This window comes from Lagopus muta, chromosome 18 (genome assembly GCF_023343835.1).
Source record: "Lagopus muta isolate bLagMut1 chromosome 18, bLagMut1 primary, whole genome shotgun sequence".
NCBI lineage: Eukaryota > Metazoa > Chordata > Aves > Galliformes > Phasianidae > Lagopus > Lagopus muta.
In genome coordinates this window covers 6,218,226-6,361,279 of record NC_064450.1, presented here as the reverse complement: position 1 = coordinate 6,361,279, position 143,054 = coordinate 6,218,226, and the positions used below count along the sequence as shown (strand labels likewise).

General features: G+C 47.9%; 1 protein-coding gene and 2 long non-coding RNA genes across 10 annotated transcripts; 2 read left to right on the top strand and 1 right to left on the bottom strand.

The window, feature by feature from the left end:
- Nucleotides 1–27,280: 27,280 nt before the first annotated feature.
- On the top strand, nt 27,281–74,304 carry LOC125702107 (uncharacterized). 2 transcript variants are annotated; one of them, XR_007380441.1, is made up of 6 exons: nt 27,281–27,347; nt 55,041–55,119; nt 62,518–62,587; nt 66,761–67,871; nt 71,118–71,221; nt 72,473–74,304. It is a non-coding gene; the product is annotated as an uncharacterized LOC125702107 (long non-coding RNA). The 2 variants fall into 2 exon arrangements; XR_007380440.1 differs by lacking the exons at nt 71,118–71,221; nt 72,473–74,304 and having other exon boundaries at nt 66,761–67,627; nt 67,722–67,825.
- Nucleotides 67,488–113,664, bottom strand: LOC125702106 (uncharacterized). Of its 7 annotated transcripts, none has more exons than XR_007380439.1 (11): nt 96,235–96,594; nt 94,413–94,459; nt 90,017–90,136; nt 89,307–89,455; nt 81,691–83,153; nt 74,312–74,427; nt 71,383–71,519; nt 70,811–70,874; nt 70,019–70,084; nt 69,666–69,740; nt 67,488–67,595 (listed from the first exon to the last, which is right to left on the bottom strand). It is a non-coding gene; the product is annotated as an uncharacterized LOC125702106 (long non-coding RNA). The 7 variants fall into 7 exon arrangements; XR_007380435.1 differs by lacking the exon at nt 70,811–70,874 and having other exon boundaries at nt 81,691–81,875; nt 82,507–83,153; nt 96,235–96,592; XR_007380436.1 differs by lacking the exons at nt 70,811–70,874; nt 96,235–96,594 and adding an exon at nt 113,556–113,664.
- A 1,403-nt stretch (nt 113,665–115,067) lies between these two features.
- On the top strand, nt 115,068–118,617 carry SOX9 (SRY-box transcription factor 9). Its single transcript, XM_048965005.1, has 3 exons — nt 115,068–115,829; nt 116,705–116,958; nt 117,387–118,617. The coding sequence occupies exons 1-3, from the start codon at nt 115,399–115,401 to the stop codon at nt 118,187–118,189; spliced, it is 1,488 nt and encodes a 495-aa protein (XP_048820962.1). The 5' UTR covers nt 115,068–115,398; the 3' UTR covers nt 118,190–118,617.
- The last annotated feature ends 24,437 nt before the right edge of the window (nt 118,618–143,054 follow it).

The window sequence follows — 143,054 nt, the reverse complement described above, 5'->3', positions numbered from 1 at the left end:
ATTGCAGCCTCCGCACCCAGATTCCTGCCTGTTGGCATCTCTGTACCTTGGATGCCATGTGTCTTTGCAGTTGGATTCCTGAGGCTTAACACCTTAATTCCTGAAATGAGCCCCAGTCCTAATTCCCGATTTTAGGAAAACAACATTCCTCCCATTGAATGAAAACATTTGTACACAGTTCATAAACCATCTTCCTGAGGGGTGGGAGGAAAGGGGGCTGGAAAAGGAAAGCCTGCGAACGCATGGCAGCGCAGCATAGAAGTGCATTGTCTGTGTGACTCTGACACTGCTGGCTATAGGAGCCAGCTGCTGTTTGGGTAAGTGCTCTGTTCAAATATCCAAATCCCCCTCCGGACAGGGCAAAGACCAAAACACTACACAAATACCAATAAACACGTTGCGTAGAAGGTCTTTCATTTCTCTCTGCCATTAACAGGTCCAGATTCAGATCCAGCACCGCATTCCCCTCTGCATCACCATCAATTATTTATTTCAGGTATTTAGCTTGCTTTAATATACTCTGGAATTATTCACAGCATGGAGATCACAGCACACCTCTCTTGTCTGCTCATACCCAATGCACAGCATGTATTGTTCTCAACAGGGGGATGGATAGGGCTTGCTGCCCTGTGGTTTGGACCATGGCCTTTTTGTGGAGCTTCTGGGTGCAACAGCTCTGAAAACTGATGCAATCTATGTGCTGACTTGTGAAATGGAAGATGAAATGCAATTGGAGGGGAAAAGAAAAAGGAGAAAACAAGCCAAATGAAATACATGGGCAGCTGATTTTGTACCAATTCTCATCCCAAATGTCAGGGGAAGCTTACATCTTAGAAGTCCTGCTACCTGAAATGGCAGAATATGATATGTGGTGGCTCAGCCTTGCATGCAGTGCTCTGAGGGCTGCCATCATCACCGTTCTGTCTCTTTTTGTGTTCAGTTTACTCACTGGAGAAGAGGAGAAGATCCTCTTCAGAATTCTGATGGGAAAGTACATCATGCCTAAGTGCAAGCCAAAGAAATCAGGAATTCTCATTTCTCCCTGGCCTGGGTGACCAGTGGTTGGGCAGAACACAGCTGGAATCTGGCTGCAGAAGGGACACAAAGCCCTTTTCTGGTGGCTCAGAAAAACACAGGAATGGATTCATCCACCTGAGCTGGAAGCCTGGTTGCCATCAGCTCTGAGATCAGCTGTGAGCAGTGTGTCGTGACGTGTTCATTTTGAAGAAAGACAAGAAGAAATGTTGGCACTAATTAACTGGAAAGGCGGCAGCAACTCCAACACACGCTGTCTGTACCGCAGGGTTCGGTCTGTTTTTAAAGGATCTGCTCAAACAGAAATTCTTGGGTGAAGTCCCCCAGCCTGCATAATGCAGGGGGTTTGCTTAGGAGGGCTTGGGCCGTTCCTGCTGCCTCAAAATCTCTATTCTGGGAAAAATAGGTGAGATAATGCTGCGACTTGCCTAGAGTTCAGGGCTTGTGCCTGGCAGCTCGTAGCACACTCAGCATCCTGCTGAGAGCATCACCGTCCTGTCCCATCCAACATGGGCTGTGTGTGAGCAGAGGACACAAAGTGGGCTCCAGTGGGCTCTAAGAGATATATATATATATTGTTACTTTTCCAGTGTATATTGCTTTTCAAATTGCAGGATCCAGTCAACACAGTGAAATTACAGTCCTGGGGGGAAGGGGGGAAGGAAAAAAGAGAGAAAAATTTGATTCTGAATTGGAGGGATTAATGGTCAAAAGAATGTTCTTCTGGGAGTAATCTAAGTGTTATATTTACATTTGGCTTGGAATTATTTGCAGTGAGGAATTTCAAATGCAAATATTTTAAAAGCGTAACATGTAGAGAGACACTGTGGGCACTTCTGTTTTCTCTAAAAAAAAAAAAAAAAGAAGAAGAAAAAAATGGTTTTCTTGACTGTTTTTTATTGGAATCTTAATGAGACCATAATTACAGCAGAAAAAAAAAAAGGAAAAAAAAAAAAGGAAAAAAATGCAGCTCTTAAAGGTTTGCTGTTACTGTACATACGGGCCTTGGATTTAAGAAAAAAAAAAATTTAAAACTATTTATTTTCCAAAGTGGTGCAAGGGAGGGAAAAAAAATGACTTAGCTAAGTAAGTCTTGTCCATTTATGTGCTTAGTCTGTATTTTCTTTTTCTGAAAAAATATATATGAATAAATGTTGAAAGTAGGCAAGTTCTGCTTGCCTTGGCTGTCCCCTTTATCTCGTTTCATTGTGTCATGGTTACAAGGGCACACTGCCCTGCTTCCTGCTTGTTGCTGCTACTTGGTGCCCTGTGGACCAAATGCTCCGCATCATGAAGGTCCTCGAAGACCACCTCCCCTCTGTGTTCTCCTCCATTCCTTGACCTCATCCACAGCTCCTTTCCTCCATGGGTTGGTCGCAATTCAAAGTTGCTTCTCATCAGCAGGATTTGGTGTCTGTAGTTCATCCATGGAATAATTCAAGTTTTCCAACCCTTTCTTCTCTTTTATTCGCATTTGTTTGTTTTTGTTCATCTTCTTTGCCTCTCATTTTGCTCCAGTTTTCCATGCCTTTCTTTCACTTCTTTCCACCTCTGTGTCTCGTGCTGCCTTCTGACAGATGCCACTTGAAGTGAGGGGCAAGCATGTTAAAATAAAGTCCCTTTTTTTTTTCCCAAGGAAGAAAGTGTCCATTTCATATCCCGTACGTCCATCAAAGCCGACGGCGACGCGGAGCACGACAGGCGCGTTCTGTGCTCCAGACCTCTGGGTATTGGCAGGAGAATGAATCTTGTGTCTGACATAAGAGGACATCAGGAAGCGGGGAAACGAACCTGAAGCTCTTGGACGGGATCCACGCAGCTGTCAGTCAGAGGGAGATAAACTCCGCGTGAAATGGGAGCGTCTCAAAGCCATGAGTTCCCCACCTTCTGCCAGAAGCGCTGACGCGGAGCTCTGGGGGAGAGCAGCGAGAGGCGGCCAAGGGGAACAGAAAACAGACATGAATGGCAGTGTGTCTGCAAGGAAAGGGCCTCGTGCAGAGCAGGGAGCGCTCCCTGCGCTGGGAGAAATAGGGCTGAAAACTCACGTACAAGTGGCATCGGTGTGTGGGAAATCTGCATTGCCTGGAGGTCCTGGGGACAAGGAGGTGGTGTCATCCCTGGGAAGATGGATGTAATGTGAGCAAGAGGAAGCACAGCTTCACCGGCTGCAGGAAGATGTGCTGCTTGAGGGGAAAAAGGAAAAGAGCAGAGGGGAGCACTGCAGGGAGAGGACAGGCGTGATGATACTGTGTCAGATGGATGTTTGGTTCTCCTGCTGAGCACCTGCAGATCGTGGGGCAGTAATGCTGATTTACACCACATTCTGGCTGTGGATGGTTTCCGCTGTTACAAATAACATGCAGTAGCTGAAGGTGATGCAAAGGGCTCCCTGATGCTCCCAGCATCCTTCCCATCTTGGATCCGTGTGATAACCACTGCAGGCAGAGGCTTTCTAAGCAGCCCATAAACTTCCACCCGGTGGAGCTGTGCCAGTGCCAAGCAATGACCCAGCAGGCAGCCAGCGTGTGTGCCTGTGCTGACTCAGTGATCCGAGCCTGCTTTTAATTTCCTTTCTCCAGTTTTCCTTCATCCTGCAAGAAATAACTGTGAAGTAAATCAAGTGCCCTATCTCCGCAGGCCGCCCCTTGGCTTGGCACTGTGCACGGGGGGGAAGAGCTGCCAGCACTGCGGCCGCCTGACAAAGTGGGCTCTGTGAGCACCGCTCTGCTCTGCTCTGCAGCACCGCATGCTCACTGCAGCAGCAGCCCAGAGCTGCACGTCCCTCCAAGGCAGCAGCATCACAGCTGGGCATTCCGCATCTTGGGAATCCCTGAGAGCTGTGGGAATTGCTGAAGAGTTTGGGGTAGTGGGGGAGCGCTGTGCTTTGAGATTTTGATTTTATCTTCAGCTTCAGGCTAGAAATGCGGAGCAGCACTCGGAGTCATAGGAGTGTTTGAGTTGGAAGGGACCCTAAAAGGCCATCTGCTCCAGCCCCCTGCAGTGAGCAGGGACACCCACAGCTCCATCAGTGCTCAGAGTCCTGTCCAGCCCGAGCTGAGTGTCTCCAGGGATGGGGCACCAGCACCTCTGCCAGTGCCTGTGCTTCGCTACCCTTAGCATAAAAAACATTTTCCTAATAGCCAATGTAAATCTCCTCTCCTTCAGTTTGAAACCATTTCCCCTTGCACTGTCACAGCAGACCTGTTGAAGCCGTGGGGAGGATGAGAGCTTGTTACAGGTTGGACTCAGCTGCTCAGCATTGCCAACCACTGCCTTTTCCCTGTCCCTCACAGTATTTGCAAGTGACAACCTCAGGGTTTGCATCAGCAGACACAGAGGACATCTGCAGGCACACCTGCGCCCTGTGAACTTTTATCTCCGCTGCTACATTTCAACAGATGTGTTATGCTTGGTTTTCAGCAGCTCTTGCTGTGCATTTGTTGTTGCCCTGAGTAAACTGGGTTTTAGCAGCTGCCTGACAGGACAGGCATTTTTAATGGCAATATAAAATGGAAAGAGGCAGATCAAAATGGAAAGCGTTGTATGTATCAAGCTTTAGAATAGCAGAGACTGAGTTCATGCTAATAGCGCTCCAGTGTGTCCGCTGTCTATTCATATATGGAAATAGCATATAGAGAATGCTATGGAAGAAAGCTCAGCATCATTCCTCGGCTTGTTGGCACTGTGTGGTGTGGGCGCACTCCCTGTGAGTCCAACTGTTCACCCAACAGTGAACAACAGCAGCAGAAAACAATATGGCTGAGACATAAGTGCTGACCATTTCAAATAGCCCCGATGATGCACCATATTTTAGCACAAGGTGAGCTTTCCAGGAGCACTCTGGGTCCAGTGTCGCTCCCAAACTCAAGTTCTCCTTTAATAAAAAAGCAAAATATGAAGATGCATGATCCTCTTCATCGGTGTCTTTCCATGTGGTTTCACTTGCTGCTTCTGTTCCCTGTCTGTCTTTTTCTGCACAAATGCTCTCAAGTAAAAAGATGATGGTGATGAATTGTTTGAATGATCCCCAAGGTTGTGAGGATGGTGGATGGGGAAGGGGCTGCTCAGCCTCTGCTCTGATTGGGTTTGCTCTGTTTACAGTGAGCTCTCATGGTGTAATATCTCCCCAAGCTATAATATCATTCTAGTAATGTAATTTATAGCACTGTTTGTTTTCATTTATGGTTTAACAGACCAGCTGGCAATTAGGCTCTAATTATGCTGTTATGCAAAGTATCTCCATTTATTTTTATAACATCAACTGCAGCATAAGCTGTATTTGTTTTTAATTGTGAAATCAGCCATGGCAACACACTGCAGTGATCCATGTGTCACAGCTGGGAATGCTGCTCAGCTTGGCCGGGTAAGGTGCAGAAGAGCAGGATGGGTCACAGCCCTCGGGCTCCCCATTCACACTGTGATATCATTGCTTCTTCTCCTACCTCTGTACTGTTTCTCACCAGAAGAAACCAAACTGTGACATTCCACAGTAGTGCAGGGCTTTACCAATTTGCTGGGTGTGCAGAGCTGTGCCGTTAGCAGCTCTGCAGGGGGAAATATTTGGGCATGTGCATAAGGAAGCCCTCAGAAGGGCTGGGGATGAGCAGGAACATCCCGCAGCTTCCCCTGTCTTTCAGTAGAAGGCTGCATGAGGTAGCTCACATCTCTCTTCCTCCTTCATCCTCCATCAGTCATGTCTCCTGCTGAGCTTCTACTTTTCCAATTATCTTCAGTCCAAATTTCTTTCCAGCCTTTGCTTTCATTGTGCAGTATTTCTTTCCACGTCCCCATAACGCAGAGATTTTTTGCCCTTTTTTTCCAGAAACCAAGTTGGAGAATTCCCTCATCTCTCCAGCTGTAGGTGGCTGTTAACTTCCCAGCCTTCCTCTCGCCAAGAGCACACGCACGCATTCACAAGCACTTAGGACAGCTTAGGCTTTGTGATCACAGAAGTTTCAGAGATAGGGTGTGACTTGGATGTGGCTCCAAATGTTTAAATCTGCATTGGCCAGAAGATGTTGGGTCTGCGAAACAAGATCCGTAATAAATCACGAGTATAAGGGGGTTGCAAATTACAGGGGAACTACAGAGCTGTCCTCACCCATTGGACTTTTTCACAGAACGACGTGTCTTATCTTACTAGACAGGGACCAGGCGGACATGAGTTCAGCTCTTGGCATGACCACGGACCTCCTGAATGAGCTCAGATGAGTTCCGGTGTGGGCTGTTCCCAAAATCTGCTTTTGCAAAGTAGGGACGGCCTCCCTCGTTCTGCTCTCCCATCACATCTCTTTGATTGTCCTGTCCTTGGGAGCAGGTGTCTGCATCCCTGGTGCCTCTGTGTGCCTGCTGGTTTCGAGGTGAGGTTGGCAGTTACTGGGGTTTGAGGCTATGAGGTCTGAATCCCTGCTCCAGGGATGGAAGTAAGTCAGGTCAGCCAGTGTGCAGGCTCAGGATGCAGAAATACAGCAACTGCCAGGGCACCCGCTGTCTCTTCCCTAGGCCCATATTCCAGATAACAATACCAGGATGAATTACTCCAAAATTGTTATTTTTATCTAATGCAGTGGGAAACTGATACACCAAGGTCTCCTTGTTCCCTCCAACTGAGCGCATCTCCTCTGCAGCTCAGGGTGGGAATTTGCTGCCTGGCTGCATCCTGCCTCTATCTGAGAGCAAAAAGAAGGGAGGAAATAAAGGAGCTTCCAGCCTAAGGGTGCAGAGGCAAATAAAAATAACCATTTTATGGAAAAGCGAGACAGTATTTTTTGTAGAATTTGTTTTTAAAACCAAAAAAGACTTGAAATCCTTTTTGAGTTGAGCTTTATGATTGTTTGCGTGCTCAGAACGAGCCTGTCAATATCTCAATAACTGGAGAAGCGTGTGAATTAACACACACACACAAAAATGCAGACAGCAAGAAGAAGTCATTCCACAGTCTAGCCTTGTTAAAGAGCACAGTTTCCAGCAGCAAGCCTTCCCCCCAGTCTCTCTAGCCAGAGGAATTTCTTTCACCTCCTCAGAAGCTGCTTATTAAAGCTGGGCTGGTGCTGGTTCCCAGGTAATAGAACAGCAGCAAAGCTTAACTAATCTAGGTTTTTACTGCAGTAATTAAACTGTGCACTTGCTAATAAAAAGGTAACACTTTAAATTAAGGCCCCGTTTCTAAATGCTGTATTAATATTTATGAAATGATTACTGCATACAGCCACATTCTTTAAGGACTTATTAGAACGCGTGTTATAAAACTCAATTGTAATAAACCCTTAATGGTTATGCTCTGGTGAGCTGCAATTCCTTCAGCCCTACAAGTGGCGTCTTCTTAAAGTGGGAAGAAAATGCCCTCCCCACTTTGGGCCCCCCAAAAGTTGTGTCTCTCTGCAGCTATGTCTTGTCCCAGATGCTCAACCAGCTACAAGCAGAGGTGGGATTTCATTGCTGCAGGCTTCCTCATGCTCTCTAGCCACTTTGCTAAGGTCTGGAGTCTCCTATGAAATCATAGGGATCATATGACCCCCTAAATCATATCTGCCACCCACACAAACATCTGGGTTGCCATAGGGCTCTTGAAAAGCAACAGACATTGCTGTTCAGGCACCTGAATCCTGCCCTCGGCGTCCAGCATTGGATGGCTGGGCTCCTTCCACAGCAATGCAAGGAGATAGGACTGCGGGTGATGATTTATTCCCCCTCTCCAAGGCGTTGTGACATCTGTTTGGAAACTCCTCGTGAGCTGGAACTTCAGAGTTTGCAGCTTCAGGGAGCGCTTGCATAGGAGACAGAGTGAGATCACGCAAAACCTTCAGACTCCCATCACCACCACTGTCACTTCATGGGCCAGCAGACTGAGGAGATGGAGCGGTGCTCTGGGAGCAGTGGGGAAGGAAAGTACAGAAACAGATTATTTTCTTCATGAAGGAATATATCCGAGTGCCAAGGTGCTCTTAGAAGTCATTTCTGAGTTTCTTTTCAATAAGCAAGAGATGCAGCTCTTCACCTCTTTCACCCCCATTTTCCATTTGCAGCTTTTGCACTTGAGTAACACTCCCTGAATGCTTCGTCCAAGTGCAGTTCACAAGGGGCTGTGCTTAAGGTGGTAATTTAACAGCAAGGGCTTTTTATTTTGATGCTCTTTTTATTTGTTTTCTATGGCTGTAACAGTCTGTGATGCCGTTTGCCCAATCGTGGTGTTTCTTCCTCTTCCTTTCCTTTTTCTTCCACTTCCTACACAGCCAAACTCCAGGTCTCAGATTGGCAAAGAATGAATGTTTATGAAAAATGTCTTATCATGAATGGCTCAGTCTAAGCCAGTGGGATTTCTTAATGGATAAAAGTGCCTAAAAATATTCCCATGCAGACATGCTTGGTAGTGTGGAGCATAAGTCATTAACTTGTTTTAATTAAAGTTAGCAAAGAAAAACCACAACAATTCCAGCACGGCTCACAGACAGCATGAAAACCTGGAAGAACCCAGAGAGAAGAATTATTGCTGTGGACCTGTCCCTCAACAAAAGGCCCAAACATACAGCATCTTAAGGGCCAAAGACTTTGTGCACAAACTGACCTAAGCTAAAGCATAGCCTTTATGGTCTGGTAACGTAGCAACATTTGTTATGTATAATAACAGCATCCAAAATGACACAATAAAAAAAGAATTATCTGTGATTAGAACTCAACTATTGAAATGTCTCCAGCTGGAGCCAAAATTTGGAAAGGGACAGGAGAGGGGGAAAGAGGAGTTTATTATTTCAGTAGCTGCAGTGCAAATCCCCTCTGGGTGCTCTGCAAACCACCCTCTGCTCTTTGAAACCATCCCCCTCACTGACATGGTAATGGTCTTTGTTGAATTCAAAGACGATTACATCAGAAATGTGTGGCCTCTTGTGGGTTTTCCAAGGCTTATAAAACACACAAATTATATGAAAATATTGGGTTGAAAAATTAGTAAGCCGTAGGAGTTTGTGTTGTTTTAGCCACGCTTTACTGCAGGGAAGGAAAACTGTGGCTCCTCCAGACCTTTGCCCAGTCTTTCAAAGCTACTTTCTTTATTATTTTTCTTTTCTGGTGGGCTCACTTTGGATATACAGCCTGTATTTTTAAAAGACTTTCATACTGCAGCAAGCTTTTCAACGTGCAATGTCTAGGGACCAAAGACTGGTCCTCCTCTCGGTTTCTCCAGCACAGCCTCATGCCTTCTGCTGTATAACCAAGTCATGTCCCTTTCATATTATTCTCCAAAAAGATTGCTCTCTGTATGGATCCTTGCATTCCAACTCTGTAAATGGAATGGGAAGTCATGGTTGGGGATTATTTTTATCAATGTGAAGAAATACGAGGTTTGTAGATACAGTAACTCTCCAGTGAGACAGATGACAACGTCCTCCAGCTGGCATAGCACAGGTTTGATCCAACGCCTTCAAACCCAAATGGAATCACAACTCACCCCATGTCGATGTGGCTGGTCTCTTTCTTCTCCCCTATAAGATCCCTTCCCAAGGGCTCTGTGTGACTGAGCACTCACTGCTAATTCAATAATTCCCACAAATCCCAGAGTCAGCTTCCAGGAGGGGTTGGGTGTAACAGCATTGCTAACTGGCATCATTTATCAGAAGGGAATGAATGAGCTGCAGCATGAGCTCTGATCTCGAAGAGGTTACCATGTAATCAGGCAAACAGCTAATCAAACCAGGATTGTGGAATGGAATGAAGAAAAGGCGTTTGATCTTGTCTGCCTGCAGTTTGGATTCATTTGGGCGCTGGTTCCAAGGTCCCTTTTTGTGCAGTTGATGGCTCTAGGAAGGAGTGGAGATTGCAGATGATGTGTGGAAGGGGGAGAAGGTGGGAAAGAAAACACCTTCCTCTTGTAGGAGCATAAGCATCACAGACAAGGTGCACGGAAATAATGATGGCATTTGAGGGGTGGGAAGAGACCAGGATGCTCTGCAAGATGAAAAGAGGATGGCCTGGAGATCATAACATTGGGATTTGGAAGACCCCAAGTGGCTCAGTTGTTCTTTCTGCTGCAGCTTTTCTGCAGCTGGGGGCAGGAGCAGGGCAGGAGCTTCCCTGCAGCAGCCGCAGGTTTAGGTCAGCTGAAGCCCAACCATGAAATCTGTGACTAAACAGATGGACTCATAGCAAGGACTTTTCCCCAAAAGACTCAAGTGATATTCCCAAAGAATTCGAGGCAACTTAAGAGCTCAAGTTTTATCATCTTCCAGAGAAAGTGGAATTGGCAAACACCAAACTGGCTCAGAGCTTTGCACTTGAGGGAGCAGACGAGCTCCAGAAGCACTGCTGACATGGGCTGTTCCCAGGCAGCTGCAGCTGGAGGAGCGCACACTGTTTGCCTTCTCCTGAATTCCCACTCCTCTATGTTCAGGGAAAGACTGATTTTCTCTTACAAATTTTGCTACAGAACAATAATCCAGGCAAACAAAAAAACCAACATTGCTTCGACTCTGTTTTAGTGAGGGAGGCTGCACAGCAAAGGGTCCCATGGGCACAGCAGTTTGCCATGCCCCCACTTGGGGCAGGATGGGAGGAGGGGGCAGGTAAATGTAGAAGTGTGATGGTGTGGTCTGGCCCCAGTTAGGTGGGGCTGAAGGCAGGAGGAGGTGTGGGGAGATGGTGTTTCCCTCCATGGCCATTTGGCACTGCTATGTTCGCTCCACGCATGTGATTGATTGCCCCATCCTTCAAGCAGCCCTTTCTATTCCAGCCACTCCAAATATTATTATTATGAGCTACTGTTTTTCTGCAGCCAATTATTGGAGGATTAAAACATGGCATCTGCCCTTGTATGTGTGTGGATGCATAAATAAGTAACTGGTAACCAGAAGGAAAAAAAAAAAACAACTGAAGAAATGCATTTAATTTTTTCTTTCCCTTTATTTTTCTCTCTTTCCCACATGTCATATCCATATATAGAAGCTCTTGAAGGAGAAGGGATTTGAATAAGCAGAAAAGTTTGCGAGGGGAAAAATCAGTGGGACCCCATAGAACAAACATGTGTAAAGGCTTTGTTTCCAAGTGGACGAACGCAGGAGCCTGTTGGGGATAATTTTTAGGCTTTGCCTATTTTTAAAGGGTTGAGGAGCAGGAGTAAAGTGAGAAAACAATTCTCTGTAGGAAGCTGCAGCAGACTAAATGGAGCTTGTTGTTGTTGGCAGAGACGGCATTGCTGAGGGCAGCAGCATCGTTACCAGAGCTGGAGGCAGCGGAGGTTTAAATAAATAAGGAGAGATCCATGAACCAGGATAAAATGTGATCTGGCTGTGCAGGGTCCTCCCGTTTGCTAAAGGAAGGAGCTTTGGTGGAGGTGTGAATGAAGGGAGATGAGTGAGGGCTATCGGATAGGAGATTCAGGAGCAAGCAGAGTTACTTCTGCTGGCTGGGACACTGGGAAATAATCACACTCTTGGTGAGGATATGGATTTTATCTGTGTGAACAGAGGCACACAACCACATTGCCCCTGCAGCAGAATTAGAGGATGACAAAATCAGGAAGCTGTTGGGCTCTCGATTGCTCAGTGCCCCAGTCTGAAGCTCCCCACTGTGGGCAGTGTTTCCTTTTGGGTTCCATTTGAGATCCCAGAGCTTCTCACCTGCTTTTTCTCTGGTCTTGCTCAGCAGTGTGCTTGCATAAAACTGATGGGAATTATTGCTGGCTGAGGCCAGCTTTAACACAGGATTTGGCCCAATGTCTGACATGCGGCTAAGCAATACTAGTAATAATAAAATACCCCGTGAAATGCCTACAAAACCAGTAGCCTGCAGGATTGTGCACTGAGTCAGGCTATCTCTGACAACAGGACCAGAAGGGTTTGAAAGAACATCGTCCTAATCCTCAATACAGCAGAGGTTGGGGATGTTGAGGCCAGGTGGCTCTGTTCATTAAGCAGGGCAGAATGGTTCTGATGCATCAGCTGTAGATTTGCTTTTCATGAGGTGTTTGCACAGTGCCCATGTCAGTGCCCAGCCCTCCCCAGAGCCTGCTGCACGCAGGGATTGCCTTCCTTGCAGCACATCTGCAAGGAGCAGCCATGCCCAAATGCCTTTTGGTGCTGCGTTACAACTGCAGGGCTTCTAAGCAGCCAGTGGTCCACTGAATGCAGTAATTCAGCACTGTATGTCGGGGTTATACCCATGCCTAAATTAAATAAACCAGTTACAGGTGAGATGCATCCCAAGAAAACTGCTTTTCCTCCCGAATCAGCCAAGAATCAGGCGCAGCTCTGCGAGTGAAGGCCAATGGGAACAGGTCCACTTTTGGGTGCCAAAAGAAGTGAACCATGTTCAATGTCCTGAGAGCCCTGGAGGAGGAGCAGGGCAGGGGCTCTTCTCCCTCCCAGGGCTCACTGCCCAAATAGGTTCTGAAACGAATGCTCTGCGCCCCGTAATTAGGGCCAACCTCACCACCACACACCTGATTCCTGCAGCCAGAATCAGCAGAAGCCCGGGGCTGTTGGAATACACGGGATCAAAGAATCGAGAGCCTGTTTGTAATTTCTCTGTGTAAATAAGTGCAGCATTTGTGCGCTCGGAGACTGTATAAAGAAGCCTTGGTTTAGCAGTAAAGGAGAACTATTTTTACAGAAGGCAGTGAGAGAGGCTGGAGCCACTGATTTAAGCCGGATTACAATGAACAAAAAAAGTCAAGCCTGGAACTGCTTACTTTAATGTAGGGCTTTGTGGGGCACGGTGCGTTGGTGGGATGGGCAGATACAGTGTTTATGGATTTAATCAGATGAACAGGACTTGTGGGCATTGCTAACTGAACGGAGAGGACTGAGGAAGGTGTCTGGTATGACTTGGAGCTCTCTGTTTCATTTTTCTTTGTGGTTGGGAGTCAGAAGAAAAGCGGTTGTGTCACCTCACATGGGCCAGCGAGTGCTGAGAGATGTGTATGCAGACAAAAAGCGAAAAGATGCTTCATTTTGGAGGAGTCCTGCAGTCTGTCCTGCATCCAGCTCTCATCTGAACCATCACTGCATACCCATCCCCACAGCAAACAAAGGCTGGCAGTGGCTTGGTGGTCCTTCAGACATCCAGGTGGATGCTCAGCATAGCTCAGTGCCTGCAGCAATCTGAAAAGTGTGTCTAGAGAGAATTGTTTAGCAGTTCCCATGCTTGGCCTTTCCCTTTCGCAGTCCTTCTCAATGCCAGGTAGCAAATCCTTTATCAAACCTCATAGCAAAGGATACCTCGCTTTCCCCACTGCATTGGTAGACAGCCAAGGTTTATATATGGTCTGCGACATGAAAATGCATCAGCAAAGTCATCAACATCCCATACCCAAGCAGCACGGTTATACAGATATAAACCTGACTTCAGTGCTGCTGTTGCAGATACCTGTGCACATTTTTCCCTTTGTGACTTTCATCCTTGACACCCACAGCCCAGTACCAAGAGCAGGACAAAGCAAACCTGCCCCTGGGGGAGCGGAGGCTTTGCAGAGCGTTGCTTTCCTTGGTGTTGCGTTTTGTTTGTGGGGATTCCAAACCAGGTGATGGAGAAGGGCCCTAAAGCTGCCACGTCTCGTGTCTGCTCGATGATGTCACTGAGAAAAAGCTGTGAGGGTGTAAATATCCCACTCTGCACACCCAGCAATCCTACCAGGGCAAATGTGTCGGGCTCACGTAGGAGGCAGCGCTGAACAGCGCGTTACTTATGGTCCAAAAACATGATCTACAAATATTTTCTATATTATAATTACACAAAATGAGTGGAAATTTCTCCCCCCCTTCCCCCAGGTCCCAAAAACATAGTCCATTATGAACACAGAACCGTGCTGCCAACTCAACAGGAACATAAATATCATTTAAGTCTTTTTGTACTGTGTAGTAGCTGGAAAGTGGAAAAATGATTGAGGGACAAGTGGTTTTTAAAATCCCCCTGAGGCCTGTAACTTACCTGTTTATTTCAAGAAGAGCTGCAACTGCCAAAAGGAAAGGAGTTTCTTGAGTCGATATCATGTTGTGTTTCCAGAGATTATTTCAAAATAAACACGGACTGAATCTTTGCTGTTCTCTTTCACTCGGCTTCTGAATCCCTCGGTTCCTGAGGGATGGGGTCCCAACTGAATTGACAAAGCGTTCCCTTTGGCCTCTGGTGATGCTCAGAAGAGGGATTATTTGCTGGTGAGGATGAGGCTGGGTTCACAAATCACGCAGTAAGGACTGCAGCAGGAGCAAGCCAAAGAAGACAGGATTGTGCCAATAGCCCTACGCATCTATATGGCTTCAGATCCTGGGCATAAATTAAATGATCCTCCTTTTGCTACATAAAGAACCTCCACTGGATGTGCTATTCTCAAGTCATTTATAATCGACTTTCAAAAATAGGAGAGAAAACTTGCAAAGTCGTTAATAACCTGTCTGACTCAAGTACAAGAAAAATGGGACTGGAACTGCTATTGTAATTCTTTCCTATTCTTTGGGCATGAATGAGAACCAGCTTCGTGTTCATGCTTCACGTTAATCTTCACGGGAGTGTGAATTCTGTGATGAATGGTGAGGAATTCACATCGGGTTAGAAGAGGACAGGGCAAGCAGTTATTTAACAACCAGTTCCCTTCCCTGCATTGGTGTGAGTGATCCTGATGGAGCCGTGGAGCAACACTCAGTGACATCTATCAGAAATAATGGTTAACGACAAAGAAGGTTAAAGACTGGAGACTGCAGGAAGCACATATGGGACCTGATACTGCGTCTGGCCTCCAGCCAGCTGCTAGCTTCAAAGGGCAGATAGGAATTTATCACTGCTCTGACCTACCTGTTCCAGCTCTAAGACACTCAGAGGACTCCCCACTCTGCATCTTCTTTCTGTGTGCATTTAGATACCACTCACTGCTCTGTGATGGAGCTGTTTCTCTGTGCTGTTGCCCAGCACGTGATGGGCAGACACAGGTTAGAGGGATGACCTTTCAGAGGACAGGGCAGTCGTCTGACAGCCATGGACTGTCTGAGCCCCCAGTAACAAATGTGAGCCAGGATTGTGCATGGAACTTGGTAGAGAGAGGTAAACATAAAAGAAGGAGGAAAAAAAAATACAGTCTCATTGTACATTGCGTAGTGAATGACTGCAGTGATGTCTGAACTCAAAGCACAGATGGCCAACAAGATGCTGGACCCCATACCATATGTCTGCTGTGGGGAGAGCTCAGCAGCACGAGACGTGGCCAGTGCAGATTTCATCCTCTGCTCAGCTGCAGCCTTTCTATGTGATTTGAGTAGAGTGACCAAATCTCTCTGGTTTTCAGTTCGTCCTCCTGACGATGCAGGCAAGACAGTTCTCTTCTTCACAGAGTTAATGTGGGGAAATGCTTTAAAAGCTGCACGGCCCTTTTTCAACATCTTTCATTGAACAAATATGTTTTAGACCAGACTTGTTTGTAGCCCCTGTACCATGGGTATCTGCCGCAGAGCACATTTCTGTGAGTTAGTGAGCAAATATAAAATGACATTCTTCAAATACAGTCCAGGTGCCAGGCACAAATTACGAAATCTAGGTAATATGGATAATGATGACTGACACCGTAATTGAAGAAGATCCCTGGTTGTGAAAGAGAAATATTTGAGTTTTAACAAAGAAAAAATGATAGCAAGAAAACAAGTCAGAAAGACATAAAATCTATCTGCCTGCTTCCTGAGATTACAGAATGAGGCACTGCAGATAAGCTGCCGTGATATTAAGAAAGCAAAGAGCTAACTGGACGTTTGAAGTGTAATCACGTTTTCTTCTAGCTCCTCTTACTCTATTGCCATTATAAACCATCACCTGCAGCTCTCCAGTGCGTCCAAGTAGCTTTCATCTCACATCAACGGAAGCTGTAAAACAAGTTCATGCGTAATTTGCACAGTCCAGGTGTCTGCAATTTCCATTTACTGATCCACTCCAAACCCCCAGCCAGTTCCCGCTACCTTGCTTCATACCTGCAGAGATGGCGGTACCGATATTCCTGTTAATCACCCCGACAGCTTTGTGCCAATTGAGCTAAAGGCTCACCAGATTCCCATCTAGTGAACAAAACTAAGGCCTGATAAAAGATCATTAAGAAAACAGAGGCACCAGGGAGGGGAATCCAGAGCCAGCTGAAGGCTTCTGAGCAGCTCAAGGAAATCCACGTTTTTCTGCTCTAAAAACAAACCCGAATTGTCACAGCCTTTGAAAGGAAAAGGATAAGTGGGGAAAATGACTCAAGGCAACGAACTGGGGGAGAGCTCCAGACTCCAGCTCCTCACTGCCAAATAAATGAGGGAGATGGGGACAGTGATAGGCTCTTCCTCACTGCAATTTCCTTTGACCCATCTGTTCCCAGCAGCTGTCTGGGCTTTTCAGGGCTATCAGAAGGGTAAGATGAGAAGCCGAGCCACAGGTCATTTTCTTTCCAAGCTGCCTGCTGCCTTGGGTGCTTGCCTGCCTTGTCTGTGCCTCCTGTGCAGGAGCATGATGGACTTCTCCATTTGCAGAGTATGGTTTGCATTGTGACTCTGAAAACTGCTGACAGAATCAGGTAGTCTTGGGTAAATGTCAAACGAGCAGAAGTGGAAATTGCTTGCATTCTCAACCAGGACAGAGCTGTAAAATCTGCTGGGATTTGTGCTTTTGGGGGCTATTGAACCTGTTGCCATGTGTAGGAAGCTGAGATGAGTAAGTTGCACAGCTTTTGCTGCCAGTTGTTTCCTTCCCGCTCTTTTAATTATCTGCAGTCTTGTCAGCAGAGTTTATAACAGAGAGTACAGATCTTTTGTGGCAGTTAGCAGCTTTCTCAGCCCCTGGCTGCCAGGGTTGGCCACATATATGAGTCTGAGCATTTGCTGAAAAGGAAACAGGAGGGGTTCCAAAGTGTTTTTGAAGTTAACCTTGCAAGGCTGAAGAGAAAGTATTATCCCTACACAGGTAAACCAGGCATTTATAAAAGGAATGGCAAGTTTCTTGTTGTTTTGCCCAGAGATGCTGATGATTCTTGTATCTGGCTTGCAACTCTTCAGTGTCTGAGATCATCAATATTGCTGAAAACTCCTCTAAATATTACTCCGTTGGGTTCTATTTTCTTCTGGAATTCAGGGAATCATCCTTTTTGTTTTTCAGCAGTCAGACTGTAGTTGGTCTCAGCAAGAACCCCAGCTCCTGTTAAAGCCTGTTGTTGTTCTTGCCATGGGGAACGCATGCACTCACAGAGCTGCAGTTCTGCTCGCTACAACAGGGCAGCAGATCCACCTCTGTCTTTGCCATGCATAGCCCAAGAGCAGTTGTTCACTGAAGCCACACTGTACAGAGGTTAGAGAGGTGCCGTACCTCCATCCATCTTGCCCACATCCAAAAGGCACTGGAAGACGGAAGCCTCTATTTTATGGATAGAAGTACAGATTTGGCCTCCAGGCATTTCTACAAGTATATCACTCTCTTGGATTCTTCTATATGTGCCACTGACTTGGAGCTTACATTCCTGCTCTGTGTTTTTCAAAGGCAGTGGAAATTTTGTTTTGGAAACACCGTCGAGAGCGCAAACAGGAAACAGGAAAGACTTCTTCAGAAATGCAGGAACCTGAAGGGAGTGCAGTTTCCATTTTTTTGGATCCAGCCCATGAGTTAGTTTTGCAACAACAGCAAGATATGAGTGGTGAGGTCAAGAGAAAAGCAAACATGTAGCAGCCACAGAGAGTGACTTTGAAAATTGCCTGTTGGAACTCTGAGTCACTTAATGTGCAACACACAGCCAGGATGCCTAGAAAAATAAAGAGAGATGCTGAACAGTCCCTGCAGTGCAGCTGTGTTATTGACAGATGGGATTAAGTGGTAGGAATACTCAAAGTGGGATATTTTTTTAATAAGTGTGTTGCCTTTGTTTATTGTAATTTTGATTTTTAGTTATTTCTGTTAAGGCATTTGGGGACCTCAGCGTGGAGCATACAAATGAGTGTTTGTTATTGTTTCTGTTAGTGCTGTTATTTGATTTGGGCATGTTTCTGTGATTCAGCGGTACCCTTATGTGATTGCACTGTGACATTCTGCAGCCCAGCTTGTTCCATCAGCAGATCACAGGGATAAGAAGCAGCAATGACTTCTGTCCCTTTGCAGGACAACCAGGCTTGCAGAATGTGGTAACGCCAAGGCCTTTGGCCAGCTGGCTATGATGATTAGGAGTGGACTCAAGGGGTCCATTGCCTGCAGGATTATCTTCACCTGATTTTTGAAGCCATTTTTCAGGCATGTAGCAGTAGTGACAGTGCATTGGGAGGGCTCAAAGAAGTTCTGCCTTATCACCATAAATTCCTCCCCAGCACAGCTTTCCGTCAGCCCCTTGCCCACACTGCTCTGCATGTTACCTGAGAGCTTTTCTCTTGCTCCAGAAGCTGCAGGTGGAGCTTTGGGAGACAAGCCAGAGTGGGTGCACAGACATCTAAAGAAATGACGATGCTGCTCTGTGTTGAAATCGCTGGTGCATTGGTGCTTCTGCCTGGACTTTGCTTTCTCAGAGTTCTCCATTTAAAGCAAAATGACAATATTGCATTTGTCCATGCACGCACTCTTTTATCCAGGCTCTCAGATTTGTTATTCATAAATGCAGCTGGGAGACCTTAATGTACAAACAAAATGTCTTTGCTCAGACTGAACTTGTGGGAAAATGTGATTAGATGCTAAATGGGAAACTTTCCTCTATTTTCCTACCTTGTCTTCTCACTCAACAGCTGTGCCAAACATTCCCTTGACCAGGTTCTTATAGCCAATAGATGGGAAGTTTATCCCGCACAATGCAGTGAGATCGTTAACTTCTGAGGTGCAGCCAAGCCTGCACCCTGCTGCTTGGTTCAGGGCGCCTCGCCATCACATTTGCCTTCTGGGGTTGCCAAAGAATAGCAGGAGATTAATGGGGCGTTTCTTGGGTTTTCTGTCATAGCCAAATCCTTTCCCTTTCTGCCAGCCCTTTGTGATCAGCAAATTACAGCGTGCTCTTATCAAACATTGATAAACAATAGAAGGCTTCCGCACTTGGGGAAAATAAAACAATATAACAAGAGTAGACAGGCTGTTGCATTCCAGGGCCGTGTTTGTTCTTCACAGCCGAGATAAGTCTACATACCTTAAGGAATATCTCCTTCCTTTTCTCCAGGAGCACTGAGGGAATGAACTCAAGTGTGGTCTGCATGCTCTTACCCATCTCTATTAGAAGAGTGTTAAGGGAGCAGGTCCAGAAAGGAGTGCACCTAATGGGAAGCTTCCATGTACTGCATCAGCAGCAGTGTGGCAGAGAGGATGGCTGATCCTTCTCATCCCATTGTTTGCAAGTAGGTTCCTGGCCCCCCAGGGACCTGTGTGCTTCTCTCGGCTGTAGTTCAGGACTGTGATGGGAGGGTCAAGATGAACATTGATCTTTTCTCAGTTCCTCTTCCTGCTATGTGCATGGGAACCAACTCTGTGGGCAAATGGCATCATTAAATGCCAATCAGAGTGTGAAGGGCACTTATCTACCTGCTTGATGTCCCATGACAAGCAGCAAGATAAAAATTTATTGTTATCCAAACTTGATGGTGGTAAATTCTACTCTCCGGTGTATCTGTGTACCTGTGACCTAACCTCAGACCCACAGCCCTTTCCCTATGGTCTTCTTCCCATCCCACCTCTTTTGCTCTCACAGCCCCAGGCTCTGCTTGCAGCCCACGGCCCACGGTGCTGCTGCTGCTGGAGGTTCTTGAGCCTTTCTCAGTGTATTTCCATCTGTGAAGACAGTTCTTGGCTTCTGCCCCCTCTCCTAGGCCCAAACAAAATGTTTCTCCATGGTAAGCTGTCATTAGAGTTCAGAGAAGCAGAGAAAGCAGATCTGATTTCATATCTAATTTGCTGTAAAATGAGAGGCAAGGAAGAGAGGAGTCCTTTTTAATTAGAAAAAGGATTGCTGAGATACTTTAGCCAACACAGCCTTTCTCTCCAGTGCAAGAGCTTTCATGCGTGTAACCCAGCCCTTGCTGTTCCAAAGAATGAAACATTATAAATACTGCTCTCCTGTCTGCCTTTATTCCTATTTCTCTTCCGAGTGCTTTGGATCGCTGCCGTCCTCCTGATCGCCTGATCAGCAAGCAAACACTGGAGGAGAAAGGAAGAGAGGGCCAAAGTCTCTTCCTCTGCCAGGTGCCTGTTACTGGGGGGGGCATAAAGAGAGGGCAGGGGGGTCTTCAGCTCCCATGGGCATCATCCTCTGCAGCACATGGTCCCAATTTGTGCAGCATATATCAGCATATATTGCCTGTTTTCCCCCAGATTGGCTTGAGGTTGCCTCTTGGAAAACGTTGAGGAAGCAGCCCATCAATATTTTTAATCGTGGAACTGCAAAAATTAAAAAAAAAAAAAAGAATGTAAAAAGGGTCCAACATAGCATAGAACATTCCTTAGAGCTCAATGGTCAATGGAGGCTTGCGTGACATCGGGAGAGGGAACACTGAGTTGAGGTATCTGAGGCAGCTCCCATCCATCTATCATTGCAGAGTATTCATGGGCAGAAAGAAGCAGACAGGCTGCCAGGAGCAGAGGTCTCTGCAGGTCATTGTCTTGTGCAAACACTGAGATGTCATGAAATGTCAGTGTCTCAATTGTGGAACAACGATTCCTCCTCAGCCTTTGCCAGAGCCAGGCCAGCAAAGTGCGGGCACCTGGCCTTGCATTGGGACATCAGTGCATCCTCAAGCAAGCTTGCAATTAAAGGTCTATCCATAGAAAAACAAACTAATAAAAGGTCAATTTGCAAGAAATTAATGCTATGAAACCAGGCTACTTTCTCTTCCCGCAAAACTGGGTCTCAATTAATAGAAATATTTATTTGGGTGACTTGCAGATTATGTCTCTGGCCAGATAGCTCCATCTCAATGTTCTATTTCTTGCCTTTGAATCAATAAACAGTTCAAGATTTCCTGGAGTCAGAAAATGAACGTCAGTGCCAAGAGCTGTGGGTGTATTAAAACCATACCTACAACAATAGCCTCAACGAGGGAGCTCTGCTAATCACTCCCTTGTTTGGCCGGGTGTCTGACAGGGGAGCGAGAAAGCTGAGAGTCTCTGACACCCCCAATAGAGGAAACCACAGCTTACAAAACCTATGAAAAACATTTACTAACCTCCAGGTACCCTTTGTTCTCTATCCCTCCTGACAAGCACTTTTCTTCAGCACTGCATACCTTGGATGCCTTTGCAATAAGATTTGATTGGGAGCTTATAAGGTGGATCAAGATGAGTGAGTCATTATCTGCCATTTATCTTTCATTTAATGAAAGGCGAAAAAAAAATCACAAGAAAACAGGACACGGCGTTCCTTTCTATAATTTTGCCAAATTGTTCCAGGTTGCTTTCAAACCTGAACAAATCAGACCAAAACTCGTGCACAGATCAGTGGGATCCAAAAGTAGGTTGGGGTTGGAGGCTGCGTTCTGCTTTCATCTTGACACTTCAAAAAGCCATACAGATTTTTTGAGTTTGCTTATGGAGAAGCAGTGATGGGGCAGCTGAGGTTGGTGTCGGTGGCATCCCAGGTTGGGGCTGGTTCCTGCGTGGGTCAGGGCTCCTGGAGCTCTGGGATCCCAGGCACATGGTCAGTGGGCATGATGGGGATGGGCTGGTGATCACAGTGGTCTTTTCCAACCTTCATAACTCTATGGTTCTGTGACCTCACGGCATTGAGCAGATGCACCGTGGAAAGGCGATGCATGAACTGAGTGCATTGCAGAAGGAGACAGCTCAGGGCTGGGTGTGTTGGTGAGGTTTTGTTGAGATCCATGGTATGAAATAATAGGCTTTGTTGCAAGGGGAATCCAGGCAACTCCAGAAACAGCAAATGTGGGGAAAATGTGTAAATTTGGTGTTATCACTTCTTTGCATGCACCAGCAAATAAATGGAGGAGGATAATATATGTAAAGTGCAGCACATTCAGAGTGTGACAAAATGGGTCTGATTTTCACTCTGTTTGAATTATACGTTATGACACTTTACATTTAAATGTCACATGTAGTGCTGTGTATCTCAAACAGCACGAAAATTGATCAATTTTGTAATAAGTAACACATGGTTCAGACACTTCTGACTACGTTAGAAATACACACACCATGTTCTTCGCTAAGAAGAGAAAGGTTTTGACTACAGATTTAGAACATATATATCACGTTTTGCTGCAACTGTTGGTGTTCAACCTGATTTTGGCACTCATTTCACTAAGATGAACTTTCTGTGATAAATAAATACCAGTTAGTTAATGCAGGTTTGATGTATGAAATGCAATTGGTTTTCATCAGGCAACACAGAGATCCATTCAAAGAGACAATCGTACAATTTAAAGGTAGTTTAAGGTCTGCATCGTTTCATAGGGAACTGAAATACCCATCAGAAGGAGTAATCATCTGATATGTTCAAAACAGCTGACGTGAGCCTTTCTTAGGGAAAACAAAGGTGAAGATTAAAAGTCACCTGATAGCAGCAATGCAGCGTATGCAGAACTGTGCTTGCAAGAGGGGTTACAGTGCAGGGCATGAGCAGTAGTGGTGTGCACAGATGGTGCTGGGAGCAAACTGGTGCAACTCCAGGCACAGCCAGGGATGCAGGGATGAACTTTTGTAAGCCAGTATTTGCAGCACTTAGCTAAAACATTGCATTCAGACTGCCTGGAATAATTTCATTCTGAGTTTTACCTGCTCATGTTATGCTTCCCTTTCCAAATGAAAATCTAATTCAAAGAAATACCAAATTTTTGATGGTTTCTGTCTTTTCACAATGAGTGCTGCAGCTCTCTGACCCCCTCCTGTGCACACTTCCAACCAACATTGGTCTGAGCAGTTTCTGAACCGCGTGCCAGGAATGACCCGTGAACATTGCTGTGGAGGATCCAAATATCATGCTATGATAACTAAATGATTAAACCAGTAGCTTGAAGGCTGACGGAGCTGAAGGCAGAGCTCTGGGCTTCTTCTGTTCCTATCAACAGCTCTGCAAAGCTCTTTCTGTCAGCATTTTATAGGAAGTGCGAGTGTCTTCCTGTAGAAGTTCTGCCCTCATCATTTGTAGGGCTTGTTGGCTTGTGTGCACACTCTTTGCTTTTGCTGGCAGAATTGCTTATTAGTGGTCGCTTTTTTTTATTATTGGTAATATATGTTTTTTATTCAAGTGTCCAGATATTCTGTGGGTTATTATTGTTATTATAAATTACTGCAGTTTGGCACTTAACGTTCCTTCCATTCCATGCACAGTTATCAATTTGCCATTTGTCTGGGATTAAGGGGAATCTTGCCTGCAGTTTAGCAGTGAATAAACACTGTGTTGCAATGGATGGCAAACATGGAGTGCTCTTGAAACTGAGCTGCAGTGGAGAACACCTCCAGTGCTGCTGCTCTGGTGAAAGTGCTCTTTGGATGGAGTGTCAGAAATACCAGCTTGGCCCTATTATTCCAAAGCTAAATTGATCCATATGATTGGAGTATTGCCCAGATTTATTATTTTTTTTCTCCAAACAATCATTTTGAAATTACCATTATCAATACACTAATGCATGTTGAAGGCTTGTTGGGTCTGACATAGGAAGTGATGTAATAAGGGAACCCTTAATGCTCGCAGCCCTCGAACAGGAAACATTTTCCTTGAGGAATACTATACTTGAAAACTGCAGATTACGGTTTAATATTAACCAGATTTCTACATTAAACATGATTTCCGAGAACAATTTGATTTTTCTTTTTTCCCCCCCCCTTTTTTTTTCCTGCTTCTTCCCTAAATGATCAAACCTGCATCCAACCACAAGCGGCTCCTGGAACGAGCCCATGGCTGCCTGCAATTTAGATGTCAGCCGTGGCAATTGCATCACTACGCCGGGTCTCAGTCCCAGGCAGTGCCATTCACTGCTTCCCTGTCAGTCTCAATCTGCCTCTGGTACCCACACATCTCAGTAGCCTCCACGTGTTCACATTGCCTGGGGAGGTGCCTTATGCTTTGGGGACACACAGAGGCATCCACCAGGGAATTGGAGGTATTGCCAGCTTATATATAGGCAGTTAATCCGTAACCAGGCAATATATGCACAGTTGATTTGCTCAGTGTGACAAAGTAGCACTGATCCATCCCACTTCTGCCAGGATGCACTCCGAGGAGGAGAGCAACCACACCAGTGCCTCCCACAGCAGGCAGTCACTGTCATGTAAATTGTGACCTTTGCACAATTGCTGGTTGGAAACATTTACACGGAGACTCAATCCTTTCCAGGTTGCACGCTAGCACAAGCTTTGTTTCCTTAGGCTGTTGTTGCCCGTTTGGACACCATAGAAACCACCCAGGGGCTCTGCAATCCACCGAGCACAAACCTGTGCTGCCAACAGAACTGACAGGCATGCAGGGAAGGGCTCCTCGGGCTGCCAAGTCCTGCAGCTTCTGAATGGACTGACTCCCCAGGAAAGATCCCCTCTTTCCTCGCTGAGGAAATCCTGATCTGCCATGAAATTCTCCCACCTACATCGGCCTTCAGAGAAGGAGCCCACACGGAGGCTCTGGCCCCAAGCAGCTGTTGTTCTATGCCAAGCCCATCCTGCAGCTCCTCTGCAGCTCCTCTGCAGGCAGGCAGCTGGTAGAGGGCAGTGAGACACCAGGGAGAAAAGATGCATTGGGAAAGGGAGCCCCAGTGCAAGTGCAGGAAGGCACTGGCCACTCTTTGTAGGATTATGGTCAGAAAACATTTTCAGGGACCTCCCAGGCAAGTGATTCCAAGACGCTGGTGCCAACACAGTGCTAATCCTACTGGAAAGGTACAGCAAAATAGGAATAAACTAAAAAGAAAAGAAAGGAGTCACTTTGAACGTTGTCTTTTAAATCTAAGCCTTAGTGACCAAGAACACGTTAGGTTTGAGACAGCTGTAGTCAGCATCATCCGAGATTTACCTATGGCTTTAGCCCTCAAATCTGAAGGCTGAGTGCTTTCATTCACCCTTCTATCCACAGGTCTGATGCTGTTGTATAGTTATAAGAATGAAACCTGAAATGAGTTGTCGTGGTCCCAGGGGATCTACTGAGGATATTGCCCATATCTGGAACAGACAAGAGATTCCCAAGAGAGCTTGAAGAAGTAGCTGACACCTTTCGTTTCCTTCTCTAAACTGGATGCAATTTCACAATCCCAGTCTGTTCTCTTCTAGTTTGGGGTCTGTGGCTGTGGATAACCACCTGCATGTGCCTGTTTTCCTTGGTTAATTGTCAGGTAACAGGCTGTTGTGAAACAGAGTGTACCAGCATAGGGACAGCAGGCTTAGGAATCAGTGCCAAAAAGTTAGGACAGATTTTTTTATCCGTGTCCTTGCTCTGGCAACAACACAGCTGTTAAATTGAGCTAAATGGAGAAGGTTGATAGAACAAATCTGTAAGTGTTGCATTTGGGCTCAGTGGATAGCATGCATGTGTACCTTCCTGATTCAAAAGAGCCTGGGGAGATTCTGTGTGCATGACATGAGTCTCTTTTTATATCAAACTCTTCTTATATTGAGCACTTTTTGAACAAACATAAATTTTATCATCATGAGGGAAGTGCTGGGTTTTTTTGTGTTTGTTTTTTTTTTTCCTCTCTTATCCCCAGAACCTCAAAATAAAATCTAAACTGCCGTGCCACAGAATATCCCAGCTGGCTCAATTTTAGCTACTTACCATCAATAACATTGGTATGAAATCTGCTGCTGGCATGGCTTGGCACCATCCCAGCAGCTTCCCGTTGAACCATGCCAATCCACCACATCACATTCTGGCTCCACAGCTATTTCTAACCATAGCACTCCATGGCATGTGTTAGTGTCTTTCTGGAACCATTTATAGTTTCTGCAGTATTGTTTACTACTGTTTTTCTCTAAACATGCTTCCAAGAGAGCTGTAAATGCATACAGGCACTCAGCGTAAAATAGGAAATAAAGAGGGAAGGAAGGTCAGACCAACAGATGAGTCACTTTGCAATGAAAGAGTCCAATCTCTGGGCAGCTCCAGAGCTTTTGGTGTTGGCTGTGTTTGGCAGCAAAGAGCTCAGGCATCGTAAGCTGGAGTAAGGCATTGCCACATGGATTTGATATGTTGTGCTGTGTTGCCTCACAGTGTCTTGTTCTCATGCTTCTTGGAGTTGGGAAGATAGGTAAAAACAAAGAGAACCTGGTGTTTCCCACTATTATAGTGCAATAACTGCCAAAATCCATGGAGGTGTTTAATTAATATGAAGTTAATATATGGAAATAATCAGATCATCTCCCTCATGAGATCCATTTTCTCGTGCTGCATCTCATTTTGAGGTTAGTCCCAAAACGCTGATAGATGAGAACAGCATCATGCTGTGAGCACTGCCATCTCGCTTCCATTGGTGTAAATGAGTGTGCAAAGGGAAGGAGCAATGCAGAACCTCTTTTACTTTTTCCAAGGAAACTTAGGGTACTTCTTTATGATTTTACACCATTACGTTTGTGTGATTTCAGTATGCTTTTTATCAGCGTGTGGTTTTTCACTAGATAACACGATCATGAAAGCCCAAACAATCAGTCTTATGGTTGTAATGATCAAAAGCACATTTATGTAAAGCAGTAGAGAAAGGTTTGATCGTGTGGTCTGAAATCTGTGTGTGGTTCCAAGCATCAAGAAAACAACACACTGTAAGAGGGGGAAAAAGATATTTCCTGCACCTTCTTTAAGATGCACAAAGGAAAAAGAAAGCAAATTTGTGAGCAAAACCTCAGCCCCAACACAATCTCCAAGTGACAGGAGGTCCAGACCTATGGGCTGCAGTAAGAGAGGTTGCAGGGTACGCTGTGTTCTGGTCAGCTCTTGCACTCAGAGGAAGAGCACAGTTTCTCAGTACTGAACTTCATTACAATGAACATAATGAACTTGAGTAGATCAGTTGGTTACAACTATTGGAAAGCGATACCCCTAACTCTCCTCTCCAGAACGGAGCTGCTAAACGTAATTTCTCAGATTGCTTGTTTTGCAAGCAGTGCCAGCTGGAATGATCCAGACATGGTTCTGTTTTGTTTGTTTTTAATTCTGCCTAGGTGTACCATGCTAATTTGGTTGTGACCAAAGATCCAATCAATTGCCATTGTTTGCAAGTCAACAACCCAAGATCTCCCAGGTGGTGATGGCTGAAATAAACTGAAATATATTGTGATGGCCCACAGCTGTGGAACTCCAGGCTGGGAGCTCCTCACAGGTTTTTCAAATCAAGCAGAATTTGCTGGAAATCAGTAGGGCCAGGCTGGGCAGAGGGAGCAGTGCTTGGGTTGGAGATGGTTGGCATGTTTCTCTCTGGAGCTACAGGATGAAGGTAAGAGACTTTGTGCTATATTTTCCCTCTGTCTCTGATATAGACCAGTTATTTTTCGACCTGTTAGGAGAATATTAGCATGGAAATGATGTTTTAATTTCAGTGTGTGCTGGTTTGTAGTTGTGAGTGTGAGTTGTGAGGGCAGCAGATGTTTTGAGGGCATGTGTGGTGTGGGCTATTCCTTCCAGTTTGCTTACAGCTCTTCTACAGCCTCAGTCCTATCTGAACAAAAGTAATTCCTTGGTCGTTTTAGATTGCCCCATGCAAAGTACCTGTGTTGAGATGCTGCTCTCTCAGGAGCTGTGCTCCCATATGTGATACCCTGAGCAGCTGCCATCCAACGTGCACAGAAAGTAGTGCAGAAGGAACGGATGTTTCCCTGGGTGGTTTTCAGGTCCCTGTGGGACAGAGATGAGATTGCTGATATTTTCAGTAAATGCTTTCAGAACCTGACTTCTTACTAAAATGTTTTGAGAGCGTTGAGGGGAAAGTCACTGCCCGAGTATAAATATTATTATTTTCCTTGGAGCTGGCTGATTATTATTAATTGGGAAGTCAAGGGATGTCATCTTGAATAGCAGCCTAACAGTGTGACAAAAAGGCTGTATGCCACATGCCACGTACCCTTTTCCATTCTGCTCAGATGAAATATTTATTTTAGTTTCTTTTTTTTTGAAATTCCTTTAGTCTGGCTGTTCCTACAGATTAGCATTGGCATCTGTGTCTGGTCTGGAGAAACCATCTTTGTGCAGAAAATGCTTTTGGATGGCGAAGGATAACGCTGCAGAAAGGGAGTGCTGCTCTGAGGGAGCTCAGGGTTATTGCTGTAATTCCCCTATGGGGGGATGTGGATTTGAAGAGGAGGTTTCCCTGTGTGCTACAAATGCCAGTGCTGACTGCATGTGCTGTGTTAAGTCATTCACTGATGGAGAACTGCAGTGTAATGATTTCAGAGATGCAGATTCCAACTTGTTCCTGTGTTTGCTTAGGGTATTTTCCCACTTCTTCTATTGATACACGAATTATCTGATATTCTATAGTGTGCTGTACCATTTGCCAAGGGTTGTGCAGCAAGGAATAACTTCTGAAGGGAGAATAACTAAAAATTATTCTTATTGTTTTATTGGCAAATAAAAATATAATTTATTAGCCAGTCAAGAGCAATAACAATTATGAGTACTCTTTTAGAATAGCCCATTAAGACACTTATAATACTAATTTTGTCTGGGCTCACATTTCTTAACTTAAAACAAAATAATAACATTGGACCTGGCTTTTGAAAAGTATTTAGGTGTCTAACCCCAGGTTTTTTCAATAGAAATGAGGCAGTGCAGTCTCTTTGATGATCTGGGCCTGAGCCCAAGCAGCTGTAAGCGTGAGCAGCTGCGTTGAGTTGGGGGCTGATAGTTCTGCTCCTGAGTGTGATCCCTAAAGGAAAAGGGTGGGCTTGAGTTCCATGCATGCAGAGCTGAGCAGGGCTGCAGATCTCCCTCTGCAGGGAATTGTGGTTGGAGGGTGACTGGGAGATGGGGCAGAGGGTTTGACTTGTTTGTGCCTGTGGTCTCAGTAGGTTGTTGTAGAAGCTGATAGCTGTGCAAGGGCAGTTAATAAGGAATCTCTGTGTTTATTCCTTTGATGAAGCGTGTGTGTGTGTTTATATACTTAATGTCAGAGATACCTCCCACTTCAAGGCCCATTGGTATAAATCCAGGTGAGCTGTAGGAAGGTGATGGCTCTGACTTTTTCTGAATGGACATCAAGCAAGCCTTCCTTTTTAGAAAGGGAGTAATAAGGCACTCAGATGCTTCTCATCTCTATTTCCACACTTCCTCAGTGAATCCTCAGCAGGGATTTCAGCTGTTTCCCTTGCTGAATAAGGGCAGTTGGCTGCACTGGGTTCCTGTAGGATCATGAACTGTGACTTTCAGGTGGGGAAAAAGCTTGTTGGGAAGAACACAGCCCATAGGTGGAGGGATAGAGATAAGAGACAGAAGAACCCACCTGTCCAACCACTGCCATCATTCCTATTCCATTCAACTCTTTCCCAGCACAGGGAAATAAATGTTGGCCGAAAGGTATCTCTTCTTCTCTCCTTGCTTTCTCTTTCTTGGTTACCCTAAATGTAGGAAAACAGTGAAAATAGTAAAACAAACAGGACGAAATGATCTGCTGGGGTGGAGTTCTTCCTTTTTCCATCACTGAAAGTTTTTTAGCAAAACACCCTGAAAATGTTTGACATCCACTTGTGGAATCTCTATAATTAGAATGAATAAAGGGACATGTCAAGCACACCTTTCTTGCAAACCACAGATGCATTTTTTTTTCCTCCTCAATGGCTGTAACTTGTTTTTCTGATTGGCATCTGCAGAGAAATGTTTAGCCTGTGATAAGCGTTTGGTGTGCATAACGCCTGGGTTTTTCTATAGGTATGCATATGATCCCACATAGCCCCTAGGAGGATTCCTTTAACTAAACAGCTCAAGCCATCTAGGAGAGCAAAAACATTAAGACAAAAATCTCTGCAAATTGGGTTGCTGGTCTCCAGTGTGTCCTGAGTGGATTCTTGCCCACATCAGCAAAATTATCTCTGCAAGTGCTGCTCATTGGCACAAATGAGCTATGTGGGGCTGGGTGGGCAGCAGGGATGGCTTGCATCTCTGGAAAGTAAAGTGCAAATGGTCGTGTGTGTGACCATCATCCAGTGTTATAAGTGAAACCCGTGTTGTTGCCTTTGCGTTCTCAAAATAGTGTGGCGGCAAATGTCATAAAATGAAATCCTGTAGTTGTCTGTATGAAAGGGAAGGGTTGCATGGGTTGTCTTTCATGAGGTGAGTGGGAAGAGGACTGGTCTGGGCTCTGTCAGCCCTTCTCCAGGCTGACTCAGCTGGTGAGCAGTATTGGTGGATATCCTTGGTGGATACCAAATTCTTGGAAGGCAGCAGTCTGTGCACTAAGAGCCCTGGGCTGCTTGAGCAATTAGATCTCTTTAATAGGGGGATTATTTTTCTGATCTCTATCAATTAACACAGCAAATCTGTCACTATGGGGCATTTATGATGTTCAAATTAAGCAGCTGTTAAGTACTTAATCTCAATCCCATTAACACTGAAGAGCTTTTATCAGTGATACACGTGTTCCTGCAACAGCTCTTAGGCTCAAAGACTGCGGTGTATATTGACTTTCCTATCAAAATGTCATGGCTGAAGTGGCTTGTAAGAGCTTTATATTCACAGAAGGAACCTAAGAGAAAGGTACTGTCAAAAGCAACTCTGCAGTACTCTAAGAGATAAGCATAGGGAAAGAAGTGGATGGATAAATAGGTATTTTTAAGAAAGCTCTCAATTTAAATAGTACAGCCTGCAGGATTCTTGCACGATGGTCTCCCCTGCAGTGCGTAAATACAGGAGGCTGCTGTACCACATTCTGGTGTGGAAAAAGCCATTTTTACAACCAAAGCTGTGCTCACAAATGGGCTGTTCCATTCTTAGTGGTGGGGAGGATGGCGAAGTGGCACAGGGTCAGCTCAGTGCTCCATGCCCATGCAGGCAGGGCGCATCCTGATGCCGTGATGCAGCCTGCTCAGCACAGCAAGCGCCGATTCTCACCGCTTCCAAGCGCAGGGATTCCTCCAGGCTTTTCTGAAACCTGACAAGCAGCTGCCTTGGTACCCAGAGCACAGGTTAGCAACCCCGATGTGTGATAAATTAGACCTTTCACTCCAAGTTTTTCCTGGCAGCAGTACTAGAACAACCCTCTGAATAGCTACTACTGCTGAATTTTAAAATCTCCCTGGCTCTTGGCTCAGCCAAAACTTTAAATTTACAGTCAACTGGAGTTTGGCAAAGTGTAATGTTCTGTAACCTTATCTTTTTATAACAATCATGTTTATTAGTATTATATGGTGCATTGTAGGGCCCCTCTCCAGCACTAAGGTGCTGTGTCTGTTGCAGGGGATGTATAGCATAGGTAATCATAACAGTGCTCAAACAGCTGTGAAACCAGCCCAGGCAGTGTGGTCCTGGGGATGGGGACCTGCTGCTGAGTGCTCAGCATGCCTAGCTCTCCTGGGTGCTGTACACACATCCATGTCCCTTAAAGGGAGCACAGCTTGGTGTTCTGCTCAACTCTAGTATTAACGTTCGGCACCTGCACACCCTCTTAGATCATCCTTCATCCTTTCATTTTCCTTCCTTAAACCCAGTTCAGTTTGCGATGCCTGAATTTAGCCTGATGCATAGAATAAAAATTAAAACAAAAATGCGTTTGAAACTGTGGCCTGTGAAGTTTTCTACTTGTTCTAACATCAGGCAGAGCTCGTGCCCCTGGGTTCCCTCTAAAATGGCCAATAAATATCCAGGTGCCTAAAGCTACTGGTGATGGTTTTGCAGTGAACAGCCCTGTTGTCAGCTATATCAGGGGGTAAAGCCAGGATCAAGCCCTGTGTCCAGGCAGTTGAGGCAGAACCTGTGTTTTCCTCTCATGTCTGTGGAGAAGTTTGCTTCTTAAACTATTTGGTAGAGATGTGAAGTTAACAACATGGGGATATTCATCTAGTTGGGTTTTTTTTGTGTTTGTTTTTTTTTGTTGTTTTTTGGCACCTCCACCTATAAATTCAACTTGCTGATTGAGGGTTATCATCTGGGCTCTCCATAGGAGAAAGAGGATGCTTCTGTTGGCCATGACCTGGAGCCTGCTGTTAGGCAATGCGAGCCTATGGGAAAACAATCTGTAGCAAGACTTTGATGGAGGAAAGGAGTTCTTTCTGTTTGGATTCTGTGACACTCGGGCTCAGGGCATTAACTTGGCCCTGCTCTGCTGGGTACTCACCAAAGCAGGCAGCTGTCTTTCTGTTAGCACTGTGGTGAAGCATTCAGGCTTAGCACGTGCTGCTTGAGGAGAAAACCATTTTCTCTTTCAACTCTTTGTAGACTTTACAAGTCTTTCTCTGGCCTTCCCCTGTCCTTCCATTACTTTTGTATGGAGCACTGGATATGATTGAAGCTTTCTATCCAAATCTGAGCATTAGATTAAATAACAGCACTTGGCCATTTACCATTTTCCTTCTTACTGCTGGCAAATCTTCACTCTTGCATGTATCCCTATGGGAGGAATGAGAGATGGGGAGGCTCTTGCCTTGGATCTGTGCAATGCTGTTGTATCTCCTGGGCCACTGAGGGCGAGCAAAAGCTGATACGTTGGCTCACCTGAGTTCCTTCGGTTTCTTCTTCTCAGAAACAGATACGTCATCACTTCAGTGATATTTATGAGGGTTTTTTCCTTATTTTTCAAGCACAGGGAAAAAAAAAAAAAAGCCTTGCCATGTTTTAGGAACAAAATGAGTATTTTACACACATACCAATAGCTCTCTGGAAAGCACTCAAATTTACAAGCTGTTCGTAAATTTACTGACAGTTGGCAACGCTGCATCCAACACACAGGAACCCTTTTGGAAAATAGATCTATTGTAAATAATATATATTGCAGCTTAATCTGAGCGTGATTTAGCTCAAAGTAGTTTTAACAAATGTGTTACCTAATATATTTTTTACAAAGCTATTTGAGCTGGAAAGACGATTTCAGTATCAGAAAAGTGATGTTTTAAGGAAAAAAATCAGCTGCCTCCTCTGCATCTGCAGTGTTCCTGAGCAGAACTCTTCTGAGGATGCTCCTTTCTGCTTTTAGAGTATTCTGAGGGCTTGATGCATCTTCTGCCGTAGTAACGTGGAAGGCAAACTCATGACTTAATGGTTATTAATAGTGGGTAGAGCATTGTGGCCATTTAAGGTCCACAGTAGTTGCTAGCATTGCAGTGAGGAGCTGGCTTAGAGAGAAGTTGTGCATGTATGACTTCTTAGTTGCACGTGTTTAAATGCATTTTGGATGTTAAAGCTACCTTAGGTTAGTGCTGTGCTGGTATTTATTAAGGTAGTCATTTTTTTTCCTATTGTGACAGATAGTGGATTTTGATATTTAATTTATATTGAATCGAGGTACAATCGCATTGGATTTTCTTCCATATCCTTGTTGTGTCTGTGACTGCAGTGGCATTTATTAGCTGAGGATCTACTTACAGAAATTGCCTGGGTGGTGAGATGTCCCTTCCAAGCCAAGCCATTCCATGTGTCTCACAAAGACCCAGCTGTGAGGAACTGAGGATCTTTCCTTTTTCAGTGTGGCTTTAATTATCTATTTGAAGTTACCAAGAGGCTTCCCTCGCTGATGGCTTCTATCAGTCATGCAAATGAATCCAGTCCATGTTCTCTAAGGCAGGAAAGCTTTTGCTTGACAATGCTGCAAATCCTTCTGACTTTACGATGGAGCTGAGAGTTTGCCAAAGCTTTTTCTTAAAGCATGGTGGGGCCATGTGGCTGCTCTGGAAGCTAAACCTCTTCCCTCTGCTTCATGCTCGTGACCTTTGCATTTTCTGAAGGGAAGGGGAAAAAAAATTGATAACACTTTACTTAAAGAAACTAATTAAAGAAAAATGAAGTATTTGTGTTTTGTGAGCTATAAATGTCAGTTTTTATGTCTCAGAACTGTGGCTCGTGACTTCTTCAGCACTTCTTTGGCAGTAAAAATCCAAGTAAATGCCATCCTTATCCCAGACAACCATTAAAAATGAGCCATGCAGGTACTCCCTTCCCCTGGAGCTGCTCTTTGCAGAGGGGCTCCTTCTGGCCGGGTCTCACACAATGCATTTTGCCTTAAAGATGTTCCCTTTGCTGCTGCACCAGTGCTTCATGGAGGTTTGCAACAGTTTCTTGTCAAGCTGTAAGCGGAGCACAGTTATTTTTGGTTGTGATCATTGAGTGCTTATGAATTTGCTCTAAAAAAACTTGATGATATTCTTGGAGAGTTTTTTCACTCTCTGAAAAGAGAGATGGCACAATAAAGTAATGGTTGTTATACTGGAGAAAAATAACCAAAATCCTTGAGAGCTACGGATGCACTGAAGTAATATGATAAACTTGATTAGTGATAAAATTAGTCCTGCTATTGATGGTGTTACTTATTTGCATGGTGTGCTCACTCCTAGCAAATGTGTGAGAGCATCTCCAGCCTATGGAGTGGTGAAGCTTGTGACTTACCCAACATCATCCAGGGCTGGAACTCAACAGGAGTTTTTTCATGCTTTTCATCAGGGTTTGGATCTGTTTAACAGTGAATGAATTAAAACCAGAACTCAGCTTTGCTCCCATTGCTGGAGCAGAGGTGAGCTCAGCACCAGACCGTGTGCAATGGATGCAGCAGCCAGCAGCTGGGATCTTGCTCCACTGCCATGCTCAGAGCCTGGGGGCTTGTCCTTCCCAACTGCAGCTTTCTCCATCCAGGGATGCTTTGCTGGCAAACTGCAGCCCTGTGCAGCCACAGCCCTGTGTGCAAAGGGCTAGGAAACGTTATATTGCTTTTGTCTAGCTATAATGAAAATAAATGAGGGCTTCAATTTAAAGTAGTTACTAAAAATTTGTTCTTTCCTCTGCCCTAATTCCAAAACCCACTCGCAGCTAATTAGACTGAGTGAAGCATGCTCGTGCTGTGCAGTGCTAGTGTAAACAGTGGCCATCTGAGTTTCATTACAATAAGGAAATAAAATAAACACAGGGCCAGAAAACAGTAGTTTGGGCATGGCTCATTACAGCACAATGCAGTTAAAATTCTTGGTAGGAGCAGAGGGATGTGGTGGGTTTTGAAGGGCAGTCTCCTTGTTTCTGTCCTGAACTTCCCCATCAGGGCATCACAGGGGAGCAAAACTCTTCCTGCTTTTTGGCTCAGGGCTGAAATATCCCTGTGAGTGGTGGCTTCCTGCAAGGCTGCCTTCATCCTTAAGCCCAAGTTCCTCGCGTTGGCAGAGAGGAAGCTTGGGGAAAAGTAGCAGCGCTCGTGCCTGAGCTCCAGGAGCCCCTTATAGACTTGAGGTTTTTAGTATTTGAATGAACGTCACATTTACTGCAGTGACCCAAAAGCCCCAAGGGCTCGAGGAGAACTTTAGAACAAGTTGTTATTTCTTTATCAAACCCACTAAAGAAGCCACTGAGACCAAAAGTGTTTTCTGCTCCCCACGTGTAGAGCTCCAAGAATTCAGAAGTGCCCAGCAGCACATCTGCCTGCCCCAAGCTCCTAAGGTGCTCATGGATGGAGGTTCCCATGGGCAAGTGGGCACTGCCCATTGCTGCCTGGGGTCTGGGAGTCCCAGGGAGCTCAGGGGGAAGTCTTGCATGCTCCTGTGTCTTGTGGTTAGAGGAATGTATGGCACCCAGCAGTGGGTGGGGGTCAAGGCTGCTGCCTGGGGCTCACAACCCTACTAAATTCCATCAAGGAAAATAGTCTTTAGTCAGATCTCATCTCCTCCCAAATTAAAATGTACAGTAGAAGAAGAAACAAATTGCTTGACACCTCATTAGCAATTGTAAGCAGACTCCATTTTCACTCCAGGGTCTCGTTGGAGTGATTTGTGAGGCAGTCTCCCTTAATGGCCCACGTTTGGAAGGAGTTGGAGGCGGCACAAGAACAACAGTGATTATTTGTGCTCTTTGGGGACGCCCGTCCTGCTGTCTGCTGCCACAGTGCCCCTCTACCTGGTGTTGTTTATGGAACCTGGAGCCTGTATGACTGAGCATCAGGAGGATGGGAATGAGCAGAGCCCCGAGCTGGGGGCTGCAGGATGGAGGGGATGAGCTGAGCTCCAGTGTGTGGGTGTTGGGTTGAGTGTCATTGCTTCAGGGCTTGGGAAATGTTGTTGGTTGGTTGTGTTCTCATGCTGCTGAGGAGTACGGTCCGTAAAGATGAAAGGAGAGGAATAAACTCTCCTATAAGGATCAATTTGTTCTTAATTAAATGCCTATCCTCATCACCGTTTGATCCCCCCGTACTTCCTCCACAATTGTATCTTCTCATTTTCACTTGAGATGCAATTTAATTTCAAGACCTTTTTGTTCTTGCTTTTTTTTCCCTTCCGAATCCCCCTCCACCCACCCACCACAGCAGGACGTGTCTCTCAGGAAACCGCTTCCATGCTCAGTAATAACTTTGGAAATGTAAGCACAGCAGAAGGGACTTTGACAAATGCAGGCCTGAAGGGACCATTTGTTGCATTGGGCTTTTCTCAGCCCGCATGCCTGTTCCTCAGCCCCACGTGGACTTGGTTAACTTATCTCAGGCAGCATTGATTTGGATACCCGGCCCCAATGGGAAGTGCATGCTACAGGGCTGACGTCTGGGCCAAGAGTGGCATTATTTCTGAGATTTAACATTATTTTCTTAATTACCACGTAGCTGCCCAGGAAAGGAGGTGTTGCTGTGTATTTTTACCTTGATTTTGAATGTCTTAGAGGTAGAATGGATTAAATTAGGACAAAAAGGAAAAAAAAAAAAAAAGGGAGATCTCATTTGTCGTCTTTTATTGGCGTCTCATTTTGCAGTTTTCCTACCATCTGTTGTTGCTGTATCAGGAAAATGTTTTCCATACTAATGGAGGCATTGGTAATTGGCCACTTAAATCATACTTCAGTTCTTCAAACAAATACGTAACGCTGAAATCGGTATTCGTGATCATAGGTCATCATTCTAACAAAGTCATCAATTTGGAATGCCTAAACAATGATCTCATTTCTCTTCAGCAATTCAGAGTTATTTATACATTTATTTTTCAACTGTGCATCCGAAGATTCTTCTCTGGCAGTTGAATTTTAGTTTCTCTCATTTCATCGCAATAGATGTAATTCTTCCTATCGTCAAAATATGGGAGTATCAGACTGCTTCACCTTGCGAAGAGGAATGAATTTTTCTTGTTGAAGAAGGGAGGGGGGGAAAGCAGCAACAACAAAAAACAGCCTTGAAAGCCTTGATAGGCATATGTATATGAGTTCCTTTACCATCACTCTTTTCACTTTAATGGTGTTACATCTTGGTTGGCTGCAGCCATTTGACACAAATGGGCTGAGCTGCTCTCCAGCAACCTCTTGTTCTCCCGAGTGCTTATGGAACACCCATAGGTAACTTCTTAGATCTAAACTCCAAACTTCTTGTAAGCTGGAAGTAAGATGGAGCCTTTCTCTGGTTTGAGAGGGGGGAAAAAATGTTGCTGTCAAGTTTCTCTTTGCATTTCCTTACTGGAATGGGAGAGTGCAATTGGTTTTGATAAAAGGGATATTGTATGAGTAACGGGCTGACAGAGAGCTGCTCTGAGCTGAATGAGCAGCTACTCAAAGGCTGGTACAGTAGCAAAACCAGCAATGCTGTGAATATATTACCCAGGGATCTAAGGCAAATGCACGTTGTATTGGATACACGCTGCTGAATGTAAATCCGTAGTGTTGAAATACTGTATATTTATTGTGCGAGCCAAAGCTGAAGACAGTTTCTGTTTGATGGACTCCTGGTGATGAATGGATTGTTTCATTTGAGTAAATGAACTGTCAAAAACAATGGCTACACAGTACAATTTCTCTCCCCGTCCCCAAAGGGCAGGAAAGCTCTGCAGCCAAAATAAAGTTGTATTTTTGTGTGAAGTCTGCTGCGATGGCAGCCTTGGGTAGGAGGCCTGACCTTAAGGGAAGCAGGCAGTTTTAGCTGAAAGCATCCGTGTTGGGAGCAGATTGGTTTAAGAGGAAGCCCTGAGCTATGGGCATGTGTATGTGCATGAGCACTTGTGTTGATCAGAGCCTTCAAAAGGAAGCAAAGCACACTGCAAGCTGCACGTGGTTTGCGATAAGTGCAACAGGAGGGGTATTCTTGGAAGCAGCATTAAGGAACTGCACTCTGTCATGTCCCAATATTTTAAGATCTAATAGTCCCTTTCTGCAATTTCCTCGGCGTATCTTTTTAGAGGAAGACCAAGATCTAAGAACAACTTTGGGTTTTCGTTTCAGGGTACTTGTTTCTTCCCTGAATATAGCATACTTAGAAGAGGGCAGATTTTCCCCTGAAGGGTTGGCCTTGCATTTATTATACAATAAGGAGAACATCCGGGAGGGAGGGAACAAACAAAAGAGTAGTGGAACTTCTGTGTTGAGAAAAGCTATTTGCTAAGATAGAAAAAGAAGGGACTGTTGTGTATATTTACAAGATAAGCGATGCACGACACCAGTGCTCTCTGCAATGATTGATGCCCAGCTAGTCCCTGAGCAGTGGCTGTTTTCTCCCCCCCCCCCCCCCCCCCCCCCCCCCATGATGCCATATGGTATGGAATGTCCCTTCGGCCAATTTGGGTTGGTTGTCTCAGTTCTGTCCCCTCCCAGCCCCTCCTGACCCCCACAGGAGAAAAAGAAAGCATCATAGCGTAAGCATGAAGGAGGTGAGGGTGTTGGTGCACACTGAAGCCCTTCTGCCATAGAGGTGGCGCTGCCCTTGGAAGACCACCCAGGGGCTCCTGCTCCTGCAGCCCATCTGAAAGCTGTGGTAAGAAGGGGTGTGAAGCTCTGAGGGAGGGCAGTGATTGCGGGCAGTGCTAATGACTGCAAACTGGGCTCCCCTGTGACCTTCCTCCTCACACATTGAGGCTTTCATCAGGCTCCTGATACATATATATATATATATATGTATATCTGATATATATATATATGTATCTTGCATTTAAATGTCACTGGCAGAAAGGGGAGGAGAAACCATCTCTCTCAAACAAAATAAATAGGTTGCGTTGGCATGGTTTAGGTTTTTCCCCGGCCATTTTAAAATATTTTTTTGGAAAGCCTCTACCAGGATAATTCATGTCTTCATCGACAGAGAAGATCTGTCTTTAAGAAAGAGAGCACAGTGAGCAAGAAAAATATTGTGGTATATTGTGGTCCAGCAAATGACATACAGGTTTGCAGGGTAATTACTGCACCTCTGGTCCTTTGGCTGTTGGAGCAGGAAGGGAACGCTTGTTGGACTTCATCAGAACTTAAGGTAGTTACACTGAAATGCTTTTCCCTGGCTCTCCTTTCATGTAATTTGGTTTTTCCCTTCTCCAATCCCCTGCCTTGGAAGAAGCATCATGAAGTGAAGCAAACATTTTACCCAAACTGAAATTCGCAGCACCATTAAGGTTGGGGAAGACGTTCAAGATCATCTAGTCCAACCCAGCACCAAAACCAGCTGCCAGTGATGCAGCATGAGGTCCCCTCAGTATTATACATACCCTCTTGGGGATTTCAGCCACATTTTTACCTATATCTTATGCAGCTCCTACTGAAATCATTTGTCTCGGACAGCTCTCATCTCTCTGGGATAAGATTGTAGTGCTGTGCCCCATGTGGAATAGCACAGATTTCCCATACGCTCTTCTGATGCTTTTTTTTTTTTTTTTTTTTTTTTTCTAGGCCCATTTTATTTTATCTTTGCAATATCTAAAGATGTGCTTGTCCCTGAGCCTTTGGGCACATGCTCAAATATTACTTCAGGAGCAGTATGTTCAGCTGTGTTTGCTTGTTTGTGCTTTCCTTGAAGTTTTAAGCTCGGTCACGTTAACTGTAATTGGAGAGGAATAAGAGCTGCAGCACACAAGAGGCCCGTTGCTGCTGTCTCTGCTGCTCAGCTGTGCCTCCAGGCTCCTCTTGGTGCACATCACCAGCACAGCACAGGTTTGAGCTGCTCTCCAAGTGCCTTCCCCCACGGTTAGCTGCACAGCTTCAGGGATGTAGCAGTCTCTGTGTTCCAGTAGCAGAACTCTTATCAGGACAGGATTCCTGGATGAATGAGAAGCTTCCTTGTATGGATTCCTATCAGGAATGAGAAGAGTTCTTTCATGTTTCTGGCAGTGGTCACAGGGTTGCCCTTACCCACTGCCTCCAGGAATGGCTCTGGGATGTGTGTGCCATGCAGAAGCAAACCAAGAACGCTGCTGTCCTTGTTCCAGCGCGCAGCAGGTACAAACTGCTCTCACATCCCCTGGGCAAAGCATCTCTTGGAGTTGCTTGGACCGATTTGTGCCAATGCTGTTGTCTCTCACTTATAAATGCAGAACTTAGTACAGGAAAGGCCTCTACCTCCTGCCTTGGCCAGTGGCTAGAGCTCAGTAAGGCCCTAAATGTTTATGACCATAATTAGCTCACATAAACCTCCCAAGGAGGGAATCTTGCTGCCGCCACACACAGCCTGTTATTTAGGAGCTCAAATCCTCACGCTCAGCCTGTGCTGCTTTTAATGTAGCAGAAACTGACTCTCTTCTCTTCCTGCACATGATGGGGATAACAACTGGGCCGCTTTAGATTTCATCTGGAAAGCTGGAAAGGGCAGTTAGCAAGAAGCAGGTTTGGTCAAGCTTTTTTCTTTTTTTTCTTTTTTTTTTTTCCTTGTTATTTTGACATATCCTCTCCATAAGGTGACTTTCAGTCACTTTCCTTGACAGCAAAGCTTTGAGCCCAGCTGTCCATCACTGAGATCTGCTGTAATCGTCCACAGTGCTGTCAGTGATCTTTAACATGCAGCCGTTGTCAGCTGGAAATGCTTCACACAGGTATCTGTGGATGAGCCCTGCTCTCTTTCCCAGCAGCGTTAGACTTTTAAGAGCTGACCTGCTGTTAATCTCGTGGAAGGAATGCAGTGGAGGGAGATTACCTGGAGAGTCATCATCTACTTATGCACAATAGGTGTCCAAGTATGAAAGGTGTTTGTACACCTGCTGCCAGCAGCGGCCTTTGCTAAATATCCAACCACGTTTCTGGCCAATTGCTGATCCAAGACCTTAAAGTCAATTTTCATCCAGCCACAATGCAAGTTTACTGCCTGCCAGAAGCAGAAATAATATTTGGAAATGAAGAGTTGAGAGAGGGGGATCTTCAGCTGATACAAGCCTTCAAGAGAACCACGCTGCTCTAAACAGCTCTGCTGGTGGCCCTGGGTTTGAATAAACTGTGACTTAAATTCATTTCTAGGGAGGAAAAGGCTGCTGGGAATGCAGTGCTCTTATTTAGCTGGGTTTTATACAGCTTTGTGGGTTCTGCCTCATCCTTTTGCTTCAAAAAATGGAGGACCAGAGAAGTTTCATATGGGGGAATAGCAGCACTCCCTGGGGCGAAGTTGGAAGGGCAGCTTTACACAAAGCCATTGCAAAGAGCTCCCCATCAGCAGCTGCCTGCTCCCCTTGCCCCAGAGGAGAAAAGATTTTATTCTGGTGTATGCTCAAGGCACAGCAGCATGCAGATGTCAAACCTCCTTAACTTTCAATGGCTCCGAAGAAGGGTTTAATCAGCGAAATAAAGTGAGGAGTTGTGAGTTCCTTGCAGTAAACAAGTTAAACATTATTAAACACACACGTGTCTCTTTAAGGAGATGAATTGATTGTGTGTGTTTATTTTTACAGTATTATTTCACTGAGTAAGAGGGGGAAAAAAAGACTGAGTTGATGCCAAGATGATATAGCAGAAACAAAGCCCAAGAAAGGATTTTTCCACTATGCTAATTTTTTTTTCCCCCCTAATAACTGTCTCCCAAATCTGCCAATCTTAGGTCAACAAACATGGGTTGATTGACAAGTTAAAATGTTTTGCTTAGCCTGCAACTCATATAAACCAATTTAAAATTTCTAGTGCAGGATGGAGATGTAAGAGAAACAAACAATGTCCCTTCCTTCCTCGCCTCTCCCTTGAGGGTGATCTCGGAGCGTGGTTGGTGTGGGCACTGCTGGGGCTGGGGGGAGGGAGAGAACACAGCCCTTGCTCAGGAGCAGCAGGTGGGAGCTCCTCGTGCTCCTTGCTGTGCCCTGGGGACTCCAGCAGCATGGACTGGGTGCAACTGGGAGCTGTGCTTCTGCAAGCCTTCCATCTGCTGCAATGGGACTGCACAGCAACAGATTTAGCAGTCGTACCCTAAGTAACAGCACGGGTAGAACAAAGTGCTGGTAATGCTCTTCCTGCCTTAATGCTACACTCACAGTGTGGGTGAGGAAATCCCAACAGGAGGAGGTATGAGCTGAATTGCTGGAGACTACTGCATTTTCAATTGCTCCTCCTAAATGAAGACCCAGACTTTCCCAAAGAAATAATTTTTACTTTCTCAGCTGTAACCTTAGTGAAAGGCAGTCGTCCTTCCTTCTCCCTATCCAAACGAATGGGGTTCTTGATGGCCCCGGGCACGTAGTGGCCTCTAGCAGCTCTCTGATCACCCCCTGCATCCCAAGATGTGTATTCCCATGCTCTTATTTTCAGTTTCTACCCCTAAGAATCATCAGTACCTCTTTAGAATATTGAGCCTGGCCTGAGAGCGACAGGGAATGGAGCAGAGAGATAGGGTTGTGCTTTTTGTTGTGTTCTCAGGTGGAGAAATGTGAGCATTTCTCTGTGCAGTTAAAATACTGAGGGGACCCATCTCTGATTTTTCCAGTGCTTACACATGCACCTGTGAGCTTCTTGTGCCTTGACACAGAAATGCTAACCAGCCCCACCGCCCCCACCAGTAGAGCCTGCAGATTCTGAGTCTGTTTTCTTATCTTCTGTAAATATTTAGTAGCTGAGTTGTGGGATTCTCGAGATGTTTAAAAGAGAAACTTACGTCACAGCAGCCCTGTCTCACAACTCCATCTCCTTAAATAATATAGTAAAACAAATAACCGTTCTAGCTTAGCTGGATGGACAACAATTGCTTGGCTTTGAAGGCGTGAGTACAAATGCCTCTGCAGTTGACACCTTTGGTGATTGATGTTTTTGATGCTGTAGGTTTGTTTTGCTCCTTTCACTGTTTGTTTTCCCACCGGGCTGACTTGGACAGGGAATGCCGTTCCTCCCTGTGGAAGTGCATATTTGGGCAGCCATGGACTTTGGGATCAAAGAAGCACAACGTGCAAACACAGCAGTTCAGCAGAGAGGTCGGGTGCCCTAGAACTAGGAGGGGAAGGCAGATGGGGGTCTGTCCTCCTCCCAAATGTTGATAAGGATACCTCAGTAGGGGAAAGAGTAATGTGTTTGGGGTCAAACAAGATCTATTATGGGAAGATTAGTTATGTTGGTCTCATTCTTTTATTTATTTATTTTACTTTATTGGTAAACCTTGGTACTGTTTAACTGCTGGCATGGCCTGGTCAAAGACAGACACAATTCTCCTGTTAGAGTTCCACACTGCTGTTGCCAAAATGGAAGGTGCACACTGTGGGACTCTGTCCTCAGTACCTACCTTCTCTGAGTTGCTCTTGAAAGCTGTTGCCCATCTCCTCTCACCTGGGGAAAAATGGTTTTCATATCTTTGTGTGCTTGGGTTTGGATCTGTCATTCTATAGTCACCAGAACCTTTTGGTGTGGGGTTGAGTTTGGATGTGCAATTGCCCCCAGGCATCTTTGCTGTGCCCCATGCTGCCATCTAATTTCTGAGCTCCCTGAGGAGGAAGCTGTACTGTTAGCCTGGATTTGGGACTGTTTTGAAGTGAGGGAATAGGGAACTACAAAGTGGAAGCAACCAGCTGATGCTTGGCCAGGAGATCGTGCTGATACATAAGCCACTAATAAATATCCAGGTAGGATCTGGGGAGTACATGTGGGAAGAAGGATGTTGCTGAGTTTTCCTGCCTCTCTTGTAGGTAGGCGTGTTGGGTAGGGCAGGCACTGTGGTTTCCTCTGTCAAGCCAACTCAAGCAAGCGCCGTACCATGGGTCAGCTCATGGTATGCAATGAGTCAGCCCAGCCTTGCAATGGGCTGAGGCACAGCTCGGGATGGTCAGTGCAGGCATGGACCTCCCCATCCTGCTCCAGCACTTTGTGTGCACACTGAGCACCTTGTTCCCTTCGCTGCAGTCCAGGCTGGGTGGACGAGCAATTGTAAAGATATCACGGAAGAATGGTTTCAACCAAGCTGTAGCTGCAGCTGTGTTATTTGGTTTTCCCAAGTCACTGAACAGAAGTGGACTGTCACCTCTGGGCGCATTTCCAGGGTAGGGCTTTCCATTGCTTTGAGTCCTGCTTTTGGACCTAACTTTTCCTTAACGAATCCCAGCTTTTAAGTAAAGATGTTTTGCCATAGCTTGGATGTTAAAACAAGGATAAAAATCACTCTAGATGTTGGCATCTAGTTGCTTGTTTGCTCCTAATCAGTAAAGAGGGGCACTTCACTGTCACTGCTGTGTAATTCCTTTGGTTTGAGGTTTACGTCCTGCGTAACAACCACCTTGCTTGTGGCCTGATGACAGGAGCTGTTCAAAGCTGTCCTCCTCTGCCAGCTGCTGTGTGGTCAGTGGCAGGGAACACAGCCAGGAAGCCACCAGGTCGCTGCCTGGTGAGGGATGCACAGGAGGTGGCAGTGGGGTGGTGGGTGGACGGGCACACTGCTTGACCCCTGCCATAGGGGGACTGAGACATGAACAACAGCTTCAACTCAGAGCCCCCCCAGCTGTGGGCTGCCAGTGAGCAGCCTCAGGCTTTGAGTGAGAAATCAGAAGGGAAATGGGCTTATTTTTATAATATCCAATCATTAATGTTGGAAAATACCTCCGAGATCATCACATCCAACTGTTGGCTGCCTCGAGCTCACCCAGGAGCTCAGGTTGTGTTAATCCCTTATCTGATCAGAGTGGCTTTTTCTTGGGTTGGTAATGCAGCCACAGGGCTTCTCAGCTTCATAGCTGCCGGTCTTTTGGTATGAAATAAAAACGCTATTTGTAATGTTTTGTTGCTTTCTAAAGTGGGTTGAATGAGATTGAGCAAAATGAGCACCTCCCAGTTGTGACCTCCAATTTCACTGCACCGATTGCTGTTCCCCTTCAGGATACATTCCTGTGCCAGGTCAAGAGTGCACTGTAGTGCTCTGGAAGCAGTGGATTGATAGGAGTCACTTCTCCTTTTATCTCTTTGAGAATCTGTCTGATGACTGTTCCGTCCTATTCAAATATTGGCTTCAATTTCCTTTGCACTGATGGTTCATAAATTGGGCATACTTACACTGCTGGATTTAATGGCAGCAGTTGTTGATGAAGGTTAAATACTTGGAAGCATTTTTAGTAGCGTGAAGGACTGTTGCATTCAATTGGGCACATAGCAGTGCCTTCTCTCCTTCCCCAGCTCCAACGTGCCTGGGACCCAGAGGTCTCAGATCTGTGGTTCTCAGCTCATGTCCCCCTCCATGGGGAGCAGCATGGCTGGGGAGCTTCACTTTCACTCAGTACATCACCAGAGAAAAACACACCGCAGAACACTGAGGTTACTGTGCTGAACACAAGGAAAGTCAAACTTTTTCCAGACACTGGAAAAGATTAAGCGTACGAATGGCCCAGCATTTGTCACTGAGCAGTCTGAATTGATAATACGATAGAATATTAACCTTGTTGCTGGAGCCAAACTATGGAATGCAAGAAATAACCTGTAATAATCCAAACTTACAACAAAGTCAATTAAAATTAGTCTTCAAAGATAGGAGTTCTGAGAGATGTTATCAGAATGACAGCAGCATGCAGGCAACTGGTCCTTGGTCCTCAGCTCCAGCCTTTGTTAATCCTGCAGGGGCACAGAGCTGTGTATGTTCATACTCACAGCTCCGTTTTCTTCCAGTTTGCTTTACAGTCTCTCTTTTCTCTTGAGTAATGTTGGGTTCAGCTGGGAACTTTCCTCACTGCTCTTCCAGCTGCTAGAAAGAGCACGGATTGCTTTGCACCAGGGCATGGGTTTGGTGAGAAGCGTCTGATGTTGGCTTGTTCAGCATCAAGTGGAAGGACTTGGGCAAGGCATTCTGACCAATAACATTAGCACAGACACTACCAAGGCAAGAAGTTGTTCTATCAGTATCAGAAGCATGAATCCTGTGCCAGCTGCATGGCTCTTTCCATCCTCCTGTCAAGAAGCAATGCAGCTTCCCTTTAGGGTTGGCAAGGGGCTCATTTTCCATAGCATCGTTTGGCCACGGAGCGGTTGGCAGAGGGACTGAGGAGTGATGTGGCTGCGTCCTCTCCTTCAGACAGTAAACGTGTCTTCTGCAGGAACAGCTTTGGTGATCAGTCCCTGGAGATGGTCCAGGGTCCTGCTCTGAGAAAGCAGGAAACTCAGAGAATTTCTGTTCATGAGCTACACGTGTACCAGTTTGTTTCTTTCTGATGGACCTTAAAGTTTGCAAAAAGCAAGAACTTAATAAAAGCGTTGTAGAGTGACGTTGGCAACCTCAGCTAACAGACTGCTGAAGGATGGAGTAGAAAAAGGCCCTGAGAATGCCTGCTATTCAGACACCCCTGTAAAGCCCACAGTTAATTCAGATGCAGGAGTTAGAAAACAACCAGACAGCCAGCAGGGCTGGGAAATCCACTGTGAGGGGATAAATTCAGAGTTGTGGAGAAGGTTGAACCTAAAAGGCAAGCTGAAATAGAGAAAGGGTGATATGGCAAAGTAACCATACTATCTTCTTTTCCTTTTCCTTCCCCTCTTAGCTCTTATTTTCTTCTTGCACTTTGTTTGTATTTTTTTGTGAGGACCATAAACGCATTTTTAAAAACACATTACAGCAATCACAGAATTTTGACCCCAGGAGCATTAACCATCGAAACCAGAAGCAAAAGGAGCACACTGTGAATCAGGCAATTGCCACACGCTGAGAGCAGGAATGATCACATTGCACCGAGCCCAGCAAACTGGAGATGTTGCTTCCAGGCTCAGTCAAACATATATTAAATAATGATCTCTGTAACAAAAGCAGAGTAGGTTATGAGCAATTCACAGACGTTAGAAGAAAAAAGGCTGAATTGTGAACAAATACTAACAGCAACAAATAAATCAACAAGCACCTAATTACTTATGTCTTCTTGCTATAGCAGCACATTAATCTGCTATGAAACAATCATGGATGAATCACAGAATATTCACTTTCCAAACGCATGTTGGATTCTTTAAAACTGGACCACAGATACAAAGGAGGGGAAAAAAAAAAAGGGATTACTGGAAACTCTGAAATAAATAGTCTTATGGTAGTTTGTTTATGTGTAATGTTTCAGACAGCTATAATGGGACAAGGGAAGGATGGAAGGTATGTGAATAAGGAGCTGAGAGCAGTGTTGTGCTGAACAGCCCATGGAAGGGCAAACAACAGAGTTTGCAGGGAGGAACCTCGCCTCAGCCTGTGGATGTGGTTGTACTCCCTTCTCCAATGAATGAAATGATCTGCTGCCCTCTCCTTTCACTCTTTCTTGGCTTGGCAGAAGGAGGGTATTTTGCTTTGAATACAAGGCTCGTTCTTAAGGCTTCTGGCTTTGCCACTGATTTACCGTGTGCTCGGGCACAGCACTGCACCTCCATTCCTCCATGCAAAATGCAGGCAGTTACATCTGTGTCATCTCTGGTCACAGTGCAAAACCACCGTGAAGGGGCTGAGTTGTGGGGATTCATCAGATGTCCTCATCCCAAGCAGACCGTGGAAGTGTTGGGACTGAATGGCGGTAACAGCTCTGATTTTCCTCTCCTAGAAAGCACCTGGCTAGTCCAAAGCTGTGCAAAAGGCAGGGAGTAACTGGAGACTGGTAACTGGGGGAAATGGAATGGCAAAACTTCTCTGATAGGATTCAGTCCTTCTCAAAATCCCTGGAGATGTGGTTTGAGTTAAACGCAAACGTTGTGAGATGCTTTTGTTTTCCTTGAGAAGTTTGCCAGCCCCCCACGAGAGCCATTCATGATGGAGGCAGAGGCGCACAGGGCGGAGAAGTGGTGTGAACACCTCCATGGCCCCAGGGTTTGGGTTTTCTCTTTTCCCTTTCTGTTCTCACCTAGAGAAAGGGGAACATCTGCATTTGCAGCTATCGCAAGGCACTGCTGCCTGCGGGAAGTGCCAATGTGAATCGAGTGCAACCTCCTTCTCCAGCTCGCCCTCAGAAAGTGCACGGAACACATCGGCCCTTGTTGCTTCCATAAGCTGAAAGGAGTTTGTGATTCCAAGTCTACTCCGCTCACAGCACGACATGCCCTGGGTCAGCCCCAGCAATAATGTTTTTAAACAATATTAGGTTATTCTTGGCAATCGATGATGACGTTTCCTACCAATCGGGATATGAGAAAAACTTCTAATAATAAGAAGTGATAGAATAACAGAACTGGAGACCAAAATACTCTCAAGTGCAGAGGCTGTCTGCACTGTGGGGGCAGAGGGAAGCTGAGACAAGTCCCTGCTATGATTTGTCTTAAGAGTGTAACCCAAACACACTGTTAATGCCACACTTGGGGAGTCCAAGCCTCATTGCCCAGGGCTCGAGACCCTTTCAGCAGGCAAAGCAAATGCCGTGTTTGTATTTTTCTCTTCTATTTGTGATCAAACAATTAGCCATTTAACACAACAATTGAAATAATTTACAAATCCAATGCCTGGATGGTTTACCAAATTCCGGATTGGGGTTTCTGTTTCGTGTCTATCCCTCCATTTGAATGAGGCACGCTTTTTCCTGGTGGACCTAACTTAATGTTTGAAGCACGCGTTAACACAGAAAGTCATTTTGTTCACATCCTTTGTACCATTTGGAAGAACTCTGTGCAGTGCGTGCAACAAATGATGGTGGTGATTCTCTTTCACACCTGTAGTGATAATACATTCCAAAAATGGACTAAACAAAATTAAGGAGATAGTGAAAGAAGTAGGGAGAAGAGCTTCATTAGAAAGCAAAACAAACAAAAAAGTCACACAGGAATGGTTCTATGATGCATAAAGATCTCTTAGGTCAGCCCTTAGGTTTCCTTCTTTGGTTAACATGGCCACAGCTCTGAGGTGGAGAATCTGCTGAATCTAAACAGTTATCACAGTATGGAACACCTCTCACCACAGGTATCTCCCAGCATCACGTTATTGCTGCCAGAGGACTAAGGACAAAATGCAACCAGATGTCTTGAATCCAGGGTCTTCCAGAGGCATTGGTGTCACTGACCTAATGAGACTTCTATGGCGTTAATGGCTTTATCTCATTCAAATTGAATAATAATAAGCTATTCTGAAGGCACATCTTCAAAGAACAATTTCAGCAGCTCCTAGACAAATAACAAGACAAACTGGGACTGGGAAAAGGAGCTATCTCAACATTGCCTGCTGTTACTGCTCTACCAGCTGTCATGGTTCAGTTCCACTTACAGTCCTTTCAGGATTATTTTTTGTGATGCAAACTGTATCTGCCCCTCCCAATGAAAGCATCGCCTGCTTCTTCAGAACTGTTTCCAAACAGCTTGTTTTTCTAGGATTTTGCTCTTTTAAAGCTATTATTCATAAATGTATCATATTCCATATTCCATCCTACTGAAATTATAACCCAGTTCCACTCAGCTATCTTCCAGGAGCGGATGGGGGCTTTGTGGCATACACAAGCATACTTCATGCATATGATGGGGAATTCTCCACGGGGATAAGTGCAGCCTGCAGAAGGACTGTGCTACCCCAGACCCTTCTGTTTCCACCCCACAGCCCACAGGATGCTTTTCCAGCCGTCTCCACCCTGATGGATTGCAGCAGTTGATCTCTGAGCTCTCCCCCATCTGATGGGAGAGCAGCTGTCATTCCCCGGGTGCGAGCGCATGAACTTCTCCTTTCTTTTCTCCTTCCCATCCGTCAGCTCAAAAGTAACACTGAGAGCAAATGGAGTCTCCCAGCTGGTTTGATTTATTTGGTTTAATGTTCCACCACGACCCCTTGGCTTGGCCTGGCCTTTCATCCCAGCACTGTAGGGGCCTGAGGCTACTTAACTTCCGCGATGAGATGAGCTCAGTGTATTCCAGCCCATTTGGCTCAAATCCAAGCAACTCACTTAACTACAGTCTCCATTTTGAAGAGACAGAACCAACACACGGGGACAGGCATCCCAAGAACTTCTGGTCAGCTCCAAAGCAGGCAAGGAAGCCCTGAGGAGCTGAAGATCTTCCCTGTGCTACTCTGCGATCTTGAACGCTTGTCCCATCGGCACAAGGCTGAGAAGCTATTTTGGCTACTAGGGCAGCCCTTGCTTTTTATACAGTATATGTCCAGAGATGGGCAGTGAAGCTGTAAGGGTCTGAAGCACAAGTCTTATGGGAAGCAGCTGAGGGAGCTGGGATGGTTCAGTCTGCAGAACAGGAGGTTCAAGGGATGGCTCATTGCTCCCTACAACCACCTGAAAGGAGGTTGTGGCGAGGTGGGCTCAGCCTCTGTTCCTGAGTAACAGCAGTAGGATGAGTGGGAATGGCTCCACGCTGCAGCAGGGGAGGTTCAGGTTGAAAAATTTATTCTCTGAAGGAGCGATGAGGCATTGGAACGTGCTGCCCAGGGGAGTGGTGCAGTCACCATCCCTGGAGGTGTTCAAGAGAAGGCTAGATGTGGTTTAGTGGGCATGGTGGTGATGGGTTAATGGCTGGACTTGATGTCCTTAGCGGTCTTTTCCAGCCCTAATGATTCTATGGTTTTATGATGAGCGGCAAAACAAGGAGACACCTTCCTCTGACGCAGGGACTGTCCTGGCCCTGCCTGTGTCAGCAGTATCTGTTGACCCAGTAAATTGGCCACTTGTTTTCCTGCTGCTTGGGATGGAAGGAGGACCTAACTGAAAGAAGGGATTTAATTCAGGTACAAGAGTGGCCAAAAGTGGCAAATGAAAGTATTAGGAAGTGGCATGTGTAGCTCTGGTCTACACACAGTATCTTTTGTACCGGTGTAATTATGTTGGCTGCGGTTGTGATATTTTACCCATACAGTTACAGCAGCATATCCTGTAGTGTGGACAGCATAAGGGTGCCTTATACCATCTAAGCTTGTTCCCTTTTCTCATACAGGAATAAGCTGTATGAATATAAGTGTTTTTATATTAGTAGGTCTTCGCCCGCATCAGGGAAATTATACAGCTCTAGCCATCGATGCAAAATAAAATCTGTAAAGAAGTATGTAGTAATAAGCAAAGTACTCCTTAACTTGACTTCTTGGCCACTGCCAGAAGGAGCTTAAAAACATTGATGGAAAGGGATTCTCAAAGCATTCAGAAATTATCTATTTCAGTTAAGTATGGTAAGAATGTCCTCTTTATGCCTAGCTCAGTGTTGAAGGATAAAGCAGTGCCCACCTTTGCTGGCCCAGAGAATGGGTCATGTCTTTATTCTCCAGCTTGAGTTTGTTAGGTGGTCAGAATGAAGAAATGTGAAAGCTGTGTGGGTTTACCTGTGCATGGGCTTATTTCAGCTACTTCCACTTCAGGGTCCTCCCACGGCCCAAGTTTAGCATGTGTGAGTGTTTGCATGATGAGAGCCACTTGCGTTGTGATTTAATGACTAGCAAACAACATCAGTTGGCTATTTGGTATTTAATTATGTCTACTCCATTTCATACTGCAGTGAAGGTTTTCTTAGTCTCAAAAGCAGATGATATTTTCTGCTATAGGCTTTCTGGGTCCTCAAAGAACACAAATCCTTTTAAATATTACCTGAATCCTTTTCTGTCAAGAAGCGTGAGTTTCATGTGCATCTTTAGAGCAAAGAATGCTTCCAAACCTTGTGTTAACTTATGGTCGAGTTCCAATTCCTCCCTGAGATATTTAGCAACCTAATTAATAATGACAAAATAACTTATTTAAGAAAATCTGATTAAACCAACCTAGAGATTTTCAGGGGAAAGGTCACCTTCCACAAAGACCGGGTTAAAAAGCTCAGAAACATTTATACTGATGGTAGGATGGGTTTGGAAGGAGCTCTTTCTCAGGAATTAACCTTTTTGTTTATTTTGCTTTCTATCAGATCACTTTTAAAAAAGATCACTTTTAAAACACGTTCTCTGCCCATGGTTGTGGATGCCCCATCCCTGGAGGCATTCAAGGCCAGGCTGGACGTGGCTCTGGGCAGCCTGGGCTGGTGCTTGGTGACCTGCACATTGCAGGGAGGTTGAAACTGGATGCTCATAATGGTCCTTTTCAACCCAGGCCATGGCCCCCAGCACATGTGCTGGGTGTTCGGCCAGGCAGCCACTCGTGGCAATGGTCTGACAAATAGAGCCTCCGTTTCCCCACTTCTCCTCATCTTTATCTTAGACAAGAAGAGGGGAAAAAAGTTCTGATTTCCAGACGGCCATGAAAGCTAAATAAACATGCATGTAAATGAGAGGTTATTTGGATGAGGATTTGTGGACGTTGGCGAGAAGAACAGCACAACGTATGACTTTACTTTTTCTTTCTTTTTTCTTTTCTACCTCTCCCGTTGTTGGGTGTTTTGTTTTATTTTTTTTTTTCCTTTTATTTCACTCTCTCTGTTTTCTGAAAGCCAACGGAGATGGTTTTTTTTTAAGGCAAGAGTTTATTTTCAGATCGCGTTATTACAGCAAGAATGGGAAATGACCTTTTCATTTAGTCAGGAGACACCTTGTGATTGGAAAGCAAGGAGACGTTGCATGTGGGAGCTGATCCACCCATGTCCTGCGTCCTGCAGGAGGTTCCTTGCCCCCGTTCCCTCTGGTTAGCTCCTATGTGCACAGCCCATGTCCTCCAAGACCAGAAGGCTTGGTATACAAAGTTAATGTTCACTTCTTGAGAGCGGAGTGAGGGCCCTCGTGTGCCTGTGTGAGCCTGAGGAAGACTTCAGTGTCATGCCACAGCTCCGTAAGCAGTGAGGAATTTGTGTCTGTGTGCTTCTGTTCTTTTATCCGTAATAATCAGGCCCTTTCACTCCTGGCCTTTCAAATCCTGTCTGCAAGGATTTGAGAGCAGAGTTATTCTCCTGTGAGGGCTGAGGCTGCTGCTTCCACTCTGCTTATTTTCTTTTAATTTTATACTTTGACCGATTTTTAACTGGCTTTTCTTTCTCATTTTAACATACGTGTACTTTCTGAATGCGATCTCCAAAAGGCTCAGTTCTAGCCTTCCTTACAAATACAAATGTCCCAGTGCCATCTGGTTTCTGCCCATCCCAGCTCGCAGCCACCTGAGCACAGTGGGTGCCATTGCCCCCCACCTCCAGAAGTGCTGGATCTGCAGGGGATCCCAGGGACCCTCTGGCAGGGACCCATCCAGCTCAGTTCACCCTGAGTCTCTCTTTCTCTATAACTCTTGTGGGTGTTGTGGTGTTGTTGTTTTGTTTTTGCCTGCTGATGAGTGTAATATTTCATCCCTGGAAAGCCTTTCAGGATGTCAAGATTTAAAAAATATATATGTGTGTCTTCATATGCATGTGTGTGTGCATCTCTGTGTGTACGTTTGTGAACAAGCATGGGCATAAGTCCCCAAATGTGTACACTCATCATTTCCAAAGGCAGCAAAAGGATACTTGTCAGAGGAACTGATTTATTGCAAGATTTAATGAGGTTCTTGTCAGAGCCTGGCGTAGTGGTGTAAATGCAAATGCCAGGTCAGTATAAATCACAGGGGCAGGGGACAGAGAGAAAGAAATGCTCTGCTTCTCCCTGAGAGATAAACCAGCTCCATGCTTAAAGTGCTCTCCTCCTTGATCTGCCATTTGAGATAAGCTAATATACAGCTCCATTAAGTCTCCTCTGCTGCCTTAATTGCTGATTAACGGGAGGAGCAAGGCCCCAGCTGGGCAGGGTTCATTCCCCCAGGATCAGATGGCTTGCACAAACCTGGGACCTCACTCTGCTATGAACTCCTTTTGCTCCCATGCAGCCAATGCTCTGCTCTTCTTTCTTTTTACACCCTCTGAGCTAAGAGCCTTTGGGTGTGCAGGCAGAGGCAGGCAAGCTGTGAGGCTGTCTCCTCTCCCAGCCTCCTGTTTGCATGGAATCTGCATCAATTTGAGAGTGTCCCGAGTTGCTCAGGTTTGGAAGAAGGTGACCTCTCACTTCCAGAGTTACTGGGAACTTAAAGCCTTGATTCCTCTGGAAATGCAGGAATAAACATGGGGACCACTGGGCCCCGTCTCTATGCCCACACTGCTGTTGTGAGGTATGTGCATCTCTCCCAGACCTCCTGGCCGTCCTGTTTTGCTTTGCTATGCATTTCCTGCTGGACTCCTGCTTGCTTTTCCTTTCTAGGAGGGCTGGGAGAGTGTCAGGAAAAGCCACGTGGTGCTGCTCTGCTTAAGGCACATGGTTTCTCCCAGTAGCAAAAACTATTAAAGATGCTATCAGATCTGAAAGCTGGATCAGATTCTTTTTCTTTTTTCTTTTTTCTTTTTTTTGTCCAGTCATAAAACCTCTTAAAGAGATCCAAACCAGAAAAGACAGGCAGGCACCTGACAGTGCAAACCAGGAAGGGGGAAATAAAACACAAGAAGGCTGCTGCTATTTTCCATGACTGATCTGAGCAGTGTGAGCTGCTGGCATGGCAAGGGAACAGCAGAGGGAATAAAGCAGGGGAGCAGAACCCAAGCCGTGTCCTGCAGCCTAGTGTCACGTCTGGCACTGCCTCTTTGGCACATTGAGCCAGGATGGGGAGCTGCCATTAATGAAGTTTGCAGTTTTTATTCTCCTGCCCGCATTGAATGAGCCACAGTGCCAGGACCCAGTGGGAATACTGCAGGCATGGAAGACTCCAGTCCCACTGTGACAGTATGGCCAGGATGCATGGTGTGATGGAATGCCCAGAGCCAGGGGAAATGGAAGTGCTTGCACTGGACAGGGCTGTGGCAGTGCATGGTGTTTTGTTTCTTTCTCCCTCTCTGTCCTTATGGGATGTTTGCTAACTGGGGGAACTGTAAAAAACAAGAAGTCATTAGAGCCTTCTCCCCTTTCTTCTTTAAATGCATGTTACCCTGGCTTGCTTGCTGGGCAGGAGCAATATTTTGTGCTCAGGACATGGCGCAGTCAGATGCCTCCAAGGAGCAGTGGTACCACCAGTGTTTGCCATTCCTGTGATTATTCTTACCTGTCCTCTATTCTTTTTAGTGCCGAGGGACTCAACATGTGGAAATCTAAGTCTCTGAGGATTCCTGTGTGACCAAAGGCTGCATTTCTCTTCTCAAAGGTGAGTACCATTAAGTGTGTGCTATTACATGTGCTGTCCTTTCCCATATCATTCTGGTCATGTGTACATTTGGTTATTGCTGGATGCTGTGCTGTGGCACAGGTCACCCATGCAGTGATGAGCGCTGCAGGTTTGTGTTGGGACTAATGAGCAATTGTGGACTGTAGTGCTAGTTGTGAAACCATTTCTTTATTGCATGCAAATACTGCAAAATGCATTTATTCTTGATTTATTTTTTTTCTGGGCAAGCCACCTATTGGCCGAGTTCGTGTAGCTTCTGGACACTAGAGGCCTCTAGATGCTGTGCTATGATTAACACCAGTTGTGGCAGCTCTGTGCAATTAGCAGCCACTGGGAGCAGGGCAGCAGGACTGGTGGCACCCAGCTGGTTTTATTTCCCTCTCCAAGCATTGGTGCAATGTGGGATAGGTGCTGGGGGAGCTCAGGGTGCAGCAGGATTCATTGCTCTCAGACGGTCGGTGCATGTGCAAACCCAGGCAGCAGGGCTGTCAGGGGGGTTGCTGTGTCTTTGGACAAAACCCAAAAATGTGCTTTAGGAAGAATGTTATGAAACATGAAAATGAGCATTTTATATCTGCGTTATAGCAAAAAAAAAAATTAAAAAAAAAAAAATTAAAAAATTACAGCCTGCACCGGCCCACCCAGTGCTGCATTTCTGTCCTTCACAAGCCCACACATCTTGAAGGCAAAGGACTTTGGCACATTCCTGTCTAGAGCAGCCCAGGCTTTGTTTTGCATCCCAGCATTTCTTGTGGAGACTTCAGGCTGAATTTCCCGATGGGAAGGGAAAGATTTCCCTCCTTTGCCCTTCCAGCTTCATTTTATACGAAGCCTTTCACACCACTCCCTGCCTGGTCACAGGGATCTGCTCTGTTGACCAGAATTGTCCGCTTTGAGTTTTTCTTCTGGATTTTCCTCATTCCTGGGACACAGAGGATGCTGCCTCATGGAGTGTTTCTCCAAGGGCTGAGGTTGCTGCTGGTCTGAGAGCCCCAATCTGTCCGCATTGGGTAACATAGGAGTCATGGTCAGGCAACCTGAAAGGGACAAGACGGTGTTTTTCAGAAGTGCTGTCCTACTGAGATCCAAAGCTTGCATCAGGCCAACACCAGCTGTGGCTGGCTTGTTATTTTCCTTTCCAGGCATTGCCCCAGAGCAATCTGTTCTCCAAGTCTTAAACCTATCACACCAGGTTGACAAAGACTGGAGCAATGTGACAGACAAATTCAGGTGTGCCCCATCATTCATACCCCAGCAAACAGCCACCAACCTGTAGCAAGCAGTTGAACCTAAGGGTCACCAGACTGGTAAGCTGAGGCAGAGGTTAAGGGCAAGATCTCAGTGGGGTTTGGGTGTTTGAAGCCAACCCTGAACCCAGCAAGCCCCATCCCCAGCACAGACTGGGAGCCAGGGTCAGCTCCTGTGGAGCCCATGCTGCTGCTGCCCTTGCTTCCAGAAGCTGTAAATACCATTACAGCTGATTGCTGCAATCAGTGCACAGCGTGCTCCTGCTGCAGGGGTGTTGCTGCTCACCAGAGGCTCTAGCAGATGTTGGGGTGCAGTTTGGCTTCCAGCACTGCAAGGAAGACAATTTGCAGCTGATCCAACCTCTCGGCTGCTCAGCATTGCTTCTCTGCTCCTTTAAGCAGTAGCCAGAAGCCTTCCAAATATTATCATCTTACCAAAAGAAGAGGGGGAGGGAAAGAAAAAAAAAAAAAGTGTTTTGGCATGAGAACAATTTCTCCATTACCTCAATTAGTTCAAATGATCTGGAAAGGTTCTCTCTGGAGAAATCACATGAAATCTCAGCCAGCAAAGGGGCTGGTGGCTGGTTGGTTGCTAGAGGTGTTGATATGAGCGTTAGTCAGCAGGGTAGATTGCAGTGAAGTAAGTCAGTGTTGCTGTCGCTGCTGTCTGGCTGCCGTCATAAATTCATTAATTATATCACTGCGGTAATTGAAGGCCTTATTCTCTCTGGGTTCCCAGCTCAGGCACCTCCCTGCCTGTTGCAGAAGCTGTCCATCAAGTCAGCAAGGGCTGGGTCTCACCAAGATAATTATTTCCTGAAAGACTGTGAAGTCTCTTCTTAAGAAATGAGCATCAAGTGCAGGAAAGATGCGGCAGAGCAAGGCTAGTTTTGCACTGCCAGCACCCCGGGGTTGCTGTCCCTTTGAAATAGGAAGCAGAAGCATCCTCACATTCCCAGGCAAGGCGATGGGGTGCTTTAATTTGGTGGCCCAAATCAGCTCAGTGCCTCTAGCAGGGCTGAGACCAGCACAAACAAATGCTGTGGTGGAGTAAAACCGAGATAGGCTGAGAGCATTCCGGATCTGGCTCCCACACTGGTGTAAATCAGTGTCCCCACACTGGTGCTGGTGGAGCTGTGCCAAATTCCACCAGCTGAGGGTCTGGATTGCATATACTACCTATAAAAATGGTGTTTAGGATATCTTGGCAAAAGTTGGTATTTTAGCAACCCACTTATAACTGGGGCAGTGCTGTGTAGGGATGAAATCCAGTTGCGCCGGTGAAAAAAAATCACTAATCAGGCTAAATAAAATTACAGCATGGGTCTGCGGGGCAGAGCTTGCTTTGCTCTGCTCTTGTAAGGTTACTTTGTTCTGAGGTCCCTGCTAAAAACGGTCGGACGCGTGATGATGGTCCCTGAACTGATGTGAGGAAGAGGAGGGAGCACCTTCAGTCCCAGCACTTGCTGTTGATGGTGAGCTTCCAGCACGTGAAGTTACGATTGGAAGCCCCTGCTCCAAAGCTCAGTAATAGTGGAAAGGTTTTTTGCTTTCCTTATGAAAACAAATCACGTCTATTGTCTTCATAACAATGGAGAATGGAACCAAAATCTTGAGGCTCATAAAGGTGCAGGGTAACGAAGAGCTCTGAGGGCTCCATATTCTCAAAAAGCTGACATTTTTCAGCATCCCTACAAATATGCAGCATTGTTCAGAGTTGAAATTTACCACCGAATACAACTAGTTCCTTTTTGAGCAGAAGAAAAATCAGTGCCAGTCATCTAAAAGTCATTATTCATGTCTGCATAGAGAAAAGTGGCTCATGGACAGCAATTGCATGATGTTCAAGGAAGTCTTATTTAAGGGACACCCAATCATTTTGGGGGCTGTAGATGAAATGTAGCCTTTGTTCACGTGGAGTCATAGAATCACAGAATGATTAAGATTGGAAAAAGATTGGAAAAGGCCCCTGAGATCCCAGCCTATCCCACCATGCCCACTGACCATGTGCTCATGTGCCACATCCCCACGTTTTTGCACACCTCCAGGGAATTATTCCTATTATCCAACCTGAAACATCTGGTATGGCATCTTTTCTCACGATAAAGGTGAACAGTTTTGCTGGTCCCCTTGGGACAAAGCCCCACATGGCCACTGTTGGGTCAGTCTGGGAGAGGGTCCCATCCCCTCCCTGTCCCCACACCCCAGCCCTGCTGTGCAGTGACTCATGGCATGATGCAGTGCTTTCAGAAAACAGGCCTTCAAGGTGTGCAACATTATAGGAAGCCCTAAGAGCTATGGAATATTTTTGTAGGCCAATAAACCTCTCAATTAGTGCTGTAAATGAGGCAAATGCTCTTATTCTGGACATTGCCCAAGATATAATGCATTTCTGCCATTGCAGCAAGAAACTCTTTAAGTATTTGACTTGAGCAGCAAAGGAAGGAAAGGCACAGGGTTCTGTAATTGAACTCCAGGGAAAATGTAACCAGTCCTTTCTGTAGGTTCGCTATAGAAAAGAGAAGAGAATACTGTTGCCCAGGGATGCTGCAAGGTGATGTTTTCAAAGCAGCTCTCAGCAGTGCTGGATTGTTAGGGCAGCACTGCAGATCTGCAGAGTGCGATGCTCTGCGCTCTGCTCTGCACTCTGGGTGAGTGCTCTGGCAACTCCAGGAGTTTGCAATGAGAGGGGGAAAAATCAGGCGAAACCAGAATGGAATTAAAGGAAAACCAGCTGTATTTCTCTTGCAAGGGAGAGTGACTGTTTTCTTTATTTTAATATCTGCTTTAAAATAGCATGTCTAACCATCAGCTTATTTTGTGATGAATGATTGGAACTCGAGCTGAATTTTTCATATGATTCAGCAAAAGTGGAAAAGCGCTTCAGGGCAGCAACTGTGTGCTGCTGACCTGCAGGGAAAGGGGAGGGAGGATGGAGGCAAGGCTGGCTGTGACCTGGGAACCTGCTTTGGGGGCTGTGTAAACAGTGGGGAGTGGGGATGTCACCCTCCAGCACCTCAATTTAGTGCTCTTATTGATTTGTAATTGAGTGGGTCTCTCTGGCCGTGCCCTATGGACAGTGGAAGGGACAGAGCATCCCTCTGCCATCACTTTTGAAGTCTCTTCAATTCCCCTGGCCAGAGCATGGGGCTTTTCCCCCTTTTCTCCTCAGCTCTTCTTACCTGCTGGGAGATAAGGGATGGCGTGTTTCCAGGCACTTGAGGGTAAAAAGCTTCAATTACTCAATAAGCAGCTGAGCATGACAAGACCAGAAGCAGTAAGTGCTTATTCTAGCTTCAGGGCAAAGACTAAAATCTGCTTGAGGAGCTAAATTAGCCACCTCACTGGGACTTCTTCCCATCCCCATTATGCTCCTGGTGCTCACAAGAATGAGGTCAGTGACAAATTCCCTGTTATTCCCACTATGTGCACCACCTCTCCTTTCCAACACAATCTAATCAGCACTGTAAGGCAAAGAAAGGCCAACCTGGGGCTCTGGTGCAAGGGTGGAATCCAGTCTTGAAGAAATTGGGACAGAACATTCTGGGAAGATCTCATCCAAATGTCTGCAGTGCTGCAAATTTGAGCGAAATTCACTGATTTACATCAAGGAAAAGCTGAGCTCCTCCCATTCTGCTCTAGGCCAGGAGATAATGGGATAGGAATAGGAATAACTTAGTCATTACTGATGACTTCTTGTCTAAAATGCTATGGATGCAGCTTGTGAGGTTGGACAGATAGCTGTGGAGTAGGTCAGCCATGGGAGTGTAGGGCACCTGTGTGTAGAGCAGGCAGAGCATCCCTGGGATTGTTCAGTAGGCAGCACTGTGCTTTGTGATGCTCACAGCTCTACCTGTGCCTCCTGCTTCCTCCCAGCTCAGCTCCATCCCATCCCATGTCCCCCACAGGGTCCTGTCCCAGCCCAGCATCCCACAAGCTGCTACCATCTGAAGGGGTTTTCTTGGTATTATGATTCTGTGGTCAAAAGGTTGCACACACTATTTTTTTTTTTTTTTTCCTGATGCAGAGGCTTAGAAAGAGTGGAAAGCAAAATATTTTGATAATTATTCAGGCCAGCGGGTTACATAAAAGGTTCCATAGCCCTCTGCATCAAACCTTAACAGTTCAAACCACAAATTCTGTTTTTGCAGCCATAAAACATTCAGCCCCCTTCGTCCTCCCCACCCCCCCCCAAAAAAAATACAGATAAAAAAGAAATACAATAATAAAATCAATTTTCTGTTTGCTTGAAACTTATAAAATGTTATGTGATGAAAAATGAGGGTTTGCTCCCAGAAGGAAACTGCCCCAAGAGGTTTGTCTATAGGTGCAGTGGGAGCAAGAATGGCCATGGTCACGTTGAGTGACCCTATAAAGACAGGCTGAGAGAGCTGGGCTTGTTCAGCCTAGAGAAGAGAAGGCTGTGGGGTGACCTCACTGCAGCCTTCCAGTACCTAAAGGGAGCCTACAAACAGGAGGAGAGTCAACTCTTTCAAAGGGTTGATAACAGCAGGACAAGGGGAAATGGTTTTAAGTCGAAGGAGGGAACATTTAGGTTGGGTATCAGGGGGAAGTTCTTTATTATGAGAGTGGTGAGGTGCTGGAGCAGCTGCTCAGAGAGATTGTGGATGCCCCATCCATCCCTGGAGGTGTTCAAGGCCAGATTGGACGGGGCCCTGGGCAGCCTGGTCTAGTATTAAGTGGAGAGATTGGTGGCTCCGCATGCAGAGGGGGGTTGGAGATTCATGATCCTTGAGGTCCCTTCCAACCCAATGCTGAGGATGTCTCAGAGCAGCAGCATCAGTTTCTGGTTGTTAATGTTCTGGAGCTTTCTCAAGGCATTGGTCTTCCAGCAGTACTGAGTAATGACTCTGCCTAATTAATGACTGAATCCAGAAAGGAAAGGATACAGTAGGGTAAGGTGGAGTGGGTTGGGACTGGACTGGACTAGACTAGACTAGAATAGACTAGAATAGGTGAAAACTTGGACGTGCCCAAGCAATTTCAAAAGAACAGTGGGAATTTTCTAGAGCCCATGCAGAAGAAAACAATTCCATTACAATAAGTAAGTAATACAGTGCTATCCCAGCCAGAAATATGGACCAGAATAGGCTGAGAGGAGCGCTTCTGTGTCCTGCACATCTTTGGGGTGTATCTGTGTTAGCAGATAGCAACCTCCTTTCTTGCAATCGGCAGCTGTATTCCATTTACTTTTTGCATTTCTCTCTTATTGCCCAACAATCTAAATGAGACTGCCAGCCTGTGGAGCTCCTGACATCTAATTGAGCCCTATAGTTACTACAAAATCCCTCCGCAGCTCTCAAACCAGAACAAAATTGAGCCAGATATCATGAGATCACTCGGAAAATCTCATTGCCCACTGGAGGTTACGTGGGGCTTAAAATCATCTGCTTCATTATTGATGAGAAGGGGGAAAGAAAAGGGAATTATTTTAATCTGTGTATCCTTGTAAGGCTTTTGACAAGCAGTCAAACCACCACGCTAATCCCTAATCCCCCGATAATCATCACCCAGCAATTTTAAAACCTGGTCTCCGAGAATTGCAAGAGGAGCCAACCAAAAAGAGTCCACACATCAGAGGGCTCTTATTATTATGTTTTATTAGTATTAGCCTTACCAGTATTATTATTTTTTAAAGCATGCCTCCAGCACGTCTCACGGAAACCTCTTCCCCATCTGCTCTGCATCGAGAGTGGCAGGAAAAGGGGCAAAGTCAATCACCCAACACAGAACAATGTTGAAGGTGACTTTAATAAAATGAAAGTAATTCTTCCTTTAAAAAAATTACACAGTTTGCCACACATTTTAAAGCAGAGAACGCACTGCATAACTCCTAACCACCAAGTGAGCCAGGAATACTGTATCCCTTTATTCTCTGAGTTTAATAGTTATAATTAGAACCTTTCCTATATGGTTTCTATATCTACGTGTAATTCTGAAAAAAATCCCTCTTGTCTTTCCCAATAAACTGAGGCATTGTTACACAGACTGCAGTGAAACAAAGTGAGAAATGGAGACGTGGGGTTTTGAAGAGGGGTTTTGGGGTGAATTTTTTTTGCCTTTTGTGAGGCCAAAAAATTCTCCAGCTTGAAATGTTCTCACTTCACAGCAGGTCTACCCCTGCGGTGCTGCTGTCCACACGTGGGGAGCTGGTAGAGGACAAGGACAACTGCAAAGAAGTGAGATTTCCAAAGCTAAGCCGCTTTCTTGATGCGTGTTCTTTGTTTTGGGAGTGATCACGGTGTGGCTGTGTGGTTATTCACACTTGTGTTGGTGGTGGTTGGTCTTTACCAGCAGTAGGATGGCAGGTGATGGCCTTATGTTGCACCAGGGGAGGTTCAGGTTGGTTGTTAGGAAAGATTTCTTCTCAGAAAGAGCAGTTGTGAGCTGGCACAGCTGCCCAGGGAGTATGGGAGTCACCATCCCTGGGGATGTGGCACTGAGGGATGTGTTTGTGGGCATGGTGGGATGGGTTGGGGATCTTAAGACCTTTTCCAACCTTAATGATTCGGTGATTCTATGTATGCATTAATATTTTAGAGTGTAGTTATTTTGTTCATTGTGGCTTATTTTCAGTCTCTCCTGCTCAGTGTGTGACGATGGGCCTTAAATCACACATCATTGCCCAGGGTTCTTCCTGTAATCAAAGCACCCAAAGCACTTCCTGTAATCAATGCCCACCCGTAGCTGATCAGCCCAATGTCAGCTGATTGGTTTAGTGCAGTGCCATTTCCTACTCAATGCAGAGAGCATTTGGCAGTGGGCAGTGGAGAGGGAATGGTACCTGGAGGATGGGATGTGTTGCCTTCAGAAATTCAGGGTGCATTTGTGCATATTTGCACATTTGCAGTGAGGTGCTATTTTTCACTTTAGTGCCTGTGTTGAATAAGAGGAATTGGTTAGCAGGGAAAAGGGAATTAAATCTATTCCAGAAAAATTTCAGAGGTTTAAGTTGATGAAACATCTCAGTCTGGGGGTGTATGTGTGTCACTGTGATAAAAGCTGAGGTCCCTCCTCGCTCCCAGGTCCCAGCCTTGCATTTTGCAGTGAGTTAAGAGAACACATTTGGCTGCAATCTAGACACAATTTTTCAAAATCCTTTCCCTTCTTTATTTTTTTTTCCCTTTCCCCCAGCACCCCCCTACCCTCCCACCCTGAATTTATGGGTCAGGAACCCTCAACGTTGTCCTGATGGATTAAGCAGAGACAAGTTGTATCAAGTAAATTAAAAATGAAATAGTTACAGCTGTTGGAACGGTCTCAGGGCCGGAGGAGGTAAAAAGACTTTCTACCCTTGAGGGGCCTGGAAGTAATCTGCGAAGCACCAACCACTTAAATAAAGGCAGCTTGAGTGAGGGCTGATGGCTGGGGAATGGGAGAGCATCCAGCATCCAGCACAGCGAGCATAGGGCAGCCCTCTGAGCATTGCTGCTGTTATGGATTTCTGTGCTCTGTTACTGATGTCTGGGCTTGGTGGGTGTTTTATTTTTGATGCCTAACTTCTATCAGGCAGTGCATCAGTGGTGGAAATGCAGAGAGGGCTCTGCCTCATCCCAGGGACCTGTTAGGATTGGGAATGGTTCTTCATGCTTCAACTGGGAGCCTAAGCATAGCTTCTCCCTGTCCATTATAAACCAAGCACAGAAAAATGCAGCCATAATTAACCTTTTTTGAATTCAGAATCACTCTGTTCATCCAAATAGAAGCACTTCAGAGCACAGTGCTGCAGCAGGCAAGCACCGCCATGGATGTGCATTTATTGCCACAGTGTTGGGGCCTGTCTGAGTTAATGGAGCAGAGATGTCAGGGAATGAAATACGGAGCAATGCTCATCCTCAGTATAGTGGAAATGCTAAGTCACAGCCTGAAGCAGTGATGGAGCACCTGGTGGGAAGGCAGGGCCAACCCAAGGGAGCTCAGGTGCTAGCAATGCCCCTGAGTGACCAGAAGAGGTGGAGCCAGGATCCACCCCTTCCCAACCCTCATTTAAGAGTTGGCAGTGGAGATGAGGGTATCTCACTGAAGGTTCCTACGTAACAAAGGCCTTTCAAAGGTAAGCAGGTTTTTTTTCCGTTGTTTCTTTGTCTACAACTGCTGTATTTGGGCTTGTTCTTGTTTGCTGCAGCCTGGGGTTGTGCCACTCTGTTATTATTGCTATACTTTACATCACATTATAGCATTACACTCAGCCTGGACCCACTGCTGGCCTTGGCACCCCAGACAGGCTATGCCTGCAGCCTGTGCCCTAGGTATGGTTTGGCTGAAGAGCTGAAATGGGTCCCCCAAACAATAGCATCTTTTGCTCTTTGGGCACTTTAGCATTGTTAGCTCCACAGCATTGGAGAGAGGAAGTAGAGGAGGATGCATCCCCAGCAGCAGGATCTGCTGTTCTGCTATAAACCTCTCCCCAGTTGGATGTAAATCCTTAAGCTTTCTGCTCGAGCTCAGCATCTGCAGCTGCACATTTATTCGAGGAGCAAACGGGGCCAAAAGGAGTAAATGTGAGTGATGTGATGGCTAGCACAGAAATATTACGCAGCTCCCACTGGTGCTATGGAGGTCCCTGAGAGCCCCCACCAGGGTTGCAGTAGGGTCTTGGACTGGGCATAGCTGCTGCTGCTGGTGGCATAGCTGCTGCTGCTGGTGGCATAGCTGCTGCTGCTGGTGGCATAGCTGCTGCTGCTGGTGGCATAGCTGCTGCTGCTGGTGGCTTAGTCCTGCACCCAGAGCAGCACAAGGGCATCCCCAGGCACTGGCTGTTTCCTTGAGTCATATATGCCACATTGTGCTGAATTTTTGCCTTTGTTTCTGTTGCTGTTGCTGTTGTTGTTGCCATTTTCTATTGCATGAACGTATAGATCCCTGTCATAACATAAAAGCCCTCTGTGCTACCACTTGCCAATGTGAAATAAAATGGAAAGAATTGTCCCGAAGCCCCCACAGACTGACGAATGCTTCCTCCTCTCCTTTGCTGCTTTATACTTTTGGAATCTCAGTATTTCTGCCACGCGTGTTGCTTCGTATCCTTTTCTTGTACAGGAGCTGTGTTAGCTTGGGGTTTTTGTTTGTTCTTGGTTTTGCTTTGCTCTGATGTTTTTAGTACTTCTTGTAAAGTGGTTCTATCAACTTTTGCAAGCCTGTTAACAATGCACACAGGCTGCTTTTCTCATTTGAGAAGGTTGCTTTGCTTGGTTTGGGGTCTTTTCTCAACAGAAAATGTGTTAATTTGCAATGCTACCTTGGAGCCAGAAATAGCTGCCAATGCACGGTCGCTTTTCCAGAAAAATACTGGAGGTGGTGGGAGTATTGCAAATGCTGTGGGACTTAGAACCGAGCCTGCCTTGCTGGGAAAACCAGCGTGCAGCATGGCCAGCTGGGCTCCAAGAGGCAGCCCCCCCAGAGGGGACCATCTCCGTTGGCACTGTGGGGCTGAGGTCCCTCTGCAGCCCTATGCTGTGGTTCTGCCATAGGATGCTGGTGGTGCCACAGCCACTGCTCATGTCTGCATCCTGGAGTCCAGACGAGAACATTCACTTCACACCACAGATGGATTTTCTTTTTTTTTTCCCCCCTCTGATGCTTTCTTTTATCAAGTTTCAGTATAATAAACAAAGGGGATGATATTATTTCTCTGGCAAAGGCTCCAGCTAATGCGCAGTTTTCAATACTGGCACACTGAGGGACTTTTTCACCATACAGTGGCCAGTCAGACTCGTATTGGTCCCAGTGGCAGTGGGAAATAGAAACTCAAATCTTTTACCTTGAAGTATAGCTGCAATTCATACTCTGCTCATAGCACTCTTTGATGCCAGCACAGCAAACCAACTCATCACAGTGATGTATCAAAGGAAATGTTTCCAAGGTGTTGACATACAGCAAAGGGACAATTCTGCATTTAATCATCCATGGCATGGTGTCTGCAACAGGGCTCTAGCTTGCTTTATGTGCAGGCTTTCGTTCTCAGAAGGACCCTCTGCATGTTGCTGCACTCTTCTGCTGCCCCTTTGACTGTAAGTTCTTCAGGCTGCCAGTCATGAATTTAAACCTTATTCTTGACTTTTGCCAAAGTCATTCCCAATGGAATCTATGTAAATTGGTGCCTAATTAATTGAGGTGGAGGCAGCTGTGTCCAACCCCATTGCTCCTTCTGTCTTCTTGGCCTTCCCTATAGGTGCCCTTTGCCATGGGCACCAACAGAGCTTTGAACGATTGAGCTGTTCTGAACACAAGGGATATTCATGTGGCTGATAAGCCTATTTATTTTGTAACTCCAGCACTTGTTAACCAGACAACAGAACAGCAACAGTGGTTAAAGCAGACCATACTTTATTACTTTTCTTATTTTCTTCCAGAGTCAGCTTTTGAGCGTTCCTTTGTGGAGCTGAAAGAACATAAAGTCATCACAGAGAGCCTCATTAAAATGTTTAATGAGAGCAGTGCAATCCCACAGCCCAAGGATCAGTGTTTATAGCAAGGATTGCCCAGAAGCTTCATCCCACCAGAGCCAGGTATCACCAGGAGAACCCATTCACTGAGGGGCACACTGACTGCTGTCACCAACAGCCAGACAAGCACAGGAGACAAAGCAACCCAAGAGAACTACAGCTGGGTAACAACACCAGTGCGAATTTCTCAGCCCAGAACAAGCCAAGATTCATTTCTGGCCAAAATTCCTGCACTAATGTTAACCACCATCTGATTAAATGATTTTCCTGAGATCCTGATGCAAGTCATTGTCTCAGAAAGGACTCACATGGGCATGCTGCAGCCCTGGTTCCCTGCTGCCCACCTCTGCCTCTGGTTGCTCCAGTGCCCTGTGCAGCCCCATCACCTGCACTCTGCTCCCCGCTGGAAAAACATGCTCGTTTTCAAAGGTAAGGGAGTCTTGGGTTACTAGGAACACAAATCATTACGAGTAAAACTGCATTCCCAATTTATTGTATTTGTTTTATTTATGATTTTATTACTTATTCCACATTTTCCATATTTTCCATGTGTTTCGCGTCATTCTGGTCCATTTAGGCCTTGACGTGGAAACTTGGGCTCTTCTCCCTGCCTGACGTGTTGAAGGCTTTATAAACAGCCTTGTTTCATTGTTTGCTCTGCCTGTTTCCATCCTGCAGGTGTGTGGCTGAAGCTGTGCTTGAGACAAATCCGAATGCTTTCTGCCTGGGGAACAGGATGGGGCTGAAGGTGAAAAAAAAGCAGCAATTAATGCAGTAAGTGGTGAAAATTAAGCAAATTGTTCAAGTGGTGCTTTAACAAATAACAGTTTGAGACTTTTGATTTGTGGGTTTTCTTTTTTGTGTTAAGGAAAGAAGAAAGGAGGAGATTTTTTGCATGCAGTCAACATGTTGCATGTGCACATCCGGAGTTCTCACTGACCCAAAAACCAATTCACTGACTGAGGAAACTCCTCCCCATGTTGGTTCATTCCCTGTGCTGCACATCTGCTCCTGGAAGGTAACGTCATGCATCTGTGTCCATAGTTAATTCACTATTTTCCCCTCTCCTAGATGCGTACTGGCAAGTATTTGCTTTCATGCTCACATCTGACCACAATCTGTGAGCAAATCAGGCATGTTCAGCAATGCTGCTCTTAGCTGCACTTCCAAGGTTTTGTGTCAGCAGGAACACTAGGTCAATTTGCAAACAACCCCAGAAAATCTGGTGCAGCATCTCTCACACTATTGACAGGGACTGCTTGAATTCAGCATTGCCAGGCTAACAGTTGTCATTCAGCACTTGAGCAGATTTGCACCACCACCTCATCTATTTTTCATCAGTCTTGCACCCTCTGTGACATCCATGTCAATCCATGAGTTCAGTCTGATTCAGTTCAGTCCTACACATACCAAGCGTGTGTGCAGCCACACTCAGACCTGAGCAATCACTTGGGTAGCAAAAGGATGCTCAGTTCCTGCAAAGGAAAAGCCCAAGAAGCAGCAACTCACTGAGTTTATTCTAGACAAACTCCAGGGCAAGTGGATGATCCTTAAGGTCCCTTCCCCAAGCCATCCTATGAGTCCACAGTCAGAAACATAAAAAAAGTCACATTTGCTGGCAGGGGAGGGGCAGGAAGATTGGATTAGAACATCTGGTGGGGTAATTAAGTGTGCTAAGAAGCTGACAAAAGCTGCCCCTCTATGACTGTTGTGCTGTGTCATCTCCACTTTCCAGTGCTCCGTGGCCACTCTTGCTTCACCCTGTGCTAACCCTGGTGCTGACCTGCCCCAGCTCCCCATTAGAGCTGCAATTAGGGGGTGACTCTTAATAGCGAGGTCTTGCTTCACAGGGGGGAAGAAATGTTTCTGTAGCTCACACGCTACAATTAAAGATAATTTAAAATGTAAGTAATTGCACTGGGTTTCTGGAAACTACTGTAGAGGTCTTGTCCCAGGCATCTGACAGGCATGGTGGTGTATTTTGACAAGTTTCGTGCAGATTTCCATTAAATACCAACTAGCAGCTCTATTTTCTTTGGAGTCACTGGTCAGGAAATGGTGATTGTGAAAGGTCAGGTCTGGAAGGTTTGGGAGGGGATGGAGGTGTTATTCACATTCTGATCCATGGGGATCCAATTCCAACATAAATCTTACAGTTGCTTCATCCTTGCTTTCTGCACAGCCTTTCAGCAGCAGAAAGGTACAAGCTGATCCACAGGGATCTTCTGCTGAGTTTCGTTGCCCCTGCTGAGACGTCAGGCAAGACAGGATCTCAAAATGCCCCTTGGCAAGCTGGGGAGTCAGGTTTTAGACACCTGGCAAACAGCAGAACGTTTGGTTCTATCTCCATCCCCTCTCAGCATTGCACTAAACCTCCTAGTTTGCAAAAGTAGAGAAATTGCAGTTCGTTCAAGGCTTCTGCAAGGTCAGCAAAGCGTGAACATCCTGCAGAATGCACCCAGAGACTTTCAGAAGCTCAGCAGTCCCTGAAAGAGCTTTGCGTCGTGCAAACAAACTGTCAGCTGAGCTTGGATTCTGCCACATGTCCTAGCCATAAGGAGCCATCTGTGTGAAGCACACTGCACACGACCTTTCCTCTCGCCATTTCTTCTCCCTCTCTCTTCTTTCAAGTCGTCTCTTTTTTGACCTACATTTAAAATACCAAATGAATCCCAGCTGAGCACAGAGTAAAATATGCAACCCAGTACCAGCATGCAAATGAAGAGTCAGTCCATCTACATCATAGCAAGGACCAGCATATGAAAACAGAATGATCAGAAAATGGAAAGGAACCCATCACGAACTTAGTTACCTTCTTTCACATTTCAGTGGTCTGGGTTCCTCTCTCAGTTATGGAGATTCTTCTCCAAAGTCATTCGAGGTAGGCCTGTAAAAGAACTTTGGTGTCCCAAAATGAAGAGAGAAAACTGCACCACATTTGAAAACTACACTTTTATTTCTGCTTCCATAACTGGTTTTCTCAGGTATGCTCAAAAGCCAGAGATAATGGCTCTGTACTATAGGTATCTTCAGCTTGTGCCCATGGATAGTCAAATGAAATATGTTCAGAAGCAGTTGCATGATCAGAATCTCTGGAAGTTCTACTTTTGTATAGCTTACAGAAGACAAAATACATATAGGAAATCAAAGCTGTGAAAGTCTCACCCTCGTTATTGCTTTCAAGCAGCTGTCTTTCTGTCCTTAGCAGTTCAGATGCAACTGGCAACACCACTAAAAAAACAAAACAAAACAAAAAAAAAACCCAATCATGGGACTTCATAAAAACCAGAAATGAAATCAAATATATGCATAAAAAGTAGCTCTTATTTTTATCATGACTGAAGTGTTACTTACATCACAGACAGGTCATTAAGGATGAGGCAAAATGACCAGAGCTGGCTGGGGGCTTTGGTTCTCTCTCTGCAAGAGTCTGCTTTAAGCTCAAACTCAGCATCACTCCCTTGTATTTTGCTTTTAAAGACATTGAGGCGCTCACACCCAGCACAGGGCACATTGCCACGACCCAGGTGGGGACAGAATGCCCTTAACCAATGTCACCATGCCCCAGGCAGAGGCCCACACGATGCCTGGGGCCTCTCCAAAAGGTTTACATTACCATCACAGCACTGCCTTCACCTCATTTCCTAGCTCAGCCCATTTGGAGAGTGCTCCATGTTGGGCCACACAAGGGACAAAAGGGGGGGAAAAAAACACAGGCAAAACAGATCTAGCTTTGAAACACCAGCGTCCACATCACCAAACCCATGCAAAACCCTTGTAGGATGCTTGGAGGTAAGCTTTTGAAAGTGTTTTTGAACACATCATACATAGGAAAATAATGCACTATAGAAACTTGGCACTGAGTTTGTCTCCAGTAGCCAAGTTGGGCATGGAAAAAAAAATTAGACAATAAAAGGTCATTTCTAGCCAAGTTTTAAGTGAGTATACAATACATACCTTTTTTTTCCCCTGTTCCTTGCCTTAGTTATTGGCCAAGTTGGCCAGGATCTTATGGAAAACACTGAAATGGAATTATTATAATTGTGTTGGGTTTTTTTCCCTCCTTCTGACCAAGCAAAAGTTCTTATAAGCAATAATTTAATTATGGCAGAAGCATAACACAGACACGGTCTTAAGGATGCATCATCGAAAGAAAAAATCCCACAGCTCTTTTCTACACCAAACCTTAAACTACAGCTACTTCATGTGCACCAGTGAACTAATACTACTGCTATTTATGATTTTTCTTAATTATTTATTATAGAGCCTGCCAGAAAGTGGAAAATTACTGGTGCTGATCACCTTTCCAACCATTCTGGGTGTAAGATGGCACAAGAACAGTTTTGCAAAGCTGACCTCAACGAGACGGTAAGGAGTCGAGCATGAGAATGAAAGGGAAAAAAAACCAATTGGATTTGAATATGCTAAGCTAAACAAATAAAAAAAGAGAGGAGATCAACGGGAATATTATAAGCTGCAGATTTGGAGCTGTGTTAAAGAGGAACAATCGTTTCCTTTCTGCCACTTACTGAGTGAAGAAGGCCATTCCTTTGCAGAGTCGATCCGATACGTTCTCATATTCTCTCCGAAATATCCTTCCAAGTCAGATGACTTCTTAGCGAGTGAAGGTTTTGCCAGATGTGTTTACCTCTTGGCAAACGTTTGTCTTTTCACAAAACAAGAATCCAAGGTTAAAAAATAAAAATTTTAATTAAAAAAAAATAAAAATAAAAATCTGCATCCCATTTCTATTTATACCACGGGAAAATTGGAGAAAGCTGCGGCAATGGAAAAAGCAAAATATTTTCAGTTTGGAGAGACCGATATTTTTAACAGAATATATTGATGGCAAAACTGATTTTGCAAAGAGCAGAGTATTTTCCCCCCAGTAACATTTCATGGCAGAACACCACAAGCTGCCTCCAAGTCCATGTGGGCTGCAGCAAGCAAATGTGAATGGGCTGCAAGCAGCAGAGTGGGACTTGCAGAATGGTTGGACAGTTGGACTAGATGATTTTAGTGGTCTTTTCCAACCTTAATGACTCTATGACTTAATTAGCTAGCACACTAAAAAGCCATTCCATTCCATTTAGATGGTTTAGAACCAGCTGGCATGGCTGGTTCTGAGGAGTTCTCAGTGCAGGAGCACTGAGTTGGATGGAAGGAGTAAAGGCAATGAGCAACACTGGAGTCACATTGGATGGGGCACATAACAAACTGATTGCTGACACATTCAGTAAGTGGCAGACGGCCCATCTGCCACAGGGAACCATCCCTGGTGACATGCTGCTGATGCATGAGCTCAAAGGGAGAAGTATCTGCAAGCAACACTGCTGGCCGCTGATTCAAGAGCTGCTGGATCTTCTTGCAGGCAAGCATTAGGTACAGGGGTTTGGTTACACTGCTCCTCACTGCCTGCCCTGCTCCCTTTCCCATATTATCCCCCAGGATATATTGTTTTTGGCAGTTTTTGTCTACAGAAGTGCCATAAATTAAACAAAATAAAAGCAGAAATTCTGAGGAGAGGAATAAGGTTTTTGTTGCATATTGAGAACTCATCCCACTGCTGTGCCATCAGCACAGATCTTTGTCTCAGCCATTCCCTTGTTTCTTGCTCAGCTACGACCCACTGCTCATCCTCTGGATTCACAGGACACCAAGTCCTGCCTAAATGCAAGAACCTCAGAGCATCAGCAGGACATCCCACCCAGCCAGAGAACCTAGAGGAAGCTTCTGAGCTTGTATGAGTCACTCATCATCTCAAGCAGTATTAGAAGGAAATTGCCTTAGGGCACTGTCATCACCATTTGTGAGTATTTGTTGACAGCAAATGTCTGTGCTACTGTTACGAACCTCAGGCTGGGCTAGGTTTGAACCTAAGATCACCACTTTTAGCACATATGCATTGGCCAGCTGGGCTGAAAAAATGGAGAATTCAGCATCACCAGAAGCTGGCAGTTGCTTTAAAGTTAACGTGCATCTGTGCATAGCCTTTGCCAGCAACAAATGCAGACTGATGGACTTAGCTTAGCTGAGAACAAAATATTCTTACATCCCAATGAACTTACAAAGAGGGAGGTGAAAAAAATACCATTCCTGATCTGGAACTAGACTTCTTAGCAGGGGACAAGACTGCAAATAGATACACACACACTACAGCCATTTTTACACAGTCTTTCACTCCTACAGCTACCAACAACCTTCACATCATCCCTGACCCTAGTTCATGTTCCCATGGTCTGATGGCATCACCAGGAGAGTGCTCACGTGTTCCAGCCAGGGAAAGCAGCACAGACTGGAGGCTTCCCAGACAAGAATAAGGCTGATGCATGTGTCACCCAAAAGCCCCCCTTCTACATATTTCATTGCAAGAGATCTCGCTAAATTTACTGCCTACAAACCAATTGGCAAGCAGGCATTACAGCTTTTCCTAAATAAATAAATTAATTAATTAATTAATTAAAAAAAAAAAAAAATGGAAGCATCAGAAAGAAGGTGGCTTGGCCATTTCCTCCCAGTTCTTCCTCCAGGCTGCTCAGCTCAGTCAGTGTAACCTCATAACCTCATCACCCTCCTAGCAGACAGCTCTTTCTGCCTCCCAGACAAGGACAAGAAAAACCTTGGTTGAAGCAAAACAGAGAGAGCTTCATGGCTTCCCCAGAGAAGGGAAATGCAAGATGGTGGTTAGCATCCCTCTATCCCATCTGACAGAGCCTAGATCCAGTTTTGTCTAAGGCCCATGGACAAATTGATGTACTCACAAAGGGTGGCCAAATCCTAGCAGAATTGAAGGCAACTTGAGACCTGGCCAGCCCAAGCAGAGCACGTTGTTGTTTAGAAATGATACTCATTAAGAGCAGAAGTCAGGCAGCAATCACCTTCTGCAGCTGATAATACCGGAGGAGGGAGATGGTGGAAAATGAAACCTTGGAAAACAAAACTTATTTGGTACCATTGATTAAAACCAGTTTGTGTTTCATTGTGAAAGGCTGTGTTTGCTCAAGGTTTATTCAGCTCTGGTCTCTTCCATCCACATACGGTTTGTTTTAATGACTGTGGAGTTATATGAATCTATTAATTTTTTTTCCTGAAAGTTTCATAATAACAATGCCTGTTTTTTTCATACAGCACTTTACAGCCACGCGTCTGGAAACACACTGCAAATAGGCAATTAGTGTCAGCCCTGTTTGGAAGATGGAGAAACTCAGAGTCCAAGCAAGATAACTATTAAAGAATAGTGCCAAAATTAGGCCTTCTGCTTCATCTTGACAAACTGGAACTACAGCCTCTTGAAGACATCAGGGATGCACGAAAAGCATTCCATTTAGCTAGCAGTAACTCTGGCTCAGGTTGGACAGACAAGAGGACAGCAGCAAAGACAGACTGACTCACGCTAAACAACAGAGGTAGGAAGAGGACTTCCAGTAACGACAGACTTAGGCCACTGCAACCACTTACATTCCAGATCCAGCACTGAGGGATCCCCTTCCAATGAAGGGTTGACCATCACAGGTTCCTGTTTGCTCACAAGAGATTGTTGCATTTGTCCCCTCCACGTTCTCTAACAGGAACACCTGGAAAGGTTAAAGCGCAGAGTTGAAAACCAATAAGATAATATTATTTGAGGCAAATCTCTAACCCTTCAATCAGGCTACGTGGGAGGCAAGAAAATGTTAGATGCAAGGGAACATTAAATTATTAATATTACGTTGAAGTTGAGATTAGTCAGATTCCAGAGACATACAATAACTCACTGCTCCCACCTCTGATATGGATGTGTGGAGGCAATGAGCAGGCTCACAGCAAGGAAGCAGGTCCTGGGCAGGACACTGCTGCCAGACATATTGTGGCAATGCACTCAGCCCTTCACACAGCTGCTGGATGAAATACCACAGCCCCTACAAAAGCTCAGAGCAGCCTTATTTCAGGTTGCTGCATGATCTCTCCACCTCTCCATTGCATCCAGCCCAACCTGGGGTGCTGCATCCAGGGATGCCCAGTCCTGTCTGGTACTCCTGGATCTCTGTTCAGGAGTGTCAGAGATGGGAGAGAAAAAAAGGAGGCAAACAGATAAGAATACAGACACTATGAAGAAGTGAAGAAACATTTAGAAGAAAAACACAAAAGAATTAAAGATGTCAGGAGAGAAGGAGATGGTGAATGGCATGAAGGGAGTTAATGAGAGCCAGAAATGCAAGTTGGAGAAATGTTGACTTTATTTAGCATTAATTGCAGGAAAGAGCCTATAAAGTGTGGTAAAAAATTATTAAGTACCACTATGCAATGCCAGCTTTATGCCAGCCATCCCTACGAAGCAGGTGTATTATTCCTAGTTCCCAAGGTATAAATAAATAACTGCTTTTCCATATATATATATATTTTAAGTGATGGCTTTTCATTAATTTTTACTGCCATATTGTTACAGTTCCGATTCCTCCTGAGCAGCTCTGGGGATCAGTTGGTGCTGGACTGTGTGTATGCAGGTCGGCACATGAGAGCCATGGGGCACTGCATGGGAGATGCATTGTCTGTGATCATAGCACCCCAAGGGTGCAGCCCTGATCTCTTGCCCGTGCACCAAAACATGACCTCACCCATGGTCTGAGCTCTGACAGCAACATCTGAGTAAATACAGAAAGGAACCCTGATGGAAAATGGACAGTTGGATAGATGGTGGGTGATGCATATTGCATTGAGGGCTCGTACAGCAAAGTCCAAAGGAACAGAGGGAGCAGGTTACCCAAGAAACCTTTCCTGAGACTTCAGATGCCCTGGGAAAGAACATCCTGAGGGACACCACCCTGGTGCAAGCACTGGTATCATGTCAACCCATAGGTCCTGGTGCCAGGGACAGGGAGCTGGGCTTCCCCTGCCATCCCAGCCATCCAGCACTCCTGAATGCATGCGAAAAAAAGAAAATAAAACCTATATTCTGTTCCACTATTAACTTTCTGCTCCTGCCCATACACTCCTCCTGGCATTATTACAGGCGGGCTCCAACGTTGCCTTTGTTAAGAATGAGAGCAGAGCGCATTTCCCCAAGCAATGTTTGTATCAGCATTTTCAGGCTCCTTTTATCGAGTCTCGCACTTCTCAGAGGAGACTCAGCGGGGAGATGAGCTCTGGATGCATTTTCCTAGCAACGTCTCGCTTCAGAGAGGCCACCAAAGACGTTCAGGGAAGCAATGATTCCCTGGTAGTGCCTCAGTCCAAGCTCTGACCTGGAACCGTGGGCTCTGCAAATACGCATAAATCTTCAGCTCACGTCCAAATCATCGCAAGGTTCAGTGAAAACAGCAAAACTGCCAGTGGATCTAACCAAAGTTTTAATCCAGCTCCAGCATGATTTATGGCCTCAGGTGGAAACCATGAAGCACGATGGCCTCAGCCCAAGCCAGGGGACGTTCGGCTGCCCCAGCCCTAAGGTGTTGTGTTACGGCGCTGAAGAATCGAGCCTGCAAGAGGCATGGATGAAACTGAACAGCACAAACACATCACAGCAACACCTTCAACCTCTGTGCATCACGGGCAGAGTAAGCACTACTGATAAATCACACCAACCTCCTCCACAGGGACAGAGGGAATGAAAAAAAATATTTAAAATAAAAAAATCAGAAAGTAATAGCAGCAAGCAACCAACTGAGGCAGTTTTTCTTGATTAAAAATAGCAGTCAACAAGCTCCACCACTTGCAACAGTGCTTCTCTAAATGCAGTAGTGCTGTTTGTCAGGACATTTATAATGGCTTTATAATATGTATTTCCCTTTCAAAATGTTATTCATTAGTAAAAAAAAAAAAAAGAAATCCACATTTCTTCTACCAGAAAAACAAACAAACAAACACACCTCTCAGTGACCTGGTTTTCTAGAGAAGAATGAATGTTCTCTCCCTTCTGATTCTCGTTAGCCATCTGCATATTGAAGAGCTAACAACAACAGCAGTCAGCACAAGGTCCCAGTGCCGTGACCAGAAGGGCTTTTGCCCCATCCCTGTATCAGCACATCCCTAGAAGCCTGCAGCCAATCCCTACCCACAGCCACCCCATGCATCTGCAGCACTCCATGGCTCAGCTGAGATGCTACTGCACAGCCTGAGCTGACGTGGGCTGGTGATTTAACATCTGCATCCCAACCCGGTGCCAAGCCTGATTTTTTCCAATACTCAGCATCCCTCTGTGCACATGTAAATATCCAAAGGGAAACACTGCAGCAGAACTTTTGACCGCACGGTAATCCCAGACAGGACATTATAGCAACACCTGCAATGTGCTCTGGCTTTTCCAGCTGAGAGCACTGTGGTCGTGGCACTGCCATCCCCTCGGGGCACCACAGATGACCATGAGCTAATGAGCACAGTGCAGACACTTCACAGGATTTGTGTTCTGAAGTGATGAGAAATGGTTCACCAGAATTGGAGAACACGAGCAGAGATGCTTAGGAAGACATAACTGGTGCCAAACAAGTTCAGTTCTCCTCTCACTTCGCCTTTATACCACAGTGTCTTTGTGCAGGGAGAACCTGAGAACTGTCTTCTGATTTTTCAGATCTATTACTCATCTCTGTGACAGCACTGTGATGTAGAGGTCACAAAACCCAGCTCCCACCCCCCCACACTCCCTTGTACAGCCTCACACATCAGCCCTCGTACATCCATGCTGAGATGGGTGCTGGCAAAAGCAAAAACCACAGGGATGGTTCTCGCCCTCTCTTCCAGTATAAAACCAGAGAGATTCCCAGCTTCTTCTCATTGGAAAACGTCAGCTTGCCCTGAAAGGGTTTCTACAGGCCCTATGAAGCAAGATTAGTGAAAAAAAAAAAAAAGGTGTTTTTTTTTTAATCAAGTGAAAGAAAGAGTGTGACAAGGAGTCAGGAGTCTGTCTGCCGTGGAATATTCCTGCAGCACTCGGGGCTGTGGTTTATTTTACTGGTGGTGACTAGTTCAAGCCACATTTAGTCAATAAATATGAGATATGAGGTCACCCCGCCATTTAGCTGTTACCCTGTCTACATATTTCACAGCTGGGCAGTAACCTTTTAACTAGCGTCTACCTCGGTGGGGAGTCTCCATAAAAAAAGAGCCAGGATCCCTTGGTCGTGGTGGGGGACCCAGGCACAGGAGCTCCACAGGGAGTTCTGAGCAGAATGGCCTGCACCAGGCGCTGCCTTTTGCTCTCATACCTGTTTGCAGCACCCAGCTGGGCTACGTGCAGGGATCGAGCTCTACAATAAGATCCCCTTCTTTCACATGGAGATGGGCCACGGGACAAGTTGCCTGTCATTCCCAGCTTTGGGAGCACCTACCCAAGGTGAATGTTTCCAAGGAGCTCAACTTTCCCATAAGATTTATTCTGCTCTGCCTGGATCCCCAGCTTCTCCTGCGTGCCTTTGCCTTGCTCCAGAATGAGGGTATCTCTCTGTTTCTGACTTCATAACTCAGGCTGAATCTGCCTAAGATTAAGCACCCCTAAGCCCATTGCTCAGATTTCCCACAAGCATGAGAGTAACGGTGCCACGCGCAGCCGGGAAGGGATGGTGCATCCCCAGCTCTGCCCCAGCCTGATGTGAAACGCCCAGGCTTCAAGTAAGGGATTCTGCTGCTGCTGCTGTCCCCACAGCCCCCACTGTGCCAACCTGTCCACCTCTGGCACTGCCCATGAGAAAACAGTGAGCACAAGCACAGCCTGAGCCAAAGCTCCTGGCCGACCTCCAGAGAAGCGTGCACATCCCTACCAAAATGAAACACATGAGTGGACGTGGCAAGAAACGTGCAGGGAAGAGAAAGCAAACAAAAGCAAAAGAGAGAGGCCACACTTAGGGAGGAGAGCTGAAGAGCAGAGCACAGAGCTGTGCCATTTGCTCCACACGCTGTGCTGCAGCACACGGCGCCCTGGGGCCTGGGCTGGCACTGCGCGTGGTGCCCAGGAGGGAGAGGCAGGCAAGCAGCGAGCTTCTGCCCCTGGCACACTGGGAATCCCAGCCCAGCTCTGCCTCCTGACGTCACACTAAGGCTCAGCACCAATACAGCTCCTCCCAGCTCTGCTGGAGCCTCCGAAATCGGAACCTCTGCTGTCAGCTGCCTTTTATAGGGCTATAAAACCGACAGCTCGTGGGCCGGCATCAGCCTGTGTCACCTTCAGCATCACTGCTGTGCGTGGTCCCCAGAGCCACCTCCTGGTGCCCAGCCAAACAGCCACACAGATGGACAAGCAGACACAGATGGACATACAGAGCCACAGATAGCTTGGGTAAATGTGTCCACGTGGAAACACGTCAAGGCAGGAAAGCACCCACACATAGATGCTCAGCAACCTCACCGTGCTCACCAACAAACAATGCCACAATGCCAATCCCAGCTACCTTGAGTCGAACGCTCCCAAGCGAAGCAGGACACACCAAGGCAGTAAAGCATCTGTATTTAAATGCTCAGCATCCTCACAGTGCTCACACAGCCCCCACCCCTCGCTGGGACCGTGCAGCAGTGCCACACGCTGTCACCAGGCACAGCTACAAACACACCTCCCTGTAATGCTGGGCCCAGCGACAAGAACAACATGCAGTAACACTGCACCCACCCACTGAGAACACCGAGTGTGTCACACTCCTCTGTGTCATGTGTTTAAAAATATCCCTACCAACAGCCTTTCCCCCCCCCACCCCTTTTTTTTTTTCTTTTGCATTTATTTATAATTTTTGAACGCCCAACTTGGCCAGGTGGAAAAAGCTTACATCAGTGCAAAGCTGAGGATGGTGACGGGTATCTGCTTGTTGCATGTTAAATGGGAGGAAAGGGGAAAGAAGAAGAAGAAAAAAAAAATAAGTTTGCAATTACATGTTCTTTGCAGAGAGGTGTGGCCATTGGCTCACGGATTGGTTTCAGCCTCAGCCGCACAGACAGATGCTTAGGGAGGCGGCTTTCGTGGCTGCTGCAGACACACAAAGAGGAGCAGCCAGCAGCTGAGATTTTATGAGAGTGAAGGGATTAGAAGCTAATTGAAAGGCTGAGGAAGAATTCAGTCCTTCCGCTTGGTGCAAGCTGCCCGGAGCTGCACAGAGAACTGACAGCAGTGGCTGGGAGCAGGCAGGTCCCATGGAGGAGCTTAGCCATCACAGTAGCCCTCCTCTACCCCTCCCCATCCCCCCAAATATATGCTGAAGTTATATTTAAATTAAACTGTATTTAAATGTAATGCTCATCGTCAGCTTTCGATAGGAAGCATCCATAAATGGAGGCATGTGGGAGCAAGGCGTGTTTGGAGAACAATCAAAAGCAAACAAGCACTGGGTCAGGTCGCAGGGGCAAGGGGAATTTTGCTGGTCGTAAGGCAAGGCTGAAGGAATGGATAAAGAATTGGTTGGATGGTCATAGAGGGTTATAGTCAACAGCTCTATGACCAGGTGGATGTCCAAGGTCACAAGCAGTGTCCCTCAGGGGCCCTTCTTGAGCTGATGCTCTTCAGCATCTTTATCCATGGCAGAGGCAGTGGGATTGAGTGTACCCTCAGCAAGTTTTCTGACACTAAGCTGCAGTTGATACAGTAGAAGGGAGGGACCTGGACAAGCTCAAGAAGTGGGCACATGAGAATCTAATGAAATTCAACAAGTGCAACGTGTTGCACTTGGGTCAGGGCAACCCCAGATATGACAGACAGGGGGAACTCACTGAGAGCAGTGCTACACAAGAGGACTCAGGGGTCCTGATGCAATCCAGGGCCTCAAATGTCTTTTTTGTAGCGAGGGGCCCACAACCTCATCCTTAACCCCCTGCAGCTGTGGCTGGAGCCCATCTCCACCAGAACAGTTACAGTCACAAACTTAACATGTCTGTCCTGCCCAATAAGGTGCAAAAAGCATTGGAAGCTGGACAGTGCAGTTTCTATCATGTTTCAGCCTTAATTAAATTGTGCAGGAAAAAAAAAAATTAAAAAAAAAAATTAAAAAATAAAGGTTTTGAACTATTTCTGATTCTTTTTCCAGGATGGGAAAAGGATAAAAACAATGCAGTGGGAGGCCCTGAACTTAAAACCTCTTTCCTTGGTGGTTTTTTTTTGTTTTTTTTTCCCCTTCTTGCTTTCTCCCATAGCAAGCAGGCTGAGACACCAAATCAAACTGCTGCCCTACCATTCAGCAGCTGCAGGGTAGGAAAAAAGCAACAAGCGGTGCCTACAATTGCCGTGCTGTGGCTTTTGGAAGGCTCAGATGTCGAGCTAATCTGGTGCCATTTCCTATTTTGTTACGGCCAGGCAGAAGGAGAGAAAAGAGATGCAGCAAATCTCAGTTCCTTAAGCAGGGGTTGCTCATCATTGGCCCCGAGGTCTCTGAATCAAGGCAACACCATTTCCAAAGGAGCTGCTGCTGCTCCCCTCATCCATGGCATCTGTGCAAACCAACAGGAGCCCCTTCAAGCAGCAGCCATCCCTCCAGCATGAGTCCTGCCTAATGGGGAGCAGCAAGGAGGCTGCACGTGCTGCAGCCCTTGTTTGAACATCTGCTGTCTCTAATAGGAACAGAAAAGCAAGGGGCACTGACATGGGTTGCAATGGATGTGCCTTAAAATTGTGCCTCGTAATCAACAGCAGGGCAGAATCTCACTGCTGCTGGTTGGCCCCATCACCAGCACAACATCCACCATCCCAGATGACATGACGCTGCGGCCAGGGACTTCAAAAAGGACAGCATGATTATCTAATTGGATTTCTGGTCTCAATTAGGGCAGAGGAAAACCAAATGCAAAGCTGACCTGGTAAGCTTCAGCCATCTGCACCTACAACAGGCTAATCTGCAACCTGGGAGCATACAACCAGGACACAGAATATTATCTCAAGGAGTGCATTGACTCACCTGCTTCCAACTGAGTCCAGAGATGCACCAGCAGAGTCCACACATAGCAGAACATTGCCTCCATTCCCTGCAGAGCTGGGGAAGGAGTCAGGTCAGCTCTGACCCCTCCCTGCCTCCACCAGGATGCTTAGCTGTGAGATCCACGCTGAACGAGAGGAGCCTCAACAAAATCCCATTAGTTTCACCTTGAAATCAAATGGAGATCAGGGCCTAACAAGCAGCTGAAGCAAAGCAATGACCCAGACCACATGTTGCCAATCAGATGCCATGTGAGGCTCATTACTGCAGCCCAAAGGTTAGAGTGGCTGCTCAAGCATTTCCATGTGGTGTTGGAGAATGAGCACCAAAAGATAAATGAGTCAGTACAGGAGCAATATGAGCTGATGGTCAGTGCACCCCCACTCGCACCTGGAGCTGCAAGGGGAGTCAACCAAAGCACCAATGGTGGCATTGCCTCATTGCATGACTGCATTTGCTAAATGATGAAGCAAAACACTTCCTTGCTGCTGCTATAACACAACAGCAACCTACAGCATTCCCAGCCTGTGCTGCTGGCAGCTGAGCCCTGGCACTGCCCTGCAGCGCTCCTCTGCTGGCTGCTGGGCCTCCCAGTTGTGATGTTTAACCGTACCTTGCCAACTGATAAAAGATCAGGATTTGCATATGTTTGCATGGCACATTTGCATACTTACAGCAATAAATTCTGCACTGTGAACACACCACCACAGATGGAGCAACCTCAGCAGCTCCATGCAACCCAATTCTCATCCCAGCACCGCATCCCCTGTCCCACAGAGGGAGCAGAAACGAGCTTACCTCTCAACGATGGCAAACTCCTCCCTACTGCATACCGTGCTGATGCAAGGGAAAAACGCGTGCTGCTTTTTCCTACTTCCCCCCAAAAAGCCAATTCCTCAGCAGCATCCTCAGAGCATCCCATGGGCTGCGGTGGGCACTCAGCCCTGGGTCTCTGCAGGGAGCCCGCCAGCGGCACGCCGCGCAACCGCCGGGTTTATGCCACCGCTCCTAATGATGGGCTGTGGACACAGAGGAACTCCCAGCAATTTCCACCCTCGGTAGACACAGGTTTTCAGCACCGGCTATTTTTGCTGCCCACAAGTATTTTCATTTAGCTGGTTGGAAATCGGGGCTATAAACGGAGGAGGTTGGATGCTGAGTGTGAGCAGCTCCGTCAGAGGCCAAAGGAGATGCTGCCATTCTCACCCACACGCCGTGAGATTACTGCCTGGCTCTCTTCCAGAGGGGCTTCCAAGCTGGTTTTTCCTTTCTGCTGAGCAATCTGGAACCTGATTTTCCTCCTCTATGAGTTTTTCTCAGTGGTGGATGGAGGGTTCAGAGCAATGTTCTCAGCACTGCTGCTCCAAACGTGCTGGAGGGGAGCCCGATTTTAGAGCGCATCAGCAGAGATGAGAAGTGAAGCCCGGGTGGTCACCGGTTCCATCCTACAGCAAAGCAAAAAATGCAGTGACACTTCATGGAGGTGGCAAAAATAGCAAACAAAGTGGAAAGAACAAATGCTTAGGAAAAAAAAAAAACAACAAACCACAAGGACTGCGAGCAAAGTGGTTATAGAAAATGGCTGCAAGCTTAAGTGTGATTCAGAGAGTCTTGTCTGAGTGTCAGAGGTTCAATACTATTGCCTCCAATTTAAATCATTTTTAAAAGAAGTGCAAAAGAAAGGTGATGAAAAGGCCCTAACGTTGTTGCCTGGTCTGAAAAACACAGCCCACTTGTGCACTGTGGTAAAGTTTTGCATTTTGGCTAGACATCGCGTGCAGGGCTGTGCTGGAGCCTTTGCTTATTTTTAAAAGTTGAAGTCACCGGTGATCCACGAAGGGAGAAAATGCCTTTTCCTTTGAGGAAGATGCCATAGGAGCAACATTTCCTGGAGGGGAAGGGTCTGGGAGGGCCATTCTATGCATCCATGCCTCCTGGTGCAACAAAGCATGGGTGAAGCCCAGTCCTTGAAGTGAAACCTCCTGTTTTGGGGCTTGGGCTTCCGTAACTGCGCTGCTGTTGCTTTGCAGTGGTGCCTGAGGATGTTCACATGCTGACAATTGCAAGCCCAAGCTTTTCCCCATTGGTGTGTTATAGAGGGGTGGCGGGGCCGCGGCACCCACATGCAAGGACAGGCACACATCCCCTACATCTGAGAGCAGTCACCCAACACAAAGCCATCCCCAGCCCCGAGGATGTGGGGTGCAGGATCCAGCTCTGGTCCTCATCCTGGACATCCCCAGCCTGGCTGCCGGCCTCGCCTGGGATTCCTGGTAGGGAGGGCTGAGCCCTGCGCCTCCTCCAAGGTAAATACACCAGGCTTTAGGCAGTCTACTCCGTGGAGACTCTTTGCTGCAGCCTGTCTGCTTTGACCAGATGCTGGAAGTGCTGCAGCTGAAGTAGACATCAGCCTCCTCTTGAAAGCCTCTGGGGCTGTGGTCCATGCAGAGACCCCAGCAGAGCCAAGGGGACATCACTGGGATGTCCCATGGAGAATGATGGAGAGGCAGCACTGGGTGAACCCAGGATCCATTGGCAGGAACCGAGCACCCCAGTGCCCAGCATTCATCCCCGTGGTCCTCAGAGCCAGCACAAGGTCGTGGCAATGCAGAAAGTCTTTGCTCACCGAAGAGGAGGTAAACACTGGGCACTGGCACCAAGAGCCAGACACAGAGGGCTGAGGAACAGCCGCTTCCCTGATGGACACTGCTTTGCACGTTTGGAAAAAAGATTCCCAGCTTTTCTATATTATGCAGGCACCCAGACAATTTAGGCACCGATCTGGGCTTGATAATCTGACCTGAGAAAGGATTGTTTCTGTTCCTGCACTGAAGCTGAGATTTTAAGCTCAGCATGAGCCATTATTATCATCCATCTCCTTTGTGACACAGGCCAGAGACTTTCACTGCTGTACCAAAGCAATAACTTCTGGTTAAGCCTGCCAAAAAACTTCTATGTGGATGTTCTCTCCCTATTTTAAAGGAGAGAAATGCACAATAAACACCAATAAACACCTTTTCCTTACAGCAATCTGATGGACTTGGGGTGTCTGTGTGTAGGTTTCTACCAAAAGATGAGTTGAACAATTGTGTGGCTTCTTTTTTTTTTCCTTTCCTCCTGCTTATGCAGTGAGTTACTAATATCCTGATTGGAACCAGATTTGCATGAATTAGAAGTCGAAATTGGAGCAGCAACTGCTGTGCAGAGGATGTAAAGGGAATAAAATGAATGGGGTATTAACCTTCAACCACTGAATATTAATCAGTGTTTCACAAAAAAGAAAATACAGAGGCTGCCACACTAAATATTTTTAGCATTTATTGACGGGCTTGATTTCCTCTTTCTTTTAGACCTTTTGCTTCCAATCATGGACCATAAAAAATCACATAAATGGGGGAGCAGAGGGAGGGAGAGGGTGAATTTAAAAAAAAGATCATCCATTTTCTTAAGTGCCGGATGATATTTGTGAGTTATGCAACACAGAAAACCATCTCACAAACAGAGTTCCTTATCCCGCAACTGATCTGCTCAAAGGCTCGTTTCTCCAAGTCCCAAACCAAACAGAAATCGACCCAGAAGTACAGCGAAGCCTTCGGAAATGAATGCACGATAAAGAAATAAACTTCTTAAAAACTAAACTTCCCGTGTGCTGAAAAGTAAAATGCAGCTGAAAATCAGCCCAATAAAAGAATCAGCTCATTAAACAAAGCTTTTTTTTTTTTTTTTCTTTTTTTTTTTGCCCAATGTGCTCCAGTGCATGAAACCAAACCAAAATACGATGGGTAGGTGAATGGGTAGGTGAATGCACCCAGCGGATGGATGCAATGGGTGGACACACAGCGAGTGGGTGCTGGGAGTAGATGGAATGGATGGAATGGATGGGTGCAGCGGTTGGGTGTGGAGGATTGGTGTGATGGGTGGTGGGGATGTGTAGATGCAACTTGTGGGTCACGATGGGGGTTGTGATGGGTGGATGTAGGGGATGGAATGGATTGGTGCGATGGTTGGGTGTGAAGGACGGCTGCAGTAAGTGGGTGCCGTGGGTGATCCCATGATTGGACCTGGGTGATGGAGGCAGCCAGCAGCCCAATGCAACCTCCCCAGTGTGAGATGTGGTCAGCACTGGAATCAAACCCAGTGGTGTCGATCAGACCGTGCCATCTCACCCACAGCTCTGACAGTTACAAATACCACACAAGTAGAAAACTATGGAGACTTCCCTTTTTTTTTTTGCCATTTCTCACCCACAAGTTTGGCAACGGGAGGATTTTGAACAAGATATCTCCTAAAATCCTTTTTTTTCAGCACAGACAATTCCCTCTACGCCAAACAGTGCCTCCCTTCTCCCTTCTCAATGCACCTTCGCAAAACAGAATTCATTTTCATTAACTTCTTATCGAGTTACCTGGATTTGTTTCAATGCTCAGAATGTATTAAAAAGAGAGAGAGAGAGAGAAAGAGAGAAAAAACAGTGGTAGGTTTTCAGGAAATAGCAAGTTCTTTTTCACTGAGATAGAAATCATTTGGCAAGCTGCAGTGAAATACTTCTAGGTTCCAGAAGAAAGCAAGGGGCAAAAAAAGTAAGCAAGCAAAGGGAAGATGCTAATGAACTGCAGAGGAGAGAAAAAATAAAGTTTAAAAGAAAATAATATAAAAAAAAAAAGAAAAATAAAAATCAAACCCCGTTAAACACACATCCTCCTCCAGATGATGTGCAGAGGAAACCTGCAGTGTGTCTCTGCAGCACCTTCCCTAGGAAGTGGTTAAGGGTAGGTGGCGTTCCAGCCCCGGGAATAACCACCATTTCAGCCCTCGTTGCCAAAATCCCCAGCTCCCAGCTCGGTGAGACTGCCCGAGGAAGGCTGGAGCCCAGCAGGTGAAGGTGTCATTGCAAACAGAGATGCCTCACTTTAAGCACAAACACAAATGTTTTCCTCTTAACTGGCAGTGGTTGCCCTGAAGCTGTGCTAAAGCCATCAGCTGCTGCTCTGAACTCCAGGAAGCTCCCGACAGACCCAAACCACTGGGTTTGCTTTAATTTCTGTCCTGTGTGTCAGACCAACACAGTGCAGAACAAGGTCCAGCTCAGCAGGCATCAGCACCCTGCAGCCCAGCAATGCAGCCAGAATGGGTGAAAACCTCAAATCCCTGTGGGGCCAGGAGAAGGCCAGGGCAGCCCAGCACCTCTTCAGCCACAGGCACACCATGGCTGATGTGTATTTCCAGCTCTAGGCACACCTAAGCAGCAAAGCTGAGTTATTCCACATTCCCAGGCCTTCAGCACTCAAATGGCTTTTTTGCCTGGGAAGAAAGAGATGGGTTTTTTGGTGGGTTTTTTTTTTTTTTTTTTGCTTTCTTCCTTCTTTGCATTTTCTCAGAAAGAAGGCTGCATTCTAATTAGTTTGCATTTACAGGCTGCATAATGGAAATGCGATCCCTTCCCTAACCTTTATCATCTGTTTCTTATCTTCAGAGCTTCACAAACCCCTTAACTCTTAGTGCACAGGGAGACATTTCAGCCCTTCTGTTCCAATGAGATCAGCAGGGACATGGTTGAGTAGAGGACCACCTCCAATCTACTGCATTGCAGGGAGGACAAGGGACATCATTCTGTCCTCCCAGCCCCAGCTCTGCTGGCACAGCATCACCAGCAGATGTACAGGAAGATGCTGTGTTAATGTGGGTTGCACATCTGGATAGCAATAGACATCAGCCCCTCATGCAAAGGGACATCAGGACTTTGTGCTTGTCCTGTCTGCACCCATTCACCAAGTGCAGGGGATGCTTCCAGGCAGTGCAGCCAACGCCATCTATCCAACATGCTCTGCATTAACCTCTGCTCTGCCCAGACCTAAGGCTCCAGCAGCAAAAGGAGGAAATCACAGGCTGTGAAATCCCACTGGGTGGGCTGCAACAGTGCTCAGCCAACTCACGTTGCTGCCTCTGGTCCCGCTGAAGCCGGAGCAGTTTGGCAAGTGATGCAGAGCTAAAAGCTTAATTACTTGTTTATATCTTAAATAAGCCCTACACCTGGAAAACACATCTTCCTGCAGCAAGTGTCTTTGGTCAGACAGCAGCCTGTTTGCATATATGGCTCCTCTGAGCCGCACGTTAATTGTAGGCTGCTATAAAGAAATACCTTTTTCCCCTTGCACGTTTTAAATCTGTCAGTTTTGATTTGCATCACCCAGTGCTGATGTTGAGCATCTTGGTCCTTCCTGCCCCATCCCAAGGATACCCCATCTCCCCCACACCTCCCTCCCAGCCTTCCCCATCCCAGCACAGAGCAGCAGGACCCAATTCTTCCACTTTCACACCAGAAAACGATATGAGATTTAAGCTGTGGGGAAGGCAACCTGTCTCAGCCTGACCACTTCTCTGTTCTTTTTCCTTCTGGGAGGGATCTCTGAGGGTTTTTCTCAGCGTAAAACTGAGGGAGCTTCACTAGGATTCAGTATTACAGCACTGAGACAGCGTGCATGGATCTCCGCGCTGTGTCTTGCTTTGATAACAGAAGAATGCCAGCTGGACCTCTTATTTTAATTTCTTTACTGTTTTTCTCTCTTTTCATGTTTTTTTTAAAGCTGTCTGTGCAGCTTTTTAACCATTATCCTGCGCACGTGGTTCAGCCCTTTACAAAAGCAAAACACAACAAAAAATCCCTAGGTGTGAGAAGATTAAAGATTTGGAGATCTGGACATTTTCAAATCAAAAACACATGTTTAAAATAAATCGGGCTGGCGGACAGCCACCACTCCTAAAAGCCAAAGAGCCGCTGCATTAAAGGATCTCCTGAATGCCTGAGGAGAACAGGAGCGTCAGCAGCACAGCCAGGGCTGGGATTACTTCGTGGGGTTTTGATGCTCGTCATCATCGTTTGCGCTGTCTCCAATGCCACGACCATTTTTTGGGCAACCCTGGTGATTTTGAAGTGTTTCCACTCTTGTTTATCCATCCCCCAAACTTGAGCTCCCCAGAGGATTTCAAAGCCCAAATTCAAGGCCAAATCTGCTGCCACCAAAATTGGGGGAAATCAGGAGGAAAAAAAGCTACCAACTCTGAGCTGAAGTCAAACCGTTGGCTGAATTCTTCAGGCAAAAGAGACAGCAACCCTTCCCAGGACTAGGGAATGGGCAGAGCCTGTGGATGAAGAATCTGCCCCAGCAGGGAGGTGATGAGGAAGAAGAGGAGGAAGAAGAAAAAATGAAGGTGAAGGTGAAGAAGAGAGCAAGTCTTCAGCCCAGCCAGGGAGCTGCCAGCAGTCAGGAGGAGATGGCTACTGCTGTCTCCTCCAGCCTTGTGCTGCTTGCAGTGCCCAAGGTCTGCATCAGGGCTGGGACCAACCCATCTCTGAGCCTCACAGGCCATGAAAACACACATGCTAAACAAACAAGATCTCAAGTCTGGGCCTAAATTTTAGTCCAACATGCAGTATGAACAAAAGCAGCGACCCAGTACAGTACTGGGTTCCCTGAGCTATCTTGAATTTTGCAGGATGAGTGCAAGGCACGACCTAGCCCATCTGAAATGCTTGTCCAAGAGGGTCTATCATGGCCGCAGATTACCAGAGCATCTGAAGTAACCAGGATTCCTCCTACCTGACAAGTTGGATGTGTTCCCAACCAACAGGAGAACATCCCAGGAGGAGTACTACGCACCTCGCTCACCAACACCCCATTTTCTCCATCCTTGCATTGTCCTTCTTATTAGCAGAACCATCTAGAGCAGGACTCTGGGTTTTGGAGGCCTAATTGATGAGAAAAAAATGAACGTAATTCATCAGAACTTTCTTTATGTGGAATAATTATCTTCATCCTACAGTTGTTTATGGGGTCTTTAACTCTTCCCTTTCTACAGGGGGGTTTCTGAAATCTATTTTATTAGGGGAAAAAGATTTGAGTGTATTAGGCAAAGTGCCAGTAGCCATGGCAACCTCGGATTTTTCCATCTTCATTACAAGTTCAAGTAAAACCTTCATATAAAATCTAAATGAAAGGGTACATTATAAGTCCATTTTGAAATGTTTGCCTGGAAGTAAAACTTTGGACTGCATCCTTTTTTCTCCGCTGAACATTCTGGTTCTATGCGGAACACATTTTTCAAGTCAGATTTTTGTTTTCTTTCAAATTTTATTCCGTTTGCTCATACAGGGTGGGTCGTCTAGTGGTTAGAGCAAGGCATCAAGGCAACTGGTTTCCAGTCTCAGTCTGTTCCTGATCGGTCAGGGAGCGTTCCCAATTTTATCCAGGTGATTTGGGCAAATCCCACCAGCTCTAAAAATCCTTTTTTTTATTATTTTCTTACTTACCAGTATAACAATGATGATAATGACTACCGACCTATGGTGCACCAGGATTCATTCAACGTTGGCCAAGTACTCTGTCCTCAGAAGAGTGGATCTTCTCTCCCACTGCATTTTCTCCTCGGTCTGGAAGACAGATGGAAAGGTTAAGGAGAGGTAGAGGTTAGAGGATGACATGAATTGTCTGTTTTCTTGGCAAATATTTGATTGGGAAATACGCAATTGGACTGCTTGGTCTAAATATGAACACATTGTTGTTCCAGGAGATTCTTGTCATACTTAGACAATACCTCGGTGCCACCTGAGTGGATTAATTCTTGCACTGTGTCATCTTAGAGGGCTCTGGTTTCATCCAGTCATGGGAGGAGGCAAATTCTGCAGCTGCCTTTCATTTCTGGGCACTGCCTCACCTGGGGCCAGAAAGCCACAACCATTTCAAGGACTTCCTTCCCAAACAGTCCCCATGCTGCTCGCAGCCAGCAGCTCCTCTGGGACTCAACTGGGAGATATCTCCTCCCCATCCTCTGCCTGGTCTTTGCAATGCAGCCCGTGCTTGCGCAGAGCAGCCCAAAGTCTATGCAGTGCTCACAGTGGGGCAGCTGCAGCCCCAGAAGATCCACATGCATAGTTTAGAGCACATTTCCAGGCAGCTGCTATGATTGTTGGTGGTCAAGGGGAGCAGGGAGTGAGAGGGCAACATGCGATGCTGATCACAGAGAGCTGCCCACAGCACACGGAGCAGCACCAAGCAGGAGCAGCCATTCCCTGCACCCCTCACCAGGCAGGGATGGGGTGCAATCCCTTCATGCTTTTCATCCTCTCTAATGATGCTAGAAAACATTTTCCAGCTTCGCCATTAGGCTGAAAGGAGACCCTTCCCCTGTTGGATCTCATTTCCCACTGCACCATTACAGCCCCAGCTCCAACCTGCTGCCTCCTCTCAGAATTCGGGGCGGGGAGGAGGGGGTTACACATGGCGCGGGGCTTTTGCTTTTTTTGATACATCCTTCCTTCCGCTCTTCACAATCAATTAGTGGGCAAAGACTTCCGAAAAGCTCCTTCCTCCCTAACCTTTCGCAGCCTGTTGCGATAATGACTCTGGAGAGCTCGACCTGGGCCTTTGCATGGGGTTCGTTACCATCCCGGGGCAGCGGAAGGTGACCTTCATCCCTCCCTCCTCTTCCTTTCCTACCCCCACAGCTCAGGCAAGGACTCGCTCTTCACCCCCCCTCCTTCCCCAGCAGATGAAGGCTCTGGTGTCATTCCTGCAGTGCAGAGCCGGGGGGGCGGCTGCAGGGATGTCACAGAGCCCAAGGGGTGGAGGGGCTGCCCTGAAAAATAATGATCGTAATTATGCATACCTGAATCGAGACATCAAGAGATGGAGGGAAAAGGGGTCTTTCTGGTTTTAATTTGTCATTTCTTTCCCCCTCTCTCGCAAGGCAAGCTGCTTTCCAGAAACCAGGCTGCTGCAGCCTCCCCCCTCCCAGCACAGCCCGTAACTGCAGCGATGCGGTTTGCCAGCAGCACCAGGGTTGTTTGGTCCCTCCGTGACACAGACACGCAGGTAGCACGTACCCGCAGAAGTTTTCCCTGGCACCTGCAGCTGCTTTCACAGCCCATCTGCCCAGGGACCGTGCTGCAGGCTTTCCAGGCACAATCTGTACCAAAGCATCCCTGTGCTGTGGGGCTCTGTGGATGAGCATGGGGTCAGTGCTATCCCACTTGGCACTTATCCTGGAGATGTGCACAAGGTCTTCCTGCAGCCCTGACAGCTGTCTCCACACCTGGTAAAACCCCTTTCCCAGCTCACTGCCATCACCACCCACCTCATCTGATAGGAATGCCGTGGCTTGCAGCATCCTGCTCCCCAGAGCCACAGACCCTCCGTGCCTCTAAGTGACAGTCCCAACTCATGCCGCTGTCCCCACAAAGGAACTTTCATTTACTGTTTTCCTCTCACCAGCAGCAGGACAGATGAGCAAAGCACCGCTGCACAGCAGAGCTGCAGACCTGGACATGGAGATGCAGCAAAAGCAGAAAAACAGCTGCTAAACCCCATGAGCTGGCAGTGTTTCAGTCCTCAAGCAACCCATTAAATGCAACGCTTTAAACCTCTCAACGTAATACAGTCACAGCTGCAGCCATGCAGTTACTTCTGCAAGAGCAAAGTGATCTCTTAGGGAAAAAAAAAGAGCATTTCTTTATAGCAATGGCCAAACCATCACCTGCACCTGGGGAGTGTGAGCAGTACCTGTGCAGCCCCTCTGTGGCTCAGCATTGCCCCATTTGCACCCACACGCTGCTTGCTGCGAGGGCTGCATGCAACCAAAGCAGGGTTTTGCATAATCAAAACCATCCCAGCCAAATGCAGCAGAGAGCAACTGGAACCACTTTGAGGTGAGAAGCCTATTACTGAGTTATAAACCTCTCCCATCCTCCGCTTCTCATAGGGCCAGATAGGAAAATAATAACTCAAGCCCATGTGGTGAGATGGAGAGAGAGTACAGTGTCTCCAGGTAACAAGTATTTGCTTCTCTATTGTTCTAGCCGTAAAATGGATTTATTAAAAAAGAAAGTCTGATTTCATTTGAATTAAATGTAAATGTGCCCTGCTGGGTGTTGCTTAATGCCTTGTAAGCTACGAAGTCACAGCTGACTGCATGCAACACAGTAGGCCCAAAGCTCAAAGGAGCATCCCAGAGTTATTGGCAGCAATAGCTCAGCACTGATTTACTTGGGGAGCCCAAATTCTATCATCCTTTTGAGGAAGAAACCCCATATTCCAGCACCTCTGGGGATTACACCCCAAATTGAGCAACTGTGGGAGTGACACCTCAAATCCAGCACCTATGAAGGACCCCAAACCCAACATCCTTTTTGGAGAAGGAGCCCCAAATTCCATCACTTTTGGAGATTCCCTCCCAAAATCCAACACCTATGGGGGTGACACTCCAAATCCAGTACCAATAAGGTCCCCCCAGATCCTACATCCATGGGGGATCCTAAATCCAGCACCCTTTTGAGTGGAGGTTGCCTGTGCACACTGATCCACCTGCACAGGCACCCATGGGTGGGGGTGCTGTCCCTGCTCTCCTGGGCACCAGCTCTGTGCAGTGAGGATGACAGGCAGAATGGAGCTTTTAAGAAGCTGCCACAACACAAAGCCACTTTCCCTCACTACCTCTATTTTGGCCAATTTCCCTTATTCTTTCTCTTATCACTCTTTCCACTTTGGCCCAAAGGGGGAAGCTCATCCTGCAGCTGGAGCTGAGCAGTGCCTGGGAAGCAGACCCAGGAACACACTGCCTTCCTTCAGCAGATTCCCCAAACCCAGGTGAGAGCTGCAGATTTCTGCACTCTGCACACTGTTAGCTCAGCCAGGACGGCTCCATCAGCCTCTAACTCTGCTCAGGCAAAACATTGGATGCACAGAGCTCCCCTTCCTATCATCATGGGGATGAAACACCCATATTTTAATCACTGCCGATCCCTAACGAAGGGACATGGCTGTTCTTGAGCAGAGCTGCCCAGATGAGGACAAAAAGCCCTTCACCATGTGGACCACAGCACTCAGGATCTGCGTTTTCCTGCTTCCCCATCCTTGAAATCTCAGCTTGGACCACTGGCAGCAGAGGGGAGAATCGAGAGACAAGCAGAGGACACGCTTCCCACTGCTCTGCCCCCTCCCTCACCCAGCATCCAATAAAGATGATTGAATTACATGTCCTTTCCTCCCATTGAAATCACCGCGCAACCGCTCGAATATTAGAGCTCAGGAAATCAGGCACGACAACTTCCCTCGTGAAACCTAAGAAGGCAGAGCAGGGGTCTGGAACGGCCGGCCTGCGAGCGCGGGCTGCTCTAATTAAGAAATCACCCCGCTGAGCAGAACCTAATCTAAATAAAATAGAAAAAGGAACTCGGCTCCAAGCGACGCCTCGCGCTCCCCTGCCCGGCTCCCCAAAGCACGGCCAGCTTTTCCCTCCCGCTCCTCCTCGGAGGGCGAGGTAGGAGCACACAGAGCCCTGTGTGTGCTTGGGGTGGCCAAGGTCCAAAGGAAAAACACCCTGGCCGACCAACTAGCCATCCACGGCGAAAGGCTGCCATGGTTTTTTTTGCTGGTGGTAGTGGTGATTTGTTATGCTTACAGTCCCACTCACCCCAACAGACCACACGTCCTGGACGCAACGCATCTCCCCCACATCCCCACCTCCTGCAGCCCCACGGTTCCTCTCCCCTCTCCCATCCAGGACTGCAGAAGCCTCCCAGCCCATCAGCACTCCCCAATGCTGTGAATTTAGCACGGGAATCTCTGCTCAGACGCTCAGGCACAGAAAGATTTATAGCAATAAACAGAGCGGCACAGACGGTCCCGTGTATGTTTTAAAAAAGCACTTACCTGCTTAGAAGGGAAAGTGCTCCTACTTGAAGGTTTCCTGGCCAGACCTGAAAAGTAAATCAAACAAACACTATTTGCATTTATCCATAACTCCCAGCAGATTGTTGTTCTAGGGGCTTTCAGTGGAGCTAATCTGCCTTGTGCCATTGGAGGGCCTGATAACACCAGAACGGGACAAGACCAGAGCACCCAACTGACACCTCGAGCCCATGTCTGTAGTGCAGCACCTGCAAAGCAATCTCATGTATGCAGAACGCTACCCCAGAGGCCATCTCCTTTCCTCCTTCATATGGCCTGATGAAGACAAGCATAGAATATCATATCACAGAATCACAGAATGGGTTGGAAGGGACCTCCCAGCCCTCCCCAGCCACCTCCTGCCATGGGCTGGGTGCTCCCCCAGCTCAGACTGCCCAGGGTATCTGTGGGAATGGGCACCCACAGCTCTGCCAATGCCTCAACAACTGAGCAAAAGATGTCCACCTAACATCCAATTTATAGATGCAAGTGCAGGGAAGGGCTGCCATTCCCATCACATCATTTAACCTCTGAGAGCACCACAGGGCCAGGAGGAGCCCTCCCAGCCCCCTGCTTGTCCCCAGGCCTCCAAAGCACTGCAGCGTGCTCCCAGATGTCTTCTTTTCACACTTTATTTCAAACAATAAACCTTTTTCTCCATAACTTGGCTCAAGCATTAACACTCCCAGTGCAGTTTCCTTTATGACAGCCTCAGGCTGCCCGGCAGCCCCCCCCACACCACCTAGCCCAACCCATAGCACCCCCAGCCCTCTCCCAGCATTGTCCACTCATGTCATTTCCCCGTTCTCCAGTGGAAAATACAAAAACAAATCCACTGAGGCTGTAAGGTATCAGGTAAGGCAAGGCAAAGTGCCAGCAGCTGCTCCAGAACTGCCCCCCCCCTCCTCTCTCCCCAACACCCCAAACACAAGTAAAGGTGCTCAGAGACAACGCTGCAATTTCTGCCCTCCCCATTTCTCCTGCATGTGAACCCCAAAACAATTGTGATTGCACTGCACTCAGGAAGCAGCACCAAGCAGATAACAGATTCCTGCCCCGAAGAGCTCACAGCCTGAATAGATTCTATGCACAGGAGTGTGATGACAGACTATTTCTCAGCTTAGTGCTGCATGTGAGATTTCATCAGATATGGTGTTAGAGATGCCCTTTACATCTGCTTCTCTTTCTCTTCTTTTTTTTTTTAATAAAGCCGACAGGAGGCTTTTCCCTAACAGCTTCCAATGACAGCCCCACACTCCCTCTCATCACTACTGGGAGCATCCACAGCCAGCATCGTTCTTGTCACAGAGGTGGGAAACTGAGGCACAGAGATGGGAAACTGAGGCACAGAGACAACCTACATGGCTTGCCAAAGGCAAAAATATCCATGTTGCAGAAACAGATATCCCAAAGAAACACAGCTTTGAGAGGCATTATCACGGGCTACATGCCAAGATGTGTCAGAAGAGAAGAGAAAAGGCATTCCGAATCTAGCAGGAAATATTTAACAAATCCTGATGTCCCCGATGCTCGCGTCAACTTAAAATCTTAGCTAAACACTGGGCAGTGCCAGGGGATGCTCAGGCATCACCATGTCCCCCCAGTGCCTCCTGCACCAGGACAGGGCACCTGCAGGGAGCCGTCCTGCTGCTGAGACCCCATCCAGCCACCCCAACAAGTCCAGCTCTCAGCAGCAAAAGTCTTGATTTGTTTCCCACTTCAGGCTGGAGAAAGACAGTGCTAAGAGCCTTTTGCACTAGGAGAGATGCTGTACATGTACACACATAAACAGGCATATACGTACCTACGCATCCAGGTGTTTGTGCAAAGAAAGCCATTCCGACATCTGCAGCAGGTGCGTGGCCAAAACACAGCTCACACCCAGTTCAGCCCGAAGAACAAAGCTGCAGAAAGCCCCCCGAGCTTCCCCCTCCCCACTGTCCTTCCTTGTCTGTGCATTCTCCAGCAGCATCCTCAGCATCCCCGTGCAGCAGCGGGACAAGCTGGCTGCACAGTAAGGCAGTGAGCTTGGAGTGCGCTCCCCTCTCATCTCCCACACTGCTCTGTTCGCACGCTGCTGCCCCGTGTCAGGAGGCAGGGGATGGAGGAGAGGATGGGAGCCCAAGGACACCCTTTCTTAAGCCCCATTCATAGTGCAGGCACGGCGTAACAGCCCGGCAATTGTTCTCTCAAATGTCACCTTCCCATGTAGGGCACTGCGCTGACAAAAACCTCTTATGGGCATGTGTGGGAGGGAGGATTCTTTATTATTTTTCTAAGCATTACATCCTTTTAACAAACACCTCCAGACAAATCCCTCCGTGCACAGATGGATTCTTCCCTCTTTCACCCAGCTCTTCCTCCTCTCCCCCCTCTGCTTTCCCTTTCTCTCCTTCTCCCTTCCCTGCTCCCTGCAGGAACAAGCTGCCTCTGTCTGTGCATTCCTGCCAGCCCTGCTTGCTGCCTGCGCCCGAGGTCTGCGTTGGGGGGTGGGGAGGCAAGAAAAAGCAGCGCCCAGTGACTGTTGTGCCATCAGCTTAATACCTGAGCAGGGAAAACAAAGGTGCTTCAGAGAAGCAACATCGATGCTGTGCCCCTGCCCCCAGCTTGGAGGAACTCAGAGATAACGAGGGCTGAAAGAAAGGCATGAGCATAATTAAAGCTACCGGAGCGATTCCTGGAGGTATTGCAGCTGCTGATGTCCCAGAGGGTAATACACTCCTGGTATTATCACATCCACTGGCACAAAGGGACGGGTGCTGGATTTGGGGTTTAAAGTTCTTTGGTGCAATGATTTTGGCAGGGGTAGAAAAAGTTCTTGGGAAGGGTTCAGATGGAGCCAGGATCGGTCCCCCCATGCTGGGATGAGGGCCCCTGCTGACACAGCCACCCCAAGCCCTGCTCCACACCATCCGACACCACGGGCTGCCCCATGCCAGCTCCCAGCTGAACCCACCCAGTGTGATGCTCCTCTGGGTGAGGGCACTGTTAATGCCACCACTACTGCCAGCCCTGCTTGCCCACAGTGTCACCACTGCTGATGCAATAAGGCAGAGCAAGCTGGGAACAAAGCACAACAGGTGCAAGGGATTAATGACCCGGACGATCCCTTTGTTCACATGAAACAACTTCAGGCTCCCAGCTGCTGAAGTCCAGGGTTGGGCTCTGCACCTCCACGCGCTGCCAAATCAAAATCCCAACAACTGAATCAAGCCCATTCATTCCCAAAGCCATCCCTGCCTGCAGCAGCATCACAGGTCAGGCTGTTTGCACCAGAGCCAGGAGCATCATCTGTAGGGTTCGACTGCTCTCCTGCAGAACTGCTGTCAGCCCCATGCCAGTGCCCATCCACGTCCCAGCACTCATGTGTTGCTCAGGTGAGACGAGCCACACACTGTAACAGAGCTGACCTCACATGCCAGTTTGATGCCCCACATCACTTCATCAGTGTGAATTTGCTAGAATATTCAGGATTTTGTACACAGGTGGGTTCTGAGGAGAGAAAAGCACTCAAGGGAGCAAATGTAAAGGCTGAAATAAGTGTGCTGCTTGGGCTGGGGGGCACAAAGCTGGAGAACTGTGCAGTCCCCATAGGGCAAAGAAGGCAAGAAAACTGAATCGAGACAGCATGGATGTTGAGTTTTCCTGGGAAATCACAGAGATGACTGCAAAGAGTTTTGCACCCTGGTCTGTTGTTAGATAGAGCCAACTTCCATCCTATCTCAGTTGCATAATGTAATTAATAGTAATCCAAGCTCTGCTGTTATGCAAGAAATCTGGGGGCACTTTCTGTTCCAGTTTCATCTCACCACAATCACTGTGGATGCACATCGGAGCTAACGCCGCTTCCCTGCTCTGCACTCAGTGTTAACCTCATTAAGCAAAAGCATAAAGTCTGCCCTGTTTGTTTATTCCACATGATAAAACCAGGATATTACTCACTGCGATAACACGGGTTAATTTTCAGTGAAGCCTCTCTTGGCAAACTTTTAATACAATGAATAACACACCTATCAGATCCGAGATAAAGGGCTGTCACGTCGTAACCTCATTTCAGCCTTTGGCCCAGTAAAGCTACACTTCAAGGTGCTGTAATTATGTTCCGCTGCTTTTGTTCTTAATTGTTACCCATAAGAAAACAAAGCATAAAACTGAATGAGCTCAACGTTGTTTAGAGCGAGCTGGGAGTGAGTTGTGTGATGCTGGGTGCCATCCAAGGACACCCAACTGATTGACAAACACTGTATGGTTATTTTTGCTGGGAAGAAGGGTCTGCCCAGAGCTGGTGTAGGTCCAGCAGGACAGACAGACAGACAGGAACCTGCAGGGAATCTGGGGTCAAACCGTGCTCACAGCACTCCCTGTAATGAGCCCAGGCTGGGGGCACTGGGTAAAGCACAGACTGTATGCAGCCCACCGAGCAAAGAAACAGCCACAGGACCCACTGGCAATGGGTTGTTTTAAAATTAGAAGAGCGTTTGAGAAAGCTGTTTGAGGAATGCATTCTGCAAGCCAACCTTTCTTCTCGTTTAATATCGAGGACAGCAGCAGCACAAACTTACACAAGAGATGGCACGAGGCACACCGTTAGGGCAGGGAAGCCTTCCTGAGGTGTCAGAGCCACGATAAGTCCTGTTTAAACTTTACCTGGAGCTGAGCACTGAGTGTCAACACACACTGCCCAGGCAAGCATCCAAGCTGGGGCATAAATCACAGCCCAGACACATCCAGGCGCTGCGTAACGCCACGATTCCCACCGGAGCAGGACTTTCCCAGCAGGTTACCCGCAGCCAGGTCGCTCCCCTCAGACATTTATTTGTACAAGGAACCCATCTGTGTGCATTATTTTTGTGTTTGTTTTCCCTGGTAGGCACAACGGCAGCGCTAGGCAGGGTACAGGCTGTCCCCGCAGCATCCGTGGGCGCTGCTGAGATTGGAGCTGCTGTTTGCTGTTCCTCCCACCCCATTCCCTACCAGCAGCTTGGAAAGCGGCCGCAAAATGCAAACAGGAGGAGGGCAGGAGCAGCTCCTATTGCCCCAAGTAGGAATGGAGCTGGAAGGGCTGGTGGGGGCTAATTTGGGGGTTTCATTCTCCACACGAAGGGGCACAGCAGGGATGTGCTCCTCCTTTGGGAACTCGTTAAATAACCCCAAACACCGCCACTTTCTAAAGCCACCATCACAGCACAGCATCACCTACAAGAGCGCCGCCCAGCACAACGCAACGCGACAACAACCACATCTGGAGGTCATTCCCTGCAGCAGTGGCACCGTTTGCTTTCCCAAATGGGTTTTGCAATGGCTGCACCAACACCATCACCCTGCAGCCCTTGGTCCCCTCTGTCAGCATCCAGATATGCTACAATATGAACAGCATCCAGGCTGTGAGCTCAGTGAGCTCCGGATCAGCTCTTTGAGTGACGTAACTCATAATTAAAAACCCATGTCAATATCCTAAGAATTTCTTTTTCCCCAGATTGGGCAAAAGGAAGGTTAAAAAACACCATCTGTCATGGTGATTTATTTTCATATTTCTCCTTCCCTCGTTAAAGAGAAGCGGGCAGGGGAGAATGTTCATTTGAAGCTTGCAACATGTTTTATTAATTGATGGCAAATAATCCTAAGATAAAGTGCACAATAAATTCCTTAATGAGAACATATGGCAGGGAAAATTGATAGGAGGGAGCCTTTGAAGGTTTCCGCGTGAGCACAGTTACAACAAAAGGAGCAGGCAAAGTCTGGCAAGGAGGAGCTAACGTGCTAAAATCAGAGACAGCGGGGACATGGGACAGCCAAGCTGTGCCCACAGCATCCCTGTCCCTCCCCAGACAACACCAATGCCCAACAGCTGCTTCAGGCTCTGTCCTGCCAGGCTCTGCCTAGCCTGGGCCAGCAGGCAGTGCTCTAAAGAACATCAGCAGCTGTCTGGTGTGAAGTATGGACACAAATCAGTAAATAGAAACCAGCTCCCAGGATAAGGCTGACACCAAAGCATCCACACCAACACAAAACACAGGACTTTTCCAGGGTTGAAGTGCTTTAAGAGCAGCCCCCAGACTACCTTCAGCATCTCCGCTCTAATACTCTTGGAGGGCAGATGCACGAAGCAGCAATGTCATCAGCTCCAGTGCTGCAGGGTTGGAGACAATGCACACCCCATGCTGCAAGCAAGAGGTGACTCCAGTCTTCAGAGAACAGCTGCTTTTTAATTAAATCGCTCATTAAGTAGAAATAAAGGAATGAGAATGGGTTCACATGGATAAACAGATCATTCCAGACCAGGACGTATTTCAGGCTTAAAAACAAAATTACTTTTCAGTAGCATGTGAAAAGGAGGGCTTCCATTTTCCATTGTCCAACAACCAGCTCTGCAGAAGGTGACAAAGCTCTGATCTTTGACTCCAACAGAGGCATCATTCCCCACCTACCCACCTGCAGCCCAGAGATTCCTCTCACTCCTCCCTTTCTCTGCTCACAGAGGCACATGGCACATGGAGATCCCTCAGCATTGTCCTTGGGAGCAAAGTCCTCCACCAGAGCCCCAGAGTTGGCAGCATTCCTGTTCCCACCCAACATGCCAGCACCAGCTCCTGCAAAACAGACTCCAAATTGGCCCATCTGCTTCCAAAAAGCTCATGTGAATACTATTCTGCACTTGGATAAATGTCCATTTCCAAAAGGGGATGCTGAGTTCCAGCAGCCCAAACCCTGGGCAACAAAGCCTTGCTATGGGATGGGAGCCACAAGCTGAAAATTCAGGTCACCAAAGCAAACATGATGGAGAGCCTTTGAGAAAGGAAACTTTGGGAAAGGGCTGTTCAGAATATGCCTTGTTCCTATTCATTCAACAACGAGGAATCCACCTTTGAAATACAAATATTCCATTGAACGCAGAGAGAGCAGGTAGCAGGATGCAGGTTTTCAAGCAAGATCCTCACATCTTTTCCTGGCTTGACCTTCCCCAGGCTCCACCCCACTTCCAGTGCACGCTTAGGACAGAAACACCATCAAAAGTGAAACATCTCACTAAAAAAAGAAAACCACACCAATATTTTTCATTGTTTGTTAAGCTAGGCTCAAGGTACTTTCCCTTATTGGCAGGCATGTCAAAGAAGAAACCATAAATCCTACCTAATTTTAAGGAAGCGGAGCTCTGTAAAGTAAATGGCAATGCAGCATGCAGCCCTGTCATCTTTGGTTACTGTCCCCATCAGTAGCCCAGCCAAAGGGAGCCCCTGGGGGCCAACAACTCGACCCACGCCAAACTGAAATTAATTTGTGACTTTAGAGCTTCAGGCAGACTAGGAAATATGACAGATTTAATTTTTTGCAGACCTGCAACGACTAACCACTTTCTCTTTACAGTCACAGGCAGAAACCTGCAGAAAATGCTTTGCCCATCTGCTCTTTCCCTGCAGAGCAGCACAATAGCTGGAACTCCTCCTGTCTGTCTCGAAGCTGCTGGCAGGTCTTTCCAAATTGCATCACATGGAGCCAAGGCAACACTACCAGTTCCATTTTCTCAAGAGATAAGGATCCTCGGGATTTGTGAGCACCCTTCATCAAAGCCATTTTGAGCCCCTCAGAGAGTGCTTTTCTTACATGATTTTGTAGAATAACAGAATGGTGTAGGTTGGAAGGGATCTTAAAGATCATCCAGTTTCAAGCCCTGCCATGGGCTGGGTGCTCCCCACAAGCTCAGGCTGCCCAGGGCCCCATCCATGGCCATGGGCACCTCCAGGGAACCTCTGGGGACTCTCTGAGAGGTGGTTCTCACCTGGGGCATGGTGTGCAGCAGAGGGGCCAGGCTGGCCCTGTTCCACCTGGCCTTGTGTTTGGGCCCCAACCTAAAGCAAGATGACTCCAGGTGCTTGGGTGTCCCAGAGCCCAGCACTGCTACATGAACACAACCATCAAAACCAGCTTGTGCCGCAGAGAAGATTTCACCACTGCAAGCAGCATCTCTAGCCTCGCTTTTGTCCCGACCGTCTCCAAACACCAAACTGGTTTCTTTACGGCAGATTTTCAGACCACATTTCTCCAAAGCAGGCACCAACCCCACCCCATGTGCTCAGCATTCTGCTGTGCATCGGTGCTGCATCCCCCCTCAGCCCTCAGCCATCCCCCTCCAGATGTTCCGGGTAGGCGACTGGGAGTGGAATCTGACTCCAGAGGAAGGGATTTCAGACCTGATTTAGCAGTTTACCTCCAACGTTTGTCCTGAATTTTTACGGAGTGGTTCGAAGTCAAGCTGAGAAGTTTCTCAAGCCCCTGGCCAAGGCAGGGGCTGCGCAGTGCCAGCGCCCACCCTGTACCTCCCCACAGATTCTAGGAACTTCACCCGAGCAAAGCAGGAATTTTTCAGCATCCTCCCTACCTCGCCCTGTGCTTTTTGGCTGGGGTCGCGCAGCGCCGTTTGGCCTGTGCCTGCAGCCAGGTGCCAAGGTATATATGTACGTACCCATCAAAATGAGTGGAGCTGCTGAATTAAGTCCTGGAGCAAAAGCTGGTAGGACAATAAAACCCATTGACGGTGGAACGGAGGCCAGGTCTCCATCGTTCCATGCCGCAGCCCCCACAGCAGAGCCCTCTTGGGCTGAGCCATCTGAGCAAACTCAATGGACAGGGCTCAGCTGCCAGCTCTCTGTGGGTTGAAGTCTTTCCCTGGGGCCCTACCCCCAAGCTCACAGTCCAAACCCATGTTGGATGGAAGAGGGAGCCCGCATGCAGACAACATCCTCCCAGTGGCTCAGCCCTTGTAAATGGAGACTGGGCATGGCAGGAAAATCCAACATGGCTATTGACATACCAAATGGCTACATGACAAGGAATAAATATGAAAAAAAAAAACCAAGAAAACAACAACAACAAAAAAAACCAACCCAAGATAAAACAAACATGAGGATGTCCTTTTGCAGTTGCTCTCTGACCATAACAACAGGTTAAACACTAGTTATGATGCAAACAGCCAGTAACCTACTGCTGGAAGCTTGTGGAATGAGCTGCCAACTGTGCAGTGATAGCAGCAGCTCAGGTAGATGTGGGCAAGGCAGCACAAGGACCTGATTGGCTGTGGGCTGCAAACCACAGGCTGAGCCATTGATGCTGGCCATCTGCATGTGAAAAAGCAAACATACAAATAAAAATTGCTGTGAATGGCAGAAAATGATGCTGGAGAATGCTCCCACTGGCTTGGCTCCTCTTTAGCCCTGGAAGCTGAGCTGTGCTGCAGCCAAGCACGGCCTGAGCCAGCCTGAATCCCACCTCTGCACCCAGTGTGCAGTCTGGGCTGCAAACCCTCTCCCACCCACACTTGTGAGAACAAGAGAGAGGCTGTATGCTTGCAGTCCTGAAAAATTATTAATAAAAATATCAATCAGTGGTCAGAGGGTGATTTTTAAATTATTATTATTATTGTACGGTTTTGAATGGCACAAACCCTCCAGTATTGCAAAAACCTGTTGAATGCAGATTGGCAAATGGTGGAGTTTGCTTTCTGCAGAGAGACTCACGCTCAGCGGGCACCAAAGAGGCTGCTGGCAGCCTGCACCAGGGCAGACCAGCCCCCCGACATCTCCCACATGCATGCAGTGGCTCTCACTTGCCCTCACACTGTTTGCTGGACCTGAACAACTCCAGATGAGCCAAGGGATGTGCTGGGTGCCCAAGTTGAAAGCTGCCATATAGAAAAAAGCAACCTTATCTTCTCTTACTCTTGCCTGTATTTCTGAAGGACAGTTGTGCAATTTCTCTGTGTCACAGAATCATGCAGTCATAGAATAATTAAGATTGGAAAAGACCTCTAGGATCACCAAGTCCAACCCCAACCCCAGGGACAGTGACATGGATCTGTCAATCTGAGAACTTCATTATTAGGACAAACTGACACTTTAGGAAAGGACAGAACTCCTCAAGAACGGAGCTCTGTGACAGAAAGCAGTCAGGGAGAGGAAGGGAGCCAATGGAAGTGGGGACTGTGAAAGGAACATGGAAAAGGTCATGGTTAGCGAGCTTGGTGGGGATAGATTGGGGTTGGACTTGATCATCTTAGAGGTCTTTTCCAACCTTAATGATTCTATGATCACACCAAACCCCAGTACTGCAAGCAAACCCTACTGATCACCTGCTACCTGCAGATCTCAGTCATGCAATTCATCCTCTTGAAGATCATCATAACTTACAAAAAAAGGACAAGACAGGTGGCACACCCTTAACTAGAGATACTGTCGTGATGGTTGAATGCTGGCCTGGAGCCAACCTGAAAGTTCAGGAGGAAGGGATTTAGGAGCTGATCTCCAAATTGCGCAACTGGTCCCATGTACAAACAGGGACTTGCCCAAAGTCCCACATTCAAGATTTTGAAGTCAGATCTTGATCTGAATTTGATGGCTTGGGCCAATTTCAAGAATCACAAATTAGCTCCATTTATTATTATTATTAATAAAAAAGCGTTACTTTATGGAGGAGCTCTGAGGTTCATTGTGATATGCAGACAAGTGGTTAGAGCAGGGGCAAGGCATGCAGCTGGTGCAAGCAGGTGAGATTTGCATTGTCTGCAGCAATGGGGCCAAGCCCTGCCTGTGCTGATGTGGGAAGGTGCATTGCAGGTCCACCACAAGCATCATGACCAGGGTTAGGGTTAGAGTTGCTCCCAGCTCAGCACTGGCCACCAGCCTCCATGGAAGGCATTTCATCAGGCAGGAGCTGGGAATGTCAGGCTCCAAATCAGCTTCATGCAAGCCACGCTAACTAAAGAGTGCACACAGCAAGTTTGTTGGGCTTGGAAAAGTTTTGTGAATAGGGTTTTCTAATTCTTGTACCATGCCTGTTTTGGAGTTTGTTTAGTGAAAGAACTGACACTGCAAAAGAAACTTCCACCTGCAAAAGAACTGATGAGGGCTAGAGCCTGGAGAGGACGCCTTGGAGCATCTCTTCCCAGCTGGCTCCCAGCAGATTCCCAAGAGCCTTTAGGCTGCACATCTTCACAGCCACAAACCCCTCTGTGCTCACCAGGAGCACACCCAGAAAAGCAAAGCTGCTGGCTGCACGGTAGGCACAGAGCTCTGGGTTTTGCCGCTTTCCATGCAATGCAAATTCTACCCCGTGATCTTGGACGTGCACAGATGGGTCACTGCTAGCAGATCAGCCAGCTGCAAACTGAGACCACTGCACCAACCGATCCTGTTCCTCAACAGCATTTGCAAATGAGTGCTCATTTCCTGCTTGCTGGGTGTGCTCATGGGCACTTTGTCCCTTTAAATCATTGCCCACAGCCACCAGCGCAAAACACTGAGCAGCACTCGCTGCAGGTGCTCAATGGCATCAGATTCAAGGAGTGGATAATTAGTATTGAAAGGTGTGATTGCAGCCAAGCAGGCTGGCTAATCAGCTACTGATTTCACCCTGATGTCCCAGATCACTTAGAAATTTAATCTGCAAGTGGCGGGAGGGATAGAGGAGCAGTAACTGAAATTACTGTGGAAATGCAGTATCCCTTTCTAAACGCTGCACAATTACAGCAGTGAATTGGTTACCTCCAATTCATCCAGCCAAGGCCAAGTTCACAAACACAGAAACCTTGGATGCATTTTTTTTCCTCCGGTCCTTCTCTGCACCAGGTCGAACAGGGACCTCCTACCCATCCCAGGGTATTGGCAGTTGAGCTGGGGAAAAGATTCTAGGTCATTTTGATATCTCTACCTCACTTAAATCATAATACATAAATGTCTGCTCTCTGTTCCAGCACCAGCACAGACCCATCCCACCTGCATGCACATGGCTGCACCAAACCTGTTCCACTGAGAACGAGGAAGCAGAGAATCACATGGAAGTAGATGGAAATTGAGCAAAAGGAAATAGGAGGAGGACTCAGCGTGGAAATATTTGATCACAGATCACCAGACCTGTGCATTTAGGAAGGCCATTAGAGTGGCTGTGTAAGAACAGCCTCCCGCTGAACATGGCACAAGGAGGGCATGGGCACTTTGGCAAAGTGCTGTGCATTCTCTCTGGCCAATTTTGTCCTGCCCTGCAAAGTCAGGCACAAGATGTTCAAAGTTAATCAGCATCTGGAGCTGATGGGGAACTGATCCCCCCCAGACCGCCCTAAAAATGATAATATTTGGCTCAAGAGTCACATCCAGGCAGAGGTCCCCTCTAGTCTCACACTCCCAGCTCTTGCATTCACAAATGCTGTGTGACCAGTCAAACTGGATTGGATTTTCTTCAGGGGATTTTTTTCCTATCCCAAAATACAAACCCTCCTACTGCAGCAACACAGAAAGAAAAAAATAAAAATAAAAATGTGGGTGTTATCTGTGTGGTTTCAGGTGCTCTGGGAGACCTCAGATTTGTCACTTTCTGCTAGGAAAGATTTGCTCTCCAAAGGAGCAGTGATGCAGTGGCACAGCTGCCCAGGGATGTCACCATCCCCAGAGGTATTCCAGAACCGTGGGGATGTGGCACTGAGGGATGTGGTTATGGCCATGGTGGGGATGGGTTGGAGTTGGACTTGGGGATCTTAGAGATCTTCTCCAATCTCAACGATTCTCTGGTTCTTGAGGGCTGATTCTCATTTCCAAGGGGCACACCGTGGTGTGATTTGGAGTGGATCTGGACCTGAAAACTACTCTTGGAGCCACTCGAAGCAAATGATAAGCTCAGAGCACAGTAAATGACCAAACAAGTTGTGCGGGCAGCAGAAAACAAGAGCTGCATCCCACAGCTTGCCCTCAACCCTGCGGATTGTCTGAGGACTCATACAGGTGAAGCTCACATTACCATTCTTTTTCTCAGCAACGTATGGCATCGTACCCCCACACACCCCCAAAGAACTGATACCTTTGGCACTGTCAAAACCTCACACCCACTTTCTGTGCTCACTGTGAGCCCAGGCTGCAGCGCACAGCCCCGAGGCCAAGCGGGACCCAGGCAGAGGATCCAAACCTCCCTTTGTTCCCAAACTTGGCTCATTCACTCTTCCTCCCCTCCCTCCACCCCTTTTCTTTTTCTTTCCTTTTTCTTTTCTTTTTTCTCTCTCTCTTTTTTTTTTTTTTAAGGTAACAATACATCCTTTCAGGCACTGCCAAAGCCCTACTCAAGCCCACTTCGATAAGACCTGGCAGGAAAGGTAACTGCCATCAATATTTTGGTGAATGTTAACCACCTGAGGACAGCCCGGGCGGGGGGATCCCAACGGGCGGCTGCGAGCACCTGGGCTATGTTGGAAAACACCACATGAAAAGTCCTCTCCCTCCCAGATCCCCCCGGATTCCCAGGACACGCTCTCCAGCATAAGTGGCTGTAAAGGCAGTGCTGAGCCAGGACAGTGTGCTCCACTTGGAGGTATGTTTTCGTGATGCTTCTTTTGCGGCCTTTTCATTTACTCCGCTAAAATATTATTCTTCAGCCAGAGTTTATTTTGGATAAGTGCGGCTCCAAAGCCCAACTTTTGGAGGCCCTATATTCTCCATCGCGGGATTCCAAATTAAATGTTAAAAATGAAAAAATCCCCCTTAGAAATGGGGGATGTCTTTTGGTCGGGGTCTCCCAGACAGCGCTGCCATCGCGGGCGCTGCACAGCAGCGCTTTGTCTCTGTCCTGCAGGAGCACCTGTCCTCATCCCTGCCTTCAAAGTCAAAAATCGCTCCCTGTGTTATGAGTAGGAACTCAGGATTACGATAAAGAGCGGTTTCAGCCTGACAGCAAATTAAAGTGCAAGCCAAGGTATATATACACCATTCGGAGACGTATTTATAAGAGGTTTTTTTCCCCTAAAACCAGAAAAAATATAACGATATTCTGTCGTGGAGTCTGAGACTTTCTGTGTTATTATTAAGACATAGCAAACATTTCTAGGTAAAAAGCTGCGAGCTGGATGGCGTTCTTCTCAGAATAAGCTTTCCCCACTTAGCAGCAGGATGAATTTTTTCTCGTGTTCGTGCAAAAAAAGTATGCTTTTTTGCCAAGCTAAATGGCCAGCGCATATTTCTCATCTGTCACAGATAGGAGAGACAGGTAGGCAGAAAAACCAGCGTTCCCTGCCCTCCCGATTGCTGTTTTTCTATCGTAGTCTGCTTCGCTGTAATAATTTTAACGTGATGAGTGTTATGCTGTGTTTTCTTTTAACTGTAAGCTACGGCCCTTCCTTCGGGTTTGGAAGGTGAATAAAGCAAATGAAAACAGAAGGGAAATAGAATAAATTATCAGCGTTGAACAAAAGCAAATTCGACAAAGTAATTGCTGTTTATGGAGTAAACAGCGATGCTGAGATAAATCAGCACACCCCACTCCTCTCTCTGGCTCTGGGATAGGTATTAAAAACCAGCGCTGGATTTTGTGCCTTGGGGGCAGCCCTGCAGATCCCACCCCGACCCTTTAGCGCTATTATTATGCAGGGAAACGCTGTGAATTATCAGCATGGGGCAAAACAGGGAGGAAACAGGCAAAGAGGAAGAGCTCCGAGCTGCGTGCATCCCACCAGCCCTGCGAGCAGCTTCAAAATGCCTTCAGATGGGTTTCCCATTGGGAAAGGAGCCCACGAGCTGCCCAGGGTCACATCCCCCTCTTCCAGGACAGAGCACCCTCAGCACCAACAGAAGAACAATATCCTATGTGAGGGTTAGCAAAGTGCTTGCTGCTTGCTCCTGCCCCTCATTGCTGGGCACATCCAACAGGGCAAGCGTGTGCCCAAAACTGGGCACCTGGAACCTGGTTTTGGTGTCTCCTTGTCCAAAGGCAGAGCAGGGAGGGAGCGGTGACGGGTACAAAACCATTGGGGAATGAGAGCACGGTGTCCCCAGCCCGCCCATGGGGAACCACAACGTGGGCAGCAAAAGGGGGAAACTCATTGAAATTCTCAGACATGGCCAAAGATTTATGTTATATGTGAAATAAAATATTTATATAGCGCTCAGGCACACAGCTACGCACTTGGCATAGGGGAGGAACAGCAAGACACAGGCGTATTTTCGGTATATGCGAGTGCATGCATACGTGAGTCTGTGTTTAGATAGATACATATATTTAAAACAAATCCCTGTTTATTGCTCAGCAGAGAAAACTGCCATTTTTTTACATAAATAACCCCAATGCAAATAAACTCCCCACCCTGAGCAAACTCAACGCGATCCCGTCGCAGATTTCTCTATTTTTCAAATAAATCATCGTTCCACCCCAACATGGAACTGGCAGCTTGGATTTCCAAATCACTCAGGAGCAGTGCTGGGATGGGAGCTGGAAGCAGCCCAAACAAACAACTTTACAAGTTCCAGAAGCCGGGTGCCCCCATCCCCACCGCCCCCTCTTTTCTCTCCTTTCGGGAGGGGTGGGCGCTGGCCCATAGGAAACCAGTGACCCAGGGACATCTGCAAGCGATTAGGATGCAGACTTCAGGTAGCTCCCAGAAACACGTGCTGTCCACATTACACCCTCCAAGTATATTTCCACAACTTTACTTCTCCAAATAAACAGTCGGGCTCTCCCTGCATTAGCAAGGAGCTGCACAAACAGGTAGAGAGAATGGCAGTTTTATTCCCCCTTCCAATTCTGATGGATTTCTTGTAAGCTGTTGCCGGGCTGCGTAATTCGAACTATTGCTTGGAAAACATAATAGGGCTGGTTTAAAATTACTGCCATGTATTTATCTGTATGTGACTGAAACATGGTGTACAATTTGCACAGCGCGTTAACGAACAGCCACTTAAGGGAGCGAGCGGTGCCAAGCTCAAATAAACTTAAAAAATAGATGCATTAACCAGAATCCACCAGGATTTATGGCTGGGTTGGGAGCATTCCTTTTAATTTCTATAATCGGGTTTTCTGTCTTTCAAAGCAAACTTTCTTTTAACTGCTTTAAGAGAGGGGGTCTTGGGGATGCCATGCTGAGGACACCGTGTCTCTGTGGCTGCGGATGGAGCCGGGAGGACACTGAGCACAGACAGCAGTGACAGCGGCTGTGATCTGGGACACTGCTCCTTTATGGGAAGAAAAGGGAAAAACAGAGGGAGAAGACAATGCTGATCACTCACAGCCACCGTTTGCCCAGGGTCATTTGTCCTTTACAGGAGAACTCGGTGCTGCTGTAAATGAAAGCTGCACCTTTTGTGCTCGTTATACCTGAGCTTTGAGTTCTGGCTTTGATCGCTTCACCCAAAGTCATTCAAACCAGACTGAATTATCTCAGCATCCAGTTGGGGACTGTGCACAGAGCTACTGGGGTGGAGGGGGGGAGAGCCCAGTGCCCCCCACAGGGACCAGAGCTGGGGCACAGCCGCTCCTTGGAGCCCCAAAACATGGCAAACCCACAGCATTCAACAGCAATACCCAAATGGGGATGAAGGCTTGCATGCAAGATAAAGGTGCATCTTGAGAAGAAATAACAATAACGATAATAACAACAAAAACTGTCCTCAACAAGAAGAAACACTCAGCACTTTTTGCGTGTTTCCATTCCCCTCTAACCGAGCCTGATAAATTTTCCATTTGCCGACATTTGCGGAGCCTGGAGACAAGCGCTGCGAGCAAATAAATAAATAAGCAAGAAACGCATTGCTTTCATCTCCAGAAACGAGCACTTGTGAGGCACAACTCTGTGCACGGTGCTTTCTGGCTGCAGCAGAAGGAGAACACCACGGCGGGGTTCTGCGTGCTCACATGGGAGCCAAGGAGCATTAACCTCATCCTGCACTGCCCTGTGCTCAGCTCTGGGCTCCAAAAAGAGGGAAGAAATCCCCACTTTCCCCTTCCTTTTCTCAGATTGTCACACTTGGAGTATTTTCCAGAGGAAAAAGCGTTTCTCTGATCCAAAAGCCTTCAGCATTTTCCCCAGTGCTGCTTCATGGCCTCAATGAAGGTGCAGTGATTTCACAGCCACAGCCGACAGAGGTGGGCAAACAACCACTGCCACCCAATTCCCTCCGTAGAAATAATCACAAACGCTTCCCTGAAGCCCTAAGATTCTCCACTCCCGTCTTTCGAAATTCTTTTGCTTTATCCAATCCACCAGGGCAGCCAGATGGGATTTTCGGGCACGAATTATAAAGGCTGTGAAAGCAAATATCTTCAGGCACTCAGTGCAAAATTTTACACACCAAGAAGAGGGGAACCCAGCCTGAGCTGCAGCTCACCCAAACCTGGTCTGGTGTTCAATCACAGCATGGTGTTGCCTGCAGCTCAGCCCAGAGCAGCTGTGCATTACTGGGACAGATTTCTAAGCACTGAAAACAAGAATGCAAACGCACCACGTCAAGCAATTCCGAGCTACACCTGCAAAATGAATTGATCATTTCACCACCAATTTGCCCTTCGTTCGGTACAATGACCTCCTGATGAGGACACCCCAACACCTGCCCGAGAAATGCTTGGGAAATTGAAAGCTCGGTGAGTGCTGTGCCAAAGGGCACCGAGTGCCACCAGGCAGGGCTGTGCCACCCACCCGTGGCCTGGAGCTGTGTTGTTCTCCCCCAGCTGCAGCTTTTGTAATGGAGAAGAAATATTCCTCGCTTTGCTCAGTAACGGAGCAAAAACACTCCTTGAGGAGCTGTTCTGTGCAGGGTGGGTCGCTGCAGAACCCCCATTTTTAATTAAGTGTCGTTGCTGAGGAGGGAGAGGCTTTTATAGGGGAGAGCGATAATTACACTGCAATTAAGTGCAGCTGAAAGCCACCCCCAAACACAGCAGCAGCCCCCCAGGCTGCTTCCATGGCACAGCCTTATCTGGCACTGCGTTTTGTTCCATCAAGCAGTGGGCGATGCAGTTCTGATATCAACACACATTGGTGCATCCAGCTACCTGTTCTTAGGGACTGCCACTACAACCCAAAGCTTGCAGAGGGGCCGGGTGACATCAACACCAGCCCTACGAGGCCAAAAGAGCCTGGTGACAACACCACCCACCCCACAGCATTGGTGCCCATCACACCAGCAGGCTTTGGGCAGCAGCAACCTTGGCACAGCGAAGTGGACGAAACCCCCCCCCTCAAAAAAACACCTGCAAAACAAAGCTCATTTTGGAGCAAGAGCAAAACCCAACCTCTCTGTTGCATATCGTTTCTATGGGGCGTTTGTATGGCTGGAGAGAAACACTCTCTGCACACCCACACGGCTGCTGCTGTTCCCTTTGCTGCTAAAGCTGCTGCCTCTCTCCCTGCCCAGAGCTTTGAAGGGACTGTTGCCTAAAATACAATGATTTGGTTGAGCACAAGGGAATAAAACCATGGAATGAGGTCCATAATCCGTGGGCTCCTTGCTAAAAATCCTTCCTGACATCCAAGCTCACTGCTTATGATAAAACAATGTAAATTCTACAAAAAGAAAAGGGAACTTCCATCCTGACCTACAAAGGACGCTCATAAGCTCACAACGCGCCCATGATTAACCAGAGTGCCCCTATTGCCCGAAAAGCAGGAATTAAAAACAGTAATTCCAAAATGATAAAATTACATACGATAACAGAACTGGGAAGCTCCTTTACGTTTCACTTTTGCTTATGGCTCAAACTTGTCCAACTGCTTTCTTTTGTTAAAACAGATCCTTTGGTAATGAAAAGGCGGCGGCGCTTCCAGCAGACGGACATTCAGAACGAGAAACGCTCTCATTCTTATGCTTTGCACCCCATCAAAGCTGCTCTGGAGTTTATCAGCAGCAGAGCTGCTAATTAACCTGTTGTCACAGCGCTTTCCCCCTTCAGGTACGCTGCTGGTTGGGGTTTTGCTGCCCAGCTCCAGCTCACAGCAGTGCCCTTCCCGAGCAATCCGGGATGCTCCCATCACAGACACACAGCAAAGGAGACCTGCAGGGCTCAGCTCCACTCACACACTGACCGAGAGCTGAAATCACCAAAGGAAAAGGTTTCTAAATCCCCCCCTTGAACGTTTGCTGTGAGTTTAATTTTGTAAAATAACGACACAAAACTCAGCACATCTTCTCTGGGACACAAAGTAACGACACGGAGCCCTATGAGGCGGTCTTCTGTGCTGCAGAGAAGGGTAGGAAACGCCAAAAGCTCCCAAAGGAAACCCACCCCAGCACCCGCGCTCTGTCCTTGCTCCTGCAGACAAAGGTCTGGAAATAGGACAGCACTCACAGGACAGCACTCACAGGACAGCACTTACATGACAGCACTTACCTTCCAGCTCCCCCACAGATAACTACTCCCCCACAGTTTGCAAGCAAAGTCTCGGGGCAAGATAGCAAAAGACAAGCAGGGTGCACTGGGGAGATTGCTTGCAGATGCGTTTATTCAGAGCTCCTTCCCTCGCTGCCTTTTGCTTTTCTTTTTAAGCATTTTTTTAAAAACTTTTTTTTTTTTTTTAATACTTTTTTTTCACGTGCCATTTCCAGCGCTTCGAAAATCCCCTTACGAACAGGGAAGAGGGACGCGCACCGGCTGAGCCGGATCCTGCCCTGAAGGACAAAGGCTGCCAATAGCAGCGGCGTTAACGAAGCCCCCAGCCCTAAGATTCGGCCTGATACCAACGACTGCGCGGGGTGCATCGAGAGCCACCGCTGCCCCGAGCGGCTCGGACGGGAGGAAGGCAGCTCCCGCAGCTCCCAGCGCCCGTCTGCGCTGCAGCGCATCACCACCCCCTCCCTGACACCCAGCGAGGCGAATCCTGTGCTGAGCTCCATCCAGGTAACAGCTTCTCTCCCTCTCCAGCATCCCCTAATAAGTTTACTCGCGTGTCGTATGATTCACCGTAAGGGAACACCGGTGTATTTCAACACATAGCCCTGCAACAGAGACGCAACCCGAAGAGCTCCGGCGCTTATTTGGTCACTTTCTGCTGTTTAGTTCCGATGATCAGAGTTGGACAACTTAGCAAAACTTGGCGGGTTCGATGAGCCCCTTCGGCTCCCGTATGCCCGCAGCAGCGCGGAGCCGCTCCGTGGGGAAAGGGTGGAGAAAGGAGAACACTATGGGGAAATAAGTGAATAAAAGAAAATAAAAATTGACTTTAAACGCTGAATTAGAGCATAAGGGAAAAAAAAAAAAATAAATTAAAAAAAGTAAGTAGAGTTTAAAAGTAGAGTTTGGTCCGTAAAAACAATAAATGGATTGGGAGACTTTTAATAATGAAAAAGAAGAGGATTTCGGCCGCTCCCCGCACCCGCCGCTGCCCCACGCACGGCCGCAGCGGAGGCGGCGCCGCGCACGGTTCGCGCAGCCCCTCCCCCCCCCCCCCCCCCCCGCGGGGCGCGCAGCGCTCCCCGCCCCCGCGCGGCCCCGCGCGCCGTTCCTGGGCGTTTGGCGCCCCCTCCGGACGGCGGCGCGCACCGCCCGCGGCTCCGCTCCCCACGCTGCGGGCAGAGCTCGGACCGCTCCGCGCCGATCCGCGGGAACCCCTCCGGCACGCAGCGCACGGAGCTCGGCGCCCGGGAAGCCCGAACCCGTCGCGGGGCGGAGCGAAACGAAGCCGAACGGCTCCCGCCGCCCCGCGCCCCACCCCGGCGCTCCCGCAAAACTTCGCGCGGCCGCCCCCCTGCGCGGCTGTGCGCGGAGCTGCGCGCCCGCCGGCCCCGCCCCTCGGCGGCGCCTCGACCAATCGCGTGCGCGCCAGCCCCCGGGGGCCGGCCGCCCATTGGCGGAGCGCTGCCGAGCCGAAATCGCCACGGAGAGTATTTATTCCCGCGGCGCGGAGCGGGCCGCAGAGCCGCGCTGCAGAGCCGCGGGGCGCGCCCGGCCCCACACCGCCACCCACGGCCCCGCGCTTTTCTCTCCCTCGGCTTGCAAAAAGTTCGCCGCTCTACTGATTTTTTGGCTTGGAGGAGTTGGGAAAGAGAACGTTAAAAACTTTTGCAAACTTTTCCAGCTTCTTCCCTCCTCTCGCAGCCGGGCTGCGCTCTGGTGGAGACTCCGTCTCTCCCCGTTTTACTTTCTGTTTTTAACCCTTCCCCGCCCCTCAACCGCCCGGTTATTCTTTTCTTTCCATTTTTTTCCTCCCCTGATCCCCCTTCTGCCGCTTTCTCGCATGAATCTCCTAGACCCCTTCATGAAAATGACAGAAGAACAGGACAAATGCATCTCCGACGCCCCCAGCCCCACCATGTCGGATGACTCCGCCGGGTCTCCCTGCCCCTCCGGATCCGGCTCGGACACGGAGAACACCCGACCCCAAGAGAACACCTTTCCCAAAGGCGACCCGGACCTGAAGAAGGAGAGCGACGAGGACAAATTCCCCGTATGCATCCGCGAGGCTGTGAGCCAGGTGCTCAAGGGCTACGATTGGACCCTGGTGCCCATGCCCGTGCGAGTGAACGGATCCAGCAAGAACAAACCCCACGTGAAGCGTCCCATGAACGCATTCATGGTATGGGCCCAGGCGGCTCGAAGGAAGCTGGCTGACCAGTACCCTCATCTGCACAACGCCGAGCTCAGCAAGACGCTGGGCAAACTGTGGAGGTGAGCGGGGGCTGGGAGCGATGCCCTGGGGTGGGGGGGATGCTGAAATGGGGATGCAGCCTGCAGAGTTTGCTCCGGTTGTGACGGCGCGAGGAGGAGAGAGAAAAAGGAGGGAGAGGATGGTGGGAAGCCTGGAAAAGTTGCTGCAAAGTTTTGCATGCGCTGGCAAAGTTGTTTGGCAGAATATGAGGGGAAAGCAGGGAAAGGAGAGGGGGGAAAAGCAGGGCAAAGAGAGCCCTGGGGCTGCCCTCTGCTCTTGCAAAGGTTTTATTCTGACTTAGACATGCCCTGCGTGTGCTGCAGACAGGGAAGCATTTGGTGATGTGCAGGGGAAGCGATGGGCCTAGATTGCATCAGCTCTGTGCAGAGTGAGGGGAGGGGGTGAAAGCTGCCAACCCCCAGGAGGGTGCCCAGGGGTGACTGGGTGCCCTCCGCCTTCCAAAATAAGGCAGGGAGGGGTGAAAACCAGAAAGCAAGTGAGTCACCTGGCTGCCAATGAGTGTGACTGCAGAAAGGAGGAGCGGAGGGGAATCCTAAATTCACAGCAGGAGGAGAAAGTGGTGAGCAACTCTGGTCCTGGCAGCAGACACCAGAGCCGTCACCCAAAGTGCCCAGTGATGGGGGCGGGGGGGGGGGGGGGGGGGTGAGGAGCACTGGCACTTTCACACATCTCGTTTGATCATTGAAATGTGGGGTGACCACCAGTGTGTGCCCTGAAGTGGGGGTTCAGTGTTGGAGGGGAGGGGGTTTGCATCACTTTGTGGGGACTGGGAGAGGTTTGGGGCTGATATTGATACTAGAGTGGAGGGAAACACTCGTGCTCCCTGCCATGAGCTGCAGCTGACCCCAACCCCCTCCTTCCCCATCCTCCTCAGGCTGTTGAACGAGAGCGAGAAGCGTCCCTTTGTGGAGGAGGCCGAGCGGCTGCGGGTACAGCACAAGAAGGACCACCCTGACTACAAGTACCAACCACGCAGGAGGAAGTCAGTGAAGAACGGGCAGTCGGAGCAGGAGGAGGGCTCTGAGCAGACCCACATCTCCCCCAATGCCATCTTCAAGGCGCTGCAGGCGGACTCCCCGCAGTCATCCTCCAGCATCAGCGAGGTGCACTCCCCCGGGGAGCACTCGGGTAGGTGTCACATTCCACACCCAGCTCTGGGGTCAGCAAAGCAGGCTGAGATCGGGGGCGGGTATGGGGAAAATAAGAAAAGTAAGGGGAAATACAGAGCACAGTGAGAAGGGGTCCATCAGGCTTGCCCATAGCAGTGCCACAAGTGCTGACCCATGCATGCCAACCCCTGAGGCCACTTCCACCCTGCTTTGCCCATGAGAAATGCGAAGCTGTGATTCTTTTTTCTTTACTTGGTGCAACAGATGAGCATCCACAGCATCAGCATTCTCATTCCTTGCACCTGAAGATATTTGAGTTTCCCTGTGCATCTGCCCACCCCCCCAAGCCTTAGGGACGAGGTTAATCATTAACACCATTATCACGTTGGGCGCGAGGTGCCCGGTGCGATCCCCCTGTCACACTCACACTCTCTCCTTCCCTTGCAGGGCAGTCACAGGGCCCCCCCACACCCCCTACCACCCCCAAGACGGACGCTCAGCAGCCAGGCAAGCAGGACCTGAAACGCGAGGGCCGCCCTTTGGCGGAAGGCGGCCGCCAACCTCCCCACATCGATTTTCGAGACGTGGACATCGGCGAGCTCAGCAGCGACGTCATCTCTAACATCGAAACCTTCGACGTCAATGAGTTCGACCAATACCTGCCCCCCAACGGCCACCCGGGGGTCCCGGCCACCCACGGCCAAGTCACCACCTACAGCGGTACCTACGGCATCAGCAGCTCGGCCGGCTCTCCGGCGGGCGCGGGGCACGCCTGGATGGCCAAGCAACAGCCGCAACCCCCGCAGCCCCCGGCGCAGCCCCCAGCGCAGCACGCACTGCCAGCACTGAGCGGTGAGCAGGGCCCGGCACAGCAGCGGCCGCACATCAAAACAGAGCAGCTGAGCCCCAGCCACTACAGCGAGCAGCAGCAGCACTCCCCGCAGCAACAGCAGCAGCAGCAACAGCAGCAGCTGGGCTACGGCTCCTTCAACCTGCAGCACTACGGCTCCTCATATCCCCCCATCACCCGCTCGCAGTACGATTACACCGAGCACCAGAACTCCGGCTCCTACTACAGCCACGCCGCCGGGCAGAGCGGAGGGCTCTACTCCACCTTCACCTACATGAACCCCACGCAGCGCCCCATGTACACCCCCATCGCAGACACGTCGGGGGTGCCCTCCATCCCGCAGACCCACAGCCCGCAGCACTGGGAACAGCCCGTCTACACGCAGCTCACCCGGCCTTAAAGCCACGTGAAGGCAAATAAATAAATAAACAAACCAATCAGAAAGGAAAGGAAAAGGAAAAAAAAAAAAAGAAAAAAAAAAAAAAAAGAAGAAGAGAGGAAAAAGAATGAAAGGAGGCAGTGAAAGCAAAGGACTTCCAGCAGACTTTCCTTTCTTGCAGATAGAAATGATGATTTAAGAGAGGAAAAAAAAAATAAAGTTTAATAAAGATAAAATAAAACATGCTCGAGTTCAAGCTGGGAAATGCCCACAGCGCCCGGAGCTCAGTGCCAGCCCCAAAGGACCCAACGCGTGGGCATGGGCTGGAGGTGTCCTCTGTTTGCTGGACTTTGGTTACGAGTTGGGTTTCTTGAGGGGTTTTTTTGTTGGGTTTGTTTTTTTTTTTAGCAGTAATTAAAAAAAAGGAGAAAAAAAAGAAAAAAAAAAAACAGGGGTTGTGGGGTGGGGGGGAAAAAAAAGAGAAAGCTGAGTCCTCTGTGAGGAAATATTCTCTATTTTAAATATTTTTTAGTATGTACTGTGTATGATTCGTTACCAGTTTGAGGGGATTTATACCTATTTTGTAGAGATTTTTTTTTTTTTTTTTTTTTTTTGGTAAAATGCTCTTTATTTTTCCAACAGCTGAAAAAGTGAACGCTTAGCGGGGGCAGCGCTCGGGTTTTGTTGTTGTTGTTGTGTGGTCAGAGGTATTTTTGTACAGCTGGGGGTCTTTTTTTCTCTAAGAAATTGCAAAAAAAAAAGGAAAATAAAGAGGAAAGCAAAGCAGGGCCGCGTGCTTCTCGCTGCCATCGGTGCTGCATAGGGTCAGCTCAGCAGGGATGGGCGTGGGGAAGAAGAGGTTTTCTATTTTTCTAACTGGAGAGGAGAGCAAAAGTGGGAAAAAAAAAAAGAAATAACTGAAAAAGAGCAGCCAGGAGATTTTTTTGTATCGTTATTTTTTCACAACCTTGAGCCTTAAAAAAGAAACCAGCAAAAAAATAAACAGACGCTCTGGATAAAGCCTTAAAGCAGCCCTGTGCTGATCAGTTGGCCCAGCTCTGCGCGCACAGCCTGGGGCTCACACTGAGAGCCCCCAGCCCCAGGGGGGGTCAACAGAGACTGTGTTGGTTCCCCAAGAAGAGCAATTTTTAATCACCATTTAATAAGAAAAGAAAAAGAAAAAAGAAAAAAAATCTCCCTTTCTATATTTTAAGTCCCTTCGAAGAGCGATGACATGATGGGAGCGTTGTTGGGAAGGTAACGGTGCCTGTTAAATTATGGTCAGAACTGTAACCAGTCCTTTTATTTATCTCTTTTGATTCCTTTATTATTATTATTATTATTCTTTTTGTTTGTTTGTTTGTTGGGTTGGTTGGTTTCGTTTTTTCTGTGTCCTGGGTTTGTACAAACTCGCGCTCTTTTCCCCCTTTTTTTGGTTGGTTTTTTTTTTCTTTCTTAAGGAGAAACTGGAAAATTAAAAAAAAAATAAAATAAAAAAAATAATAATGGAAAAAAAAAAAAAAGAAAAAATAAAGAACTTCCAAACCTTTATAAAACGTCGGACAAACTGAAGATTGCAAATGTAGCGCATCACTGAATCATTTGCCTTTGTTTCCTGCCTCAGCTCTATGGGACACAACCAGACCCCATCTCTGCCTTCCAGACCCCAGCGCAGCTCTTAGGGGGGTTTCATGGACTCTGATGAAGCTGTGGCTGAACAGTTAAGGATTGCTTTTTAAAAAAGACAGCCAACTTTGGGTTTTGTTTTTTTAATTTAAAAAAGAAAAAAAAAGATATATTTGTTAACTTTTTGTGTTTTTTTTTTTTTAATAAGGATTCAGTAGGAGAAATCTGAAAGCACTCTTATAATATGGCATCTCTCTATTTCTGTATAAAAGCAGATCTTTTTTTTTTTTTTAAAGTATTTCTGTAACTTAAAAGACCTGTCACTTAAATCATATTTTTGTCTTTAGGTAAGTTTGGTTTTGGTTGCAAGATCCTCCTCTTTGTGAAACTTACCTTTTTTTTTTTTTTTTTTTTTTTTGTATATTATTGTTTGCAATAAATATACATTGTATTAAAAGTTAAAAACAAAACCCCACAGGTGTCTGATTTATTAACAGCCTCCCAGGGAGGGTGAGTGGGTTCGTAGAACTCAGTGGGATGTTGGGCTGTGCTGTGAGCAGCACGGGATGTGGGGTTGCATTCTGCCCCAGCCCTGCTGCATGTGAGCAACACTGTTTGCACAGTGCATCCCCACTCTGCATCCCCCACAGCTCCAAGGCAGGAGGGGAGCAGCTCCCCTTGGCCAATGCTTGGATCTGGACCATTGACCCCCAAAAAGCTGGAATTCTTCCCCCAATGGGATACATCACCTCTCCAAGCACGCACGGTCTTAAACCCCACATCTCCACCCTGCAGCGTTTAGGATGCAATTTTGGGAGCAGCACAGGGAGGACTGCATTGACACCCCCTGAACGGCGCAGTGCAATGTGGTGGCACCCACTGCTGCCCCTCCCCCTGCTCCAAAGGGGCTCTGCACAGCCCTGCACAGCAAAGCCTCTGCATGTCCTATGATCCCGACTCCTGCTACGAGCAGCGCATGAGCCAATTAACCAAAAGGGATTGATTGATTTGGCGTGTTCGTTGGGGTCAGTGTCACTCAAGCCCCGTGCTGGGGGGGCACACGATGGGTTCCCCCTCACCCGCTGGAGCCTGAAAGTTGGGTCACTGACACAACCATTGCCTTCCTGATGCCTGTGTAGATGTGTTGGGATGCAGCCCAGCAAGAAGCTGAGAAACATCCCTAAAAGTGCACAGCTCCAGAGGGGGGGGGAAGAGGGTTTGGACCCCACCTTCTAGGCAGAACACCTCGGGGAAATCCTCCTTGCACCAAACCAAAGAGCAAAGCTCATGACCCAACCCCGGACCTGTAACTTCGGCTCTGTTTACTTATGGTGTGGGCTGCAACGTGATCAGAGCAGAGCCAGAGCCGGGTCCCTGTGCAGCACTGAGATCCTGACAACCCCTCCTCACCACCCCCCATATCCCCCCTAGTTGGGAGTTGGGGACACCCACAGCAAGAAAAAAAAAAGCTGCAAAAGCTGCACTGCTTCAGGGCACTTTGTGCTAGAAAGCAGAGCAGGAGGAGGGGCTGGGGGGGGAGGGAAAAAAAAACGAATTCAAGGGAACTCTTACAATGCTGCAGGGCAGGTTTGAGCCGCAGCAGATAACAGAGCCGGGTGCAGGACAGATGTGCAATGCTGCGCGGCGGGTTCAGAGGCAGCAGGGCAGGGAGCGGCGCAGCTGCAGGGCAGGGTGGGGGCGCCCCCAAAGGCCCCCCGGCTCCTGCACAGCACTGCGGCTGCAGTGGGCAGCACGGGGCTGAGATGTGCGCTGGTGGTTCAGCTGCGTGCTTGCAAAAAAACGAGCCAACGTTTAAGAATTTTTAAGAAATTCTCTACACTTTTATGAATGTATAAGGATTTTTCTTAGGAATTTTTGGAGGGCAGCACCCTACAGCACCCATCACACCGGGCTCTGCGCCCACCCAGCCCCACGCAGCTCCCCGAGCCCAGCAGCCCGCCTGCCTGCAGCGGTATCAGCTGCTGAGAAGCAGAGCTGCAATTTGCATTTCCTCAGCCAGCTGTTCATGTTGACATCGAATTAAAGCCGGGGCTTTCTCCCAGAGAGGAGGAGAGATCACAGCCAGCTGTGAGCCGGGATCCCGCCGGCAGCCACGGCTCCTGCCCAGCTGCAGCACTTGGGATGCAGTGATATATCACAGCGGTGCTGGGCAAGTGAGGTTTGCTGGGGTTTCTCTTTTCCTTTTTCGGGGCCCTGTTCCAGGGAGCAGGCAGTTAAATGAGGTGGAGATTTATATGTCAAAGGCAAAGCAGCGAGCTGGGCTCCTCCTGCATCCCAGCCTTAGGGATGGAGTTGTGCCCACCCTGGAGAGAACAAATGAAGCCCATGGTCCCTCCCAGCAGCAGCCAAAGTTGGCTGGGATGCTTGGAGTCACTGCTGCAATGATAGACCCATCTGGAATAGGTAAAGCACAAAGCATAAACGGGTCCAAGGAATCAGGGAAAATGTAAGAAGTACCCTTTAAACATCTCAGCAGAACCCCAGATTTACAGTGACATGAGCATGATGCAGGTGAGGATGGCGATGCAGGTAGAGCTGGAGCAGCTCGCTGCTCAGAGAGCAGGTGCTGGGGTTGCAGCTTGCACCATACAGCGTTGCAGGACACAGAGCCACTGCTGTGCTCCCTGTCCCATTGTTCAGCCTCACCAGGTGCTGTACCTGTCTGCAAGGGTTTCTCCTGCACCCATGTGCACCAGGCTTGCAACACCAGCATGACACCAGAGCAATGGGGTGGGCAGCACCCATTGCACACAGGGCCATGCTATCAGCACAAGGTTCCCACACCCTCTCCTGCTTCTCCCCAGCAATTTTCCTCTGTACTAAGCATCACTCACAGCTCCACCAGCAAAGCCTGCAGCCCCCCAAATTCCCAGCACAGCCCACAGACAGCGCAGCATGGGCACAGACATGTCGTAAGTGCTACTGTAATAGAAATAATTGATCCTAAGGTGCCTCGGGGGCTATAAAGACCTCAATTGTTAGCTGCTTGGGTCAGAGCCCGCGTCTTTATGACGTGTTTGTACAAGGACTACTCTAATGGGGCGCTGAGCCGCAATTGGGGTCCTGAAGTGCTATTGTAATACAAGCACTAATCATGCACGGCCGTTATACAAGCTGCCCCTGCTCAGGCTGTGCTCCGAAGGCTCATAAACCAGGCAGGGTTGTATTGAAGTCAACTGGAGCTTGGCTGGATCCATAGCTGTCAAACTCCTGTTTTAATTCTGCATGTGTGTGTGCATGGATGCACGCGGCTGTGTACACACACACACACACACACACACACAGAGGCTGACAGCATCAGCAAGGAGCAGCAGAGCTTGGAGACGTTCTGTTTGTAAAGTCCAGGGTGGGAGGGGAGCAATTTCTCCATTAAAACAGAGTCATGTTTATAAGACGCTCAATAAAAAAGTCATTTGAAATAAGAAATAACAGCAGCTACACAGAAGGAAGGGAAACAAGCCTCCGAATCCACGTTTCTAATTAATTACCTGCCTGGGAGCTGCTCTCAACTTTCAGAGAGTAAAACAGTTTACAGTGGGAAGGTCTGATGGTTAAGTCCATGAGCTCACAAGCGCTGCAGCCACTGCATGGGGAGCAAACGTAGTAATAGAGAGGGGAACCTGGGCTGCTGCAGCCAGATAGATGTGGCCATTCAGCCTGGGAATAAGGGCACTTTTAACAAGGCCATAGCTCTGACCTGGGGCAACCCATAGGCTGCAGAAAACAGGGCTGTCCCACGAGTCACCTGGAGCCAAAGCTGCAGAGAGAAGGGGCAGCACAGGGGTCCTGGTCCCATCCCCCTGCTCCAGCTCCAGTCAAACCCAAAGAATGGCTTCTGAGCCCAGATCTCAGCTCCAGCTTGCCCGCTATTTCAGGGGACTCTCTCACTCTCCAGCCTGGAGTTCCTCTCATTGCAAAGTGACATTTCTCACTCCTGAGACCTGGCTGCTCCCCTCTGTGCTCCTGCAGCCCAGCCGGATCCCCTGCGCACCCTGAGAGGAGCCAAAGGGAAAGTAAAAAAGGCTGAAATTCGATTTTCCTTCCCCCAAAGTGGGGATTAATTACGCACGTTGTCTGGGCACAAACCAACTATCACCAAGCAAAGTCTCACTCCATAAATTTTAAACTGCTAATAATACGGTTGGACAGGAGTTTTAAAGCTTCAGTAGACAGTTTACAATTAACCTACTCCTGTCAGCTGGAAAATCACCTTACAATGTGATTCCAGTTCACGTCTGACTCGCTTTGAGTCACAATCTGCTTCTGAAACCCAGGCAGTGTGCAGCATAGGGCTGCAGCACCAGGTGCTGAGGGGCACAGCTCCACTCCATCCTGATCCCCGTTCTCAGCAGGCAGCCTTCAGAGCATCCTTGGGGACATCCCCACATTCCGATGCTGACTCATCCCAGTTCAGTTTTATTATCTGCTCTGAGAGAACAAAATAATGCTGGCTCTTAACAATCTCGTGTGGGTATTGCTCTGGTTATTGAGAGATAAGGATTAGAACCGTAGAATAACGCCAGCTGGAAGGGACCAAGAAGGATCATTGAGTCCAACTCCCAGTTGTAAACCAAGCACAGCTCTTCCCTCTTCTCTCTTTTGCCAGCTCACCTGCAACACTTTGAAGGCAAAATGTCACCCTACAAATAAAATTTGGCATTTCTTTGGTGAAGAGCAATTGCATTGTTTGAGGCTTTGGCATCCAGTTATGGGTGATGGGTTGACAATCGGACTTGATCTTTCCAACCTTAATGATTCTATGATTCAGACCAGTCCAGTGCTGCAAGCCCAGCAGCCCACAGACCGATGGACCAAAGCTTTGGTCACTGGTTTGGCCCGCAGCCCCAAGGTGAAGCTTCCAAAGGGACCATTCTGGAATATCTTGGAAAAAACCCCAATAGTGAATTGCCTTAGTGAGGAGTAAGTTGGGGGGCTGGGGAGACAACCAGTCATTTTCTGTGATTAAAAGGCAAATTTTATTCCTCTAGAAACTTGGAAGCAAATGTGGTGTTGCTATGGTTTCACACCCACTGGCTGGAAATGACAATATTAGCAGGGTGACCTGGTAATTAGAAACTGTGCCCCCAGGTCAGACTTCGGAGAAAATAAAGAGAGATTACGGAGTCCTAAAGACACAGCATAATGCTGTGGGCTCCTGGGCTCCCTACCTTTTATAACCGGCCCATTTAAATGCAGATTATGACTTTCCACCTGGGGCTGCTAATCTGTCTCACAGCCAGATCAAACAATAAGGCATCTCTCCGCACTGTGGGGCCAGGGTGCTTTCGAACTCAGTCTGTCATCAGGTCTGTCAGGCTGTCTATCCCCTTTTTCTCAGGGTAAAACCTAGAGTTTTTCATTCGCAGATAATTATTTTTCCAACCTCGGATGTTTACGTCCTCCCTTCCCTCCCCCAGTCCCCAACAGTTTAGAGCAAATCAGACTCAAGCTTTCCTTCATGCCATGTAAAGCCATTGAGCTCATTGGCGTCGTGATGGCACACATTATGTTTAGGGGGAAGGTTCTGCAGTGGCGCTCAGGTAGCAGGAAGGGAGCTGCTGGCTGCTCTCCAGGGAGCTGCTGGCTCCTCTCAGCCCAGCATCCCTACCATGGCATGGGGAAGCTTTGCCAGCCCAGAGGGACTCCCAGCCCAGTAGATCCTACTGGTCCTAGTGGCCCAGCACCAGGGCAATCCCATCTCTCATCTCTTGCTTGGTGAGATGTTTCATAGAGCTTTCATAGGGAACATAGAGCATCAGCACTGACACTATTTGGAGACCAATCTTCTCCTGCAAGAACAGGAAATACAAACTCTATATCTCTTAAATAGGGATAACAGCATAGAAAGGCTTGAGACGAAGCCATGCAAATCATGAGGTGCTCAACAATGACCCAACAGGAAAGATCATCAGGGTTCAGACTGATATCCTTCACTGATTGGATCTCCAGAGCCTTCCCAGTGGTTACCCAGCAGCTTCCATCCACCCAGCACAGTGACAACGTGCCCTTACCCACAAACACAAACTCACCCAGGACTTCGGCTGTATGCAGGGAGTTGAGAAAGAGAAGGCAGAAATAAACCCTTTAAGCTAGACATTAACATCCATCCCCTGTTTTAAACACCAACAAAGCAGGTAATGCCAGTATCATTAAAGCCAGATGACTCCATCAACACCAACCGAGAGTGAAAGGTCTGAGCTCCTCAGACTACTGCACCTGGCTCCTTAATGCTCTTTGCATTCACTAAGTGAGGGAGCATTTTAATGAGGGTTAATAGCAGCACTGCACTTAGCAGCCTCTATCCAGGCATCTGTCACACATTTTCACACCATAGCAGGTGTCAAGTGTGTGGTCAGCAGCCTCCTTCCACAGCTCCACACAGCCCCAGATTTCATCTGCTTTTCTAAAGATGGCCAACCTAATGCCTTGAGATCTAACCTGCTAAACCCTGCTGGGTTTCTAGGGCTCAGCACCCTCCCTGCCTGGTTCACATTCCCACAGTCACCCCTTCTGTCATGTTATGGACCTGGAAAGCTCAGGCTGCTCTACCCATGACCATTCCAAACACTCCCCACTCCAGTGCTACCTCAGCCTTCTCAAACAAGTGAACATGATGCTCTGAGGACTCAGGAGGACACGGAGGACGATGCTGCCTTGCTCACATACTCCTCTCTTTGCAAAGCATTCTTATGGCTAATGTAGGAAGAAAAAATCAATATGGCATCAGAAAAAGAAGGCCGTTCCCCTTGGGAAGAGCAGCTTCTAAGAGAGCCCTGGATATAGACCTGAATTTCCAGCTGCCTTTTCTTCAGCTGTGAAGCAGCGATTTCTCTGCTACTGCAGTACAAGTGGGACCAACAGGTGCTGGAACACAAGGATACAGAACCTGTGCAGCCACACATCTGGCAGCCAGGCAAGGCTGAACCCTTCTATGCCTCAGTTTCCCCTGCTTGCCATGTGAGATCACTGCAGGCACTGCAGAGCTGCTCCTGTTTGATAATTGCAAATAAGAGATCCAGCTTCAACCAACACAAGATCATGGCAGATTATCAGCACCATAGGAGTGTCTCTTAGCAGGGAGAAAAAGACCAAATTAAAAGCCCAAACTGAGCCTTATTAGCTCCATACTCGCCTCCCCCCATCCCCTCTCCTCGCCCCCATTCTTCCTCCCTTCCCAAACTGTCATGGTTTATTTTGTTTGGGTGGATTTTCTTTTTCTTTCCTCCCCCTCCCAGCCCCTCGCAAACAGATAGTTTTCCCATGGAGATCCAGCACGCTCTGTGCCTATTAGCATCCTTGTGCATAATTAGAGCCCAGCGCATTGTCATGCAAAGCAGCCTCGGATGACAACACTTCAGCCCGGACGACACAGAAATGCAGCGAGGAAGTTTCTCACACTGGTTTTAGCCAAGGCAAACCGGACTGTGCACGGGTTTGAGATTTTAATTATTGGATGGGTGCTGGGCTGCCCTTACAGCTTGACGAGGAAAGCTCCCAGCCACCCGCGTGCCCCCCGGCCTTCACGTTGCTCTCTGATACTTTCTGCTCATTACAATGAAATCCAAACCCAACTCTGAACAGCCACTGAATGGTTTTCTACATCATCAGTGCTAAATCGGCATCTCTGCCGTGCTCTGCCTCTCTGCACATCCTAGTTGCCAAAAAGGCTCAAGAACTCAATGACGGTTGGAGAAAAGGTGGAGAGCTTGGCCCAGCACAGCCCAGAAGAAGATCCCACCTCCAGTATCTCTTCTGCTGCGTCTCTTCCCCACCACGGCCCCCCAGCCCTGGCCAGTAGCACCCTGCTCAGTGAAGGATGGCTCTGCAAGCACCACGTGTACTCAGGGGAGGCTCCCAGCGCCCAGGAACACACTGTGCCTGAGCTCCCCAAGCATTTCTCATGATGCCCACAGCTTCTCTGAACCTCACAGGCATCCCTCAGGGCAGGATCCTTGCAGCACGGTGACTCACAGCGTTTGCACTCTCAGGGAGGTAGCCGGGAAGTTTCAGAGGTGCCCCAGGTTTAATCATTAATCACTGAGCTCCACTCTATGGTTTCACCTTGGGATTTCACCCGCTCTCACATCAGCCAGAAGCAGAGGCATTTAAAAAGTGACTTCCAAAGCATCCAGGCATGAGGTAGGAGAAAGGGTGGAGGCAAGGGATGGCCCCATCCCCATGCTATGCCATTGCTCTGAGGCTGAGAGAGCTGCAGAGCTGCACTGCTCCAAAGAGCAACCATTAACCAACCCACGAGGGCCACCTCATACATCAGTGGGTCATTAAAGGAGCTGACACTCATTAACAGTCCTGCAGGGCCTTATGTGCCGGTGCAGCCTCCCACTGCATTATCCTTCCTGCAGGAGAGCAGAGGGGAAAACCACAGGGGAGAGACTGCTGCAAACCCTGAGTCCTCTTCTGCTCCTACCTTCTCTAAATTGACAAGCTCAGCCAAAGCGTGACTGCTACCAGCCTAATGCCAGTGGCAAAGCCACAATCTGTGCGTGCTGGTGCAGGAACCGCAGCAAAACCACTGTGCTTTGCCACCCCCAGAGCTCTGCATCCACATGGAAGCAGCAGCCCAAATCCCAGTGCTGCAGCACCCAGCGGATGCTGTGGGCTGGGGAGGTCGCACTGATTCCCAGCTGCAGCTTGCACTATGTTTGTTTTGCCTGCCCCCAGACACACCGGGCTGGCAGCAGGGCTGACCTGTTTGCTGACCCATAACCAGCATGGCCGAGCCCCTGATTGCAACCTTCTGGCAGTTAATGTGATCCTCTTGACTACAAGCACAGCGAGAGGAACGGCTGGTGGCTCTTCCCCCTGCTCTGCCTGGTTGGCTGGGTGGGATCCTCCTGCACTGCTGGGTGAGAAAGAGCAGAGCATGGGGTTGCCAGCTCCAAATCCCACTGTACTGCTAAGTACAATCCTGCAAATGTGGCAGCCCTGCCCATGGGGAGATAAGGATAGGGATGATCCTGCTGCAGGATGGAAGATGGAGCAGAACAGCATATATATATAGGTATACATATATGTCCTCATATCTCCTTGTTCAGATTCTCCATTATTTTTGGAAAGAATTAAAAATAACAGAAATTATGTATTCACTGAAGTTAAACCTCCAGCACACTTTGACTTTCAGCAGTTTGGAAAACGACAGCACTCTGTTCAGACTTTCTTCTAATTCATATTTTATACGGGCCTCTCATAATCCATACTCCATCCATCTTCCTTCTTATTTGTTTTCTCTTTCCTCCTCCTTTTTTCCTTTTAACCTGTTTAATCCTTTTAAGTTCAAGGATTTGGAAAGCAAATACTATAAAAGATGAAAGGTGCGTTGGAGGAAATCAACTTTGATAAGAGGCTTTTATGGCTTGTAAACCTTATTCCGGCCCTTTGGCTTGAAAGGCAACACTAATTTTAAGAGCCTTATGCAAGCCTCACGTTAAGCTTGGAAAAAAAAATTGCACCAGTCTTGAAGTGATGGGCACCTGGCTGCAGCCTTCGCATTGCAGCACATCAAATGCTGTGGTTAACAACGGGCAGCCAGCAGCAGAGCTTCGAAGGGTTTGCAAAAACCCAGATTTGCTGCCCCAATTTAAAAATAATAAAGGGAATTACGAGCAGCAGGATCCCAAACAAATCGCTGCAGGGATGCTCTCTTTCACTGCAGCACCACATCACTGCACCCTCACTGACCCCTCCAGAAGAAGGCAGGCTGTGAGCTCGGCGCTGCGGGACCCCTCTGTGCTGGATGCAGCACAGTGTTAAACGGCCCTGGCCTTGCTCAGAGTGGGGCACGTCTCTGTGTCCCCACTGCTGGGACCGCTGCTATTAGGTCAGCCCTTGGCAGAGTTGCTTCAGGCCAGGGCGGAAAGCCTTATTGCGTAAGACAAGAGTTTGGAGACGGAGCCGCGTTGTTTGACAGCGTAAACACGGGGCTGCATCGCTGGTTGGAACGCAGGCCACAGGGCTGGAAGAAAGCATCTCAGCAAAGAGACAGGCAAGCTCAGGACAAGATGTGAGCAGTGACAGACCCCTGCTGCGCACACAGCTCTCACCAGGACCCCATTCACTGCTGCAGTTCCCTTTCTTGAGGGGAAAGCCCAACACCAGACCCGACTCGGCCAATTCTCCCCTGTCTCTTTGCAAGAAGGGATGAAGGAGACTGTTAGTTCTGAATCGCATTGCTGCTCAGGGCTGAGTAATTACAAGTGGCTGCAAGCATTATTACCTATAATGCTGCTTATACAGAGGCAGGCTTGTCACTAATTAGCATCACATGGGAGGCTCATGCGCAGCATCATTATGAGGGAAATGAACTGTGATCCAGAAGAGGAATATCTATTGACAGACCTGGACTGGATCCTGGGGATGCTGCTCATCCTCGAGCATCAGCGCAGGAGGAGAACTCATCTCCCACCCCTATACCTGGGTACTCCAGTGAAACGAAGGGTTAAAACTATTTTAATGATACTGACACAGATCCCTGTGGATTTTCAGAGGCTCTGGGGCAAGTCATTATACGCAGACTGAGGCTGTGCCACCACCAAACAAACGCAAGTTTCTACCTGAAGTATTTTCCAGTTTAAATAAGCAAAATGGATAAAGGGCAAAACTAGAGGCAAACAACACAGATTCAGAGAGCTTAAGAGATTTACCCCCACCACAAAGCGGGGACTGGATGCTAGATTTCTAGATCCCAGCTCAGTTTAATCCCAAACCCCTTCACATGCTGCTTCCCTTACAGTCAGGAGCCACTCCAAGAGAAGGCAGATCCAACTGCAGCTTAATCCATCCCCCAGCAAGCTCCCACCAAACATCACCACAGCAGCTCAGCACAGCTCCCAGCTCACCCCAGGACCTGCCTGGAGATGGCAGACATTCAGGCAAGGCTTCTGGAGCAGGGCAGGAAACGTGGAGCCGTGCATGTGACACAGTGCAGCAGAAGAGCACAGGGAAACAAGAAGGAAAAAGCCACCAGGCACCTCCAGTCAGTGCCTTTTGCTCTGCAAGTGACGTTTCCATCTCATGGGATTTGATGTACTCAGGCCCTTGTTATAGTCTTGCCCAACCAAGGTACGTGCAGCTCAGGGAGCTTTTGCATTTATGAAATCCTGCATTTATGAAGGCAATTTCTTTGCTCATTGGCAGTTTCTTCTCTGGGGAAGTAATGGGGCTGCCCCTGCAGCCGTAGCAAGGCCAGCAGGCTCACTGATGCTGGCACATGGCACGACCAAAGGCAATTGGTCTCCCCACCACTGCCTATATCCAAACCCAACATGAATTCACATCATTTTTAGGTGCCTAAAGGCCAATTGGAAAGAAGCTAAAATATCAGCATCAGAAACAACGCACTCACATGCATAAATGCCAGTAAGTGAACTATGGGCATAAGAAGCTCAAGACCTAAAAGAAAAAACAATTTCGCTTTTTCTTTTTGCTTTTTTCATTGATAAGTAGAAATGTTTGTAAACACTGACATTTCAAGCAGTTTTTTTCACAACTGAAAAATGCATCCAGCATCTCTAAAATATCAGAAACTCTTTTCCCTACTGTGATATACCTCCCACAGGTCTGCAGACCCCATGCAGCACCTCATGAACACATTGAACTAAAGGAGCACGTTGGGCCAGAAATTGAAAGAATGAAACCAGTTCAGCTTTTCTCCATTATCTGGGCTGAAAAAAACATCAGGTAATAATAATAATAATAATAATAATAATAATAATAATAATGAGGAGGAGGAGGAGGAGGAGGAAGCAGCCAAGGATATTTTTTAAAACCATGTGCATCAGTTATCTTGGGAAAGACTCTCAACCCAGATGTCAGATGTTCCACCACGAATCCTGGCCTCTCAGTTCTCAAGGTCTTTTTGGGAGTGAACCAGCAGCAGAGAGATGTGTTTCATGGCAGTCCTATGCGACATCCAACCTTTGGCCAACCTCAGGTGAGTTGGGAGCTGAAAGTGAGGAGGAGGCAGAGCAGAAGGAGGAGGGACATGCTGTGTTTCCCCAGCTTGAGGGTGGGACGGAGCACCGTGTCCCTCTCCCAGCCAGATGCACAAACCCCAAGAGCAGTCAGGCTGCACGAAGATGAGGTGGGAGGCAAACGGCCTCCGCTTGTGGGATACAAAACCCCAAACCATTAATGCTGCAAGAACACCATGGCCAGTTTTCTTTGCGCCGCAAATGTCATCCTATGGGGACAGCAGCCAGCTCCGCAGTGGTCCCCCCTCAACCACGCCAGTGAACTGGCTCCAAACAACGAATGTTACACAGGAGAAGGGGAGGCAAAGCCAGCAGCTGTTTTGTTAAGCAGCCCCACACCGCAAATGCAATTTGCTAACAATCATTACAACGTGCCTGCAACATTTGGCCACCAGACTTGCTCCTTATTTGTTTTCAGAGGACGGATGATTGCTCAACAGCTGTTGTGTAGGCCTGGTTAGCCTTAAAAAAAAATACCCTACACTAAGCACATCTCCAGGGAGATCAAGTGGTTTTTTCACTTATTTGTATACCCCCATAAGCAGTTGAGGGATTCTGACCAAGATCAGGCCCTCAGCATACCAACCCCACATGGAGAGAGAGGAGCCACCCTGCCACAGGAATGCAGGCTGCCAGCCCAGGGCGAGGAGGAGGAAGGACGGCCATCAGGGAAAGTAAAGAAGTCACCCAGTGCCATACGATGAGGCTGTGGATCTAAATTTCTCAAGTCCTCAGAGCCTCAAGTACAAGAACATGGTGCCCAGCACAAGGGGATGTTTCCAATAGAAGGAGCATCCAAGGAGGAACAGTTGCTGGAGGGGACAAAGCAGCAGGAAGATGGACGCCCAGGCTGTAGGCAGGACAAGGCTCCCTTCAACTTCACGAGCCTTTAGAACATTGTATGTCAGAAGAACTTATTTACAGTGTATTTCCTTTATACTTAAAGCAAGTGACAGACCCTTCCTACTTAAAAATCAGGTTGGAGAAATGCAGATACCCACACATGTGCCTTCTGATGGTCTTCATGCACACCAAGCAAGCCAACGCCAGCCCCAGCTACCACTTCACCCAACAAACCAATGCCTTTGTGAATGGGAAAATACCAGAACTTGCTTTCTGGGTTTATGGTTTGCCACTGTGGGAAACAAGCATCACCACTCCTTGGCAAGAATGCCAGGCCACAACAACATCACCTTGGTCAATGAACCAAGCACTAAACTGCATACACAGTGAACGCTACCAAATAGCTCTACCCAGGATGTGGGGAAGAGTCTTTCATCCTCTGCAGGTCGGAAATGCATGAAACACTCCCACAAGCACCTCTGGTATCACAGAGGGTGCCTGCAGCCATCCATCCTCTGCTTCTTCCATGTTGGATGGAGACCCTGCGGATGGCATCAACACCAATGCAGCTCTGCATTCCTGTGTCTTCCCCAATACCAGCGTGTGCCAAAGCACCTCACATCAGGACTAATCTATGCAATGGCAAAGAAATAAATGCTGTGTTATAGAAAAAAAGAAAAAAAGAAAAAAAAAACTTCAAAGATTTTATGAAGAAATTAACGAGCCTTTTTCTCCTAAATTAAAATCCTTTTCTTCCCCTTTCCACCGCAGCTGGACTTCACGCTATCCCTGAATCAGATGAATTTTTAAAGAAAAGCTTTCATGTTAAAAGCTATGTATTGATGCAGGTATCTCAAGCAACCTTTAAAATGTTCTTTTAATTAAGCAAAAGTTTCCAAAGCCTGAAGTCACACCCACGTTTTCCTCATATTGGTGCACCGCTGCCATATGAGCAGAGGGAACTGTGATTTTTTATGGCACATCCTGGAGGAGGGGAACCTCCATCAGTCTACATGGGTTCCCAGCAGGGCACAACACAGCCTGTGGCTTCAAGAGGAGAAAAGGACAGGGATGAGGAGAAAGCAGCCCCATATTGTAGCAATCTTCTCTTCCCAGTCATTAATTGCATCCTGCTGGCGGAGCCCTCTCGCAGTCTGCTCCTAAAGCATGTCAGACACACTTCCCTCCTCCCAGCACTTGTTAATGGAGCTTTAACCTCTTCAGGCTGGAGGCACGAAGAAGTCTGCAGGGGGATGGAATGGGGGAAGAGGTGCAGGGGAGCAGCATTGTGGGGTCAGCAGTCAGCATGAGCCTCCAGCCCCTCACTTCCTTCTCTTACAGAAAAACAGGGAGGGGAAGGGGGCAGCTGCCTGCGCAGGGATGAGCACTGGTGGGAACCCACTCCCATGTCTCAGTTTGGGAGGATATGGGCCCGGCTGGGGGTCGTCTAAGATGAAAGAGCGTTTGACATTTTCAGAGCAAAGGGTCCGATTTTTATTTTATTTTTGAGGGCCACATGCAGTCAGATGCCTTTAATGGTGCTGGAAACAGATGGGCCACCGTTTTCTTTGCTCATACAGGGCGCCGGACATAAAAATGCCATTGAAAAATGAGCAGCACAAAAGCTTTCCCTTTCTCATTGACTGTTACTGCTCCTTTTTTGCTCCCAGTGCCTGGCACTGAGCAAGGGAAATGACCAGAGTGGGCAGCAGCCGCCTGAGCACGGGGTCTCTGAGAGCAGCCCAGTGCCACGGAGGAGGCAGAAGGCTGAGAATCAAGAAAATCTGTGCCCATTTCCCATTACTGGGGCTGAGATGTGCAGATTCCCCTGACCAGATTTATCCCAGCTTGTATTGCTTCAGCTCAGCTGCCCCCACTTCCCTGAATCACCCATGGGAAGAGGTCAGTGTGAGCAAGGGGCGTGCAAAGAGGTCCCCAGCCCTGTGGCTTCCAACCATCGCGTGCATCACTCCCACAAGGTCTCCAAGCAGCCACCTACAAGAACAGCTTCTATCCAGGCTACCTCTGGCCATCAATTTGCCCTGCTAAACTGAACCAAGAAACACAGCAGGTCGGCATGGTTTTCCTGGGAGGAATTGCTCTGCCAAGCCCTCTAATGAAGGGATGCAGCTCATCGTTAGCAAGAAACCAAAATGAAAATTTAAGAAAGGTTTTTGCTGCTTTGATTTTGGATCACTTGTCCTCCCATAAAAAAAATAAATTAAAAACTAGTAATTTTCTTGTTTAGTGAGACAAAAGAGAGAGGGAAATGAAATGAAAGCCACAGGGATAGAGAAAAGACAGAGGAAAAAATAATTTTCATATCTGAAAATCAGAAAATTCCAGATCTGAACTCACTTTTTTTCCACAAGAAAAGTAATGAGGCTTCAGGAAAAGAGAGCAGCAAGCTTTGGCTGAAGCTATCCAATGAGCTGATATCCATCAGCTTCAAGCACAACACTCCATGAGATGCTCCATGAGGACCCCCCCCAAGCCAGCACCCTGCAGCAACCCACCCCAGGCACAGCCCTGCAGGGCTCCACGTGGCTGAGGCACAGTGTCATGTTTGGAAACTCACAGGCTCTCTCCTCTCTCCCCTCCTTCCTCTCAGAGCATTGCAAGATTGCCATTCCTGCACAGCGCATGCAGCCAAAGCAAACACAGATTCCTGGAGCCGGCTCTGCAGCAAGCAGCTGCACAGAGCTGGCAGCCCACCTCCTTTGGGACCTCCTCATTGTCATCATCCCCCATTGGCCACGTGTGTGAGCAGAAGGCTCTCCCCCGCCCCATCCATGGGCACAAAAAGCCACAGCCAGGCCTGCGTTTCCACGGCTGGAAATGCAAATCCATTTCCCGCAGCATCAATAGTTCAGGGTAAAACATTTTATACAAACCATTCTCAGGCCTCTGGCCAGGCCAGCTGTTGCCCATCATTTCCCCACTGAGATATGGGCAACACCAAACAGCCAATCCCAGCCCTGAACTGGCAGCTCCCAGCCTGTCCACCCACCATCTGCAACGTTATGGAGCTGGGACTGCAGCCACACTCTGAACATCAGCCAAGCTGTAGGTTCTGAATCCATCTACATGGAGAACCCTTCCTACGTGCTAAGCATGCACAATATTCCCATTAAAAATAAAGTGAGTGGGGAAAAAAAACAACAACACACACTTGGCAATGGGAAGGCTCAGATGCAGGCAACTCATTTGTCCTCAGCAATATCCTTATGTAGTACATCCTTATGGGCAGGTGCACCACGCATGGCTCCCAGCAGGTACTCACAAGGATGCACATGCACAGGTGACCACCAGAAAAGCTCCTTGACCCACAGGGACAACAGCACTGCCCTAGGAGGCAACCACCCCACCACACCATGCAGTGGAATGCTGCCCATAGGGTTGGCCAACAGGGCTGAGCCAGAACAGAAACCAATCAACCCCCCGAGAAGGGACAATATTAGGAAAGTCAAGTGAGAAACAGCAAAAATACAGAGCTTCAGCCACATCCCAGGGAGCCACACACATGGAGAAAGATCTTCCAACACTTCCTCGGCCATTGCTCAAAATGCACTGATTTTCACCCAAAAAGCAAGGCGCATACCAGAGCACTTCCAGTTTGCAGCCCTGCTCTGACAGCACCTGCAGGAAACTCTCCGTCGAAACAAGCACTCCTTCCCGGGAACAGAAACAGATTCTGCTCCAAGAGCTATTTTTATTCTCCCCCAAAAATATTTTGACGAATACCATTTTCATTATCTCTGACGCTTCCTCTCGCAGATGGGGCATTGCGAGAACAGACCCACCCATGGGCTGAGGAGGAATTTGAGAATTGAGAAACAGCAGCCTTTGGCACGAGCAGAAAAGCCCAAAGGGATGGAGAGCCAGGATGGCACCAGGGCAGGTAACACCCAAGGCTTACAGAGATCCTGAAAAGCAGCCGAGCCAGGCAGCCCGACCCAGGCTTGGCACAGGGCAATGGGAGCAGCTTGGCTGGGGTAGAAAGCAGCTTTCCTAGGGCTGCACCTGGTGAAAAGCAGGGCTGAGAAAGGAGAGCTGCCTGTATAAATCTCAGCTCGGACTGCCAGGCTGGCACTGTTCAACATCAGTGTTGTTACTTACAGGAACAAAAACAAAAAAGTTCCCATATAAATCCTATTTCCTCCCTTCTGAACTTAATATGATCTGAACCCCCTTCCCTCACACTCTGAGTTCTGCAGCAGTGCAAGGCTCTGGGTGTCTCCTGCTCCCAGAAAGAGCCCCCAGCCCCACAGGAACCAGCCCAGGGCACATGGTGCCAGCTGCTGAGTGTGTCCAGCAGGTGGATCTTCCCAAAACACTGAGGTTTCCAGAAAAAGAATGTGGCCCAATACATCCTAAAGCCACGTTGCACTGTGCCACAGCACAACACAATGGGGCAGTTTGCAACCCGATGGACCAGAGGATGCTGAACTCTGCGGTTGATGCAGCAGCAGTGGGGTGCAGCTCAGGAATCTGCTTACCCCTCAGATATCACTGCACTCAATGACAACTCACACTTCCAAGCTCAGCTTCCTGCTCCCTTCAGTGATTGCTTCAACATCCATCAGGGGTGGCCCCAATGAGCCCCGTTTTCTCTCAAATCCCTGCCTGACCACAGGGATGCCGGGCAGTGAGACTGGAAGGTCACAAAACCTCACATCGCTCCTCCTATCCTTCAGCTGACCTCACCTCAGCCTCCTACCCTTTCCTGTACCTTTTCTCCTCCATCAGTGGCACTAGTGTTTATTTTCCAGACCAAGACCTGCTCCGCTGGCTGCTGTTCAACTAAATGCAGCCACCACCACCACCAAGGGCTGTTGGAGCAGCTCCCTGCCAGGCTTGGAGATGGCACAGCCTGGGTGGGCGAGTGGCACGACACCCAGCAGAAGCCACAAAGCAACAGGCAGACCCATGGTACCACCAACACAGCCACGCTCCGAGCCCAACCCAACCCGCGTAGCACCACTGTGGTTTGGAGATGCAGACCCATGACCACCATGGAGCATGGAGAGAAGCCTGCCAAATACCACATGCTGCAAAAGCTCAGTGCTTTCAGTTGCCTCGACTGACTCCTTGCCAGAGACACCCTCTTTTCCCTTCCCTCTGCGGTATTTCACGCTGAGCTCCGGGTCTGAAAGCCAAACTGGAACAGCCTCAGCTTGCCTGCTTTAGGGTTGACAGCACAGCTCAGTTTTCCCGACCTCCTCACAGCTCTGCTGAGCAGCTTCCCTGAATTCCCGTAAAGGTTGTGGCCAGCCTGCTCTGAATTAATGGTTTTTAATGGGTGCTGAGGCTCAGAACTGGCCACAGCTTTGCTTTGAGCCAGTCCTGGTGGCTCTGAGAGTTGGAAGATAGAAAAGAAAGAAAAAAAAACATGGGGCTGGTGAAGCCAAGCAGAGGGAGAGATGAATCATGGCATTTTGGGAAGGCTGGGAATGATGGAGCAGAAAAAGGGGAGGAAAAAAAAAAAAAATGGAGACAGCAAAATATATGGTTTAGTAGAAAGTCATACCTTCAGCCAAGAACTGACATATGCTGACAGAGGAATACCAAAATCCACGATGCATTAAATCCCTTTCAGCAGCACACTTCAGGGAATAACAATTGCTCAGAAGCTGGGGGCTGAAGGAGGTGTTAATCCCTTGGCAGCCCGAAGCCTACAGCAGCCTCACCCCGAGGAGCTGCAGCTCCCACGTCTGCCGGTCAGCTGCACCCGGGGTGGGTCTGCAGGAAACCTCCTTCCCTATGGGACAACGGGAGACCCAGGGACAGTGCCTGGCCCCATCCCAAAGCCACGCACTGACAGGGTGGGGTGTGAAAGTAATTGTGGAAAATAACACGGGAACTGTGGTCACCGACACCCTGGGGAGGAGGGAGGACATCCAGGCTTTACTTCACCTGCGTCGTACAGCACAGCACGCACCACAGGGCCATGTTCATCCTGAACCTGAATTCTTGCTTAATCAAGGGTAGGATTTTTGCCTGCCCCGAGCAGAAGCCATCCCCACGCCATGTCTGGGATGCTCTGGAAGGAATCCCATCTCTGGAGGTACCCATCATCAGGCTGGATGGGGCTCTTGGGCAACTTTATCTGGTGCCAAGCAGCCCACAGCAGGGATTGGAACCAGATGGGCTTTAAGTTCCCTCCAAACCCAAACCATTTGGTGATTCTATGAACTCCCACCCGCACCCTTCTGTATGTGCAGCAGCACTGCAGCATTGCCTCATCCCCTCCCTCCCAAAATCAGCCCTTCAGCTTTTTCCCCCACCACGGGAGACCGCGGCCCATTAGACAAGGCCTGATTACTTCTCCTCACCTCCCCCGTGACACAATCGAGTGCGCATACAAGGCAGAACAAAACAGTGACAATTGGTGACAAATGGACTGCACAGCATCCCGTGGCCCCGTCGCCAGGGAGACCCCGGCCAAGCATGGGCAGCCGTGAGGGACGCTGCAATTTGGGGATGGTGGAAGGGACACAGGTGCTGGGAAGGCAGTGGGGAGCGCCGTGCTAATTGCAGGCAGTGAGGGAAGGGCTATGGGCCCACAGGGAGCCGAGCCCCCAGGCCCGGTGAAGGGGGGAAGGGACGGTTCTGCCCCTCCGAGGCCGTCCCCTTTAATAAGGGTAATTTTCCAGAAGTATTTTTCCCAGGTCAGAGCAGTGGTTTGACAACAAACAGAGAGAGAAAAGGGTTTAACCATTGCTAGCGCCGGGCCAGCAAGCGTCACCAAGCACAGCTCCAATGTCAAACAACACAGCTCTGCACTGGACTTTGTATCACAAGCCCCACTTTTGCTAGGGATGAACACGAGGCCAAGAGAGGGAGAACGACGCTTGCTTTCAAGCTCTTTGCTGGCAGAGCCAGAAATCTCTTCCGGGAATATCTTGGAATGACTCAATGCCTTTTACTTTCAATGCAAGTAATGCAAACACCCACAGCCAGCATGGAAACGCTCTGAGCTCACTCAGGGCTGCGGACATTCTCCAGCACCTGAAGCATCAGCAGAGGTGTATGCACAGCTCCTGATACGCAGCCTCCCTCCTCCACACCACGGGCACATCTGATTATTTCTCCCCATCAATACCTGCAGCAGACACCCGTGAATGCCATGCAGCAGTGGCAACCCCTGGAAAATAGTTTGCTTCTTTTGCAAGAGAAATGCACACCTGTAGCTTTGCTCTCTAAGCTGCACTTGCTCCACAGGCAAAGCTGAGCATCCTCACCCAGGCTACGTGCATTTCAGCCGTGCTCCCAGCCTGGCCCCCTCCCATCCCTCCACACAGGTGGGCAAGAAAGAGTTAAGGCTGCAGCTGCCAGCCCTCCGTGCGGAGTTATGCTCAAACTGTTCCCACTGCCGCATGAAGTCAGCTGTCATTAGGGAACAAAGGCGCCCCGAGCAGCTCGAGTTGTGTCACACTCGGGAGGCGCAGAGACTGCTCCCTGATTAGGATTTCTAAATCAGTCCCATCGAGGCCCGGAGAATAAAGGCACAGAACAATGAGTGGGGCACATTCACACAAGCGGCAGCCCCCTCCATCCCCCCGCCCTCCCCATCCCCTCGCACGCTTCTGCTCCCGCCCGGGCCCTGCAGCACTTCACCCCCTGCCCTGCTGGGACTGCAGCCTCCCCGCTCCTCATGCAGTGGGAACAACGCCTGCTAATCCCCATCTTTGCCCACCCTCAGCTTTGGGAGCCTTTAGGTCCTTGTGGTTGAGCATCACCTTGCTGGGAACTTGCTGTCCCTGGAGCAGTAGGGTAGCCCAAGTTGGAAGGGACCCATAAGGATCATTGAGACCAATTCCTGGAGTCACCAACCTTGTGGAGCCCAATGCAGCAGGCTGGCAGGAGGCAGCCCTAGAGAGTACGCTGGCATAGCCCTATCCTGTCAACAGAGCAGCTAGTCCAGCTGGTGGCCAAAGCACCATCCCCATCAGCCTCCTCTTGGCTACTGGCCATGGTAGCAGTGGCCACCAGAACAACTCGCTGTCCTCCAAGCCTACCCCTTGGTGTCACCACCTGAGGAACACTCAGTCACATCATGTCCCAGTACTCACCATAGACCAACCAGCAGCACCAATCACCACTGGTTATTTTTCCTTCCAAAATAAGATATTTTTTGAACCGTACTGCAGCAAGACCCAACCACGTGCAAGGACTTGTCATCGCATACTGCCCTAGCCTGTTGCACTGCTGTCCCTTCATTATGGGGTGACACTGCCAGAGAGCCTCCACACACTGATCCAGAGCATCACCCACACACCCTCACCCCACAAAGGTTTTCCTTTCCCACTAACCGATCCTTTGTGCACACAGAGACCAGCTGGAAGCTGCAGACCCGGTTGCTAAACTGATGGCACCCAGGGCAGGCTTCCTATGAGTGCCCTGTGAGCACAGCAGTTCTCACGCTGCAGGCAGGCAGGAGGTGTTGGCTTGGCTGGAGGGGTCTGTAAAAGTTTCCTTGGAAAAAGCAGGAATGTCAGCACAAAATGACGCAGCACCACTGAAAAAACCTGAAGGAAAACCAAGACAGTTGAGGGTTTGGGACATTAAATACACAGAGGCAAGAATTAAATGGTAGCAAATGCTATTCTTGGCTCCAACTCTGACTTTGCTCATGACGTTGGCTTTGTCAATTTGGAGTGATCCGCCTCAATTCTTCCCACGTAGAAAGAGGAGGTGACTCTACAAGGGTCAGATCCCGCCAGCACAAACCTTTAACAACAAGGGTCCCATAAGCAGTGACAACCACAATGGGAGCATCCCCCTTCAGCAGGTCCAGAGCCACAAGGAGAAGAGCACCCAGAGGTCTGCACACAGCGATATTTGGGGCCAGGTGGGTGGGAAGGCAGCCAAACCCAAACCCTACACCTACCCAGAGGCTGTACCACCAACCCAGACCCAAATTCATCTCCACGATCCCACAGCCCTCCCTTTGGGAGCTTCCAGCATACAGAGCCAAAGAGATGGGCTCCTTTTATTCCCTCCTTTGGGTCTGGTGAAACTCCAGGCAACTCAAGGACAAGAGGAGATGGGAAAAGAGTCGGGAATTTACTTTATTCCCCTGCCCTGAAGTTGGATCTTCAAAACCACGAAGAAAAGCCCCCAAGCAGCGGGAAGCCGGTGGCCAGCAGGTGCAATGAATAAATATCCCTGCAGAAATCAATATGGACAGAGGGGGCAGGGAAGGAATATAGATATCGGGCATCCCACCCCCCGCCTCCTGCCCCACACTACACGCACGCAGACACACACACACACTAATCCGGTGGATTTGGCCGTCATATGACATGCCCAGTCAGTCCGAGGGAGGGGATTTAAGGCACGCCTCTCCTTTCACGCCAGGAAAGGATTTTCATCTCTCGAGAGCACAATGAGGAGGGAAGGAAGAAAAAAAAAAAAAGCCAATCAAGCAGGGATCAGCTGTGGGCTGGGCTGCTGCAGGTCTGCCTGTCCCAGAGGGGGGTGCGGGGAGACATATTGGGCCGTGTGGGAAACCCACAGGCTCAGCTTCTCACACATTGTTCTCCCCGGCTCCCCCCACCCCCAGCCAAAGCCGTTAATGCCACAAAAGATACTTTGCCCATTGTGCCGCGGACAGCTGAGAGGATAGAGTTAGCCTTACACAGCTTTCCTGCCTCCCTCTCCCGCTGGAGAGGGGAAGAGGGGACAGAGCAATCAAAATGGAGAGTTTGATGCTCACCATACAAAAGAATTAAATCCACTTAGGCTCCTTTCTCGCTAATCTAGGACTGTGGGGGGTTAAACATGGTTACATTTTCATTAGGTACTAATAGCAAAAGGGCAGCTAATGGTAGCACAGACCATTGCATTGTCATGCAGATGGCTCCCAAAAGGGCTACCCAGCATCGCCCACCGGCCGCAGCACGAAGGCATGCTCGGAGTGGGAAATTGTGTCACTCGGCATTGTTGGGGGCTGAATTCCATCAATGGGAAAGTCATGTTTCCTCGGCGGAAAGGAAACAAGTTAAAGGGCTCAGGGAGAGGAGGAGGAGGAGGAGGAGGAGGAGGTGGGGGGAGCGGCGGCGTGCCCAGCTCTGCACCTGGTCTGCAGGGACCCCTGTGCGGCACGATGTGATGGCACGGAACCGTGACCGCCCCTGGGGGTGGGCTGCCGGGGTTTGGTGGTGTCTGGGCACTGCGAGTTGATGGCCATAAGGTGTCAGCTCTGAAATACCAACACTTGCTGTCCGGGCATGGAAGGATGGCTTCAGCCCCTTGCATTTCATTCCAGGGCTGTGGTGAACACCACCACCCAGCAGCTATACTCTCGTGTGAATTTGGTCTTTTTGGTCCCACTGCCCTTACATTTTTTTACTCCATACCTTCTTAAGCGTGGCATCTCCATTCATTTCAGCCCCACTGGT

Excerpts from the sequence above, each read along its gene's own strand:
- SOX9 (XM_048965005.1), top strand. The coding sequence starts at position 115,399 with ATGAATCTCCTAGACCCCTTCATGAAAATGACAGAAGAACAGGACAAA. Across the intron at positions 115,830-116,704 it reads ACGCTGGGCAAACTGTGGAG|GCTGTTGAACGAGAGCGAGA; the intron begins GTGAGCGGGGGC and ends CATCCTCCTCAG. Across the intron at positions 116,959-117,386 it reads CTCCCCCGGGGAGCACTCGG|GGCAGTCACAGGGCCCCCCC; the intron begins GTAGGTGTCACA and ends CTTCCCTTGCAG.